The following is a 129,533-nucleotide window of genomic DNA, read 5'->3' as shown; positions in this document are numbered from 1 at the left end:
TCAAATCTCACTGGCCATCCTATATTTTATCTGGCCACCCAGACAAAGGTCAGGGGTTGTGTAGTTACTGCTGATCATAATTAATAGGCAGGACGAAAGGGGACAGTTCACAGAGGTGAGAGACGAAGCAAAGAGGACCTAGCACAGACCCTGAATGTGGCTTGAGGGCAGGGAACATGTGTTGTGCCCATTTGTCTTCCCAGTCCTGATGAATAAAGCAACTGTCACAGCGTCTCTGCTGACTTTCCAGGCAAGTCAGCCACCACCACTACTTGTGTCTGCCTCTTCAAGAACACCCACTTTGTTACGGGTTGTTTGTCTATTGACGTGTCTGCCTCCCCCTTGAATGGAAAGTGATCAAGCTTTTGAGTCATAGATCTGGGTCCAAATCCCAACTCCGAAACTTAGCAAGTCACTTATCCTCTGAGAGCCTCAGGTCTCTCCTATAAAAAGTGAATACAAAATATTGAGTATAGTTCCCTGTGTTATCTCATGTATAACTGAATCACTTTGCTCTACACCTAAAACTAACACAACATTGTAAATCAACTCACATCCCCAAAAAAGTGAATACCATTAAGATGTTGTGATAAATAAATGAGATAATGTAGGCAAAGCACACAGCAGGTGCTCAGAAATATTAAGCACGACATCTACGAAGATCAGGAGTGCAGGGACCTGGTCCTAACACAGCACCGTACATGCTATGAAGAAGGTGCTCAATAGATGTATGAGAGATGAATGAACATCCAAGTGAGGAGAGTGAGCTCTACATTGATTCCCTACACTAGAGGCTCTTAGTATTTTATTCATGCCACTAGTCATGATGCTGATGGGAAAAGAGATAAGAAAGCGTCAATCATAATTTTCCACGAGCCACCTCTGATAAGGCCCTGGGTGAGAGATGCACAGAGGACAAACCTTGTAATACCCTTGTTCTTTACTGTATCTTGTGCTTCCTCATGGGAGGGGCAGCTGCACAGAAGAGACTTCAACTCCTCGTGAGGGTCCCTAGGTCAGGGACATGGGTGCAAGTGTGGCAGGCCACAACAGGTCATGGAATCAGGAGACACATACACGCTTGGGCAGGGAGGAGGGTGCGGACAGTGCAGTAGGTCCTCTTGAGCCCCCTCTGGGAGGATGCCTGGCTCCATCTTCCTATAAGAGCTCCTTTTCTACCTCAAAACCTGCAGCTCTTAAGTTTCACCCCATGCGAAGCAGAAACATTTCACTTGGTTGAAGCAGTAGAGGATTTGAACATATGATTCCTTTGCTGTTATGGACTGAATGTTTGTGTCCCCTCAAAATTTATATGTTGAAACTCCACCCCCAAAGTGATGGTATTAGGAGGTGGGGTTGGGCCTTAGGAGGTAATTAGGATAGATGAAGTCATAAGGGTAAAGCTCTCATGAATGGGATTAGTGGCCTTAAAAGAGTCACAAGAGAGCTTGCTTTTTCTGCTCTGCCGTGAGCCATGTGAGGATACAACTAGAAAGGTGTGCAACCTGGAAGAGAATTTCTCACCAGAAACCGAATACCCTGGCACCCTGATCTCATGCTTCTAGCCTCCAAATGGGAGAAATAAATTTCTGTTGTTTATAAGCCACTCCGTTTATAATATTTCACTATAGCATCCTGAGCTGACTGAGATCTGTCCTTTCCCTAAAATATTTCCTCAGTTCACCACATCACCAAACTCCCCTCCAGGCTGTCACCCTAAGTTCACTTCAGGACCCCCAAAACAACCGAAATTAAACTTGGGGTCCTCCAGGAAAGGAATCCAATGAACTATGTAAGCATGATTCCCACAAGAGAGGGAGCAACTTCTTAACAATGCAATTACCCCCATTTTTCACATTCACAGAGGGCAACACATTGGCTGTTCAGAACGAGCAGCCAATGAGTAGCTGGGTGCTCATGAGCAAGATCAGCCAAACAACAAGCAGATCATGGAGCTGGCTTTCCTTTGAATTGCAAATCTCACCATGCTTTAGTCTCTGTCTTAAGGCAGGGAACAGAAGTAGGAGGCAAGAAGCATAGTTTCTTTTTTCAAGATCCACAGGACCTGAGCTTTTTATTCTTGCCCTCTATTTAGCAAACCAGCTCCTGCTAAGGTGCAGCCCCTGCTGCCCAGGCGGTGTCTGCTGCCTCTCAGGACTGGGTCTGGCATGGATTCGCTGGTCCTCTCCCTCGGGTGCTATCATGCTGTGAGCCTCCATCCCTCTATGGGGTTGCCCTGCTCTCCTCTCTGTATCCTTTTCTCCTCACCCCTTTCAGCCTCCTGGTTTTGTCCCCCCTCTCAGAGTCCCTAAACGTGCTACTCTTTATATGGCCAAACTTTGAAATAAAAGCATGGTCGATGGCCAAAAAGCACGTGAAAAGCTCAACATCACTAATTATTAGAGAAATGCGAATCAAAACTACGAGGTATCACCTCACACTAGTCAGAATGGGCGTCATCAAAAAGTCTACAAATAATAAATGCTGGAGAGGGTGTGGAGATAAGGGAACCCTCCTACAAGTTGCTGGGCATGTAAATTGGTAGAGCCACTATGGAGAACAGTATGAAGGTTACCTAAAAAACTAAAAAGAGAACTACCATATGACCCAGCAATCCCACTCCTGGGCATATACCTGGAGAAAACCTTAATTCAAAAAGATACATGCACCCCAATGTTCATTGCAGCACTATTTACAATAGCCAAGACATGGAAGCAACCTAAATGTCCATCAACAGAGGAATGGATAAAGAAGATGTGGTACATATATACAGTGGAATACTACTCAGCCATAAAAAAGGAACGAAATATTGCCATTTGCAGCAACGTGGATGGACTTAGAGACTGTCATACCGAGTGAAGTAAGCCAGACACAGAAAGACAAGTATCATATCACATGTGGAATCTAAACAAAAGGGTACAAATGAACTTATTTACAAAAGAGAAGTAGAGTCACAGATGTAGAAAACAAACTTATGGTTACCAGGGGATAAGGCAGGGAGGGATAAATTGGGAGATTGGGATTGACATATACACACTACAATATATAAAATAGATAACTGATAAGAACGTGCTGTATAGCACAGGGAACTCTGCTCAATACTCCATAATGGCCTATACGGGAAAATAATCTAAAAAAAAAAAGAGTGGATATACGTATATGTGTAACTGATTCACTTTGCTGTACACCTGAAACTAACACAACATTGTAAATCAACTATACTCCAATAATTTTTTTTTTTTTTTAAAGCACGTTTGGGAGCTTCCCTGGTGGCACAGTGGTTGAGAGTCCGCCTGCCGGTGCAGGGGACGCAGGTTCGTGCCCCGGTCCGGGAGGATCCCACATGCCGCGGAGCGGCTGGGCCCGTGAGCCATAGCCGCTGAGCCTGTGTGTCTGGGGCCTGTGCTCCGCAACGGGGGAGACCACAGCAGTGAGAGGCCCGCGTACCGCAAAACAAAACAAAACAAAACAAAAAGCACGTTTGTTGGTGTTTGTGTGGTATCCAGCCTCTCTTCTCTGTGACTGCCTCCCAACTACCCTCCTCTCCCCTCCCAGCCATTGGGTACAGATTTGGGACCCTAGCAGCTTCGGTACTAGTGAACCTGCTCCCCACCCTATGACATGACCACAGCTGACTGGAGTGTGAAGTGGAGTCCCTATCTTTCGAATTTGGTATTAGGACTAGGGGTCCAATCTCATCCTGGGTTGATATCTGAACGAAGAGGTACAAGGCAGCCATTTTCCACAAAGTGAACTATGTAGAAGAGAACGAGTGAAGAGATGTCTCAGAGACGAGGAAGAAGAGATACTCCCAGGCTCCTGATGCCTTTCCCTTGCTTTGTGCAAGTCCCTTGTGAAGTCCAACTGCATTCTTGCCATGGTCCTCTGTGAAATACCCCTTAATCTGTCTCTTTTGCTTAAACTACCTAAAGTTTCTCTTGCTTTGAATACTTTTTTTTTAATGTTTCCTATTCCTAATTTTAGGACCAAATGTGTTAAAAAAATTTTTTTTACACACACACACACACACACACACACTTGCTTTTTTCTCAAGGTCGGTTCTTAATGATATTTACCTATTATAATGAGAAATGTACTGAATGCTTACTATGTTCCTGGCGCTGTTCTAAAGCAGCTCAATGTGCCTTTCATTTCAACCTCACCATATCCTATAAACGATTTAGCACTCCCCTCGCCGTTCCCCTTTTACAGAGAACTGAGGTACAGAGAAATCAAACGTCTTCTCCAAAGTTACGCAGCTATTAAGTGTAGAACTGGGGTTGAATCCAGGCAGTCTTGACTCCAGAATCCATGCCCTTTACCACTACACTACGTATTGTACTTTACAAACTCTGGGTTACCAATGCAACCTGACAAAAGACCTTCCAACAAATCTATAACACCCTTGAAAATATTTCCTGGCCTTACTCTTGATTCAGTGAACAACACAGTACAGCGTCGAAGTTGCCCCCAGAGAGAAATAGGAAAATTGGTAGAGCAAAAACTTACCAGGTATATTGATTTCCTAGGGCTGCCATAGCAAAATACCACACACTGGGTGACTTAAAAACAGAAATTTGGGGCTTCCCTGGTGGCCCAGTGGTTGAGAGTACGCCTGCCGAGGCAGGGAACACGGGTTCGTGCCCCGGTCTGGGAAGATCCCACATGCCGTTGGAGTGGCTGGGCCCGTGCGCCATGGCCGCTGAGCCTGCGCGTCCGGAGCCTGTGCTCCGCAACAGGAGAGGCCACACCAGTGAGAGGCCCGCGTACCGCAAAAAAAAAAACAAAAACAAAAAAAAACCGAGAAATTTATCTTCTCACTGTTCTGGAGGCCAGAAGTCCAAGATTAAAGTGTGGGCAGAACTGGTTCCTTCTAAGAGCTGTAAGGGAGGAATCTGTTCCATGCCTCCTCTGTCCTAGCACCTGGTAGTTTTGCTGGCAATCTTTGATATTCCATGGCTTCTGCTCAATCTTTGCTTTTATCTTCATGTGGTATCCTCCCTCTGCGCATGTCTGGGTCCAAATATACCCTTTTTATAAGGACACCAATCACACTGGATTGGAGACCCACCCTATTCCAGTATGATCTTAACTAATTACACCTGCAACAATGCTATTTCCAAATAAGGTCACATTATGAGGCACCTGGGACTTTGGGGGTGGGGGTGGGACACAACTCAACCCGTAACACCAGCTTTTACCATTTCTCTCCTGCAGCAATTTTCAATGATTATATCTCCCTTTTTTTCGAAGAGGTCAAAAGTTTGATTCTAACATGTGACAAACCACAGGTGCAGCTTCTCAGCTTTGGTTTAGCACTCAAATTTCATAACCACCCTGATTCAGGAAGGATACTAAATCCACTGTCCCTGAAAGAATCCTAATAAGGACACTGACCTCTTTTATTTTTTTAACATCTTTATTGGAGTATAATTGCTTTACAATGGTGTGTTAGTTTCTGCTTTATAACAAAGTGAATCAGCTATACCTATACATATATCCTCATATCCCCTCCCTCTTGCGTCTCCCTCCCACCCTCCCTATCCCAGCCCTCTAGGTGGTCACAAAGCACCGAGCTGATCTCCCTGTGCTATGTGGCTGCGTCCCCCTAGCTATCTATTTTACATTTGGGAGTGTATATATGTCCATGCTACGCTCTCACTTCGCCCCAGCTTATCCTTCCCCCTCTCCGTGTCCTCAAGTCCATTCTCTTTTAAATGACTGCATATATTTAGCTAAGGATGACAGAAGGACAAACAGAAGAGGTAGGTATTAGATGCCTTAGCTACTAGCTCTGGCTCTGCCATTGACTTGTTCTCAGTAAAGGGCTAGAGTTTTATATATGAATATATATATAAAACAAATTATATATTATATAAACTAAATATATATATTTTGTTGTTGTTGTTGTTTTGTTTTGTTTTTCCTGGTCATAAAAGAGATTTTGCCTCCGCTCTCAGTCTCTTCAAAAGTCAGTCCTGAATGGTGATTTCTAGTCAGAGGAGAATTACTGGGAACTTTAAAAAAAAATAGTGTTACTGATGCCTGAGTGCATCCCCCCTACCCCATCTAATTTAATTTGCCTGGAAATCTTATCTTTTAAAAGCTTCCCAGGTATATATTAACTTGATTGTGATGGGTGTATACCTATGTCAAAACTTATCTAAGTGCACACTTGAAATAAGTGTAGCTTACTATATGTTGATTATATCTCAATAAAGATGTTTAAAAAATTAAAGCTTCCCAGGTGATTCTAGTGAGCAGCCCAAAATGAGAACCACTGAGCTGGGTCAATCTCCTCATTTAAGCACGTAAAGAAACAGCCCTAAAAGGGAAGAAATCTGCTCAGGAACCATGTCATGGCTACCAGGACTGCCAGGCCTTAGAGCTTGTGACTCCTGAACTATTACTCCAGTGTTCTTACCTTAAAACCAAAATGCTAGAACATTACTGAGCTCCTCAAAACATTTTAAAAGAGGCATCTGAAAAAATCTGAAGTGCAGGGATTGTTACACAGATGTAGGCCATGAGAATTAAAACAAAACCAAAAAACCCCACCAGCCTTTACCTGGTAGAGTTACTACTTAAAAGAGCAGTTGGTTGTCCTTTCAATGTACTCCAGGCGTACCCTCCCCTCACTCTGTCCACTGGGTTGTGGAGTCTAGTGAGGCTGGTAGAGCTCTGGGCAATTTAGTTGTGAACTACATATATCACTCTCTGGACTGTTGAGGTGGGGAGAGAAGTCATTGACCCCTCCCATTTGAACCTTAAGTATCCTTTCTTTCGAAAGTAAAGGTAATCAACAAAGGGCACGGCTGAATAAAAAAACCTTTTATACATTAGAATAAAGATATCTGGCCTACTCCCATTACAATATGCCTCTAATTAATCTAAATGGATATTAGCATTTTAATAAATCATTTCAGGAGCCTTCTCAAAGGAGATAGGACCTCTACACCATTCCCATTACTCAATTTCATCCTCCATTTCATTTATAGAGAAAAAGAGGGAGAAGAAAGACAATCCCTAATCTTTCTCTTATATGTTTCCCCCCCCTCTCAGAAAAGAAACAGAAATTAAGGACTGTCAACAGAGTGACCTAAGGAAAACTCTCTAAATGATTCTTACTTCTTGAGTCACTCATTCATCATGAAATCCTATACACAGAAGCGGAACAATGACAATCTTAAATCTTGAGGGGCTACTTCTTTCAACAAACTATATTCTGAAAAGTAGAGAACATGTTGCTCTCAAAAATATTTTAATGACTACATTAAATAAAAAGCAAATGGCTTGGGGGAGGATTCAAAAAAGAAATTAGGACAACAGACTGGTAAAGCTGTCCCTAGTATCTCTTCCCACTAAACAAAAGGATACAGAAATTTTACACCTACTTAATTTTCCTTTAGAAAATTAAAACTTTGTATAAATTTTAACATATTAATACATCAAGCAACTTTCAGCAACATGATCAACTGATTCTTTTAAGCTTTTAGATCACAGGAGCCATTTGTTCAGCCATGCCTGATTCTCATAACTCTTGGCAAACAACTGCATTATCAAACAACTGTTAGCTGGGGGTGGAGGCGATAGCGAAACAGGATTCTAGTGAATTATTATTCCCTGGCCATGGTCCATTCTAAACATGGAAAATGTGGATTCCATTATTAAAAGGCATGGAATTTATAGGTAAATTCCATCAACACATTTGGCTACTAAGGTATTACCATTTTTCTTCCTGACCAATATATAAAAAAATTCCTTGTTTTAAATGTAAGCAATCACAGGGGATTAATGTTTGTCTTAATTTTTTATTAAGAAACTAAAGCAAAAAAGAATTTCAAAAAATTAATATACAGAATTCTAATTTTAATTCTAAACAAATAAGAAATCTATACCAAGAACTAAGTATCAGAGTTTACCAATATTTAAGAATAAAGGGGAATGGCTAAAATGCATTCACAGTCACTATTTCTTCCTTACAAGCCTCAGATTTGCTTCACTCGGATAGGATACAAAAAGAATTTTTCTCATCTATCTTTAGTTACTATCGTCTGTAAATTCAGAGCTTTTTTTCTTCCTACATTGGGTTTGATAACATGAGCATAAAGATGAGTCCATCAGAGATTCTTTCTTAAGATGTTTAGGGGAGCTAAGACATAAACAAATAATAAATATAAATAAATTTATACAAGGTACAAAGTAATACAGCATGAGCTATGTATAGATAAATATAAAGACAAGGAAATTTCAAGGAAGGAGAGATTACATTCAGCTGGAGAAACTGAGGAATGCTTTATTAGAATAGCATTTGGGTTAGGTATGAACTGTTCCTTTCAGGAAGGCTTTAAAGTGGTGGTCTTGAGTTCTAGAATGTAATCTCAATACTCATCTTTAAAATTCAAGTTTCTATCTTATCAAACTGTTCATTTTTTTAAACGACCAAAAATATAAATATTACAGTCTATATAAACAGCAGTTTGGAGACATAAATTAAAAGTTAATTGTAATACCTACTACGTGGGTTAGGGCTCTGTTCTTTTCAAAACTCTCTCTCCCAGGTCAAATCATATCTAAAAGATGGAAGATGCCTAATCACGGAACCATGAGTTGAAGTATTCAACTGAGCAACACCTACTTGGTTTAGGTGCCTTATCAAATCTATATCCAAACTTACAGGAATAAGAATGAAGAAGGTGAAATAAATGGTTCAATATTCAAAAGTCAGATAATGAAAAAATAACGGCAACTAAGAAATGACATATATTAACCACAGAATTCTTTGTATGAAAAGTTTTAATGAATTGTGAGCCATTGACCATTACAGACTTTAAAACTTAATATTTCTTCTTTCCTGTGTAAAACCAGATAATTAAACCAGCCTATCCCAAGTATGACAGAAGACCATAGAATGAATAAGAGTAATAGTAATGTTTTCTTACCCATCTGCACGCTTTGCTAAATTTAAGAACCAAAGAGAGTGCTCCTGGTTTCCAAAGTCAACAGAGCAAATTCAACTACACATTTCTTCCTGATCATAGTTTCAGCTGAAATACAACAAATATAACTTTGCCTTTCAATAGCACTTTTTATCCATAGCACAAGCACTTTCCCATTATTTTCTTCTTTACCCCCAATATCCTTATGAGGTAGTGAAGGGAGGGAGCAAGGATTTTTTTTTTTTTTTTTTGCAGATGAGAAAACTTAAGGTGAATTTAGATCAGTGGTTCTCAACCTTGGCAACATATTGAAATCACCTAAGAAGTTTTTAAAAATCCTTATGGTCATGTCATAGCCCAGACCAACATCAGAATATTAGGGTATGGGACCCAAGCATCAATATTTTTCAAAATGCCTGTGACTCCAAACTATAGCCAAGTTTGAGAACCACTGGTTTAGATGATTTATATTCAATATTCAGAGGCAACTGGCTTCTACCTAAGTGCTCTCTCAGCACCAATGAAAAAGAGATTCCATTTCCTCAAACATTATAACAGTTTGTCTTAGTATTCTGTACAACTACTATTGGTCTCCAGTAACAAATTAATTTACCAGGTTATAAATGAAGGCTCTTCATTCCCCTGATGCTCATGCTAAATATGAACCTCCATTTTATAAAATTTGCAAATTGGATATTAAAGAATTTAAGTCTTTGAGACAAGAATGGCTTGTTATTAATATTTAGGCAATCATTTGATTCTAGGTTCAATATGCAATAACCATGTGTTTCCATTTTCCATTCAGCACCTTCAAAACTTTGTTACAAATGAATGTTTACTAATAAGACAAAACAGAAGATATAAACAAAACTCTGAGCAAAAGCTCTTGAATTGACCATATCACAATCTGAAAAAGAAACAAGTGCTTAAAAGACCTCATAGCTTTCTAACTAGTTCAATCTTTATCCTGAACCAGATCTCTTCTTTAATTAAATTTTAAACTTTGCCAAATTGAGTTGTTCTACACCAAGAAAAATCAATTTCTGTAGCAGCTATGTTCTCTAATACATTTAACATATAATTTCACTCTGTAGTATTAAATATGGTTTCTAGGAGGTTTCTTTCTTGATGTGGGTATCAAAAAGGATCTTTAACAGATTACACCTTTAAGCAACACACCAAATACACAACAAATACTTGTAAACCTTTCAGGTGGCAAAAATGAAATCTTTGTTCATGACTGAAATCCCTTGTTTCACAGGAGTACTGATAATATTAACTCGCAAGGAGCAACCCAAGAACCACAGCCAGATGCTTGCTGTCCCTAATTTTTTTAGATTCAAAACAAAATATGCATACAGCAAAACCTAAAAACTACAAAGATTCCACTTGCCTTAGTCACTTCTTATCACAAAGATGTATCTGAAACCATACAATTTATACTTTCATACAGAAAGATGTTTGTTTCCTTTCTAACAAAAGAAAATCTCAGCTCATGTACGTTGAATTATTAATTTGAAAGAGTATTAGTGAAATCAGATTTCTTAGTCAAAAATTCTGAATAGGAATTAACGTTAAACTCTTCTACAATAAAACCTTCAAAATATCACCAACCTGAAGTTTCCAGCATAAGGTATTTTATTTCAAGTCCCATGGGGGCAATTATTTATAATGAGATAAAGAACATTCTTAAGCTGGGTTCAGGTTGGCACTGTTTCAGATGGATGAGTAAACATTTTCTTGACAACCCCAATAAAGAGTCTGAGGCTTAGATTGTTGCATGATGTAAACAATATGAAATTAAAAAATTATAATATCTACAGCATTATAAAGTTACAAAATAAAAGGACCATTGATCAATTATTTTCTTAAGGTCTGTGACTAACAGCTTTCATATTTGAGGCCTATAAGAACAAATGGCAATGCTCTCTGTTCTTATGAGACACTTTCTTGCAGGTCAAAAAATAAAACCAGATTCTATAAGATGCACATTATTATTATTATTGATATACGAATGATTAGAAATAGATTTGCCTTCCCTCAATCTTGGCCTGGAGATTTGAGGGACCTGTATAATAATTTTGATGGCTAAAAAAATAAATCAGACTGTAATAGGCATGGAAACTGTAAGCCAAATATAATACAAAATGAGCCAATACAACACATCTCCTCTTAAAATTTTCTTCTTTGTAGTTACCAAACTGTCCCTAAATGTTATTCTAATTTTGTACCATGTAGTGGTTTTTAAGAAACTGAACTAGAACAAAGCAACTCCTTTGTCCTGTTTTTTTTTTACAGTTTTTTTTTTACACACATATTGTATATACAACTTTTAAAATAGCTGCACAATTTTATATCTCACCGTTAGAGAAGTGCAGTCCAGGCAGACCATGCTTCTCAATATATTAAAAATATTAAATAAAATCCAACCAGTTTCATACTTTTCTAATAGTCAAGCTGGCTGGAAAAAAGGGTCTGGAGAAAAAACAGGCAGTTGTAAAACAGGATCAGTCTTTCTTCACAAACACACTACTTAAAACTCTTGCTAGTTCCCTATCTTATCCCTTTTACACCATCTCTAAGATCTCACCTTAGAAGTTGAAAATATCACATCGCTAACTTAGAGACAAAATCTGTTGAAACATGCATATGTCAACTGCCCACTCAACCAACTGCAACCCTGAGGATTTTTCTGGCCCAGTAGAAAAGAGGAAACACTAAGATAATCTCTGCTGTAGAGTTGCTTCTCCAGTTAACAATATCATGTGTTTTTTCAGGATGTTTCTTGGGCATGCATGTATGACACTGTCACTTCATGATTCTACTTTCCATAAGCAGGTATCTCCTCCACTCTGTCTTTCATCCCAAGAAAGCCACTGTCATCCATCCAAAGGTTTTCCAAGGTAAACCAAAGTCACTTCTGTGTTACCATATACAGCAGAAACTGCTGGATATAAGCAGACCTTTGGAAGTCCTCTAAAGGCAACCCCCAGGAATTCATATCCACGTTCAAAAGCTAAAGTCTTATCTTCCATGTCCAAGATGACTCGAATTCTTTCTCCTATCTGCAAACAGACATCAAAAGAAGGTAAGAAGAAAACCCATCAAAGGCACAGCTAGATGTAATCAAGTTAAAAATATTATTAAGAATATATCTCAAAAGTTATCTAGAAAAACCAAAAAAGTTATTTGGTCAGGGAGAAACATCTAGAAAAAGAACATACATCAATTTCATCATAAATGTTTGTTTTGATAGTTTTTTTTTAAAAAAACTTAAGACTTGTGTGGGATTTATATTTAATACTGAAAATTTAAATATTCTTCCTGAACAGTCCCCAGATTTTATTTATTCTTTTTAAAGACTTTTCTTAAGAAGGTTACCACTAAAATCTATAACTTGGCATATTTTACCAAAAAAGGCTACCTAAATTTTCTCAAATTACTATAGTACATACATACAATGGAATGTTATTCAACCTTAAAAAGAAATGAAATTTTAGTATGTGCTACAACATGAATGGACCTTGAAAGCATTATGCTAAGAGAAATAAGCCAGACACAAAAATACAAATATTATATGATACCACTTGTATCAAGCACCTGGAATATTCAAATTCATATAGATTGAAAATTGAATAGAGGTTACCAGAGGCTTGGGGGAGGAAGAAATGTGGAGTTATTGTTCAGTGGGCACAGAGTTTATGCTGGGGATGATGAAAAAGTTTTGGGTATATATAGTGATGATGGTTATACAACATTGTGAATGTATTTAATGCCACTGAATTATACACTTACAAATAGTTAAAAGAATAAAGATTGTTGTGTATATTTTACCACAATAAAAAAAATTACTATAATAAAACACTTCCACAACCTTTAAAATTTACAAAGCAGTTCTACATACAACACGGAACTTACATAATCATGAATAGCCAAATCTGACTATAGGTTCTAAAGATGCAGAATAGGCTTATTAAACAATCACTTTGTGGTCCACTACTCTGAAACACCCGTTTGTTATAAGAATAGCAGTACTGATTGTTAAACTAAACTGGAAGCACAATTACCCATTTCTTTTCCCATTTGGAAAAGTAAACAAAGAAAGAGCATGTTTATCCTTATAATTTGCATGTATTAAAGGCTGTTGCATCTATATACTTGGAGGCAGAAAGTCCTAACATTTGCAATCAAAAAACCATAATTTAATACTTCCAAATTATGATACCCCCTGCTGCTATCATTACTTTCCTTCATTGTATTTCCTATCACAAATAACTACCAACATCTACTTTTTCTCTCCCTCTGCCCAACTCACAGATTAACCCCATTTTAAGAACCTCCAAATCACCATCATCACTACTGTTACAAACAAAACACAAACAACAGCAAAAATCAGAAATAAAAGCTAGGGGCTTCCCTGGTGGTGCAGTGGTTGAGGGTCCGCCTGCCGATGCGGGGGACGCGGGTTCGTGCCCCAGTCCGGGAGGATCCCGCATGCCGCGGAGCGGCTGGGCCCGTGAGCCATGGCCGCTGGGGCTGCGCGTCCGGAGCCTGTGCTACACGGCGGGAGGGGCCGCAGCGGTGAGAGGCCCATGTACCGCAAAAAAAAAAAGGAAATAAAAGCTAATATTTTCATGAGTATTGTTGAGTGATTTTATATTATCTCATTTAATTCTCATATCAATCCCAGGAGTTATCCCTGTTTTACAGAAGATGAAAATAACAAAATAGAACCACTCCAAGTGAAATCTGCAAGTTTGCTTTACGTTTGAGCATACAGCATACATACACATAGCACAGAGAGCAGAAAGACAGTCTTACAGTTTTAGGTGTCAGAGGACAAAATTTGGAGACAGCAGAGCAACTGGAAACTTAGAGGAACTCTGCAAGCAAAAAACCACAAAGAAGATGAGCCCCAAAATCTGAAAATAAACTCTGCCCAAATCCTCATGTGATGACTGTATTACACAAACACAGGGGAAACCCCCAGGGAACCAGGCAGAAAAAGTAGCAGCTAGAGGCCAAAAAAACTGAATAAAGACATAAGCTGCTGTATAGTTTCAGTGCAGGCAAGTTAACTGCCTACTAGAACAAGAAAGCCTACAGTTTTCAGAAGTACAAAGTAGCTTCTAAAGAAACAAAACATTCCAGAGTCACTACTATATATTATCTACCATGTCCAATTTTCATTTAAAAAATGACTGGATACGAAAAGAAACAGGTAAGTGTAACTCATACTCATGGAGAAAAAAGCAGTCAGTAGAAACAGACTCCAAGTGGGCCTTAGATGCTGGATTTGGCAAAGACTTAAAGTAGTTATAAAATATACCCAAAGAATTAAAGAAAAATATAGTATTAATAAATGAACAAATAGAGATCTCAGTAGAGAAACGGAAACTATAAAAATGAAAATTTTAGAACTGAGGGGCACAATAACCAAAATTCACTAGCCTGGCTCAATAGCAGAGTTCAAATGACAAGAAGAAAAAAATCTATGAACTTGAAGACAGAACAACAGAAAGTAATGAATCCAAAAAACAGAGAAAAAAAGAACACAGCTTCAGAGGCACAGAAACAAGGATGATATCAAGCAGTCCAACAATTACATTAAATATAAATGGACTAACTACTCAAATCAAGAGACTGGGTTAGATAAAAAGCAAGATCCAATTACATGCTGTCTGGGGGACCCACTTTAAATACAAAGACAGTCTAAAAGTAAAAGGATGAGGGAAAAGAGGTACTTTGCGATAGTAAGCATAAGAAAGTTGGATTGGCTTTATTGATATCAGACAAAATAGACGTAAAGACAAGGAATATTACTAGAGTCAAAGAAGGTCATTTCATAATGATAAAAGAGTTAACCAGGTAGGTAGATATAACAATTTTAAATGTATATGCACCTAATAACAGTTCCAAAACACATGAAGCAAAAAGTGACAAAACTGGAAGAAGAGATAGATAAATCAGCAACTGTAGTTGGAGATTTTAATACTCCTTAGTAAATGAAAGAACAGGTAGAAAGAAAATACAGAAAGCAGATAGAAGACTTATACACTACCAACCAATTTGACCTAGCTGTCCTTAATAGATTATTCCATCCAACAGAATATATATTCAAGCATACATAGACATTTATCAAGGTAAACCATATGCTGGGAATAAAACATGCTGCAATAAATTTAAAGGGACTGAAATCACACAGAGTATGTTCTCTGAAAAATAAAGAATAAAGGACTTTCACTACAAAGTCACAAGGTTAGTCATAGGTCTTTATCTTCAATGATTATTAAGTCCGTTCTCCTTAGGGCATTTGCAGAGCCTGAAAGGACAGTAAGGAAAGGATTCTATGAAAGAAAATCCTTCCAGGCTTTTATACATCAGGAAATGAGATATATCTTAGTTCTTCTACTTTATTATGTCTCACTTGAGGTCATTACTGAGGCTAGAGCTTTCAAACCACATGTTCCTCTGAAATGTACTATCTATAATTCCTTAAAATTTCCAAGTTCTTATCAGATTATTATTTTTTACACTCTGCTGAATCTATGGTAATCATATAGCTTTTACAAATAGGAACTATAATTATGACCCTAGAATCAAGTGAGTATGGCTTAAGGCTAAGAATTTTTAGGGACTTTGCTGGTGGTCCAGTGGTTAAGAATCTGCCTTCCAATGCTGGGGACCCGGGTTTGATCCCTGGTCAGGGAACTAAGATCTCACATATGCCGTGGGACCACGAAGCCCGCACGCCACGACGAAAAATCTGCGTGCCGCAACTAACACCTGATGCAGTCAAATAAATAAATAAATATTTTTTTTAAGAAGAATTTTTAAATGTAGTAGTTTGGGACTTCCCTGGCGGTCCAGTGGTAAGACTCTGTGCTTCCACTGCAGGGGGCACAGGTTCGATCCCTGATCAGAGACCTAAGATCCCGCATGCCGTGCGGGGTGGCCAAATAAATAAATAGGCAGTAGTGTGCCTGAACTCACCTATGTTTATGGAAATTGCTGACACCTCCAGACGCTTTAAATACAATCCAGATTAATAAGTAGCAGAGGGTAAGTATGTATGCACATGCACACAGGTGCAGTTGTGGGGGTGAGGGGGTGAGGTATCCAGAAAAAGTAAATTTCGATGTGCATGATATGAGAAAGATTACAATCCAAAGCACAAGTTGGCAAACTATGGCCCCTGGGCCAAATCTGGCCTGCAGTCTATAAATAAGGTTTTACTGGAATACAGCTATGCTCATTCATTTACATAATTCACGGCTGCTTTTGTGCTATAACAACATAGTTGCACAGTTGTGAGAGACAGTATGGACAACAAAGCCTAAAATATTTACTATCTGGCCCTGTATACAAAAAGTTTCCCAACCTGATTTAAAGACAGATTGCTCAGATTGAATATGTATTAGGAAACAAATACTGAGATACTAAAGATTATTGTCAGAGTAGCCAAAAAAGGCCAGTTACACTATATATTTAAAAGTTACCAAAAAGACAAATAATGCTGCTATATAAAATTTTGTAAATTTAAAACAAATTAAGCCAGTTCCTCACCTGATATTTTGGTGCATTGTTGCATTGTGGAAAACTGCCATTGACTTCTCCATTATGTAGTAGATTATTGTCCACTAGATTCCAGCCCCAGCTCTGGTCATCACTGCCCAGCAATGCCACATAACCTTGGCATTGCATGGGGGCCCGTTTTGTGGCAATTCCAATCACTGCCACAGTGCCCAGAGGGCCCTCCCACCACACTTCCCATGCATGGCGGCCCTCACTGAAACCAATCTTGGTCCTTGCACCATCAGTGCTCTGAGCGATGGGGTTTCGATGTAAAGTAAAGCCATTCTTCTTAATGTAGACATTCCTGGAGCAGTCGTTAGTGCTGAAAGCATGTTGGAAAGCACGTATCTGAAAAGATGGAAAGCACACAAAAGAAACAGAAATTTAATTTTTCTTAAACATTAAAAAGTACCCAAACTTTAGGCTACATGTTTTTAAACAATAAAGTTATATATTTTAAGTAATACAATAATTATTTCTCAAAAATGGCTCACGTTTCAGCATGGGATCCTAACATAATAAATTATGCAACATTAAAAATAAAACTGCCAGCTGTTTCATTATTGACTAAAATTCTAAACCACAGTATAATTTCTCCAAATAGACTTCTTAACACATCAAAAGATATACACAAGAATCCTTATATTTTAGAGATAGTACTGAAATGTTTATGGGTGACATATCTGCGAATTGCTTTGAAATATCCAGGAATGGAATGGGAGAGTGGGCAAGGTAGACATGAAAGTAGACTGCCCATGAATTAATCACTGGTAAAGCTTCGTGATGGGTATAGGGAGGTTATTTTCTATACTCTTGTTTATATTCGATATTTTTACATTAAAAAGTTAAGATATGCACAGTTTTCGTGTTGGCAATGCTGCCACCAAAAAGAACTGTATTTTAAGTAAAATAGAGAACTTAGGCATATCAGCTCTAGAGTTTATGAAAAATTTTAATAACCACAAACTATCTTAGATCCTCAGCCTCCTTGCTAGGTATTACTCATACACTGAGACATCACCACTCTCATTTTACCAAATCAAATAATCCCCTAGATAGCATAAATTCAATCACTAAAATTTATAAAGAGATAGTCATTAACAGCAGCTACCACTGACAGGACAGGATAGTTGACCTTCAGTAATCCAGTTTTTTAAGTTTCCAAAATAAAGACAATATGAAAATTGCTACTCTGTACAAATAATAACATTCTCTCATGTTTTAATAATTTATAGGTTTTAGTTTGTACGTTTTTTAGAAAATCCCTTCTTTATTCAAACAACCCAAAAGCAGCTGAAGGCTGGGACCTATTGCTTTAGTTAACCTGAGAAATCAACTCCAGAATCACAGAATTTCAGCATTAGGAAAGACGTTAAAGTTCACCTACTTCAACTCAGGGATGGGGACACAGGCGTAAAGTCAACAGGTAGTTAGCACAAGAGCCCCAAAGAGAAGTCAAGCATCCAGTCCCCTCATCCAGTTCTCATTTACCATTAGCAAGTACTTCACTGTTTAATTGTTGTACTCCAGAGGACAGATTAAAACAAAATCAAAAAACCTCCTTGGTTCAGATATCCCATATTTTCATAAACAGGATGTAAACCTGAAGTATACCTAAATTTTTTCCGATCTGTTCTTATTATAACACACTTTTAAGTACCTAAAAGTGCTGTACACACCTCAACCATTTGACTCTAGTAAAACATATCTTGAAAAAAATCTAATCTAACCTAAATTGATCAAACTTCTATAGGAAATACAGAGGACAGAAAGCATGTTAAGCAACACCATGGGAATGAAATCAGCAAAATCCAGATTGAGGGAACCTCTCTACAGGGTAAACAACCTGGTTTCTTCAACAAATAAACTGCCGGGGTAAGAGGTGAGAGAGATGGAGGGTGTATCTGTAGACTAAAATAGCCTTAAAAGACATATCAACTGTTTGTCATGGGAACTTTATATAGATCTTGCTTAAATAAACTGAAAATTAAAGATATAACATTTGACATTTATGAGACAATTGGAAATGTGAACACCAAACTTTTTATATAAAGGAATTATCATTAATTTCTTTATACTTTAGATGTACTAATGGTATTGTGATTAAGTGTCCTTATCTTTTAGAGATAATGTGAAAAATCAGATAAAATGGAAAAATACACAAATAAATAAAAACAATCTATAGTTCTTGCTACACAGTCTCATGCGTAACCTGGATTTTGCATTATAGCAAACAGCTTTAAGACCTAATTTAGGATGTAAGTCTGAAATTTAGACAATTATAGCTAGATGCCAAGTATGACTGGAATAACTGATGTTACTTGGTAATATGTAAAACATGAACTTTTAAAAAGAAGACAAATCCTAGGGGCTTCACTGGTGGTGCAGTGGTTGAGAGTCCGTCTGCCGATGCACGGGACACGGGTTCGTGCCCTGGTCCGGGAGGATCCCACATGCGGCGGAGCGGCTGGGCCCGTGAGCCATGCCGCTGAGCCTGCGCGTCTGGAGCCTGTGCTCCGCAGCGGGAGAGGCCGCAGCAGTGAGGGGCCCGCGTACCGCAAAAAGAAAAAAAAGAAGACAAATCCTAATTAGATTGACAACTCCAAATACTTTCCAGTTTTATGCTATCCCAAGCCTGTTCTCATCATTTTCTCAGTTACCCAGGCTCCCTGGAAATCCTATTTGACCCTTCCTTCTTCTTCATCCCACCTCACCCAGTCAGCTGTCCACCTATGTGGACTTGTTTTCTTGCAATTCCTCTCCCAGCCACCCCCGTCTCTGCTCTATACACTTGTTCTGGTCTTAAGTACCTCTGGTATAGGCACCAACCCCTGCCTTCCTGAATTCACCTTATGGACTGGTTTCTCTAAAGCACAGCTCTTACTTCGTCCCTCCTTTGTTCAAATTTCTGTGTTTTCCAGCTGTAAGACAAAGCCCAAACTACAGACTGAAGGCTGTATGTCAAGGACCTCCATGATATATCTAGTTTCAGCTTAACTTTACAATCATATTTCCTATCACAATTCAATCTAACTAAACTATTTTATATCTTTAGCCTTTCCTCCAAGCTACAAATTGTAACAGATGCCTATCTGAAAACTCTCGGATGTCTTAAAAACACTGTAAACTCTGTTCTACCAAAACTGAACTCATTGTTATTCATCCAAAATCTAGCCCAGGTAATCCCTATATCATATAAGCCAGATACCTAGGAGTCACCCTGAGCACCTCCCTCTTCCTCCCCCCTATTTCAAATCTATTGCCAAGTGCTGTAGATTTTATTTCCTAAATTTATTCTAAATTTCTCCCCATCTCTTTTACTACATACTTCCTAATACTCATATTTCTAAGGTCTCCCTCCAACCTGTTCTCCATTCTTAAGTCTGAATAACCTCTAAAAAATGGAAAAATATCACATCACCAATCCCCACACTCCTAACCCCCTTTTGCTTACAATTTAAAATGGCTTCCTTTTGTTTGGCCCCAGTCCACCTCTTCCATCTTTCTCAAACGTGCCTCACTTTTGCTGTCTATGCTCCAGCCACATCGATTATTTTCTGTCCCTCATACTCATCAGGTTCCTTCCTGGAAGGCTCTTCTCTCTCTCTGGCCTATTTATCCTTATCATTCAGGTCTCAGTTCATGCATTATTTCCTCAGAGAAAGCCTTCCCTGACCTCCCTACTTAGTTCAAATTCTCCATTACTGACATTCAGAGCATCATGTATCCATCCTTCGTAGGACTTAACACAAATGCAATTTTACAACTGTGTGACTATTTGATTAATACCCACTTCCCCGCACTAGATTGTAAGTGCCATATGGCAAGGCATCCATAAGAGTCTGTATCTGTTTTTATTCACCATTGCATCTGCAAAACTGAGCATAGTGCCTAACATTCATATTTTTTTAAATAAAAATATATGCTGTACAAACCCTCTGCTTTCCATTGCCTTGATTTTGTTCAGGGTACTTCCTCTTAGTAAAATGTTCACATTCTCCCCATCTTTAAAGTTCAGCTCAAATACAATCTCAACCCCAAACCTTCTACAATCATCCACTCAACTTGTAAATCTCTTCCAGTAAACTTCTAGTATATATATATATTTATATCTCTAACAGTTAGCAACAATTTCTACCATTTCTAACTAATAACCACTAGTTATTTCTATACATTTTTTTCTCCTCTACTAGACTGAGGACGTCCCTACTAGGCTATATGACTCCTTCTGAATTAATCTTTTATCTTCAAGATATTCAAGAAAAGTCCTGCAATATCTGAATGTACATGTGATTAGTACAGGTCTATAATACCTATAGTGCAAGTAGTACAAAGGCATACAAAGTATTAAAAACTTATGAAACCTAAAATATCTCTGGAAGGATACAGAAGAAATAGGTAACATAGGTTGCCTCCAACCTGGATGGCGGTGGTATAAGGACAAAAGGAAGACATTTTGCTTTACATCACTTTGCTTCTTTTGAATCATGTATTCTTCACATGAATACATTATCTATTACATATTATTATATGAATCTTGAATCATGTGAACATGACTATTACAGACCAATTACAAAAATGTCTTAATTTAAAATAAGTAAAAACAATAAACTTTATGGAAAAGTAAAAAATAAGACTCATGAAATCTACACGTTTATCAGGCACAGTAAGACAAAACTGCAATCTACTGCACTCTACTATATGACTTACAACTAGTATCCATTGAGAATCTACCATGTACAAATACTGTCCTCGCAAATTAACATTATTTCATTTAATAGAAAAACAACTTCACAGCTGACATATTAAAAAGCGATATTCCTTATCTTATTAAACTAAAATCTGTTTTATTACAGAAGAATACATTTTACATCTATTTCACATGGAAAAAAAATTTACTCCTTATTCTGGCCCCACTGGCAGTCTAGCATTAAAAAGGTATGTTTTCCCTTTTTAGTTGTTAATGTATTTTTATGTTTACCATATTCTAGGTCAGACTTCATCCTGTCTCATATATGCTCTTGGTGACTGCTATTCTGAAGAGTGGTTTCCATCCAAACTGAACCCAAGTTTAAGGCCTTTTATTTACATTGCTTGAAGAATCCTCTCAGTCCTACCATTATCTGCTACTTGACATTTTTACTTGCATATGAAAGCAAGACTAATCACAAGAATCTGGCAGGGGAAAAAAGGCAGCAAAAATGGAATCAGCATGTTAGATGACAAATAGAACATAAGAGACACAACACCAAGGTGGAACTACGAAAAAGGTGGCAAGGAAGTAGCTAATAATAGTGGGACATGGCAGTATTATGACTGTTAAGTGGTGCCGATGGGAGGATATTCTATTAAAGCCTCTATGTTGAAAGTCAGCACGATGCCTTGGACCACACTCATTTATAAGCCTGTAACATAGTGGAGGGAATTAAAGAGTGCTTGGTCAAAAATAAAGAAAAGATAGTTATAAATCAGAGCTTGGAAAAGGTGCGGTGAAAGCAAAGATCTGAGAAACTAAGCCGATGTTAAGGCAGCCAAGGTGATTTAATAAAGGGCAGGGAGAAAAATAGGATGAGTATTGAAACCTACAACAATGAGGTGGTCTGTTTTTAAGGGTAAAGACTGTGGAAAGTAGAATGAGTGACGGAAACCAGGGATGGGAAACCACCTGGCCCTTCAAAAAGTGTATCGCGGAAGTGGGGTGGGTTAAGGAGCAGAACTTCAACCCAAAGAGAAGAGGATCTCCATGGCGCGGGGAGGTAAGGTAAGGTATTGACTGGAGCGGTGGAAAGGCGGGATAGTGAGGCGAGGCTTCCGACTCAAAAGCTTAGCTGAGAAGCACTGAGAGCGGCCCGGACAAGCGGGACCGGGGGCAGCGGCGTGGCGCGGGGCTCCCTCACCTTGGCCTTGTAGCTCGGCAGGTTGCAGAGGATGTCCGTGCGCAAAGCCTCCTCTGCCAAGCTGCGGGCGCATAGGCTTCGCCACACCTCGCTGTTCTCATCGCCGTGCAGGCAGCGGTACCAGTGCTTGCACACCAGGGCGCAGCTCCGCAGCTCGGACAGCTCCAGGTAGGAGAACACCAACTCCAGCACCCGGCTGGGCAGCCGGCCCCCGGCCCCGGCGGCCCCGGAGCCGGCGCCCGCGCCGCCGCCACCGCTACAGCCAGCGCCTCCCGAGGCTGCCCCAGCCCCCGGGGCCGGCGCCGCCATCGCCTCAACAGCCGGCCCAAGGGCCGCTGCCGCCGCCGCCGCTTCCCCCCGTCTCTGCTCCGGAGGCCAAGCCTCGCCTTGAGACAGGAGCAGTTCGCTCACCGCCCCTTTCACAGACTACCGTCCGGCCCCTCCACCACTCCCGCCCCTGCCCGGGGGCGTCCGCCACGCGCCCCGCCTCACTGAGGGCAGACGCACCGGCCGCACGGGCGTCCCCCGCCCCTCCCCCGCGGCTCAGCGCGGGCGCCGGAACGGCCCGACTCGCACGGCCTCCCGGCGGCGCGCCCGTGCCTCCGCCATGCGGGTTGAGGGCACGAAGCAAGGGCGCACGCCCAGCTCGCGCGGTTCCTCTCGGCCCCGGATGTGACTGTTTGGCTGAGGCGCCTCCCCCCACTACGCTAGATGGGATTGGGCGCCCACGGGTGAGGTCATCACCAGGCGCCTAGGAGAGAAGCTGGAAGCGCAGGTATGAGGCTATCGCCGGTGGGTTCCGGGCTATCATCCGGTGCCTTTTCTTTTTTAATCTAGTGGTTTCGCGTCGGCTTTTCTGGACCACTTTTCCTATAAGTTTTCGCTGAGTCATTTGGGTCCCTGCTTCACCTTTCCAATGTAACGCATGAAATTTCCCTCTCCTTATTAGCCAGTCCTTCGGCAGGTGAGGTCGTGTTTTTCTGGTCAGGCCCTCTTGTTCTCCCTTAGTATCAGTGCTTATCAGAACGTGTGTCCCAGCGTATATACAGCATGTGAGGTCGCCACATTTGAACACCTTCCCCACCCCCCCACCCCCCAGTGTTTGGATAACCTTAAAGTGCCGTTTAAGTGCTTATTAAGTGCTACATTCTTTTGGACAAAAGGTGGCTTTTCCTAGTCTTTCCTACTAACCCACGATTGGTAGGCGAATTAAAGCAGTGTGTTTTTAACTAATGAGACATTCCAATAGGGAGAATGACATGGAGGCTATAATTATAGAAGGCTTCCTGGAAGGGAAAGAGTTTCAGCATTATTTAGTCATATTGCGTTTTCCTAGGTGGCCAGAACGTTTTCTGACAGCCTTTAAAGAATGCTTGGTACGAGAAAATAATATCTATCATGTAAGCCAGGCAACCTACTGAGGCCCTTTAGGGGTGTTTATATAACTCTCTAAACAACTATGAGATAATTATTATAATAATAGGTTTCACAGATTCCTTTAGTAGTCAATTCCACTGTCTTGCCTTTACGTAGTAAGGAATCTTTCCCAAAGCTCCCTTGCTGTGTATAGTCAATTTCTCGTTCTCCAGTAAAAACAAAAGAACAGCACCTACCATCTCTACTCTCTGATGGGTGGTGTTTGGTTATTACTTGCCAGTCCCTTCTTCCCAGATGTTTTTTCCTCCAAGCTTAGTAACCCAGATTCTTTTCATTCTTACTAGTGCCAGTACCACAGCCCTTCAGCCACTTCGGTTGCTGTCTAGCTTCTCCACATCGAGACCAACTTTGGAAAACTCAAACATGTCAAGAAAAGTTGACCTATACTTATTACAGTGATAGTGACTATCACATTATTTAGATTTCAGGCTTCGGAGTTTTATTTATTATTCAGCTTTCAGCTTTCAGCCATCAAAGGAAGACAGTCCAAGATTTGTCTGGAAAGGCACTGAAGTTTCTTTTACACCTTCAAGGATAAGTAGAGTCAGTCCATCCAAGAAGGGGACAAAGAACAGACAGAATGAATAGCTTTAAAGGCACAGACACTTGAAAAGGACAAATGGATACATGGAGGTATGACAGGAGTAAGTGTTTAGAGTAGAGAGCATTCAGTTATTAAAGACATTGCCCTCTATCCTGTCTGCCATGGTGTGAGGTAGAGCCTTTGAAGGATCTGATGAAATAATTCTGGCACATCTTGTCCACTCAGTGAGGTGACTTTTTGTGGCAAAGTACCCCCCAAGTGGCCCAGGTAGGATTTCAAAGTAGGAAAAGATTTCCTTTATCACTACCTCCTTTTCTTTCTTGCCTGCTCATCACCCTCCTGATCATGTCCCCTCTGCCATGTTCAGTACCCTTTTTCTGCCCTCTCACTGTTTAGAACTTCCATCTTTGCACTGCACCCTTTATAAAAATGTTCTCATAGTACCCCACCTTCCTCGCCCCCTCTCACTCCATGATCTCATTAGGTGTAAGAAGGAAGGAATCCAGTATCTAATTAAACTAATTCACACTGGGATATGATTAATTACCGTGCTTGACCCTTTAGTCATCTACCTAAGAGAAAAGTTAGTTGACTTGATACCTGAGTGTGGGGATAGTGGCACTTAGCTATTTCCAGGTAGGCTTTCCAGTCCCAGTAAAAGAAAAACAAGAAACAGTGGCTTGCCAACTCATTTCTGAAAGATTATTTTGATTTAACCCATATGTAGTTAATTTTTCCCGCTACCTCGTACCGCAGCAGTCTGATTGTTTAACACTTTTTGATGGTGATCTTCGAATGTGTTTCAAATAATAACAAATAATTTTAATTTTGTAGACTAAGTAAACAGGTGATCTGGGGGGCTCTCGTTGAATCCCTGATCAATACTCTGCATGATAAAATTAAAAGCCTCAGAATGTATGGATTTCTGGGGCTTTCCCAACTCTTCTTCCTAACATTCCACATAATAGGTCTCTATTTTAATTTTTCTGACTAGCTAGGTGATCGGTGAATATCATCCATGTGGTGTAGAGATTAGAAGTTTAATTTGCTCTTTACTCTGGTGCATAGAGGTTAAGGTAGAGCTGACCTTGGACTTATGAGAGTAATAGTCCAAGAGTTACTACTGCTTCCATTATGGAAAAATTTACAGGAACTGTGGTGTTGTCTATAATAGTCTCTTTAAATACAAAATTCATTTATTGCCTAACTTCTCACACTTTGGGGTGGAGTTTAACCAAATGTATCTCTAAAATTGAGTTAATCTTTTCTGGAAAAGAGTTATATTAGGAAGAAAACCTGCTAAAACTTTTGTCTGCTAGTCAGCATTTACTTAGGTCCCCTGTGAGTAGATTAGTGATGGAGAAATAGAAGTACTAGAAACCCTGCCTCATCCTTGTCTTAGCAAAAACCTAATATATCCCAACAGGGATCCAAAACCTATATGGACACAAAATCCTAAAGCTGTAGGGGGCAGACTTCTGGACTTTAAAGTTAATTCATTGTAGAAAAATTAAAACTCTGACTTAGGAAATAAGTGGTCAATACCCTAAAGATTCATGACAGAGTTAAATAAAACTATTTGTAACTTTCCAGTGATTAATTCAAATTTCATATTTTAAGGTAGGATATTGTATTTATCATATAAGTCAATAGTCACCACAAATGACAGTTCCTAAGCCTAAATAATATTAATACCTTTCATTTTAAATTGTGTTAAGTGTCCTTTTTCCTTGGTTTATCTGGAACATTTGGCAAAAGTTTGTTATTTAACTACTATTTCAGTACTTGTTGGCAAAAATCAAACCACAAGAGTTCCCTGTCTTTATCTCCCTTTGAGTTATTTCCTCTCCAAACCTCTCCTTTAAAACTTGTTTCAGTCTCTATTTAATTAGTTTCCTCTGTTTACTAATTGAGTGCTTCTGCTGAAATTTAAAAATGTATCTTTTTGTCTTTTTTCCATTTTATCTGTATGAAAATTGCTGATTTTGTGATCTTGTTTCTGTTACTTCGATTACTATTAGATTGGTGATTTTTTGCAGTCTAGTTAGTGATTTTGTTTGTGTGTGTGGCTAAAAGTGGAGGAAATAACCTTTGTGTTGGGAATAGAAATTTTAGGCAGATCACCAGATTATTTTAAAATTATTTTCAAAACAATTTTAGGAAATTTATCTCTGTACAATTGAACTAAATTCAGGTATTGTATCTGAAAATAGTAAAGCAACTATGGCAGTTTCTTACTAGATAAATTCTCCCTTGTCTTGTGGAATGAAAAATTAAATTTATCTAGATAGATTTGTTTGCTTCCTTTTGACCACTTAGAGTTGTAGAAATTGCCCCTATTTCCTTTTTCGCTTTGCACAGGAGGTAGTTACGAGAGGGGGTAGTATTATGTGGCAGTTACAATTATAGATACAGGCTGCCTAGCGTATCAGGAAACTAAATTTTGCACATAAATACTACTGTTATATAAGTTCAAGTAGGTGATAATGTGATTAAAAATATGTGAATATATTTAGAAGCAGTAATGAATTATTAGCAGCTTTCTAATAATCGTTTTCTGCACTTTCAAAGAATACTAACAAGTTAAACCTGTTGTCAAGTAGAATTGTTAGAAAAAGGTCTTCATTGTTTAGAAGTTTAGGATCCCTTAATATTAGATCCCAAGTACAAATCCTAAGAGCCAGGTGACTTTGGGAAAATTATTTAACATTTCTGAGACTCAGTTTTATTACCTGTAAAATGGAATAATATTTACCAATCAGAAGTGTTGTTTTGAGAATAAAATTAAATAATGTACTGAATTAGTCTCCGATGGTAAGACCCAAGGGTTTGCATTTGTAACCAGTTCCCCTGATGATTACTGGTGTAGTACAGGTTCTCAAATTCTAGCATACATCAGAATCACCTGGAGGGCTTGTTAAAACACATTGCTGGGGGCGGGAGAGGCCGCAGCAGTGAGGGGCCCGCGTACTGCAAAAACAAAACAAAACGAAACAAAACAAAAAACACATTGCTGTGTGCCAACCCCAGAGTTTTGATTCAGTGGGTCTAGAGTGGGGTCCAACAATTTATATTTCTAACAAGTTCCTAGGTGGTGCTAATGCTCCTGGAGACTATACTTTGAGGACCATTTGTGTAGTATATATGATGCCACTTTGACTAGCCTAATAAAAGTAAGAAAAGTGACAGTGGTAATATTTGTTGAGCCCTCATTATGTACCAGGCACTGTTATATGTGCTTGACATTTATTATGTCATTTAATCCGATCTGATCCTGTGAAATGGATGTTATTATTACCCCCATTTTATCGAGAATGAAAGTGAATTATAGAGAGATTCAGTAATGTGCCCAAAGTTGCCCAGCTGATAGGTAATAGAGCTATTCAAACCCAGAGAGTCTAGTTCCAGGGCTCATTCTCTATAAACATTATTCAGATAAAGGATATAACCTGATGATTGTGCAGCCCTTTCTTCAAAAGGATTTTTCTTAATTTAAAATAAATATATTTATTGTTATTCTTATGTGAGCCTCACATCAAAGGCTGGAGGACCAGGCTTACCTGTGCCCCTGATTGCAAGGAAAGCCCATGTAGGCATGTGCCAGCCAGGTGCACCACAATCTTGTGTTCAACCAGGCTTTGTAGGCTTGATCTTCAAATGTCTTTTTTTATTGATTGAGTTTTTTAGATGTCTTTTAATATTTAAATGAAATACTGCTTATTGAATATGTCTCTCGTGAAGTTCTTAGATAAAACACGAGATTATAATTTTTCCCCCTTCACAGAGTCACCTGAGCCATTATGGCAGTCAAGTGGACTGGTGGACATTTTTCTCCTGTTCTCTGCCTGAATGCAAGTCAAGAAGGGCTAGTGGCTTCTGGAGCAGAAGGTGGAGATCTCATGGTTTGGGGTGAAGATGGGACTCCATTAGGACACACACGCTTCCAAGGGGCAGATGATGTTACCAGTGTCTTATTCGCTCCCTCCTGCCCCACCAAGCTCTATGCCTCACATGGAGAAACCATTAGCATACTGGATGTCAGGTCTCTCAAAGGATCCTTGGACGATTTTCATGCGAATGAAGAAGAAATCAACTGTGTTTCACTGAATGAAACTGAAAACCTTCTGGCTTCTGCTGATGACTCCGGAACAATCAAAATCCTAGACTTGGAAAATAAGAAAGTTAGCAGATCACTGAAGAGACATTCCAATATCTGTTCTTCTGTAGCTTTTCGGCCTCAAAGACCTCAGAGCCTGGTGTCATGTGGACTGGATATGCAGGTGATGTCTTGCAGAGAGTACTTGGGTAATTTCTAGATGTGATTTGGTAACAGAATCAAATTATTAATTGGGCTAAATATATCTTTCCATTTTCTATTCTCTACTAACATGTCTTATGTATTTTATGAACCATAAGCTTTACTTCTACTGCATGTTTAATGCTAACTTGACAAAGTTTAGTAGATTTTATTCACAGAGTAATTATTAATCTTTTACTGTTCCTTTCTCTATGCTTTAAGACATTCCTAAAACATGAGAATTCAAATATTTGATTCTAAACATCTGTTTAAACAAAGTCATGCTAAAGTCAGAGTTTATCACCCACTCTCTACAGAGTCTGTTGTTTAAAAAAAAAAAGTTGGAGGGCCTGGATCTATTATTGTTTTTACTCTAAAAATCACTGGAGTGAGAATAGTCATGGCTTCTCTTTGGTGAGCATTTACTACTTCCCACTGCTTTACATTTACTACTTCCCACTGCTTTATTGTTTACGGGCTCTCCCAGCACTGTTCTAGGCATTTAATCTACATTCCCAACTATATATTAGTATCTTCTAAGACTTGTGGCCACTTCTTGGCCAGTGGTCTTTACCATTCCCTCCTCTACCCTCCACACCTCCTTATAATTTAGAAATAATGAGGCTAATTTTAGTTGTTGTCACTATGACTGCCAGCCCCTCCCCCCAAACTATTGGCATTTAGTAGGAAGAATTGGTAGTTGTCCTGCAGTGCTGGGGCAGCCCCTAAACAATAAAGAATTGTCTGACCAAAAATTTGTAGTGCCTCTATTGAGAACATTTATACCTACAAGGCTTAGTGACCCCATAACCTCTAAACTCCTTTTCTACTCCTAGGTCTTGTCCAAAACTTTAATAAACCTCCTATATTTTCTGTCCTAGTGGAGATAATCTGCTTACTTGGTTGGGCAGAAAGACGTACACAACCAGTCAGATATCTGTTTTAAGTAGGCAGATTGTACAGTGTCTCTTTGACTAGTCATTCTTTCATCCTTAAGCTATACCAGTTTTCAATCACTGGTTCATTAACTACTAGGCATGGCAATAAACAATTAGGTGTGCAACAATCACAGATTAGATAAGAAGCAGGCACCCAGAATTTACCATTTTACCTCCAGTTCTAGATGAGAATGTTTAGTGGCAGGCAGCTGCTAGAGAACAGTAAAGGAAATAAATGTTTTGTGAGAAGAAGGCTTAGGTAATTTCTTTTCTTTTCTTTTTTTTTTTTTTCTTTTTTTTTTGGTAATTGCATTTTGATTTGACTGTCAAGAATTGCTAAAAATACACTGTAGATTAACTTCTGCATTGGGTTGTGATGTAACAACAGTGGCTAAGATAATACAGCCAGGCTTTTAAAAAATTACTTCTTTAACTGACGTTGAAACTATAATTTCTTCCAATTTATCAGTATTTCTTAAAACCTGGTTATCTGGTATTTTTCTAAACCTTAAGAATAGCTAGTCTATGGGGGAGTCCAAGAATGTAGGCATAATAGTGGAAGGGAGTTCTTATCAGATTAATGATGAGTTATTTCTCTCTGAACAAGTGTGTTTTATCTCAAGGCAGAAATTGAATTATTGCCACATAAAATAGATGGGTTCAACACACCTATCTTTGTTATTATACAAGTTATAAAAATTATACCCTTTGATTTAGATAGGTTTAAATAGGCAGTGCGGGCTTCCTTGGTGGTACAGTGGTTAAGAATCCGCCTGCCAATGCAGGGGACATGGGTTTGAGCCCTGGTCCAGGAAGATCCCACATGCCGTGGAACAACTAAGCACATGCGCCACAACTGCTGAGCCTGCGCTCTAGAGCCCAAGAGCCACAACTACTGAGCCCGTGTGCCTAGAGCCTGTGCTCTGCAAGAAGAGAAGCCACCGCAATGAGAAGCCCACGCACTGCAACGAAGAGCAGCCCCCGCTCACCGCAACTAGAGAAAACCTGTGTGCAGCAACAAAGACCCAATGCAGCCATAAATAAATAAATAAAATTTTATAAATAAAAAATAAAATTAAATAGGCAAAGCTTACTCAAAGAGGCAGGGACCTTAAGAATGAAGTATGATTTATTAAGACACTTGAGACTGCTTAATCTTTTATTAAATAGGCCCAAAATAATAGTCATAATATATGTATAAGTTATAAAAAATAACATTAAACAAATACATGTGTACCACCACTCAAATATAGTTTTTTCTTATAAGGACCTTTGGAAATTTGAAGCCATCATGAATTTCTATAGCATACACATTGGTTTTCTTTCTCTCTCATTTCCACATTTGAAAATAAATGGTTCAAAGATTTGTTCTTTCTGGAGTTTGAAAGATCTCTAGTACAGAACTTAAGGACTGGGACAGTAGAGGAGCCTTTTTTTTTACCCCCTTGAAAATGAATCTTTTATGTGGAAAGGAATGTTTTTGTAGGAGAAATTTTTGAGCAGGGTCACTTTGATATGCTTGCATTCACTTCTGAACATTTGCCAGTTGTCCACTTTCTCTCCCTTTGACGTTTTATTGGACCTTAAGCCCTGAACGCTTGTATACTTTTCCTTCAAATCAATTTTCTTTAATATTCTTTTCCTTTAATACCTTACCTCTCTTGCTTAGGGTGATACTGCTTGATCAGGTGGTTGAGAAATTGTGAGATACCTTGGACTCTTGGGCAGTTAGGAAGAGTAAAGAAGTACAAAGGGAATGTCCAGGCAGGAACAATTTGGGAATCTTCAACACTTGGAAATGACTGCTGGGTTGGTACAATTTGAAATGGCTATTAACACGTTTAGATGATTTAAGTAAATACAAAAATGTTTAAGCTGCTGAAAACACTTTGGGTGTAGTTCATGTTTGGATGTCTTAGGGCAGAAAATATAATCCAGGCATTATGGGGCTATGTGAAAAAGAATTTGGGGATACCTGCCATACAGTTAAGCTAGTATATTTTGGAATGTCCATTTTCCTTGTGTTCAGGTTTTTTATAGAGATTGTTGCCATGTCAAGTTTTTTTTTTTTTTTTTTGGCTGCATTGGGGCTTCGTTGCTGCACACGGGCTTTCCCTAGTTGCAGTGAGTAGGGGCTACTGTTGGTTGCAGTGTGCGGGGCTTCTCATTGTGATTGCTTCTCTTGTTGCGGAGCACGGGCTCTAGGCGCGTGGGCTACAGTAGTCGTGGCGCACAGACTCTAGAGTGCAGGCTCAGTAGTTGTGGTGCACGGGCTTAGTTGTTCCGTGGCATGTGGGATCTTCCTGGAACAGGGATCAAACCCACATCCCCTGCATTGGCAGGTGGATTCTTAACCACTGTGCCACTAGGGAATTCCCTCAAGTTTTATTACTCATTCATTTTTGTTATATTTTCTTATTTTTAAAATTTTACTTTATTTCAATTTATTAGTATTTTGGCTTCACCCATATGTATAACAATTGGTGGCCTCTTGGTATAATGTTATAAATCCAATCCAAAGAGATTTTCAGTGTTTTCCCTAGTATAAGCAGAATATAAGTGTTACTAAATGTTGCTTCTTTTGAAAGTAGGCCGAGTTAAAGGAAGTTACCTTGAATAGAAAACCAAATCCTTAATATAATCAACAGTAGTAATCTTATCAATTCAGATCTGTGCTTTTGACTAAAGAAGGTCATGCTTATCCTAGTGTCCATTTTAAATTGTGAGTCATAATTCAGGTATAGTACTAGGGGGTAAAATACAGCTGTCTGTTTTCTCTGAAAGTATGAAGAATATTTTCTTTTTCAAATTGGTTGCTACGGGAAGAAAATTGCTAGATAATAGAGTAAAATCAGTTCACAGAGTTTATTGTTTTGTTTTAATCAGTTTTTAATTAGCATTTAATTTAAATTCGCTTAGTAGGTCCAAGATCATGGTAGGGAACAAGAACAAAAAGCTAAGTAAAATTGAAACTGTGATTAAAAATCTTCCAAAAAACAAAAGCCCAGGACCAGATGGCTTCACAGGCAAATTCTATCAAACATTTAGAGAAGAGCTAACACCTATCCTTCTCAAACTCTTCCAAAATATAGCAGAGGGAGGAACACTCCCAAATTCCTTCTACGAGGCCACCATCACCTTGATACCAAAACCAGACAAGGATGTCAAAAAGAAAGAAAACTACAGGCCAATATCACTGATGAACATAGATGCAAAAATCCTCAACAAAGTACTAGCAAACAGAATCCAACGGCACATTAAAAGAATCATACACCATGATCAAGTGGGGTTTATTCTAGGAATGCAAGGATTCTTCAATATACGCAAATTATCAATGTGATAAACCATATTAACAAATTGAAGGAGAAAAACCATATGATCATCTCAATAGATGCAGAGAAAGCTTTTGACAAAATTCAACACCCATTTATGATAAAAACCCTGCAGAAAGTAGGCATAGAGGGAACTTACCTCAACATAATAAAGGCCATATATGACAAGCCCACAGCCAACATCATTCTCAATGGTGAAAAACTGAAAGCATTTCCACTAAGATCAGGAACAAGATAAGGTTGCCCACTCTCACCACTATTATTCAACATAGTTTTGGAAGTTTTAGCCACAGCAATCAGAGAAGAAAAGGAAATAAAAGGAATCCAAATCGGAAAAGAAGAAGTAAAGCTGTCACTGTTTGCAGATGACATGATACTATACATAGAGAATCCTAAAGATGCTACCAGAAAACTACTAGAGCTAATCAATGAATTTGGTAAAGTAGCAGGATACAAACTTAATGCACAGAAATCTCTGGCATTCCTATACACTAGTGATGAAAAATCTGAAAGTGAAATCAAGAAAACACTCCCATTTACCATTGCAACAAAAAGAATAAAATATCTAGGAATAAACCTACCTAAGGAGACAAAAGACCTGTATGCAGAAAATTATAAGACACTGATGAAAGAAATTAAATATGATACAAATAGATGGAGAGATATACCATGTTCTTGGATTGGAAGAATCAACATTGTGAAAATGACTCTACTACCCAAAGGAATCTATAGATTCAATGCAATCCCTATCAAACTACCACTGGCATTTTTCACAGAACTAGAACAAAAAATTTCACAATTTGTATGGAAACATAAAAGACCCCGAATAGCCAAAGCAATCTTGAGAACGAAAAACGGAGCTGGAGGAATCAGGCTCCCTGACTTCAGACTATACTACAATGCTACAGTAATCAAGACAGTATGGTACTGGCACAAAAACAGAAAGATAGATCAATGGAACAGGATAGAAAGCCCAGAGATAAACCCACGCACATATGGTCACCTTATCTTTGATAAAGGAGGCATGAATGTACAGTGGAGAAAGGACAGCCTTTTCAATAAGTGGTGCTGGGAAAACTGGACAGGTACATGTAAAAGTATGAGATTAGATCACTCCCTAACACCATACACAAAAATAGACTCAAAATGGATTAGAGACCTAAATGTAAGGCCAGAAACTATCAAACTCTTAGAGGAAAACATAGGCAGAACACTCTATGACATAAATCACAGCAAGATCCTTTTTGACCCACCTCCTAGAGAAATGGAAATAAAAACAAAAATAAACAAATGGGACCTAATGAAACTTGAAAGCTTTTGCACAGCAAAGGAAACCATAAACAAGACCAAAAGACAACCCTCAGAATGGGAGAAAATATTTGCAAATGAAGCAACTGACAAAGGATTAATTTCCAAAATTTACAAGTAGCTCATGCAGCTCAATAACAAAAAAACAAACAACCCAATCCAAAAATGGGCAGAAGACCTAAATAGACATTTCTCCAAAGAAGATATACAGACTGCCAACAAACCCATGAAACAATGCTCAACATTAATCATTGGAGAAATGCAAATCAAAACTACAATGAGATATCATCTCACACCGGTCAGAATGGCCATCATCAAAACATCTAGAGGACTTCCCTGGTGGCGCAGTGGATAGGACTCTGCGCTCCCATGCAGGGGGCCTGGGTTCTATCCCTGGACAGGGAACTAGATTCCACATGCATGATGCAACTAGGGAGCTTGCGTGCCACAACTAATGAGCCCATGTGCTGCAGCTAAGGAGCCCTGGAGCCACAACTAAGGAGCCCGTCTGCCACAACTAAGACCTAGTGCAACCAAATAAATAAATAAATATATTTTTTAAAAAAAACATCTAGAAACAATAAATGCTGGATAGGGTGTGGAGAAAAGGGAACACTCTTGCACTGCTGGTGGGAATGTGAATTGGTTCAGCCACTATGGAGAACAGTATGGAGGTTCCTTAAAAAACTACAAATAGAACTACCATATGACCCAGCAATCCCACTACTGGGCATATACCCTGAGAAAACCAAAATTCAAAAAGAGTCACGTACCAAAATGTTCATTGCAGCTCTATTTACAATAGCCCGGAGATGGAAACAACCTAAGTGCCCATCATCGGATGAATGGCTAAAGAAGATGTGGCACATATATACAATGGAATATTACTCAGCTATGAAACGAAATTGAGCTATTTGTAATGAGGTGGATAGATCTAGAGTCTGTCATACAGAGTGAAGTAAGTCAGAAAGAGAAAGACAAATACCGTATGCTAACACATATATATATGGAATTTAAGAAAAAAAAATGTCATGAAGAACCTAGGGGTAAGACAGGAATAAAGACACAGACCTACTGGAGAATGGACTTGGGGATATGGGGAGGGGGAAGGGTGAGCTGTGACAAAGCGAGAGAGAGGCATGGACATATATACACGAACAAACGTAAGGTAGATAGCTAGTGGGAAGCAGCCGCATAGCACAGGGATATCAGCTCGGTGCTTTGTGACTGCCTGGAGGGGTGGGATAGGGAGGGTGGGAGGGAAGGAGACACAAGAGGGAAGAGATATGGGAACATATGTATACGTATAACTGATTCACTTTGTTATAAAGCAGAAACTAACACACCATTATAAAGCAATTATATCCCAATAAAGATGTTAAAAAAAAAAAAAAAGCTAAGTATACCAGGATGTCAAATTAGTCAACAGACTTGTTTAGAATTTCTGCTCTTTTCTCCAGGTACTATGCTAGGCATTAGCAAAGATGAATTAAATCTCAAGAAACTGAAAAGCTAGTAGTATATGTCAATGAAGAGAACAGGGATTAAATATGGGAGAGAGAGAAGGGGGCTGGAATAGTTAGGAAAGCCTTCCTAGAGGGACACAATTTGAGCTATGCCCCTGGGATGAGTAATTTGGGTAATGTGAAAGGAAAGGAAAAGCATTCCAGATAAAAATGATTTCAGTGGTATTCTAGTTTAGTTTATTTAGTTGATAGGTATTTTTACTTTAACAAGCATAGACGAAAATTAATAAATTTCATAATCTTCAATTTTACCTGCAGAGATCAGGGTAGAATGACTCAAAGAAACTGGCATCTGCTTAAGAATTTGGATTACACTTTAATGGGTTTGTTAATCAGAAGTTACTCAGGATCTTGTTTTCTAAATTCTATCTTCCTTACTGCCCACTGGCATTCTAGTTTTGGCACCAGGGTTGCATCCCACTGGCATGTCGTGGTGCCATCTGAATTTTTTTTTTAATATTGCTGGAAATGTATCCTATTAATCATTCTCAGACTACTTTGATGATTTTGTTAGAAGTGGAATAAGCATGTTAGTTAAACAAACTGACTAGAACCGTAACTATGTAACTTCCTCTTATTTAAAGGTGATGCTGTGGAACCTTCAGAAAGCCCGGCCACTCTGGATTACAAATTTGCAGGAGGATGAAACAGAAGAAATGGAAGACCCACAATCACCTGGTCAGCTTCTAAACCCTGCCCTAGCCCACTCTGTGTCTGTGGCATCGTGTGGCAATATTTTTAGTTGTGGTGCAGAAGATGGTAAGATTCGAATCTTTAGGGTGATGGGAGTCAAGTGTGAACAGGAACTGGGATTTAAGGGCCACACCTTAGGGGTATCCCATGTCTGCTTTCTGCCAGAATCCTATTTGCTGCTTACTGGAGGGAATGATGGGAAGATAATGTTGTGGGATGTAAGCAGTGAAGTTGAGAAAAAACAGAAGAGTCCTATAAAACATACCCACAAGAAGAAAACCAAAAGGGCAGCTTATACCAAGCAGGGTGGAAACACTCATGCTTCAGCAGCAGGTGAAGACGAAGATGGCAAAATTTTACCGAAGTTAAGTATTGAACATGGAGAAAAAGTGAACTGGCTCTTGAGTACAAAAATAAAGGGATACCAAAATATATTGGTAGCTGATCAAACTAATTGTATATCTGTATATCCTTTAAAAGAATTTTAAATCCAATAAAACATTTGAAAAACTGCAGAACTTTTTATGGGTTAAAAAAAATCCTGATTCTTTGTTTGAACTATTTGTCATGTGTGGAAATAATACCATTCCATCATATAAATTTTAAAACATTTGAGCAAAAGGAGATAATTGGGTAACACTTGTTATAGTAAATGACATATTAAAATTTGGAGAATGAGAACTAATATTCACTGAGTACTGATTGTGTACCAGCCATTTTACATGCTTCCTTTCTTATTCCAAATCAGTGAAGTGGGTTACTTTGTTCATTTTTGCCACAGGAATCAAGACTCAGAGATGTTAAGTAACCTGAGGATCCAAGAAGATTGCAGGCACGATTACTTACCTGCAAAGGATCTTCATTGTCTTGTCAAGCCTCCTGCCATAGGGAAGCCCACATCCTGATCCAAATATGGTCACCACATTAGTTATAACATTAGTAGTTTCTGATCTTAGGAACTTTACCAAGTTGAAAGAGGAAACCTGTTCTTGCTTGTTCTATGTAAAGCCCAGAAGGCTTTGCTGACAATCACCTTTTGCCATTTCTAAGAAAAGTGTTCCAGGTCAAATCAGTTTAGGATATTACGAAGCAATCCAGGCTGTGGTGCTGATGGGACCAAGAACAAGCTGAAGTTATGAATAAGCAGAAACTCTGACTAAGCAGAAGATGTAAGGTAGATAGAAGAGGTAGAGAAGAGAAGCCAAGACTGTGTAGAGAGTAAGTTTTCTTTTCATCGTGCCCTGGATTGCTGATTTCTCTGCATGTTCTTTCAGCTTCTGCTTAAATTGCCTACTCTTATATTCAAAGGTTTAAAGAGAGATTCTTATTGTTGGTTACCATTATCCTTGTTTGTGGAGAACTCTTTGATAAGCTCAATTTTAGTCAGAATGTTTGCTGCAGATGACAGAAACCAAACTCAAATTGACTTAAGGGAATAAAAAGGAATTTATTGGCTCATGTAACTGAGAAGTCCAAGGATAATCAGGCTTGTACTGCTGAGGTAGCTAAGCTGAAAGGATGTGAGTCTTATAGGTGCCTCACCTGTGAACAGTCTTTCCTAGGGATGGAGTGAGAGAATCCTCAAAGTAATGTTGAGCCTGGAACCAGCCATGCCTGAAACAAGTTATTTCTGGAGCCTTTTTTTTTTTTTAACTTGTGACTAAAAGTGTCCTGACCAATTAAGTGGGTGGTCAGTAAATATTGTTTAGTGATCTCACTTAAAATTTAAAGCAAGGAGAATACCATCTTGGCCCTAAAAAATTCATTGACAAGGACCTTGGCCTGAGTATTGACAGAAACAAGTTTCTAATCCCAGCAATGGGCAAAGTTCTTGGCCATTCTGGGCCTTGATCTCCTTTCTTGAAAACGAAGGGTTGAATTAGACATCCCCTAAGGTCCTTTCCATGCCACTGTTTTATGAAATGAAAACATGGTCATAATACTGTGTTTATCCAGTGATTCTAATATTTATTAAAATGTCAGTAAAGACTCATTATCATGGGCAATCGCTGGAGATTTAGAGGAATCTTTTGAAAAATTACCCAAGTACAGCATCATCTTAGCTATTGAGCCTGAATAATGTTATGGGAACAAGGTAAGAAGTATTTAAACCAGGATTGATTTTTTTTTTTTATTGAAGTATAGTTGATTTAGTGTTGTGCTAGTCTCTGCTGTACAGCAAAGTGACTCAGTTATACACATACGTACATTTTTTTATATTCTTTTCCATTATGGTTTATCACAGGATATTGAGTATAGTTTCCTGTGCTACACAGTAGGACCTTATTGTTTATCCATGCTAAATGTAATAGTTTGCAACCCTAAACTCCCAGTCCATCCCCCTCCCTCCCCCTAACCAGGATTGAAACATTAGTTTTAAACTTCTTTTTGTTGCTAATAACAGATACCCACTCAGACTGCCTAAGCAAAAAGGGAAATTTACTATGGGGAGTGGAGGAGCAGAATTCTCTCAACCCAGAACAGAAATGTCGCTTGGCTCTACGTTTCTAACCCGGGAAATCTCTAACCAGGGAAGCCATCAAAAACCAGAGCAGCTACCCTTTCTGTCTCTCTGAGTTCCTGTGGTCACGTGTCTCTGCTTCTTTCTGCATAGTGGCTTTCACCTGACAAAAGATGGCCTTCCAGGGCTACATCAGCAACCCATTTCAATTCCAGAAACTGAGTAGTGTCTAAGTTCCAAGGCCCTGAAGAGAATCTGATTGGTCTAACTTCGTCAAGTGCCTAGCTCTGATCCAGTCAGCTCTGATCAGGGAGGTGTTGTCATTTAGTATCAACATTGCCAATGGGGCCCCCATAGGTGGGGAGGTAGTTCTCAGGGAAGGGGAGTATGAGCTGAACTAATAGTCCCCGAAGATCTACAACCGACAATTGAGATTTTGGCAGATTTACAGTGTGAAAATTATATGCAAAATGAACCCTTCTTGGGTCAGCCATTTTACTAGTTTGACTTTCAATTTTCAAACAATAAGATACACCCAGATTACTTTAGTTAATGAGAGTTTGAAGAATGGTAAAGTAAGCAAAATAAAGTGCCTCAGCCTGGGCTTACAGAGAATCAGGGTACCATTTTGGTTTGGGGGTTTTTGGGGAGGGTGTGTTTGGTTTTTACCACACCATGCAGCATGCAGGATCTTAGTTCCCTGGCCAGGGATTGAACCTGCACCCCCTGCAGTGGAAGCACAGAGTCTTAACCAGTGGACTGCCAGGGAACTCCCAGGATACTATTTTGAATATTCTTAGCTCGATTAGTCAGCTGGCCCCTCAGATAACTGAGTAAGAACTTAAGTGGCCTCGCTTTAGAAGTGGGCATCCAATGTCCCCAATCTATAGAAGGCTGAAAATGTGCCCCAAAGATATCAGGTTCTAATCCCTGGAACCTGTAAATGTTACTTTATTTGGTAAAAGGATCTTTGTAGATATAAGTTACAAATAGTAAAGGATTATGTTAAAGGAACATAATTGTATACTTACCTTTATACTTTATTAGAGTGTAAGATGCTTGGGGGCAAGGATCTGCCTTTTGAGTTTCAGAGCTTGTGGTTTGGCCTGACCTGAACCACCCAGCTCACACACAAAAAAATCATTAAATCTTAGATGAATCAAGGGAGGTTCAGAAGGTGAAAATGTTAAGAGATGTGGATAGAACAAAATAACAATAAAGGTCAACCTGAAGGGAGCTAGTAGCAGGGTTGCCTGGCAACCAGATTGAACCCTTTCTTTGTTATGCTTCAGGTTATTTTTAACACCAGCTATCAGGACTAAACATGGCTCTCCCAACCAGTGCTCAATTCACAAACACCCAGACATGCTCATCATTTCACATTTGATGTTCTCTCCAAATTACAATCAGTTGTGGTCCAGGATAGACAATCCTGAGGCTGATGCAGTGCCCACCCAGTTGCTTCTCCCTTCCAAGAGCAGAAATACCTTCAGGATTAATCAATCACCCTCTGGCAGAATTATGTATAATCCTGATGCCTTAGCCTATGAATAGCTCTCCCATGACCTCAGTTTTCCTATTTACAAGCAAAGAATTAATGAAAAACAGAGTACTATACTGCACATGTGCTGTGTGTGTGTATTTGGCTTTCTGAACTATTTGAAAGTGAGATACCATGACACTTGACCTCAAAATACATCAGCATGCATCTCCTAAAAAGGATACTTTTATATATAACCATAGTACTGATCTCATACCCAAGAAACTTAGCAATAATTCACATTCTTGCCCTTAGCCAGCCAATTGTGACTAATATCATCCTTACTGCACTAAAGTCTGGTGGTGAGAGAGGGTGGCAGCCAGAACTGCAGAAGATGGGTCCCTCAGCCATGGGCAGGGCTTATGGAAATGAGAGGGAACAAGAAGGACCTTGTGGCTTAGTCTGGGGTCTGAACAGAGATAGTTGTCCCTTGTAGCCAACCCTCTTCCCGTGGCACATCCCCAGTGGGGAACACTGCCCCTTCCTCTGGGCTAAGGTTCATTTTAGAGACTAAGTTTTCAGGCAAAAGGGACATTGTTGAAGAGTGAGGACATGAGTCTCAACTGGAGTGAACAAAATACCCTATCACCACCACCACCTGGGCCATACTCCAACTAGAGGAACAGGATTTAATCTAGGCCCAGTAGAGGACATGGGAGAAATTCAGAACAACCCTCATATACCTGGAGAGAGCCCCTGCCATACCCTCGTATCCTTGGTGGAGGAAAGGACTGGGCTGGGGTTTAATAGAGCCTCCATCAGGTCGTCTTCTCTATCGCCATAAAAAACGCTTGAGGAGAGTGACCCAAAGTTCACTTGAGCATGATTTTCCTATAATCATTCTAGGCAATGAATGAAGAAGCATCCAGAGCATGCAGTGATCAAGTATCAATAAAAACAATTCTTATTGGGACTTCCCTGGTGGCACAGTGGTTAAGAATCTGCCTGCCAATTCAGGGGACACGGGTTCAATCCCTCGTACGGGAAGATCCCACATGCTGCAGAGCAACTAAGCACATGCGCCACAACTACTGAGCCTGCACTCTAGAGCCCAAGAACCACAACTACTGAGCCCATGCACAACTACTGAGCCCACGTGCTGCAACTACTGAAGCCAATGTTCTCTAGGGTCTGTGTGCCGCAACTACTGAGCCCACATGCTACAACTACTGAAGCCCACACCCGCAACAAGAGAAGCCACCGCAATGAGAAGCCCGCGCAATGCAACGAAGAGTAGCCCCCACTTGCCACAACTAGAGAGCCTGCGTGCAGCAACAAAGACCGAACGTAGCCAAAAAACAAAACCCAAAAAACCCCCAATCCTTACTGACTTATAAATGTTGACACAACAGATCACAAATAAGTAGCAACCTGAAAATTGAATGCATTTTTCTGTTATGAAAAAGATGGTTAAACATGTTACAAACCAATGTGTGGCTAGATAAATGCAAATGTTAATATTTTATTAAAAATTAAGATATAAAAGTCTCAACTAAAAGACTGTTGATTCTACTCAATAAAATCAGTAAAGTTGAAGTGTATAAAATGAATACACAGAAATGAGTTGCTTTTCTATACACCAATAGTGAAACATCTGAAAAGGAATAAAACTATCTCATTCACAATAGGATCAAAACAATAAAATGGGGCTTCCCTGGTGGTGCAGTGGTTGAGAGTCCGCCTGCCGATGCAGGGGACACGGGTTCGTGCCCCAGTCCGGGAAGATCCCACATGCCGTGGAGCGGCTGGGCCTGTGAGCCATGGCTGCTGGGCCTGCATGTCCGGAGCCTGTGCTCCACAACGGGAGAGGCCACAACAGTGAGAGGCCCGCATACTGAAAAAAAAAAGCAAAACAAAACAATAAAATACCTAAGAATCAATAAACCAAAAAAGTGAAAGATCTGTAAAATGAAAACTACAAGACCTTGCTTAAAGAAATCGAAGAAGACAAACAAATGGAAGGACACGTGTCCGCATGGAATGGAAGAGTTAATATTGTTAAAATGAACATGCTACACACAGCCATCTGTAGATTCAATGTAATCCCTATCAAAATTCCAATGGCATTTTTCAAATAGAGAAAAAATAATCCTAAGATGTGTATGGCACCACAAAAAAACCCAAATAGCTAAGGCAATCCTGAGAAACAAAAACAAAGCCACCATACATCCTGATATGGGACTACACAACAAAACTATAGTAATTAAACGAGTATGGTACTGGCATAAAAATGGACACACAGACCAATGGAAGAAAATAGTGCAGAATTAAACTCCCACATATATGGTCAGCTATTACTTGATAAGTGAGCCAGGAACATCAGGTTGGGATAGGATAGTTTCTTCAGCAAATGGTGTTGGGAAACCTGGATAGCCACATGCAGAAAAATGAAATTTTACCCCTATCTTACACTACTCACAAAAACCAACTTGAAATTAACTTGAAAGACTTAAACATAAGACCTGAAACCATAAAGACTTAAACATAGGACCTCCTCAACAGGAGGGAGGAAGCTCCTCAATATCAGTATTCACAATGGTTTTTTGGACCAAAACCACAAACAACAAAAGAAAAGACAGTGGGACTCCATCGAATTTAAAAGCTTCCACACAGAGGGCAGACAGCAGCAGAAGAACTACAATCCTGCAGCCTGTGGAACAAAAACCACATTCACAGAAAGAAAAGATGAAAAGGCAGAGGGCTATGTACCAGATGAAGGAACAAGATAAAACCCCAGAAAAACAACTAAATGAAGTGGAGATAGGCAACCTTCCAGAAAAAGAATTCAGAATAATGATACTGAAGATGATCCAGGACCTTGGAAAAAGAATAGAGGCAAAAATCGAGAAGACGCAAGAAATGTTTAACAAAGAGCTAGAAGAATTAAAGAACAAATAAACAGAGATGAACAATACAATAATTGAAATGAAAAATACACTAGAAGGTATCAATAGCAGAATAACTGAGGCAGAAGAATGGATAAGTGACCTGGAAGACAGAATGGTGGAATTCACTGCTGAGGAACAGAATAAAGAAAAAAGAGTGAAAAGAAATGAAGACAGCCTAAGAGACCTCTGGGACAACATTAAACGCAACAACATTCACATTATAGGGGTCCCAGAAGGAAGAGAGAGAGAGAAAGGACACGAGAAAATATTTGAAGAGATTATAGTTGAAAACTTCCCTAACATGGGAAAGGAAATAGCCACCCAAGTCCAGGAAGCGCAGAGAGTCCCATACAGGATAAACCCAAGGAGAAACATACCAAGACACATAGTAATCAAATTAGCAAAAATTAAAGACAAAGAAAAATTGTTGAAAGCAGCAAGGGAAAAACGACAACATACAAGGGAACTCCCAGAAGGTTAACAGCTGATTTCTCAGCAGAAACTCCACAAGCCAGAAGGGAGTGGCATAATATACTTAAAGTGATGAAAGGGAAAAACCTACAACCAAGATGACTCTACCCTGCAAGGACCTCATTCAGATTTGATGGAGAAATCAAAAGCTTTACAGACAAGCAAAAGCTAAGAGAATTCAGCACCACCAAACCACCTCTACAACAAATGCTAAAGGAACTTCTCTAAGTAGGAAATACAAAAGAAAAGGACTTACAAAAACAAACCCAAAACAATTAAGAAAATGGTCATAGGAACATATATATCGATAATTACCTTAAACGTGAATGGATTAAATGCTCCAACCAAAAGACACAGGCTTGCTGAATGGATACAAAAACAAGACCCATATATATGCTGTCTACAAGAGACCCACTTCAGACCTAGGGACACATACAGACCGAAAGTGAGGGCATGGAAAAAGATATTCCATGCAAATGGGAATCAAAAGAAAGCTGGGGTAGCAATACTCATATCAGATAAAATAGACTTTAAAATAAAGAATGTTATGAGAGAACAAGGAAGGGCAGTACATAATGATCAAGATATCAATCCAAGAAGAAGATATAACAATTATAAATATATATGCACCCAACATAGGGGCACCTCAATACATAAGGCAACTGCTAACAGCTATAAAAGAGAAAATCGACAGTAACACAATAATAGTGGGGGACTTTAACACCTCACTTACACCAATGGACAGATCATCCAAAATGAAAATAAATAAAGAAACAGAAGCTTTAAGTGACACAATAGACCAGGTAGATTTAATTGATATTTATAGGATATTCCATCCAAAAACAGCACATTACACTTTCTTCTCAAGTACGCACAGAACATTCTCCAAGATAGATCACATCTTGGGTCACAAATCAAGCTGCAATAAATTTAAGAAAATTGAAATCATATCAAGCATCATTTCTGATCACAACGCTATGAGATGAGAAATCAATTACAGGGGAAAAAACGTTAAAAACAAACACATGGAGGCTAAATGATATGTTACTAAATAACCAAGAGATCACTGAAGAAATGAAAGAGGAAATCAAAAAATACCTAGAGACAAATGAGTGAAAACACGATGATCCAAAACCTATGGGATGCAGCAAAAGCAGTTCTAAGAAGGAAGTTTATAGCAATACAAGCCTACCTCAAGAAACAAGAACAATCTCAAATAAACATCTAACCTTACATCTAACTAGAGAAAGAAGAACAAACAAAACCCAAAGTTAGCAGAAATCATAAAGATCGGAACAGAAATAAATGAAACAGAAACAAAGAAAACAATAGCAAAGATCAATAAAACTAAAAGCTGGTTCTTTGAGAAGATAAAATTGATAAACCATTAGCCAGACTCATCAATAAAAAGAGGGAGAGGACTCAATAAAATTAGAAATGAAAAAGGAGAAGTTACAACAGACATCACAGAAATACAAAGCATCCTAAGATTACTACAAGCAACTCTATTCCTATAAAATGGACAACCTGGAAGAAATGGACAAATTCTTAGAAAGGTATTACCTTCCAAGACTGAACCAGGAAGAAATAGAAAATATGAACAGACCAATCACAAGTAATGAAATTGAAACTGTGGTTAAAAATCTTCCAGCAAACAAAAGCCCAGGACCAGATGGCTTCACAGGTGAATTCTATCAAACATTTAGAGAAGAGCTAACACCCACCCTTCTCAAACTTTTCCAATAACTTGCAGAGGAAGGAACACTCCCAAACTCATTCTATGAGGTGACCATCATCCTGATACCAAAACCAGACAAAGATACTACAAAAAAAGAAAATTACAGACCAATATCACTCATGAATACAGATGCAAAAATCCTCAACAAAATACTAGCAAACAGAATCCAACAACACATTAAAAGGATCATACACCATGATCAAGTGGAATTTATCCCAGGGATGCAAGGATTCTTCACTATACTCAAATCAATCCATGTGATACACCATATTAACAAATTGAAGAATAAAAACCATATGATCATCTCAATAGATGCAGAAAAAGTTTCTGACAAAATTCAACACCCATTTATGATAAAAACTCTCCAGAAAGTGGGCTTAGAGGGAACCTACCTCAACATAAGAAAGGGCATATACAACAAACCCACAGCCAGCATCATTCTCAATGGTGAAAAACTGGAAGCACTTCCTCTAAGATCAGGAACAAGACAAGGATGTCCACTCTCACCACTACTATTCAATATAGTTTTGGAAGTCCTAGCCACAGCAATCAGAGAAGGAAAAGAAATAAAATGAATAAAAATTGGAAAAGAAGAAGTAAAACTGTCACTGTTTGCAGATGACATGTTACTATACATAGAGAATCCTAAAGATGCCACCAGAAAACTACTAGAGCTAATCAATGAATTTGGTAAAGTTGCAAGATACAAAATTAATGCACAGAAATCTCTTGCATTCCTATATAATAATGATGAAAAATCTGAAAGAGAAATTAAGGAAACACTCCCATTTACTATTGCAACAAAAATAATAGAATACCTAGGAATAAACCTATCTAGGGAGAAAAAAGACCTGTATGCAGAAAACTATAAGACACTGATGAAAAAAATTAAAGATTATAGCAACAGATGGAGAGATATACCATGTTCTTGGATTGGAAGAATCAATATTGTGAAAATGACTATACTACCCAAAGCAATCTACAGATTCGATGCAATCCCTATCAAATTACCAGTAGCCTTTTTTACAGAACTAGAACAAAAAATCTTAAAATTTGTACGGAGACACAAAAGACCCTGAATAGCCAAAGCAGTCTTGAGGGAAAAAAACGGAGCTGGAGGAATCAGGCTCCTGGACTTCAGACTATACTACAAAGCTACAGTAATCAAAACAATATGGTACTGGCACAAAAACAGAAATATAGATCAATGGAACAGGATAGAAAGCCCAGAGATAAAGCCACACACCTATGGTCAGCTAATCTATGACAAAGGAGGCAAGGATATACAATGAAGAAAAGACAGTCTCTTCAATAAGTGGTGCTGGGAAAACTATACAGCTACATGTAAAAGAACGAAATTAGAACACTCCCTAACACCATACACAAAAATAGACTCAAAATGGATTAGAGACCTAAATGTAAAACCGGACACTATAAAACTCTTAGAGGAAAACATAGGAAGAACAGTCTTTGACATAAATCCCAGCAAGATCTTTTTTGATCCACCTCCTAGAGTAATGGAAATAAAAACAAAAATAAACAAATGGAACCTAAGGAAACTTAAAAGCTTTTGCAAAGCAAAGGAAACTACAAAGAAGACGAAAAGGCAACCCTCAGAATGGGAGAAAATATTTGCAAATGAATCAACAGACAAAGGATTAATCTCCAAAATATATAAACAGCTCATGCAGCTCAATATTAAAAAAACAAAGAACCAAATCCAAAAATGGGCAGAAGACCTAAATAGACATTTCTCCAAAGAAGACATACAGATGGCCAAGAAGCACATGAAAAGCTGCTCAACATCACTAATTATTAGAGATATGCAAGTCAAAACTACATTGAGGTATCACCTCACACCAGTCAGAATAGCCATCATCAAAAAATCTACAAACAATAAATGCTGGAGAGAGTGCAGAGAAAAGGGAACCCTCCTCCACTGTTGGTGGTAATATAAATTGATGCAGTCACTGTGGAGAACAGTATGAAGTTTCCTTAGAAAACTAAAAATAGAACTACCATATGACCCAACAATCCCACTACTGGGCATATACCTTGAGAAAACCATAATTCAAAAAGTCACATGTACCCCAATGTTCATTGAAGCACTATTTGCAATAGCCAGGACATGGAAATAAACTAAATGTCCATCAACAGATGAATGGATAAAGAAGATGTGGTATGTATATATAATGGAATATTACTCAGCCATAAAAAGAAATGAAAATGGGTCATTTGTAGAGATGTGGATGGACCTAGCGTCTGTCATATAGAGTGAAGTAAGTCAGAAGGAGAAAAACAAATATCGTATATTAATGCATATATGTGGAATCTAGAAAAATGGTACAGATTAACCTATTTGCAGCGCAGGAATAGAAATGCAGACGTAGAGAATGGATGTGTGGTCACGGGGTGGGAGGGGAGGGTGGGATGAATTGGGATATTAGGTTTGCCACGTATAAAATAGCTAGCTAGTGGGAACATGCTGTATAGCACAGGGAGCTCAGCTTGGTGCTCTGTGATGACCTAAATGTGTGGGATGGGGCAGGGGAGGTCCAAGAGGGAGGGCATGTATGTATACATATAGTTGATTCATTTCATTGTACAGCAGAAATGAACACAACATTGTAAAGCAATTATACTCCAATAACAAAAATAAATTTTAAAAAAAGATAGAATATCATTATGCCAGATACAGGGGGTTATATAACCATGGACTGATGAGGAGAGCCTTTTTTCTGTAGCTTAGTGTAGTGTACTCATGAAAGAAGGAAAGTTGAATAAATTGGTATTTGAACAGAACATATTTGTCTGAAGGACTGAAGTAAACTTCTGTGACCCAGGATCCTGGCTTCATCTTGCCATCTGATGAGGCTTCTCTGTAATTCTGTCCCTCCCTCTGAAAACAGAAAGTAATAGATGGCACCCCCACCTGCCCAGCATCTTTCTTGTAGCTTATAGTCCTTTCTCAGCCAAGCTCTGAGGCTGGCCCAAGTGTTCACAAGCATTCCAACTCTACGTCTCAGGTTCAGGAGCTAAAGACTCAGCTGCAAACAGTATAGCACATGCTGACATATGCTGACACTGTGAATTATAAAGACACAGGTGATGGCAATTTCCTCCCTTCTTGACTGTTTCTTGATTCCTTTATATGCTCTTGTTTGAAAGGAGGAATTAAACCTATGGAAAAATTTTGTTTCTAATATAAAAAATACAGGACAATATGCGAGGAGAATTTGGAAGGTCACGAGGTTGAAGTCCTCCTATACCACGAAGGGTTTGGGGAAGCGGCAGTCCTCCATATTCTCACTAGTCAGGTGGTACCCACGTAGCAGGAGGAAAACCAGAGAGTGAAACTAAGGTCTGAGTTTGTATCCCCAGTGGTCTGCAAGTTCTCCATTATACTTTCTGTTTACTTTAGCTTGCTGTTTCTTATGTAATTGACACATCAGTGAAACTAAACTTTTTTTTTAATCTTAGTGTGCCTGTGTGTGTTTTGTGACTAGAAGAAATTTTATTTTAACAGTGTAAGAGAGAAGCTGCTGTTTCAAACATTGGAAATAACAATTGTTTTATGGTACTGGTAGAAACAAGAATATAGCTTTAGAGAACAAAAAATTTAAATCAATAATTTTGAGGGGGATTTTTAAAGCAACATTATTAAGGTATAATTCAATACCATATAATTCACCCAATTAAAGTGTACAATGCAATGGTTTTTAATAAATGAACAGGGTTGTACCACCATCACAACCTAATTGTAGAAAATTTCTCTCCCCCACGAAAGGAAACCCTGTACTCATTAGCACTTACTCCCCATTTCCCCTATACCACCACTCGCACCATTAATCTACTTTCTATTTCTGTAGATTTGCCAATTCTGGACATTTCATATAAATGTAATAATATATGTGGTCTTTGTGACTGGCTTCTTTCACTTAGCATAATGTTTCCAAGATTCATCCATGTTATAGCATGTATCAGTACCTCATTACTTTTTATGGCCAAATAATATTCCATTGTATGTGTATGTGTATATATATATATATATATATATATATATCCCATTTTGTTTATTCATCAGCTGATCGATGTTTAAGGTAGTTTCCACTTTGGGGCTACTATGATTAATGCTGCTGAGAACAAGTATATACCTAGGAGTGGAATTCTAGGTCATATGGTAACTATGTGTTTAATATTTTGAAGAACTGCCAGATTGTTTTCCAAAGTTACTGCAACATTTTATATTCTGAGCAGCAAATTATGAGGATTCCCATTTCTCCACATCCTCACCAACATTTGTTTTTTCCTTTTTATTGTAGCCATCGGAGTGGATGTGAATTGGTATTTCATTGTAGATGTGATTTGCATTTCCCTAATGACTAATGATCTTAAGCATCCTTTCATGCACTTATTGTCTTGCACGTTTATGGCAAACAAATGTTCAGCAGAGTTACCAAAGTAATTCAATGTGGTCTTTCCAACATGGTCCAATATGGACAACAATCCAGTTAGGGTCTTTCCAACAAATATTGCTGGAACAATTGGATATCATATGCCAGAAAATGAACCTCAACCTGTACATCATACCATAAATAATGGATCATAAGAGCTAACACTGTAAAAGGTAGGAAACATAGAAAAAGATCTTTGTGACCTTGAGTTAGACAAAGCTTTCTTAGGACACAAAAAGCATGAACCATAAAAGAAAAAAAATTGACAAGTTGGACCTCACCAAAATGGAAAACTTCTGCTCTTCAAAAAAAAAAAAAAATCTATTAAAATGAAAAGGCAAGCCATAGACTGGGAGAAAATATTTGTAGAACACATATCTGTTATAGGATTTACCAACATATAATATACTCTTACAAAGTAATGAAAAGACAAACAGTCCAATTAAAAAATGAACAAATGATTTGAAGAGACATCTCACCGAAGTGGATATACAAATAGCTAATAAGTACATGAAAAGGTACCTGACATCAATAGTCACTAGGTAAACACAAATTAATACAATGTTATATCTATACACACCCATTAGAATGGCTAAAATTAAAAATACTGACAGTTGGGCTTCCCTGGTGGCGCAGTGGTTGAGAGTCCGCCTGCCAATGCAGGGGACACGGGTTTGTGCCTCGGTCTGGGAGGATCCCACATGCCGCGGAGCGGCTGGACCCGTGAGCCATGGCACTGAGCCTGCGCGTCCGGGACCTGTGCTCCGCAACGGGAGAGGCCATGACAGTGAGAGGCCCGTGTACCGCAAAAAAAAAAAAAAAATACTGACGGTGTTAGATAGGATGCAGAGCAACTGGAACTCTCTTACATTGTTAAGAATGAAAAATGGAACAGCCACTTTGGAAAAAAAGTTTGGCAGTTTTTATAAAGTCAAACATATTTACATATGACCCACCAAATCCATTCCTAGATATTTACCCAAGAGAAATAAAAACTTAGGTCCACACAAAGATCTCTACCCAAATGCTTATAGCTACTTTATTCAAAATAGACAAATTGAAAACAAACCAAATGCCCATCAACTGGTGACTATTTAAACAAATTGTAGTATGTCCATACCATAGAATATTACTGAGAAGTAAGAGGAACAAACTATTGATACATGCAACAAAACTTCAAAAGCATTATGATATGTGAAAGAAACCAGACACAAAATACTGTATTATTCTTATATGAAGGTCTAGAAGAGGCAAAGCAGAAGGCAGATCAGAGGTTACCAGAGGTCAGAGGTGGGTATAGGATTGATTGCAAAGAAGTACAAGGGATCTTTTGGGGGTGATAGGGGTGATGTTCTGTGATGTTTATCGTGATTGTGGTGGGGGTCACATGACTATAAACATTTGTCAAAACTCAACAAATTGTACCTTTTAAAATTGAGGACTTCCCTGGCAGTCCAGTGGTTAAGACTCCACGATCCCAATGCAGGGGGTATGGGTTCAATCCCTGCTCCATCCCTGGTCGGGGAAGATCCCACATGCCATGTGGCATAGCCAATAAATAAATAAATAAAATTGTTGAAATTTATTGTATGTAAATTATATCTCAAAACAGATTTTTTTAAAAAAGATTGCTTGCTATATAAAGTACATTTTCAAGACAAGTTTCTTAGTGTCCTTTCCAAACCTATTACCACCCATTGTCCTTGTACATAGAAAGTTTGAGGCTTTCATGACTTTAAGGTTTGTCTTGCTTTGAGTTATCACTAATTTTTCACTTAAAATTAGGCTTTTTTTCCCCTTAGATTTCACATACTTTTTCCACACTTTCTTTTTTAGTTTGAAAGTTGTGTTAGAAATAATAGCACAAACAAGAGCTTAAACTGAGCATGTGTTCAACAGAAACACTTTGATTGGTTGTTCAGCAGGCACAGGTCCCCCCAGAGCCAAAAGAGTTACTCAGTATGTGTCAATAAACACTCTCCCAATGTTCCATGATCAGTACTCCACTCATCAACAGCAGTAGCAGAAGTAACGGAAAGAATGTATCTTCTAAATCATGTTGTTAACTAGAAATTCAAAGAATGGAGACCTGGTTGAGGCAAAACAAAACAAAAAGCTTTTATTTGGGATTTGTTAGGACTGCAGCCTGGGAAGCACAAATCCAAGAAAGTACTTGAATTGTGTCCCACCAGACTACAAAATGGAGGAAGCTTTACATAAATTGTTTGTCAAGAATTAGGATTGGGGACTTCCCTCGTGGCGCGGTAGTTAAGAATCTGCCTGCCAATGCAGGGGACACGGGTTCGAGCCCTGGTCAGGGAAGATCCCACATGCCGCGGAGTAACTAAGCCCGTGTGCCACAACTACTGAGCCTGTGCTCTAGAGCCTGCGAGCAACAACTACTGAGTCCACATGCTACAACTACTGAAGCCTGCACACGTAGAGCCCGTGCTCTGCAACAAGAGAAACCACTGCAATGAGAAGCCTGCGCACCACAACAAATAGTAGCCCCTGCTCGCCGCAACTAGAGAAAGCCCGTGCACAGCAACGAAGACCCAACACAGCCAAAAATAAATAAATAAATAAATTTATTAAAAAAAAAAAAGAATTAGGATTGGAGCTGGCGGGAAGTAAGGGTGCTTGTTAAGCAAGGATTGTTTGGGGTTCAAAATGATTACATAGTTGCTAAGTAGGGGTGGGGAACTTTGAAACTACAAGGTTGCATCTAGCAGCTGCTAGTAGATATTGTTTTGAAAATGGCTGGTGGTGTCTTTGAGTTTTATACAGTTCAGAAAGTTCAGGTTCTCAGTGATGCAGGAACATGTCTGAAACCACATCCACAATGGCCACCCAGCTCCATTTTGGACGCCTGAACCATAGTTACTCCATTTTGATTTTTAAATGATCTTAAATATGTCGTCAATGTCATAGAGTATCTTTGCCTTGAAAAGAACTCATGAAATCTAAAAATGTTTCAAATACATGGCTGGTGTAAATATTCAGAGTGTTGTGTTTCTTTTAATCTAAAATCTACAAACTAAGAATGCATACACCAAGTGATGGAGGTAATTCAATTACAGAAATGTTTTGTAATTGTCATTACTCTGCCCAAGGTAGTATCAACTTGCCAAATGCAAAAGAATCTCCTCTAAAGCAGGTAGTACCAAACCTATGATGTTACAGGTGATTTAGTTTCAGCAAAACAGCATCAGCCATCATAATAAATTAATATTGACAATTTAGTTAGTTGTAATTTGGTTTGTATTCAATATGTAGATTTGTTTTGATTTTATAGTTATGTAAGAGTTGTAAGAAGTTTATACCTAATGCTGGATTTGGACAAATAATTTTGGTATAATAATTAAATAATAATCACTCATAGAAGTCTAATAATTTTTTTTCTTTTAACAGTGGACAGTACTCAAGCTTGAATGCATGGGCTTGTACACAGAGTCTTGAAGATCCTCTTGAGTGACTTTTAGCATTTCTAGGTGAGAGTACAACTAAGTCAATGATGTTGCTGGGGAATGTGGGGAAGTAGCAAGGATAGAACTCATAGTTTGTTCTGAAGAGGGTGTTCTGAAGGAGCACAGAGAACTTTTCAGTATAAATTCTAAGGTAGCCAGGTAGGAAAACTAGTCAAATTATCAGTATGAGGTACTGGAGTCAAGAAGGAAGCCCAGATTTCTGGTTTCAGTGACTGGGTGGATCCTGAGGCCATAAATCCAGGTAGGGAGCACAAGAGGGTGAACAGGTTTGACTACTTAGACCTGATCTGCCCTGACTTGCCCTGGCTAGCGTTTCTGGTGTCATTACCATCAGTTCTCCAAAATGACACACAGCTGCTCTTATTAGTCAGTACTCTTTGGTTGCACAAGACAGAATCCCACTGGAGAGGCAGGGGTGGTTCAGAGTCTGTTAACAAAGCCAGAGGGAGGACTAAGCAGACACTTCTGTTTCTCTTTGTTTCCCTTAAATCTCTTACTCTTAGTCTTGCTCCCTTTCTAATAACATATTCTAATTTTCTACTTGATGCTAATGCTTTTCATGAGGGATTACTTTTTTGGTTCTTAGAATTTTCAATATTTTCCCTTCCTGCATTGCTCTGCAGAGATTCAGGTCCCCCTAGAGACACAATCCGCAACTTTTTCCGGGTCCTCAGAGATTTTGATAGCCTCAAATTGATCAATTAATTTATTAATCACTACCTGAGTTTATTATTTTTTGTTCTTTTCTGAGTGGGACAATTGTACATCTCCTTATCAACTAACTTATTTTTCTTTTCTTTCTTTCTCTTTCTTTCTTTCTTTCTTTCTTTCTTTCTTTCTTTCTTTCTTTCTTTCTTTCTTTCTTGTTAATAAGGAATTCTTCATGGCTCTAAGTAACCATTTATTATTTTGATATTCAAATTAAAAATTTTCTTTTGGTCTAAGTAGACCCGTTAAAAATTAATCCGGTTTTGTAATAACCTATAAGGGAAAAGAATCTTTAAAAATAGATATATATGCATGTATAATTGAATTGAATCACTTTGCTGTACACCTGAAACTAACACAATATTGTAATTCAACTATACTTCAACAAAAAAATTTTTTTAATTAAATTAAATTAATCTAGTTTGAATCTTCAAAAGCTTAAAAAATTATTTTCCAAAATATGGTAATTTTCAGGGTCATAGAGTCCTTGTTAATATTTCTGAAACATTTAGCTCTACTATCCTACCACATATTTTCATTGTCTATGACATTCCCATCATTTAATATGGCTGTTTTTCTTTTCTTTTTTTTGAGCAACGACTTATTACTGGCATTTAAATGTCTTTCAGATCCAGACTACATATTTTTTATTTATTTATTATTTTTTTTTTGCGGTATGCAGGTCTCTCACTGTTGTGGCCTCTCCCGTTGCGGAGCACAGGCTCCGGACGCGCAGGCTCAGCGGCCATGGCTCACGGGCCCAGCCGCTCTGCGGCATGTGGGATCTGACCGGACCGGGGCACGAACCCGCGTCCCCTGCATCGGCAGGCAGACTCTCAACCACTGCGCCACCAGGGAAGCCCCCCAGACTACATATTTTTTAAATGAGCTTTCAATACTGGATATTGTGAGTGCTGCTCTTGTCTGACTTGATGTCATGTTTGCTTAAGCAAAGCAGTTTTTCTGCTCTTCTCCTTTCTGGGTCAACCTAGTTGCAGCAAATCAAACTGTTCTCCCTCTTTCTTTCTTTCATACACCATCATTTAAGATCACCAAGAATTCAAGTTCCAGAACCTGCCCTTGTCTCCTTTTACAATATCTGTTTTTCTTCTGAACAGCATTCATAAAGGAGAACACTTTTTGCAAGTTAATCAGGGAAATTGCACAGGCTGACAGCAACAGCAAACTTATCGACTGCAATGAAAGTCTCAGGAATGTGTGTGCCATTGGCTTCTGCGTGGAATTATTTGCAAAATTGTAGAACTCGGATTCAGCTTGTTTGTAAAGCTTGACACAACTGGAAATAGCTATTTGATGTTTCCCTTGAAGAGACTTCCAGTGCTGGCTTTCTGCTTCTCAGGAGCCTAACGTTACAATCCTCTTGGTGTCTGTGATGTTTCTACTGCCATCAAAGGTCAAACAAGAGGTGAACAGACATTTTAGTGGGTATACTGCTATTTTGTCTCTTTTTTGTTGCCCACAGCACTTTCATAAAAATCCTATGTTTGGGGAAAAAAAAAAAAAGAAGGGAGGGAAGAAGGGAGGGAGAGGGAGGGAAGAAGGGAGGGAGGGAGGGAGAGGGAGGGAAGAAGGGAGGGAGGGAGGGAGAGGGAGGGAAGAAGGGAGGGAGGGAGGGAGAGGGAGGGAAGAAGGGAGGAGGGAGGGAGAGGGAGGGAGGAAGGGAGGAAGTAAGAAAGGAAGGAAAGGCTGTTTCTTTATAGGGCTTTTCCTTCAAAGCTTGTGTCTTTTGAGACCAAGGTATCATCATAATCTTGGCTGCAATTCAGATTCTCCAATTAACATTTTTAAAATATCTAGATGCCTGTGTCCTATCCCTCAAATATCTGATTCAGTACCAATTACAGAGATTTTACATGTTGCAGATCAACTCACCCTTCAAAAATACTAGATAATCTGAATGACATTTTTTTTTCTTGTTTTTGCGATACGCGGGCCTCTCACTGTTGTGGCCTCTCCCGTTGCGGAGCACAGGATCCGGACGCGCAGGCTCAGCAGCCATGGCTCAGAGGCCTAGCCGCTCCGCGGCATGTGGGATCTTCCCGGACCGGGGCACGAACCCGTGTCTCCTGCATCGGCAGGTGGACTCTTAACCACTGCGCCACCAGGGAAGCCCCGAATGACATTTTTTAATTGATTTACACACCAGTCAGAATGACTAAAATAAAAAATAGAAAAAAAAAAGTGAAAACACCAAATGCTGGTAAGGATATGGAGAAACTGAATCTCTCCTCCACTGCTGGTGGGAATGTAGAATGCTATAGCCACTCTAGAAAACAGTTTGGCCGTTTCTTACAAAACTAAAAATGCCACTACCGTATGATCCAGCAGTGCATTCCTGGGCCTTTATCCAAGAAAAATGTAAATATATGTTCACATAAAAACCTGTACACAAATGTTTATAGTGACTTTATTTGTGATAGCCCCAAACCGGAATCAGCTGAGATTCCTTTAACAGGTAAATGGTTAAACAAGCTGAGATATATTCACACCAGGGAATACTACTCAGAATAAAAAAGAACAAACTTGAAACATGAAGCAACCTGGATGTTCATATAGATTTTCAAATTTATTGTCAAGAATTTGTTTATAATATCCTCTTCACTTTTTGATATTTGTTTACATGTATAGTGATGTTCCCTCCTTCAATCCTGTTATTTGCCTATCTGGCTTCTCTCTTATTAGTCTTGTCAGGAGATTTTCAATATTAATAGCCTTTTCAAAGGACCAAAATTTGCCTTTGATAATTCTATTAATTTGTTTTCTATCACTATTTCATTAGTTCCTACTCCATTCATTCTACTATCTTTAGGTTTAACTTGCTTTTTCTAACATCTTGAGATGGATACTCAGAACTCACTGATTTTTTTTCTAAGTATAGCGTTAGCTGCATCCTTCCAGTTTCGTGTGCTGCACTTTCATTATTGTTCCAATACAACATTTTAAATTTCCATTGTGATTTCTTCTTTGAGATATGGATTATTTAGAAACATAGTAAAATATTAACACTTTTTCCTCTGATATTGGGAACAAGAGAAGAGAAGGATATCTCCTTCATTATTTCTATTTGATGTCCTCTGGGAGGTCCTAGATAGTACGAGGCAAGAAAAAGAAATAAAAGGCATAAGAATTAGAAAGTAAGAAGTAAAACTGTCATTCACAGACAACATGATTGTGTATCCAGAAAATCAAAAGAATCTACAGATGAATTACTAAAATTAAAAATAAATTGAGGTTGCTGAATAAAAAGATAAATTTACAAAAATTGCTGATATTCCTATATAACAGCAACAATAGGGGAAAAATTTTAAATATCATTTACAACAGTATCAAAAAACATCAAATACTTAGTAATAAATCTAATGAAAGTCATGCAAAAACCTATAGAGAAAACTGCAAGACATGATTGAGAAAAAGAAAATTTAAAAGAAGTCTTTCTCATATTCATGAATTAGAAGACTAAATATTATAAAGATGTCAGTGTAATCCTAATTAACATCCCAGCTAGCACTACTATAAAAATTAGTTTGTTGTAAATTTTATATGAAAATGCAAATGGTTCAGAATAGCCCAGATAATCTTGAAGAACAGAGGTGGAAGCCTCACTATATGATACTAAGGGTTATTATATAAAGCTACAATAACTAAGACTGTGGTATGGGCACAAGAATAGATAAATAGATAAATGGGACAGAATAGAGGACAGAAATAGATGCTTACAAATATGGAAACTTGACTGATGACAAAGGTGCACTGCAGAGCAATGAGAAAAGGGCAGTCTTTGTGATAAATGGGATTCGGTCAGTTGTATACCTACATGATGAAGAAATGAATCTTGATCCCTTCTTCAGACTTATCAAAAAAACTATTTCTAGGTGTGTTGCAGATCTAAATGTGATAATGTAATAAAGCTTCTAAAGAGAAAAAGAACATTTTCATTACCTTGGGAGAAGGAAAGATTTCATATATTAGATGAAATGAAAACACTGATAAATTGGACTACATTAAAATTAAGAACTTCTGTTCATCAAAACATCATTAAGAGGGTAAAAAGGCAAGATACAGAGTGGAATAAGATATGTGCAATGTGTATAACTGACAAAGGACTCAAATCCAGAGTGAGTAAATAACTCAATCAATTAACTGATCAATCAATAAGAGAAAAAAGTCAGATAATCCAACAGAAAAATGGGCAAAAGACATGAATAGGCCAACAGATATCCAAAAGAGCAATAATCATATGAAAAGGTGATCAATTTTATTGGAAACTAGAAATTACAAACTAAAACACACCCACCAGAATGGCTAACATTTTAAAAACTGACAATATAAGGTGTTGATGAAGTGTGGAACAACTGACACTCTCATCCTCTGCACATGAGAATAAAAACTGGTACAACCATTTTGCAAAACTAATCGGCAGTATGTGTAAACTTGAGTATCAGCACAGCCTATGACCCAGCAATTCCATTTCTAGATATATACCCAACAGGAATTCTATACCAAAAGACATGTACAAGAATGTTCATAGCAGTATTATCTATAATAGCTCCCAAATGGAAACTACTCAAATGTCTAACAACAATAGAATATGTAAGTAAATTGTGTGATATATTCATACAATGGAATACCGTCCAGAAGTAAAAGAAAACTATTTCACTCACCAGCAAAGATGAATCTTACATAATGCTAAGCAAAAGGAACCACTCAAAAAATTATACACATATCTAGCCACACTAGTTACTAGAGTAACTAGTACCAGACGAAACCTCCTGTCATAAGCAATTAGACAACTGTACAATATGTATGAAATAACTGTCTTCAGTCATTGGACCATAGGCAGCCCAAGACAGTGATTTCTGTGAGAAAGGAAGAAGTGGAGTAAGCCCTACAATTTCCCTAGCTTTCTGCCTGGTGGCATTTACCAAATATCAGCATAGGAATGGGGGTTCCAAGTAAAGCATGACAGACTTGCTGAGCTCAGGAGAAAAGAGTCAGAGCTTGTAGAGACTGAGGCAGCTAAAACTTGTGGAGCAGACTACCAGAGAGATGGGAGCATATATATGCAAAGGAGATCCAGAAATCTGCACAGGAGTTCCCTTGTGTCTTTGGCCAAATAGAAAGCCAAGCAAAGAAACCTGTAGGGGAGAATCTTTCCTTGCCTCTTCCTAGCTTCTGGTGGGTTTCCATCAATCCTTGGTGTTCCTCGGCTTGTAGCTGTAGGACTACTATCTGCCTTTGTCCTCACACGGCAGCCTGCCTTTGTGTGTCTGTGTCTCTGTGTCTCTTCTATTCTTCTTATAAAGACACTTGCTATGGTCTGAATGTGTTCTCCCAAAATTCATATGTTGAAACATAACCCCAAAGATATTAGGAGGTAGGGACTTTGGAATGTGCTTAAGTCATGAGGATGGAGGCCCCATGAATGGGATTAGTAAGTTTTATATTAGTGAGCTTTATAAAAGAGGCTCCAGAGAGATCCCTAGCCCCTTCCACCGTGTGAGGACACAGCAAATAGATGCTAGCTAGGAAACAGAATGTGGGTCCTCATCAGAAGGCAACCATGCTGGTACCTTGGTCTTATACTTCCCAGCCTCCAGAAGAGTGAGAAATAAGTGTCTGTTGTTTATAAGCTACCCAGTCTGTGGTATTTTGTTGTAGCAGCCTGTAGGGACTAAGACAACACTAATCGTATTGGATTAACCGCCCACCTTACTCCAGTCTGATCTTCTTTGTTTGCAAATATCTTTTTATTTCACCTTCATGTTGAAAGGTATTATTACCAATTGTGGGTTGGTAGTTTTTTTACCCTTGTTTTTATTTGGTTTCATCAGTTTCAAGATGATAGTTCAATTTCCCCTGGCTTGTATTGTTTCTGATGAGAACTCATCAGTAATGTTTATCTTGGTTTCTCTGTATTTAATGCATCATTTATTCCTTGGTGTTTTTTTTTTAAATAAATAAATTTATTTATTTATTATTTATTTTTGGCTGTGTTGGGTCTTCATTGCTGTGCGTGGGCTTTCTCTAGTTGCGGTGAGCAGGGGCTACTCTTTGTTGCGGTGCACAAGCTTCTCACTGTGGTGGCTTCTCTTGCTGCAGAGCATGGGCTCTAGGCGCTCAGGCTTCAGTAGTTGTGGCACACGGGCTCAGTAGTTGTGGCACACGGGTTTAGTTGCTCCACGGCATGTGGGATCTTCCCAGACCTCAAACCAGTGTCCCCTGCATTGGCAGGCGGATTCTTAACCACTGCGCCACCAGGGAAGTCCCTCTTTGGTGCTTTTATGATGTTCCCTTCTCACTGTTTTTCAACAATTTGATTTTGTTGTGCTTTGGTATGGCTGGGTGTTTTTTCAGCATTATTGGCAAATAAAATTGTAAGATATTTAAAGTGTACAACATGATGATTTGATATAGGTATACATTGTGAAAGGATTCCCCCATCCAGTTAATTATCACAACCATCACCTCTCTCTTTCCCTTTCTCTCTTTCCCTTTCTCTCTCCCTCTTTTTTTTTTTTTTTTTTTTTTTTTTTTTGCGGTACTCGGGTCTCTCACTGCTGTGGCCTCTCCCGTTGTGGAGCACAGGCTCCGGAGCGCAGGCCCAGCCGCTCCGCGGCATGCGGGATCCTCCCGGACCGGGGCACAAACCCGTGTCCCATGCATCAGCAGGCAGACTCCCAACCACTGCACCACCAGGGAAGTCCTCTCTCTCTCTTTATTGGTGAGAACATTTAAGTTCTACTCTCTTAGCAAATTTTACTTATACAATACAGTGTAATCAACTGTAGTCACATTGGTATGCTTTTCCTTACGTATATTCTGCTTGGACTTCTTTGAACTTCTTGGAATTTAATGTGTCATCAAATTTGGAAATATTTCTGACATCAGCTGTTTTTTGCTGCTTCCCTCTCTTGCTGGAACTCCAACACACATATGTCAGAACGCTTGATATTGTCTCACAGATTACTGAGGCTCTGTTAATTACTTTTCAGCCTTACTCCTCTGTGCTTCAGTTTAAAGAGTTTCCATTGCCCTGTCTTCAGATTCATTGCTCTTTTCATCTCCAGGGCCTAATTTACCCAGTAAATTTTTAATTTCAGTTGTTGCGTATTTCAGCTCTAGAATTTCCATTTGGTTCATGTATTAGTCTACTGGGGTTGCCATAACAGAATACCACAGACTGGATGGCTTAAACAGCAGAAAATTATTTGTCACATTTCTGGAGGCTATCCAGTAACAAGGTGTTGGTATATTTGGTTTCTCCTGGGACCTCTCTCCTTTGCTTGTAGATGGCTGCCTTCTCGCTGTGTCCTCACATGGCCTTTTCTCTTGCTCATGTACCTCCTTGGTGAATCTTCTTCTTCCTGTAATGACAGTAGTCATATTGGATTAGGGCTCTATCCATATGACCTCATATAATCTTCATTACCTCTTTAAAGTTCCTATTTCCAAATGACATTGGGGGTTAAGGCTTCAACATATGAATTTGGAGTGGGGGTGGGGGACACAATTCAGTCCGTAACACCACATAATGGAATATTATTTGGCAATAAAAAGGAATGAAATAAAGATCCATGCTATAATATGGATGACCCTTGGAAACATTATGCGAAGTCAATAAAACCAGTCACAAAAGACGACATATTGTATGATTCCATTTATATGAAATGTCCAGAATAAGCAAATCTATAAGCAGGGGGAGGAGGGATTAGGAAGGAATGGGGAATGACTGCTGAAAGGTATAGGGTTTCTTTTTGTGGTGATGTAAATGTTCAAAAATTGCTGTGGTAATGGTTGTACAACTCTGTGAATATGCTAAAAACTCTTGACTTGTACATTTAAAATGAGTCACTTGTATGATATATGAATTATATCTCAGTAAAGCTGTTATAAATATATACTGTATGATTCCATTTGTTAAAATTTCAAAAATAAGCAAAATTAATGTTAATGAGATAGTGGTTATCTTTTAGGAGGAGAGGGAAAGCAGTAATTGGGAGGGGCCACAAAGGCCATGACAAATCTGGCATATTAGCAATATTCTATTTTTTAAATTTGGGTTAAGTTTACATGAATGTGTTCATTTTGCAATAAATCATTAAAAGGAAAAACACCATTTCCCCTCTATACACAATACTTCTGACACCAGATGTGTGGGGTTTTCCACACCAAACAATTCTCCAGTTCTTGGCATACACCTGCTGGATGTCCTACAATTTAACTCAGTTCTAAAACTAACTGCCCGGAGTTGGCACAGACCCACAGGTTAAGGGCTCAGTCACCCAAGATTGCCCCACTTCAGGCACCAATCAGAAGTCCCAAACTGTCACTTGTACCTCTGAATGACTGGCTATAAATCCAGGGTTCCTGCGACCCCCTCCTCAAGTTTTATGGTTTGGTAGAATGGCTCACAGAACCCAGGAACACAGCTTACTTACTATTACCAATTGATTACAAAGCATATATTAAAGAATACAAATGAATAGCCAGTTGAAAAGATACATAGGGTGAGGTTCAGAAGGGTCCCAAGCATAGGAGATTTTGTCCCTGTAGAGTTGGGGGTGCACCACCCTACTGGCATATGGATGTGTTCTTGCTCACCAAACTGGAAGCTCTCCAAACCCCTTTGGTTAGGATTTTTATGGAGGCTTCATTACAACAGGTATAATGGATTAAGTCACTGGCATTAGTGGTTAACTTAACCTTTAGCGACTCTTCCTTCCCCAGAGGTTAAGGAGTAGAGCTGAAAATTCCAACCGTCTAATCACGTGGTTGATTCTCCTGGCAACCAGCCCCACATCTTTAGGGGCTTTCTAAAAATTGGCTCACAGGTGGAATAGGGAGGGTGGGGGTGGGGGGGAGATGCAAGAGGGAGGAGATATGGGGATATATGTATAGGTATAGCTGATTCACTTTGTTATACAGCAGAAACTAACACACCATTTTAAAGCAATTATACTCAAATAAAGATGTTTAAAAAAATGAATAAAAATTCCTGGTAAAAAAATAAATAAAAAATTAAAAATAGACCCATCACCAGTCCCTCCCATCAGGAAACTTGCACAAGCCTCTTAGATAGCCTCATCCACCAGAGGGCTGACAGCAGAAGCAAGAACTACAATCCTGTAGCCTGTGGAACAAAAACCACATTCACAGAAAGACAGACAAGATGAAAAGGCAGAGGGCTATGTACCATATGAACAAACAAGATAAAACCCCAGAAAAACAACTAAATGAAGTGGAGATAGGCAACCTTCCAGAAAAAGAATTCAGAATAATGATACTGAAGATGATCCAGGACTTTGGAAAAAGAATAGAGGCAAAGATAGAAAAGATGCAAGAAATGTTTAACAAAGAGCTAGAAGAATTAAAGAACAAACAAACAGAGATGAACAATACAATAACTGAAATGAAAAATACACTAGAAGGAATCAATAGCAGAATAGCTGAGGCAGAAGAACAGATAAGTGACCTGGAAGATAAAATGCTGGAATTCACTACTGCTGAACAGAATAAAGAAAAAAGAGTGAAAAGAAATGAAGACAGCCTAAGAGACCTCTGGGACAACATTAAACACAACAACATTCGCATCATAGGGGTCCCAGAAGGAGAAGAGAGAGAGAAAGGACCTGAGAAAATATTTGAAGAGATTATAGACAAAAAATTCCCTAAAATGGGAAAGGAAATAGCCACCCATGTCGAGGAACTGCAGAGAGTCCCATACAGGATAAACCCAAGGAGAAACACATAGAGACACATAATAATCAAATTGGCAAAAATTAAACACAAAGAAAAATTATTGAAAGCAGCAAGGGAAAAATGACAAATAACATACAAGGGAACTCCCAGAAGGTTAACAGCTGATTTCTCAGCAGAAACTCTACAAGCCAGAAGGGAGTGGCATGACATATTTAAAGTGATGAAAGGGAAAAACCTACAACCAAGATGACTCTACCCTGCAAGGACCTCATTCAGATTTGATGGAGAAATCAAAAGCTTTACAGACAAGCAAAAGCTAAGAGAATTCAGCACCACCAAACCACCTCTACAACAAATGCTAAAGGAACTTCTCTAAGTAGGAAATACAAAAGAAAAGGACTTACAAAAACAAACCCAAAACAATTAAGAAAATGGTCATAGGAACATAATTATCGATAATTACCTTAGACATGAATGGATTAAATGCTCAAACCAAAAGACACAGGCTTGCTGAATGGATACAAAAACAAGACTCATATATATGCTGTCTACAAGAGACCCACTTCAGACCTAGGGACACATACAGACTGAAAGTGAGGGTATGGAAAAAGATATTCCATGCAAATGGGAATCAAAAGAAAGCTGGGGTAGCAATACTCACATCAGATAAAATAGACTTTAAAATAAAGAATGTTACAAGAGACAAGGAAGGACACTACATAATGATCAAGGGAACAATCCAAGAAGAAGATATAACAATTGTAAATATTTATGCACCCAACATAGGAGCACCTCAATACATAAGGCAACTGCTAACAGCTATAAAAGAGGAAATAGACAGTAACACAATAATAGTGGGGGACTTTAACACTTCACTTACACCAATGGACAGATCATCCAAAATGAAAATAAATAAGGAAACACAAGCTTTAAATGACACAATAGACCAGATAGATTTAATTGATATTTATAGGACATTCCATCCAAAAACAGCAGATTACACTTTCTTCTCAAGTGGGGATGGAACATTCTCCAGGATAGATCACATCTTGGGTCACAAATCAAGCCGCAGTAAATTTAAGAAAATTGAAATCAAATCAAACATCTTTTCTGACCACAATGCTCTGAGATTAGAAATGAAGTACAGGGAAAAAAATGTAAAAAAGACAAACACATGGGGGCTAAAGGATACGTTACTAAATAACCAAGAGATGACTGAAGAAATCAAAGAGGAAATCAGAAAATACCTAGAGACAAATGACACTGAAAACACAACAATCCAAAAACTATGGGATGCAGCAAAAGCAGTTCTAAGAGGGAAGTTTATAGCTATACAAGCCTACCTCAAGAAATAAGAAAAATCTCAAATAAAATATCTAACCTTACAACTAAAGGAACCAGAGAAAGAAGAACAAACAAAACCCAAAGTTAGCAGAAGGAAAGAAATCATAAAATCAGAGGAGAAATAAATGAAATAGAAACAAAGAAAACAATAACAAAGATCAATAAAACTAAAAGCTGGTTCTTTGAGAAGATAAACAAAATTGATAAACCATTACCCAGACTCATCAATAAAAAGAGGGAGAGGACTCAAATCAATACAATTAAAAATGAAAAAGGAGAAGTTACAACAGACACTGCAGAAATACAAAGCATCCTAACAGATTACTACAAGCAACTCTATGCCAATAAAATGGACAACCTGGAAGAAATGGACAAATTCTTCTAAAGGTATTACCTTCCAAGACTGAACCAGGAAGAAATAGAAAATATGAACAGACCATTCACAAGTAATGAAATTGAAACTGTGATTAAAAATCTTCCAACAAACAAAAGTCCAGGACTGGATGGCTTCACAGGTGAATTCTATCAAACATTTAGAGAAGAGCTAACACCCATCCTTCTCAAACTCTTACAAAAAACTGTGGAGGCAGGAACACTCCCAAACTCATTCTATGAGGCGACCATCACCCTGATACCAAAACCAGGCAAAGATACTACAAAAAAAGAAAATTACAGACCAATATCACTCATGAATACAGATGCAAAAATCCTCAACAAAATACTAGCAAACAGAATCCAACAACACATTAAAAGGATCATACACCATGATCAAGTAGGATTTATCCCAGGGATGCAAGGATTCTTCACTATACTCAAATCAATCCATGTGATACACTGTATTAACAAATTGAAGAATAAAAACCATATGATCATCTCAATAGATGCAGAAAAAGCTTTTGACAAAATTCAACACCTATTTATGATAAAAACTCTCCAGAAAGTGGGCATAGAGGGAACCTATCTCAACATAAGAAAGGCCATATACGACAAACCCACAGCAAACATCATTCTCAATGGTGAAAAACTGAAAGCATTTCCTCTAAGATCAGGAACGAGACAAGGATGTCCACTCTCACCACTATTATTCAACATAGTTTTGGAAGTCCTAGCCACGGCAATCAGAGAAGAAAAAGAAATAAAAGGAATACAAATTGGAAAAGAAGTAAAACTGTCACTGTTTGCAGATGACATGTTACTATACATAGAGAATCCTAAAGATGCCACCAGAAAACTACTACAGCTAATCACCGAATTTGGTAAAGTTGCAACATACAAAATTAATGCACAGAAATCTCTTGCATTCCTATATACTAATGATGAAAACTCTGAAAGAGAAATTAAGGAATCACTCACATTTACCATTGCAACAAAAAGAATACCTAGGAATAAACTTACCTAGGGAGACAAAAGACCTATATGCAGAAAAGTATAAGACACTGATGAAAGAAATTAAAGATGATACCAACAGATGGAGAGATATACCATGTTCTTGGATTGGAAGAATCAATATTGTGAAAATGACTATACTACCCAAAGCAATCTACAGATTCAGTGCAATTCCTATGAAATTACCAATGGCATTTTTTACAGAACTAGAACAAAAAAATCTTAAAATTTGTATTGTGACACAAAAGACCCTGAATAGCCAAAGCAGTCTTGAGGGAAAAAAACGGAGCTGGAGGAATCAGACTCTCTGACTTCAGACTATACTACAAAGCTACAGTAATCAAAACAATATGGTACTGGCACAAAAACGGAAATACAGGTCAATGGAACAAGATAGCCCAGAGATAAACCTATGCACCTATGGTCAGCTAATCTATGACAAAGGAGGCAAGGATATACAATGGAGAAAAGACAGTCTCTTCAGGAAATGGTGCTGGGAAAACTGGACAGCTACATGTAAAAGAATGAAATCAGAATACTCCCTAACACCATACACAAAAATAGACTCAAAATGGATTAGAGACCTAAACTTAAGACCGGACACTATAAAACTCTTAGAGGAAAACATAAGAAGAACACTCTTTGACATAAATCCCAGCAAGATCTTTTTTGATCCACCTCCTAGAGTAATGGAAATAAAAACAAAAATAAACAAATGGGACTTAATGAAACTTAGAAGGTTTTGCAAAGCAAAGGAAACTACAAAAAAGACAAAAAGACAACCCTCAGAATGGGAGAAAATATTTGCAAACGAATCAATGGACAAAGGATTAATCTCCAAAATGTATAAACAGTTCAAGGAGCTCAATATTAAAAAAACAAACAACCCAATCCAAAAATGGGCAGAGGACCTAAATAGACATTTCTCCAAAGAAGACATACAGATGGCCAAGCGGCACATGAAAAGCTGCTCAACATCACTAATTATTAGAGAAATGCAAATCAAAACTACAGTGAGGTATCACACACCAGTTAGAATGGGCATCATCAGCAAATCTACACACAATAAATGCTGGAGAGGGTGTGGAGAAAAGGGAATCCTCTTGCACTGTTGGTGGGAATGTAAATTGATACAGCCACTATGGAGAACAGCATGGAGGTTCCTTAAAAAACTAAAAGTAGAATTACTATATGATCCAGCAATTCCACTACTGGGCATATACCCAGAGAAAACCATAATTCAAAAAGACACGTGCACCTCAATGTTCACTGCAGCACTGTTTATGATAGCCAAGACATGGAAGCAACCTAAATGCCCATCAACAGAGAAATGGATATAGAAGATGTGGTACATATACACAATGGAATATTACTCAGCCATAAAAAGGAACGAAATTGGGTCATTTGTAGAGACGTGGATGGATCTAGAGACTGTCATACAGAGTGAAGTAAGTCAGAAAGAGAAAAACATCATGTATTAACGCATATATGTGGAACCTAGAAAAATGGTACAGATGAACCGGTTTGCAGGGCAGAAATAGAGACACAGATGTAGAGAACAAACATATGGACACCAAGGGGGGAAAGTGACGGGGCGGTGGTGGTGGTGGCGTGATGAATTGGGCGATTGGGATTGACATGTATATACTGATGTGTATAAAACTGATGACTAATAAGAACTTGCTGTATAAAAAAATAAAACAAAAAAATAGAAACATTGTACATATTGTCAGTGATATGTGATCTAATGGATTAAAGGATACCAAATTTTATTGCTTTGAATTTGCAAAAAAAAAAAGAAATTAAAAATAAATAAAAAATAAAAATTGCCTCACTAACATAAACTCAGGTGTTTTGAAAGTGGCTTGTTATGAATAACAAAGGACACTCCTTTCACCTTTATCACTCTGTAGGTATTTCAGCAACTGGGGATAAAACCAAATATTATAATAAAAGATGCTTCTTTCACCTGTTTTAGGATCCAGGGAGAAAAAACAATTATAAGAAGAGATGTTCCTATTACTCTTATCACTTAGGAAGTGATAAAGAGTTTTAGAAGCTCTGTGCCAAGAACTAGGACAAAGACCAAATATGTATTTCTTATTATATCAAAATATCACAGTCATCAAGCTTGTTGATTTTAAAAATAAAAGAGTCAGTTATTTTACCAGCAAAAATTGGTTTAATTGGGAATAGCAGAGAGTTGCAATTCAGGACAAATAAGCCACAGCAAAAACCATAGGGAAGTCCAACAAACAAAGCAGAGGAACGTTATTTTATAGAGAAAATGGAGGAAGTTGGAAAAGGTTGTTTTGAATGAAAGCACACTGAAGAAAAGTGAGGGTTCAGGGTGATGACACTTTCTCATTGGCTGAGTTGCTGGGGTAGTCGAGTTCTTGTAGGATACTCAATATACACCTCTTCCTGTTGGGGCCTGTAACTGGTGATTTTTTCCTGTTGATGATTCTTCTGTTGGGATCTGTAGTTGACTTTGAGTGGTACTGCATGAGAGCTTCCACTTCTAGCCTCTTGATGCCATTTTTAGTGAGGTTTCCCTTTATTAATTTTCACAGGTTTACAATATACAGCTTTCTGTGTGCATGTTACACTTAGATTTTTTTAAATATAAATTTATTTATTTTTGCCTGTGTTGGGTCTTTTTTCTGCGCGCGGACTTTCTTTAGTTGCGGCGAGTGGGGGCTACCCTTTGTTGCGGTGTGCAGGCTTCTCATTGTGGTGGCTTCTCTTGCTGTGGAGCACAGGCTCTAGGCACGTGGGCTTCAGTAGTTGTGGCACGTGACCTCAGTAGTTGTGGCGAGCGGGCTCTAGAGTGCAGGCTCAGTAGTTGTGGTGCACAGGCTTAGTTGCTCTGCAGCATGTGGGATCTTCCCAGACCAGGGCTCGAACCCATGTCCCCTGCATTGGCAGGCGGATTGTTAACCACTGTGCCACCAGGGAAGCCCCCCAAACTTTGATGTTTTTAAAACCCTTATTAATTTAAAAAAATTCAGGGGTACTTCCCTGGCAGTCCAGTGGTTAAGACTCCACACTTCCACTGCAGGGGGCACAGGTTTGATCCCTGGTCGGGAAGCTAAGATCCCACATGCCATGTGGCGTGGCCAAAAAAAAAAATCAGTAGATTTGAAGTAGCTAAACCATTTTTGTTTTTCACCAGTTCATTAATGGAAGTTTCCATAAGAACCCCACTGTCTATGAACATGCCTATCACACAGACACAGTGGGGGTCAACAGCCAATCTAGCTAGTAGGGTCTGCTAAGATTCTTTGAGATTAATGTTTGAACAAGAAATGTCAAACAGATATAGGGGTGTAGTCTTAATTTGGTTTACCCCAGAGTAGGACCTGAGATGAGAATTGCATGTAGTTTGTGAGATGATTCTGTCACCTAACTCAGGTTCAGCCACTTATCACTCAAGAATCCAATACTGAGAGACAAGTGTTGGGTAAAAGGAAAGATAGCTTTACTGAGGAAGCTTGCAATCCTGGGGAAGAGGTGGACTCATGTCCCAAAGAACAAACTCCTGACTCCCCAGGTTTTACTCAGAAATTATATTGGAAAAGAAGGGGATACCTCCTGAGGAGAGGGTTGTGGGTTACGTGATCAGCTCATGGACATTCTTCCGATTGGTTGGTGGTGAGGTACTCAGGAGTCAACAGCATCAACCTTCTGGTTCTGACTAGTCTGGAGTCTATGTGCTTGTAGGCGGGATATAATTAACTTCTTCTAACTGGCAAGCGTTTCAGTATCTGCAAAATAGCTCAAAGAATATGGCTTAGAATATTATCTATAGTCCTTGAGGAGGAACTAAAGGTCCTTGACTTTGTTTAGTGGCTAAACTATTATTATCTTGTCTTATTTGACTGTTTTCCTTTGTCTCCGCATTTTCTCACTTCTCTGATTAAATTTATTCATTGGAACTCAGGGAAGGCCTAGGAGGCTAAAGTTTTTCTACAGATAATAGGCAGGCAGAGGAGATGTGTGTGTGTAGGGGTTCTGTCCCAGAAAGGCCCCATAGCGTCCTGCTCAGTTACAATTTCAGGAAGCACCCACAGTACAGAAGTAGGAAAGTGAGACAGAGAAGGGAAGATAGCCAACACAGAGTACAGGTTCCCTCTGTGGGTAGTTGAGGCTCAATCCCTGTAAAGTCCTTTTGATGATGGCCCCCATTTTAAAATACAGAAATGGGGGATGAGAGATATTAAGTAATCTGCACAAGCTCACAGAGTTAAGAAGTGGTAGAACAAGAATTTGTACCAATCTGATCAGAGACCAATGACAGTTTAGCCTGAAGGACACCAAGCCAGGTTTTAGAAACTGGAATCTAGAAATGAGGGAAAAGGAAACCAATGCAAGCAGGTTGCAAGCAAATGGAGTGATCGCCTGGAACTGGCACTGTGTCTGAATTTTGCTTTTATATGATGACTGGGTCAGGTGAAAGGTTGAGTCTGGTGATGGAGCTAATAAAATGTATGGAATTCTCTTTCAAGAATATGAGCTCAGACATTCTCAATGAATCCTTTTGTAGTCTTTATAAATTCATAAGTTAAAGAACCCCTTCCTCTGATGTACCGGTGTAGGTAAGTATCTGGACTGAATGCATTTTCCTGAAGTTTGCACTGTGAGCAATCTAAAAAAGTGGGAAAAACCAGGTTGGCAGCCCCCCTGACAAAGTATCATTTTAACAAGCCCTATTTCCATCCACATGTGCTACTCTTACAAGAACTCTTAGGGCAAGGTGGCCATTAGTAAACTTACTATTGGTAACTTCATCTCTGGCAAAAACTCCTGGATCTTTTCCCTGGGTCAGAAATAGCATTACTCTCTTAGCATCTGTACTTTGAGTTCAGCACTCAAAGGTAGTACTCAAAGTATTCAATTGTTAGTACTTGATTCAGCTCTAGGATGAACAACAAAAACCTGCTGCTGCTTTAGAAGCTTGTTTCTCAGATGCTTGTTTTAGCAGACCAAAGTACTATTTAGTTCTTGGCACTGCTGTTTAGGTCTTGAGTTCCTCGTTCTTTCAAAGATCTGTACCCTGCAACAGAAAGCAGGCAGAAATCTAGGTTGCAGCTTTGCTATGAAAAAGGTTTGTGGAAGAAAATATTTTTAAAATATACAACTGATAAAGTACCATTATTCAAAATATACAAAGAGCTCCTAAAACTCAACAATAAGAAAACAACCTGATTTTTAAAAGGGCAAAACACTTGAACAGAGATTTCACAGAAGAAGATACACAGATGGCAAGTAAGCATATGAAAGATATTCGACATCATTTGTCATTAGGGAATTACAAATTAAAATAATTAGATAACACTACACACTTATTAGAGTGGCCAAAATCTAAAACAATGACAACACCAAATGCTGGCAAGAATGCAGAGTAAAAAGAACTCTAACTCCATTGCTGGTAGAAATACAAAATAGTACAGCCACTTTGGAAGACACTTACAAACTAAACATACTCTTACCATGAAATCCAGCAATCGAGATCCTTGGTATTTACTCAATAAATTGAAAACTTATGTCCACACAAAAACCTACACATGTGTATTTATAGCAGCTTTATTCATAGTTGCCAAAACTTAGAAGCATTCAAGATTCCTTCAGTAGGTGAATGGATAAAGAAACTGTGGTACATTCAGGCAATGGAATATTATTCAGTGCTAAAAAGAAATGAGCTAACAGGACTCCCCTGGCAGTGCAGTGGTTAAGAATCCGCCTGCCAATACAGGGGACATGGGTTCGAGCCCAGGTCTGGGAAGATCCCACATGCCGCGGAGCAACAAAGCCTGCGAGCCGCAACTACTGAAGCCCGTGCACCTAGAGCCTGTGCTCTGCAACAAGAAAAGCCACCGCAATGAGAAGCCCGCGCACCACAACGAAGAGTAGCCCCCGCCTGCCACAACTAGAGAAAGCCCACATGCAGCAACGAAGATCCAACACAGCCAAAAATAAATAAATATTTTAAAAAAAATTTTTTAAAAAAAGGAAAAGAAATGAGCTATCAAGCCATGAAAAGACTTGGAGGAAAATTAAATGCATATCACTAAGTAAAAGAAGCCAATCTGAAAAGGCTACATACTGTGTGATTCTGACCATATGACATTCTGGGAAAAGCAAAACTAGGGAGATAGTGAAAAGATCAGTGGCTGCCAGAGATTTGTGGGGAGGGAGAGATGAATAGGCAGAGCACACAGTGCAACTATTCTGTATGATATTACAATGGTGGATACAGATTACTATGCATTTGTGAAAACCTATAGACTGGACAACACCTAGAGTGAACCCTAACGTAAACTAGAGACTTTGGATAATAAGGATGTGAAAATGTAGGTTCATCACTTGTAACAGATGTACCGCTGTGGTACATGGATGTCTACTGTGGGGGAGGGTGAGTCTGTGTGAGGGGAGGGATATATAAAAACTCTCTGTACTTTCTGCTCTTTTGCCTGGGAACCTAAAACTGCTCTAAAAAATAAAGTTCATTAGTTAAAAAAAAAAAGTTTGGAAAGCAAAATGACAGGGGACAAGGAAGGTCCAGAAGGTGAACCTGGCAGAAGAGAAGAGGAAATTCAAAGATTGGGCAGACAACAGGCCAAATAGCAGAGAGGCAATCAAGGATGGAATGATCAGCAGGTTCTGTTTAGGTCTGTACAGACAAGAGGTCGTCAGTGCAAGTAGGGAGAAGGGAACAAGTATTGGATCTGGATGGGCAGGCAGTATCCTAAAGGAAGCAGCACTGGTGGGTGGAATTGGCAGGCTCTGATCCCAGAGCCAAACCATTTGCTCTTTACCCTGTTCTAAACATTATTCCAGAGGCTGGGGGCTGGTCCCCCAATGGCTCATGCTGAGTGCGCTGAGGACAGAGATGCCAGGTTACGTGAGAGTTTCCACCATTGTTTCCTTCCTTCTCTGTTTTATTTCCTTGTCAAGGTACTGGCCACAGGTCTACCCATAAGAAATCTAATGTTAGCTCCAGAGAAATGAAGGGCTTCTGAAGAAACCCCAGCAAAGAAGAACTTGATGTATAAAGTCTCGTGCACGGAATTCCCTGGCTGTCCAGTGGTTACGACTCTCTGCTTCCACTGCAGGGGGCCCGGGTTTGATCCCTGGTGGGGGAACTAAGATCCCACATGCCGCACAGTGTGGCAAAAAAAAAAAAAGTCTCCTTCACTTTGCTGAACTCCTTAAGGACAGAGCCCCAACTATAAAAGGCTTAATCAATAAGGCAAAGCACATTAGCAATGAAAGAGTTCTAGGGGAGGTTAATTCAGTGACAGCTTCTTTCTTCCTTTTTTTAAACTTTACCCTTTTTCCAATCTCTTTCTATTCCCCACCCTCCACCCCCCAGTCCCTGGCAACCACTTTTCTACTCTCTGTTTCTATGAATTTAACTTTATATTTAGAGTCCGCATATAAGTGGTACCATGCAGTATTTGTCCTTCTCTGTCTGACTTATTTCACCTAGCATAATGCCCTCTAGGTCCATCCATGTTGTTGCAAACATCAGAATTTTCTTCTTTCTTGGACACTTAGCTTGTTTCCATATCTTGGCTATTGTGAATAATGCTGCAGTGAACATGGGAGTGCAGGTCTCTCGTCGATACCGGTATTCATTTCCTTCAGATATACATATATACCCAGAAGTGGGATTGCTGGATCAGAGTAGTAGTTCTATTTTTAATTTTTGAGGAACTTCCATACTATTTTCCATTGGGACAGGTTCTTTTCCTCTCTCTGCTCTGCTGCCCTGGCTTACTCCCTGAGGCTGGTTCCCCTCACGGCTGTAATAGGCTGGATGCTGCAGTCCCTGGCATCATATGAAGGAAAATCCAACAATATTGAGGGATGAAGAGAACATTTTCTCCCATGTGTTTCTTTTTATCATCAGAAAAACTCTTCTCCCAGTCACAAGAAGGCACAATTCCCCTTATGTGAGGAGTTAGAATAGCCAAATTCACAGAGACAGAAAGTGGAATGGTGGTTTCAGGGGCTGAGGAGAGGGGAGAATGTGAAGTTGGTATTTAATAGGTACAGACTTTCAGCTGGGGAAGATGAAAAAGTTCTGGAGATGGAAATGGTGGTAATGTTTGGACAACAGTGTGTATGTTCTTAATGTCACAGAACTGTACACTTAAAATGGTCAAAAATGGTAACATTTTTAAATTGAGATATAATTGCCATATAACATTGTATTAGTTTCAGGTATACAACGTAATGATTCTATATACGTATGCAGTACATGATGATCACCATTGTAAGTGTAGTTAATGTCCATCACCACACACAGTTACAATTTTTTTTCCTGTGATGAAAACTTTTAAAATCAAGTCTCTTAGCAACTTTCAAATATACAATACAGTGTTATTAAATATAGTCACCATGCTGTACATTACATACCCAGGACTTATTTATTATAACTAGAAGTCTGTACTTTTTGACTACCTTCACCCATTTCACCCACCCCCCCCAACCAAAAATGGTAAATTTTATGTTATGTATATTTTATCACAAGTTTAAAAAAATGTTTTCTCAGAAGCCCCACAGTAAATCTCCTCTCACATTTCATAGGGCAGAATTCTGCCACCTGCCCATTCCTAAACCAATGATAATGGCAACAATAATAAAATTACTGTGATTGGTTTGGTCTAATCAAGATTCACCACCCTGTGACTAAGGGGGTGGGTCGACCCAGAGTCCCCTGAAGTACACAGCTGCCCAATGCTCGAACAATATTTGGATTTAGATTCTGTTAATGAGGAAAAAATAGCGGGGGTGGGGAGGTATTGGGGAGGATGGCCACTGGGTAGGATACAAAGACCCTAGCAAGGTTTTCCCACTGAGGCAAGGAAGGACTTGATTCCTTCAGGACACCCAAACTTTTCTGAAAATTCATGTGAGACTTACTGACTCCAACCCCCAGGAGGCCTTGGGGACTCATACTGTCTCTCAGGTCTGTCCCTTTCTCTTTTCACTCCAAGGACAGACATTGTAATCTCATCACTTCACATCTGACTGTGATACCAGTCTCCTGAGGGACATCTCTGCCTCTGGTTTCATTCCCATTTGGATCCATCTTAAACACCAGTGCTAGAATAACTTACAGAACCAACACCTCACATACGTCCAAACTGCTTACCAGGCTGGCTAGAACCCTTTTGCAATCCTCGTTTTCAGTCTCCCTACTAGTATGCTTCTTAGGGCAAGGATTTTGCCTTACTCATTTTATTCCTAATACCTGGGATAGTGCTGATCATTCATTCATAGGTTTTGCCCATTCAATTTATATTTATGGTGTTCAGCAAATATTAAATAAGTAAATAAATTATTCAATGAATGAATAAATCCATGACCTGACTTTTACCAGCTTGTGTCGTTTTTCTTTTTCTCACATGAATCTTTTGTTGAGAGAACATCAACAAAATACTCACTCATTGTTCCCTGACCACATCATATACTTGCCAACCACCCCTGTGAATTTACCCACACAGTTTCTCCAGTTTGTCATGTTCTTCTCTCTCTTCTCTGATAATCAGAGACCTACATTTCCTTTAAGGCCAAGACCAAATCCCACCTTCAATGTGAGTGCTTCTCAGTTATCCAAGGCTTCAGTGACCTACTCTCTCATCATCTATGATTTTTACAGTCTGTATCTACTCAGCACACATTTTATATATATTTTCTTTTAAGTATATATTATCTTTTAAGTATCTCCCCAGTTAGTATTTAAACCCCTTGAATTCAGGAATCCTGTTTTATGTCTGTTTTTATTTCCAATACCTAATCTAATACTACAATAAATATAAGTTTCTAAGGATGGTCGGATTTTTTTGCATTGATATAATACATCATACAAAGTCTGGGGTTTCTTTAAACCTAATTGAGATTATAAGTGAAAATTAAGCTCTTAAAATTAGAGAGTAATATTTCCATTAAATTTAATCCTAGTATATGTATACATTGTGTACCCGTATATCCATTTACCAGAATATACACAGAGCCACAATTACATCTGGCTGTTGTACTAGGTTGATGACCTATGGTCACTTTTCAAAGGCAAATATTATAGTGTATCCCAGGACACCTGTGTTCATAGGATCAGCCCTTTGAAACTATATTTGGATGTACAAGCTATTAAAAGCTTCTTGTACTGAGTGACCTTTCAGGCAGAATTTAGATCGAATACTCACACTGCTGCTGCCTGTTGCTGAGTGGAAGAGAGCAGAAAACCCTGGATTCAAACCTCTATTGGGTTTTTGTTTTGCTTGTTTTCTTTTTCATTTTGCCTTAAGAAGATGAACAATGAAACCACAACCCTGATATCCTTAAAGGAGGCAATGAAAAGGTTGCTAATGGCTACAGGGAGGGAGCAAGCATGGGTCTGCTTTTCTGGGAAGATGAGTAAGAGAAGAATGAAGAATAAAAATAAGCAAAGAACTACGGACATGCTAATTAGAATTCTTTCTCTGTTAACGTGTTCAGGTTCAAAAAATGTCAATTAATAATAAAGAAAAATCTACTTCCAGATGCTATAATTCCATTCAATTAATGCATGTGCTATATAACAGGTTTGCAAAAATAAGTAACATGTGGTTTCTGCCCTCAAGGAGCTCACAGCCTTAGGAATAACAGAAGTATTCAAAAATGCTTACAATTTAATGTGACTGACATTATAATGGTGATGTTCCTAAAGGGCTATGAGAACATGAAGACAGGAATGAATTTTGCCTTTGACACTAGGAAAGGGAACCCTTCATAGAGGGACATTTAGGCTGGATCTGAAAGTGTGAGTAGGAGTTTACAAGAAATAAAAATACGGTAAGGAATTCTAGGCTGAGGAAACAGTACGTGGAAGCATAGAAGCTTGGAATCGCATACGGTATTCTGTCAGCAGCTAGATGTCTCATATGACTGGTGACTAGGATGTGTGAGAGAACTGGTAGAAGATGGGGGCGAAGGGCAAAGAGCCTGTTTCCTGCTGAGGAAATCCAACTTGGCTCCAGCAATATCACTGGGCAAGTCGGCAGCATAAAACGTATATAATAGTCAAATTATAAAATCAGAATTGTGTTTTAGAAGAATATCTCTGGAGAATGGATTGGACGTGAAAAGGAGGAATCAAGTTAGACTACTGTAATCCTAGGTCCAAGTGAAAGATGGCGATTAACTGGCTTACTGGAGATAGAGAGGACGGGATAGATTAGAGACACGCTGATGGAGAGAAAGGGAAAAAATGGTGAGTTATTCTGAGATTTCTAGTTCGAGGAATTGGGTAGATGGTGATGCCATTAACTGAGCTGGAGAATTGTAGTAGAAACGCAGATTTGCAGACATGTTGTTTAGGATTTATGTGGAATGATCGGGAATGCCTTTTGGTGAAAAGATTCCAAAGAAATGCTCCAATTGTAAACCTTTATACTGAATGACAAGCTAGAGTTTACCTCTAGGGTTCAAGCTGGAGATGACCTAAAAGCAATATCTTCTTAAAGGTCTAAAAGTTAATACAGAGACTTTGCCAGATATCATAGTTTTGACTTGCAGACAGAGATTACTGGCATATTAGGTCATGCAGGCCTATACTACAAAAATGCACATTTCGTACAGAGCCTTATCTATATGTAAATAGAATCCAAAGCAATGAGAAAATTCCATTGCCGAAATTTCTGAAGATGGGGTGCGAGAGGAGGGAGGAGGGACTTAGTAGATTCAGCTTAAGACAGTTGAATTTGACATCACCATCCAGGTGGAGATGTGCAAAACATAGTTGAATATACAGGTCTAGAGCTTAGGAGAGGGGTCGTACCTGAAGCTAAATTAGCCTTGGGAGAAAATAAAGACCAAGAAGAGAAAATGGTCAAGGATAGAACCCTAGGCAACCACAACAGTATTCGGGTGACTGGGGACATAGAAACTCGGGGAACTGGCTGTGTGCGTATCATTTCCTTCGTGAAAGACAATGTGGGTGGCTTCAGGCAAGTGAGTTGTGTGGTTCAATTCTTTGTGGTTCAGTTAGACATAATTTTGGTGCCACAGCGCCCTCTAACGATCAGGGCTGTTCAGAGCTACTCAGATCCCCCTTTTGCTGTTACACTGCTTAGCATTTCACTAACATCAAAAATGTCAATCATAGGAGACACGTTGTATTACTTCTGTGTAAGGCCTCTTATAGGTATCGGGGGACAGGCATAAAGATGTCCAAGAAATAGTCTCTGATCCTCTCCCTCCAAGAGCTTACAACTTAGATCATTAAAAAGTAACTCTTTTGAGACTCAATTTCTTTATCCGTAAATAGTAAAAATGACTGCTTTACTTCTAATGGTTGTTGTGAGAATCAAATTAAAGCTTGTATAAAATATTTTTTAACGTATAAAGTACGGTACGAAGACAAGACATGGCAGTAATTGAGGTAATTAGACAATTCACATGTTTGGCAATATAAGGAATGCCAGAACTAGGATGATGACTAGAGAGAACAGCAAATGGGAACAACTGTTCATAATCTTAAAATGTAAATAGCTACTCAAATTTGATAGTGGTTATAAACAATGTATTATAGCCTTATATTAAGACAGAACCTTAGTTTTGTGCCCTGACCTAAATTAACCCTTGATTCTTTTATCCTATAGAGTAGGCCACAAACTCCAAGCATTAGAAGCACAGTTTAAAGAACTGGACTTCACCAAGGATAATCTGACACAGAAATTTGAACATCATAGCAAGACTCTGGCAAACCAAGCTGCCCAAGATGAGCTGTGGACAGCAGTTCTGTCATTCAAGTGAGTATCCAATCAGAAATCAGTGGAATTTTGTGGTTTTGTGAGAGCTTGCTGTGGTCATTCTAAAATTGGGTTTCTTTTTTTTTTAAATAAATTTATTTATTTATTTTTGGCTGTGCTGGGTCTTTGTTGCTGCATATAGGCTATCTCTAGTTGCAGCAAGCAGGGGCTTCTCTGGTTGTGGAGCATGGGCTCTAGGCACGCAGGCTTCAGTAGTGGCAGCACATGGGCTCCGTAGCTGTGGCTCACAGGCTCTAGAGCGCAGGCTCAGTAGTTGTGGCGCACAGGCTTGGTTGCTCCGCAGCATGTAGGATCTTCCTGGACCAGGGCTCGAACTCGTGCCCCCTGCATTGGCAGGCAGACTCTTAACCACTGTGCCACCAGGGAAGTCCCTAAAATTGGGTTTCTTAATATGGTTCCAACAATGGATTGTGAAGAAGTTACATTTTCTTAAGCTCATTCATTCAAAAGAGATTAATTTGAGCACCTGTTTACTTGCCAGAACTGTGGTACACATCTCAGAGTCCCTTGCTTGCCAAAGTCTTACTAACATAGAGATGGATAATATAACTCCTCTGCCATGGAGAAACTTACAGTATGAGTGGCCTGAGATCTAAGCTATCCAGTTTAGAGCAAGCCCTATTTCTTTTTTTTTTTAATTCTTTTAATAGTGTGTATCTGTTAATCCCAAACTCCTAATTTCTCTCTCTCCCCTTCCCCTCTGGTAACCGTAAAATTGTTTTCTATGTCTGTGAATCTGTTTTGTAAATAAGTTCATTTGTATAATTTTTTTAGATTCCACATATAAGTGATATCATGTGGCAGTTGTCTTTGTCTGACTTAATTATGATAATCTCTAGGGCCATCCATGTTGCTGCAAGTGTCATTATTTTGTTCTTTTTTATGTCTGAGTAACATTTCTCTGTATATATGTATCACATCTTCTCTATCCATTCATTGGTCGATGGACGCTTAGGTCGCTTCGATGTCTTGGCTATTGTAAATTAACTACTATGAACACTGGCAGGCCCTATTTCTAAAGTAAGCATTTTCTAAACTGCAACAGCTGGTTCTTACCTGAAAACTGGGTTCAACTCTTGGTGGGCATTGAACCAAAAGACAACCAAGCCAAAGACCGGGACAAGAAAGGATGTATTACTTGCAGCAAGTAAGGAAAACACCAGGGATCTTCCCCAAAGCAGCGTCTTCCCAAACAACAGAACTGGGGAAGTTTTAAGCTAAGGGTACATGCATAATCATGAAGGGGCTTGAATAGAGGAGAACTCAGCAGCGAATTGGGGCAAAGGTTGACAGAGTCCAAGCTTTAGTTGACTGAAGTCATAAGGGTCAGAAAAGGTCAACATCATTATTCCATCTTCCACTGGGTGGGGACCTCAGTTCCTGCAGAACTCAAAAGATATGTATCAGATTGTTACATATATCCCTTGAGGAGGAACTAGGACTCTTATCACTAAACTACTTTTTCTTGACAGCTTTTCCTTTGTCCCTGCATTCCCTCACTTACCATTAAGATCATGAATTACTGAGACCTGTTCAAGGTCAAGCACTGTGGCCAGGCTTAGATCACAAAATGGCTTAGGTCAAAAATGGCTTCTCTTGGGCTTCCCTGGTGGAGCAGTGGTTGAGAGTCTGCCTGCCGATGCAGGGGCATGGGTTCGTGCCCCAGTCCGGGAGGATCCCACATGCCGCGGAGCGGCTGGGCCTGTGAGCCATGGCCACTGGGCCTGCGTGTCCGGACCCTGTGCTCTGCAGCGGGAGAGGCCACAACAGTGAGAGGCCCACATATCACAAAACAAACAAACAAACAAAAAATGGCTTCTGTTATGTCAAGAGAGCCATGCCTGGTTCTCTTTCTCTGGGGACCTCCTACCGTATCTGCTTACAGTTCTCCTAGTAGGTTTATACTTCTTTGAATTATCCTAAGAAAATTCATTTTATGTTTGTATGTAAAGAGTTCTAATGCTTAAGAAGCTCTCCACATTTTTTGTAGGTTCACTCCAATGGAATTGAATATTTTATACAGCTACGTCATTGAAGTACTCATCCGCTTGCACACTCGTGTGCTTGAGAAGCTGCCAGATCTGGTGAGAGGTCTTCCCACCTTAGCCTCCATCCTTAGACGAAAAGTCAAGAACAAGCGCATTAGAGTTGTATGGGAGTCTGTTCTGGAGGAGCATGGGATGCAAGAAGAAGATATCACAGCACTGTGCACCTTCTTTGTAGCACATGGTAACAAGGCAGAACACTACATTGCTAAAGTAAGGCAAATGTATATAAAAGATGTCAATTTCATGATCACTAATATGGTAAAGAACCAGGCTCTGCAGGATGGTTTGCTAAAGGCCGTTCAGGTCATTGAGAAGGGAAAAGCAGTGAGGGCCCCTGAAGAGCAAAAGTCATCCCTAGAAGAGTTGATACCATCAGCCAAAAGCTAACCTGTTACCCTAGACCCAGAGATTACGCTTCTAGTAATTTATCTTGCAAATGGGAAAAAATACATACATGCAATTTATTCAGGGTTATTTTTATAGCAAAAGTGAGGAGAGTGTTAAATTATGATATACTGATACAGTGGATACTTTCTGTGTAGCAATACAAGAGAATGAAGAAGCTCTTCATGTAATCGTATAGTAATATGCAGTTATCACCAAGATGTGTTGTTTTAAAATATTCATTTCCAGGGCTTCCCTGGTGGCGCAGTGGTTGAGAGTCCACCTGCCGATGCAGGGGACACGGGTTCGTGCCCCGGTCCAGGAAGATCCCACATGCCGCGGAGCGGCTGGGCCCGTGAGCCACGGCCGCTGAGCCTGCGCGTCCTGAGCCTGTGCTCCGCAACGGGAGAGGCCACAACAGTGAGAGGCCTGCGTACCGCAAAAAAAAATAAAATAAAATATTCATTTCCAATATATATTGCTAAATGGAAAAAACGGGCAAAAACAAACATATAGGCTACTATATCTATAAACTTCATAAACTTCTTCTGGAGAAATACATTAAAAAGTGGTAACATTGGTTTTCTTAGGGAAGAAAACTGAGAAGCTAGGGATCAAATGTAGGAGGAAGTCATTTCAATGTTAATCTATTTGTACTTTTTGAATTTTGAACCATGTGAATGTATGTACTAAAAGCAATAAATAAATAAAACATCTAATATATTTTGTATGTTGATGTGCATTTTCTCTCTAGTACAGTTCCATAGTTACTTGTACTAGAAAGGGAATTCTCACACACTGACCATATATTTATAATTTAAAAAAAATTTATTTATTTGGCTGTGCCAAGTCTCAGTTGTGGCATGTGGGACCTTCGTTGCCACGTGTGGGATCTTTAGTTGCGGCATGCGAACTCTTAGTTGCGGCATGTGGGATCTAGTTCCCTGACCAGGGATCAAACTCATGCCCCCTGCACTGGGAGCGTGGAGTCTTAGCCACTGCACCACCAGGCAAGTCCTATTTATAATTTTTTTTTTTTTTTTTTTTTTGCGATATGCGGGCCTCTCACTGCTGTGGCCTCTCCCGTTGCAGAGCACAGGCTCCAGACGCACAGGCTCAGCGGCCATGGCTCATGGGCCCAGCCGCTCCACAGCATGTGGGATCTTCCCAGACCGGGGCACGAACCCGTGTCCCCTGCATCGGCAGGTGAACTCTCAACCACTGCGCCACCAGGGGAGCCCTATAATATTTTTTGAATAAATGCCATGCACTAGGTAGTGTGAATAACAGAAACATTTTAAAATGTGGATCCTGCCCTACAGGTAAAAGTTAAACACTGACGCTTTATTTGGGAGGTACAAATTCAGGACAACCAGAATGAGTAACACTTTGGAAGGCTGTTATGTAGAGAAGGATGAGAAGTAATACAAGATGATGTGTTACCTTGCTGGCTCCTCCTTGACAATAGGTTGCTTGCTAGATCCATGCACTCAGTCTTGTCCTTCTCCAGACACACTGTTTAGAGACACCATGCCAAATAAAAAAAGAGAGAGAGACAGAAACCATGTGTTGGAAGTGTTACTGAACCAAACTTGGTCTGTTTGCCCGCCATGCAGCAAAGCCAACCTACTGACATGGGGGTGTGTTGAAGGAAAGTGCAGCGTTTATTGCAGGGCACCAAGCAAAGAGAACGGGCAGCTAGTGCTGGAAAGACGACAGGAACTCCTCTGTGGCTTCCAGAGAAGGGTTTTAAAGGCACCTTTTGATGTGAGGGTTGCAGCTCACGGATTTTCTTTTGATTGGTTGGTTGTGAGGTAACAGGGTGATGTTTCCGGAATCTTAATCATCAACCGATTTCTACAAGTTTAGGGTCTAGTGCTTATGATCAGCATGTAGTCACCATCCTCCACCTGGGTGGGGTGAGCCTTAATTTCTTCAGAACAACTCAAAAGATATACATCAGATCGTTTTGTACATCCCTTGAGAAGGAACTAGGAGTGTTTTATCACTGAAGTATTGTTTAACCTATTATTAATTTTTCTACTCGGCTGCTTTTCCTTTGTTTCTGCATTTCCTCCCTTCCCTAATTTGTAACGGCTTGAGTCTGCTCTTTGGAACTCAGGGAAGGGCTAGGAAACAAAAGCCTTTGTTTCCTACAAGAAACAGGAAACATGGAGGGGCCTTTGTAGCCAGAAGGGCCCTGCAGGGTCCTGCTTGGTTTCAATCCCCCCTTTTCTTTGATACTCCTCAATCCTACTGGAACAAAAAAGGGAATAAAGTTTTCTACAGAGAGGTTAATCATAAACTTGGCAGGGAAACTCGATTTTAGAGGGGCTTGGTTTCAATAGGAAGAAGGAAGGAAAATTTCTCTGTTGTGCTCACAAAGTCTACTGTTTTCAATTGGTCAAAATTGGCTCTGTGGGGAGTGACCCCCTCATACTTCCAGGATGCATCATCTAAGCCCTCCTAGCAGCCACTGGGAAGCCAGTGACTGCATTGTTCAGTGCAGTGTTTCACAGGATCCCAGAAGTGGCAGGAGAAGCCAGAGATTCCAGAAATGCAACTGGTCAGCCCCAGGCAGAGGAAAGGACTGTGGGTCCGCAAAGTAAACGAGGCCAGGGAAATCTGAGGAAGCACATAAAATGTATCCATTACACAAGACACAGGTACCGGAAAATAGAAATCAAAATGCAAGAGTTAAAATAAGATTACAAAAAACCCCATAATCACTAGGCAATATACAAATGAGTGAGTTCAGAGGAGGGGTATCATTGTGTGGTGGAGAAATATCTCCTAGAGGAAGTGCCTTGAACTGATCCTTGAAGGAGGCAAAGCCATGAAGCAACTCATTTAGGATGAACTGAGATTTCAAGCAATGGCCCCAAAACACAAGATTTGTATGACAGTGAATAGATCATAACTGAATGTTTAAAAGAATAATAGGAGATTCCACAGGAAAAGGAGGTTGGGATCACATTAGGGAGCCTGGAATTAAGGGATTGATACTATGGACAACTGGATGACAACCAGTTTTTTGAACTCGAGTTAAAAAAAAACGAAACTTCCAAAGCTCTCTAGAAAGGATCCACACCTCCTAGTTTTGCCTTCATCTGTAAACCACTCATCTCCAGCACCTAAATGACCTCAGCAAACCTAAAAGACCTTAATGACTATTTACATGCACAGTGACTTTCTTTCCTCTTCGTCCACAGCTATTTAGCATTTCCTCAGAAAACTCAGACCTGTTTTTTTCCAAAAATTTTAAAATTGAGGTAAAACACACATAACATAAAATTCACCACCTTAACCATTTAAAAATTTTTTTTTTATTTTTTTAAGACTAGTCAAGTGCAGTAGTGAGAACCACCTTAACCATTCTTATGTGTACAGTTCAGCAGTATTAAATATTTACATTCATAAAATTGTGCAACCATCACCACCATCCGTCTGCAGAACCTGTAAAACTGAAACTCTATATCCATTAAATAATAACTCTACTTTGTCTCTATGAAGCTTGGTTCTTAAGTACTAGAGATCACAGTCTTTATATAATCCCCACCGTTTTCTTAGCCAAAACCTACTTTTTCATACAACTCAATTCAGTAGGATCAGTTGTCAGTAAAAGAACTCAATACCAAAGTAGAAAAACTTATTCCAAAAGCATAAAAAGATGAAATATTCTCCTTTTGACTTCCTTTGTAATTCTGACTGCTCTAGACTGAAATTTAACAATAAAGTAGTTAAGCCCAGGATCGTGGCAGCAGCACCAAAGTTTGTTTCCCAAGTGCCTGTTAAACTGCAGCAAGTTTGTGGATTCTCTGACCACAGCCTTTCTCGGAGACGCTTTTCCAAGAACTTTGGAAAGCGACCTAAGAGGCTTAGTTACAAATTAACGAAAACAGAAGTGTATTCTGAGGAGTACTGAGGAAAGAATTTTTTAAACTACTATTCGGTTTTTAGTTTGTTTTGAGGTTTCCCATTTTCTGCCCAGACACTAACCTTGCGACACTGCCCGGCTTCCGCAGCCTCCGGAAGCAAGAATCACGCGGGAAAAGTGGAGCCGCAGGGGTTGCGACGCAAGGGGAGGGCCCACTCCCGGGGGCGGGGCGGGCGGCGCGCGCGCAGGCCCGGAAGTCCCTCCCGGCCAAATGTTAGCCGTCTCTGCTCTTGGTCGGTTCTGTAAGGTGGGAGGGGCCGTTTTGGCGGGCAGCTGTGACGTCACTAGCCCTTGTCGGTTTGCTACAGCACTGCAGCCAAGATGAGGCTTTCTGGCTGACCGAAGAAAGGCGAGGGGTGGACTCAGAGCCCCGGGAAATGCTCGCTTGCGGCCCCACAGCAGCGGTAAGACTGGAGTCCCGCTCCAGCAGAGCCCGGCGTCCGGGGGGAAGCAGCGTTCTTTCTCGAGCGGTGGCCTGGTGGTTGCGCGCCTAGGCGGCCTCGGGCTTGGCTGCCTGGAACTAAGAGAGCATCCTCACCTGGTAAGAGGGAGGAGGGGAACTTGGTGCGAGCCTCCTGCGGCGCCAAAGAGCCAGAGCCCACCGTTCTTCTTGCCGCAGCGGTTGTTAACGCCTGGGAGCAGCCAAGGTTCATTTGTTTTCTTTCCGGATGTTTGTCTTAAACATGGACAAATACACCGCCTTCCAGGGTCGTACTGTTTACCTTGCCAGCAGAACATCTTTTTACTTCAAGACGTTAGATACTCCCAATCTCTGAATTCTGGTAGGCTGCTGAGCATAATATTTAAACACAAAACTGTTAATTTGCTTTTTCCTTACTTGGGCTGGAAATACGATTCTTTCTCTTTCAGGTGTTGATGTTGAATATGCCTTATTAGCATATTAAAATGGCTGTACCCAAAGACGCCATCCCTTCCTTGTTGGAATGCCAGTGCCAGATCTGTGTGGAAATCCTAATTGAGCCTGTGACACTCCCTTGTAACCACACGCTCTGTAAACCATGCTTCCAATCGACTGTCGAAAAGGCAAATTTGTGCTGTCCCTTCTGTCGCCGCCGGGTCTCTTCGTGGACTCGGTACCATACCCGAACAAATTCTCTTGTCAATACGGAACTGTGGGAGATAATTCAAAAACACTATACAGAGGAATGCAAGCTGAGAGCCTCTGGGCAAGAATCAGAGGAAATTGGTGAGTAAAACCCAGCGCGTTTGTTATCTAAAATCAAAAATCCTTTTAAAAGCCAATCACCACTAATCCATTTTTTTAAATTAATTAATTATTTTTTGGCTGCGTTGAGTCTTCGTGGCTGCGTGTGGGCTTTCTCTAGTTACCGCGAGCGGGGGCTGCTCTGTGTTGGGGTGCACGGGCTTCTCATTGCAGTGGCTTCTCGTTGCGGAGCCCGGGCTCTAGGCGCACGGGCTTCAATAGTTGTGGCACGCCGGCTCTAGAGCACAGACTCAGTAGTGCGAGGCCTTCGTTGCTCCGCGGCATGTGGGAGCTTGCGGACCAGGGGTCGAAAGGGATCGAACCCGTGTCCCCTGCATTGACAGGCAGATTCTTAATCACTGCGCCACCAGGGAAGCCCCTAATCCATTTTTTTAAAGAATAAAACAGAAAGCCCGGTTAGTGTTTGTCTAAATTTTTCAGGGGTATTTGGGTTTTATGGGTCCCAAAATGTTGATTAAGGTCAGTGGCACGATTTTGTTCATTGTCACAGCGCAGGCTGTATTCAATTGATATTTGCTGGATTAAAAATGGAAAGAAAAAACCCAGAACAAAAGAATTGCCTGCTAGAGTCTTAAGTCATGTGAAAAGTTATATAGTCACAGATGAGCAGTAGTGTAGTATAGCAACAGCAGAAGTAAGGAAACTACTGGATTCTTGTGTTAATATCTTTTTCACTTTAAATTACTTTCTCTAACTTACTTGCCGTGCATCGCCATTCATTTAATTCTTCAGCTTGCAAGTGTTACAGTATACAAGCTCTCTCTGCTCCCTGGCGACAGGCCAATAAATCAGAGACGAGGTGTTGAGGAAAGGAATACGAGTTTATTTGGAAAGCCGGCAGACCAAGAAGATAGCCGACTAAAGTCTCAAAATAACCATCTTACCGGGTTTGGATGCCAGTTTCTTTTATAGCACAGAGAGGGGGAGGAGATGAGGAAGTAAAGTAAAAAAGCCATAAATTTTGCAAATATCCCAGACGTTTCCTTGAGCAAAGGCACTTTGGTTTAACATTCAGGCAGAGAGGCAGGGTTCCCCCAGGCAAGCCATTATGTGTAGACAGTATCCTTTTAGTGAACAAAAGCAACAGGAAGCAAAGGTTAAAGTAAAAAACAGATCCTACATCTAGTCTGATTTGCCTCTTCCCTGTTACACTGGGAGCCTAAAATAGCTTTCTGTGGCCAGTTCCATCTAGTTCATCCATTTTTATTCATAGCTCTCCACAGTATGTACTATTCATTATGCTCCAAACTGAACACTGGACTCTAGCAGCCTGATCACTCACGTGATCAATAAGTCATGCGGTGTTTCATGTTTAGGCTTTGAATGTGGTGCTTATGCTCTGGTCTACTTGCCTTATTTTGGAATTCTTTTTATTGTGGTAAATAAAATTTGCCATTTTAACCATTTTTAAGTGTACAGTTCAGTGTTGTTAATTACATTCACAATGTTTTGCAGCCATCACCACTGTGTTTCCAAAACTTTTTCATTACCCCAGACAGACTCTTCAACCATTAAGCAATGACTCTTCCGCTCCCCTCCCCCTTTCCGGAGTTTCTAATCTCTATGAATTTGCTTGTTCTAGGTTTTTCATATAAGTGTGTTCATTCAGTATGTGATCTGTTGTGTCTGGCTTCTTTCACTTAGCATAATGCTTCCAAAGTTCATACAAGGTTATATCAGTACTTCTTTCCTTTTTAGGGCTGAATAATTTTATGGATATATTTTTTTCACTCATCCATTGATGGACATTTGGGTAGTTTTCATCTTTTGGCTGTTCGAACAGTGCTGATATGAATATTCATGTACAAGTATTTGTTTGAATATGTTTTCATTTCTTTTGTGTATATATCTAGGAGTGGAATTGCTGGTGATTCTATGGTGATTCTATGTTTAGCTTTTTGAGAAACTGCCAAACTTTTCCACAGGTCTGCACCGTTTTACATTCCCACCACAATGTGTAATGGTTCCAATTTCTGCACATCCTAACCAACACTTATTATTTTCTGGGTTTTTTTTTTTTTCTTTTAATTTTTTTACAGCCATCCTAGGAGGTGTTAAGTGGTAGCTTAGTGTGTTTTTTAAATTGTTGGTAAAGTATACATAACAAAATTTACCATTTTAACCATTTTTAGGTGTGCAGTCCAAGGTATTAAGTACGTTCACATAGGTGTGCAACCATCACCACCATCCCTTTCCAGAACTTTTTCATCTTCCCAAACTGAAACTCCATACCATTAAACAACAGTTCCCCAATTCCTTCCTTCAGCCCGTGGCAACCACCATTGTTACTTCCTGCCTCTATGAATTTGACTACTTTGGGTACCTCATATAAGTAGAATCATAGTAGCTGTTTGTGCTTTTGTATGTGGCTTCTTCCTCCCCTCCCCTCCCCTCCCCTCCCCTCCCCTCCCCTCTCCTCTCCTCCCCTCCCCTCCCCTCCCCTTCCCTTTTCTCCCCTCCCCTCCCCTCCCCTCCCCTCCCCTTCTCTCCCCTCCCCTCCCCTCCCCTTCCCTTCCCTTCCCTTATCTCCTCTCCTCTCTCTTTCTTTTCTCCAGGAGGGCAATTGGGCAGTTTTTTTAAAAATTGAAGTATAATTGACTTACAGTATTGGTTTCAGAGGTACAGCAGTGATTCGATATTTTTATACACTACAAAAAGATCACCACCTTCTTTCACTTAGCATAATGTCAGAGTTCATCCATGTTGTAGCATGGGTCAGAATTTCATTCCTTTTTATGGCTAAATAATGTTTCATTGTATGTATTTACCATGCTTTGTTTATGCATTCATTTGTCAATGGATCTTTGGGTTACTTCCATCTTTGGCTTCCACCTTTTGGCTATTGTGAATAATGCTGCTATGAACATTGGTGTACAAGTGTCTGTATCCCTGCTTTCAACTCTTTTGGGTATGTACCCAGAAAGGAACTGCTGGATCACATGGTAATTCTATGTTTAATTTTTTGAGGAACTGCTATACTCTTCCATAGCAGCTATACAATCTTAAACACTCCCACTAGCAATGTGCAAGGGTTCCTTTTTAGGATATCTTGGTCATTTGTTACTTTATGGTTTTGTTTTGTTTCAGACAGCCATCCTAGTGGGTGGGAGATGCTATCCCATTGTGGTTTTGATTTGCATTTCCCAAATGACTAATGATATTGAGCATCTTTTCATGTGCTTATTGGCCATTGCATATCTTCTTTGGAAAGATGTTTATTTAGGTCCTTTGCTCATTTTTTAATCAGGTATTTGTTTTTTTGTTATTGAGTTGTTAGTATTCCTAATATATTCTGGAGTTAACCCTTATCAGATATGATTTGCAAATATTTTCTCATTTCATAGGTTGCCATTTCACTTTATTGATTGTGTCCTTTGATGGACAGAAGTATTTAAGTTTGATGTAGCCCATTTGTCTATTTTTACTTTTGTTACTTGTGCTTTTGGTGTCATATCCAAGAAATCATTGATAAATCCCATGTCATGAAGCTTTTCCCCTGTTTTCTTCAGGAGCTTTATATGTAGTTTTAGGTGGCCGTTCGGTAAGTATGACTAAAAAGTGGTGATGGGTAATTAACTGTCATTGTATAGAAGTGTCTTGTGTAAAATGTTTGAGGTTAAGGTGGTAAAGATAATAACGTAAGTGGTGGACAGTTACAATTTGTGGCTGCACAACATCTTATGTTTTGATAGTTTCCTACCTAAGGGTTCTGTCTTCTCCACGAAATTACAGGATTCATACTTCCCATCTCCTAGGGTCAGGCATGTGACCTAAGACCTGGATTTAGAAGTAAACAATATGAATATGTAGCAGTGAGCAGGAAGACTGACCTGCAAGCCTGGTGACAGAGAAACCCACTTCTTCAGGGGCAGCACCGCTTGGACTTTTGGAATCCAGGTCTGAGCAGCAGCGGAAATGGTATTTTTGCTAGAACAACTCTCATGGTGTAATTGGGCATTATTGCTGGTTACATACCTTTAGGACCTGGGTCTCAGGCCCACCCAAAGATTATTTCTATGTTTGATTTCTATAATATGCTATTACTAGGCAGACCTGTTTGATAATTGATAGCAAGATTAGTTGCAAGTAGGAGACCTTCAGAGATGTGGGAATCTCACATTGGTTGTAGCAACTGTTTGGGTTTGATGGCCGTGAGGATAAAATTAGTTACAGAGGATGTGACTTTAGCAGTCCAATATCATGCAGTGATGAAACAGTTCCTTAAGTTATTACCTAGAATAAAGTGCCCACTTAAGGAGAGGCTATGGATGCTTGCCATGGGTTTGTATAGAATTCTTTTTTCCCCCCCTCCATTACTCAGAAATTTTACTTAAGTAGAATTCTTTCTTAAGGCATTAAAAAACCCAGGAAGTTTCTGTGATTTCCCTAAGAGAGTTTTCTCATCTTTTGCAGTCATAGGCTGATACTGTCAAAAACCAGAGCCTGAGCTTGTGAGTTGATGAATTACAACATAAATTGAGTTTAAAATCTCACTAGATCTCTTATAAAAGTTAAAGGACTTAGTAGGGAAAAGAGTGGGACCATAAAATTGGACAGTGACATAGCGCTGATTTGGGTGACTAGTACCTCAGACCCCACTTCTGAACTAAATTCTCTCACTGTTACAAATTTTGATCAACTATGTGTAAGAGACACAGCAACAAATAATGGCTTAAACAAGGAAGACATCTTTTCTCAACAAGTTCAGAGGCAAGCAATCTAGGACTTGACTCATGTGGATGTCATCAAGGAACCAGGTTCCTCCCCGTTTTTTCCCCCCTCCATCCTTAGTATTGGCTTTTGTCCTCGTGGTCACAGTACAAATGCTGTGCTCCCGTATTCCAGCATGGACATGGAGGGAAGTGGGTGGCGTCTCTGTTACAAAGGTAAAACAGCCACAGATACAGAGTTCTGCTTGTTTTAGCTGGACACATTTTCTTGAACGCAGTTGAGGTTCTTTTAATAAGGAAGCAAAGAAGACTGGGTGTGAAATAGGAAACTAACAGAGTCCATCATAATGTCATTCTTTAAAATGAGCCTTCATGATACACAGTGTTATTATCTGTAGTCAGTCCAAGCCATTGCATGTCACGTGAGCACATCTGTTTGCTTTTCTGTGAGTGCTATTTAAGTTTATTTTTTAAAATTTCATAGCTTTATTGAAGTATAATTAATGTGCAGTAACTGAGTGTATTTAAAATTTGCAATTTGACAAGTTTTGATATGAGCATCTTTTCATGTGCTTTTTTGCTGTCTGTCTCTTTTGGTAAAGAGTCTGTTCAGATCTCAGGCTCATTTTTTTCTTATTGGGTTGTATATCCTTTTTTTTACCGCACCCCCCACCCCCTGTGCTGTGCAGTATGTGGGATCTTAGTTCCCTGACCAGGGATTGAACCTGCCCCCCTTCATTGGAATCGCAGAGTCTTAACCACTGGACTGCCATGGAAGTCCCTAAGTTTTTAACCCATTTTGAGTTAATTTTTGTATATGGTGTGTGGGAAGGGTCCAACTTCATTCTTTTACATGTGGATATCTCGTTTTCCTGGTGCCATTTGTTGATAAGACAGTTATTTTAAAGTTTTTGTTTAGTAAGTCTGATGTCTAGACTTCCTTAGGGATGGTTTCTGTTTCTTTGAATTGTCCAAACGTTCTTGTTTCTTAGTATGCCTTGTGGTTGGTTTTTTGGAGAAAATTGAACATTTGAATATTACAATGTGGTAACTCTGGGAATCAGATTCTTCCCTTTCCCTGGGGTTTACCATTTTTTTGATTGTTTAAGGCTATAATAGGCCATTTGTTACTGAGTTTCCCAAACTATTTTTGCAAAGACTGTGTTCCTTAATGTGTGTGATCACCGAGTCTTTGTCTTAGTTTGTGTTTGGTTAGTGTTTTGACAGATTTCTTTGAATGTCAGGAGCTGAAAAAACAAGAAAAAGAAACAAAACAAAGAAGCACTTCTCTGTCTTGACACATTGGCTTGGTGCCAAGGCTGTCCTTCAGCACTTAGCCAGCCTTGAATTGAGCCTGGGATCAGCCCAAGGTGAAAGCTTAGGGTCTTCTCAGATGTTTTCTGAGCATGTGTCTTGCCCTGAGTCTGCTCATTTCCCTCCAGAACCAGGAACAAGTGTCCCAATCTGAGAACGTGGGTTTCCCTCTTAAAGACTGCCAGTATGCTGAGGAGTGTGTGGGGCAAGAACAAGTAAAGTGTCCCCCAAATTTTCCTACTGCTTTTTTTTTTTTTTTTTTTTTTTTTTTTTTGCGGTACGCGGGCCTCTCACTGTTGTGGCCTCTCCCATTGCGGAGCACAGGCTCGGGACGTGTAGGCTCAGCGGCCATGGCTCACGGGCCCAACTGCTCCACGGCATGTGGGATCTTCCCGGACCTGGGCACGAACCCGTGTCCCCTGCATTGGCAGGCGGCCTCTCAACCACTGCGTCACCCGGGAAGTCCCCTACTGCTTTTGAGATTGGCTTTTTCTTTTTCTTTTTTTTTAAACATTTAATGTTATAATTCACATTTACTCGGGTTTAGAAGAATAAGAAAGGTACAACACTAGGATCTCCATAGAGATATATCTTAGACAAACCACTAAAAAACCCCATTGGAAACAGCAAGACATTTTCTTTTGAAGTTTTCTATTTTATTTTATTTATTTTTTATGCAGCAGGTTCTTATTAGTTATCTATTTTATACATATTAACTTATATATGTCAATCCCAATCGCCCAATTCATCCCATCACCACCACCCACTGTTCCACTTTTCCCCCCTTGGTGTCCATATGTTTGTTCTCTACATCTGTGTCTCTATCTCTGCCCTGCAAACTGGTTCATTTGTACCATTTTTCTAGGTTCCACATATATGTGTTAATATACTATATTTGTTTTTCTCTTTCTGACTTACTTCACTCTGTATGACAGTCTCTAGATCCATCCACGTCTCTACAAATGACCCAATTTCGTTCATTTTTATGGCTGAGTAATATTCCATTGTATATATGTACCACATCTTCTTTATCCATTTGTCTGTCAAAGGGCATCTAGGTTGCTTCCATGTCTTGGCTATTGTAAATAGTGCTGCAATGAACATTGGGGTGCATGTGTCTTTTTGAATTATGGTTTTCTCTGGGTATGTGCCCAGTTAGTGGGATTGCTGGGTCATATGGTACTTCTATTTTTAGTTTTTTAAGGAACCTCTGTACTGTTCTCTATAGTGGCTGTATCGATTTACATTCCCATCAACGGTGCAAAAGGGTTCCCTTTTCTCCACACCCTTTCCAGCATTTGCTGTTTGTAGCTTTTCTGATGATGCCCATTCTAACTTGTGTGAGGTGATACCTCATTGTAGTTTTGATTTGCATTTCTCTAATAATTAGTGATGTTGAGCAGCTTTTCATGTGCTTCTTGGCCATCTGTATGTCTTCCTTGGAGAAATGTCTATTTAGGTCTTCTGCCCATTTTTGGATTGAGATGTTTGTTTTTTTAATATTGAGCTGCTTGAGCTGTTTATGTATTTTGGAGATTAATCCTTTGTCCGTTGATTCGTTTGCAAATATTTTCTCCCATTCTGAGGGTTGTCTTTTCATCTTGTTTATGGTTTCCTTTGCTGTGCAAAAGCTTTCATGTTTCATTAGGTCCCATTTGTTTATTTTTGCTTTTATTTCCATTACTCTAGGAGGTGGATCAAAAAAGATCTTGCTGGGATTTATGTCAAAGAGTGTTCTTCCTATGTTTTCCTCTAAGAGTTTTATAGTGTCCAGTCTTAAATTTAGGTCTCTAGTCCATTTTGAGTTCATTTTTGTGTATGGTGTTAGGGAGTGTTCTGATTTCATTCTTTTACATGTAGCTGTCCAGTTTTGCCAGCACCACTTTTTGAAGAGACTGTCTTTTGTCCATTGTATATCCTTGCCTCCTTTATCATAGATTAGTTGACCATAGGTGCGTGGGTTTATCTCTGGGCTTTCTATCTTATTCCATTGATTTGTATTTCTGTTTTTGTGCCAGTACCATATTGTTTTGATTACTGAAGCTTTGTAGTATAGTCTGAAGTCAGGAAGTCTGATTCCTCCAGCTCCGTTTTTTTCCCTCAAGACTGCTTTGGCTATTCGGGGTCTTTTGTGTCTTCATACACATTTTAAGAGTTTTTGTTCTAGTTCCGTAAAAAATGCCATTGGTAATTTGATAGGGATTGCATTGAATCTGTAGATTACTTTGGGTAGTATAGTCATTTTCACATGATTGATTCTTCCAATCCAAGAACGTGGTATATCTCTCTGTTGGTATCATGTTTAATTTCTTTCATCAGTGTCTTATAGTTTTCTGCCTACAGGTCTTTTGTCTCCTTAGGTAGATTTATTCCTAGGTTTATTCCTATTCCTGAGAAGAAAGTGTAATCTGCTGTGTTTGGATGGAATGTCCTGTAAATATCAATTAAATCTACCTGGTCTATTGAGTCATTTAAAGCCTGTGTCTCCTTATTAATTTTCTGTCTGGATGATGTGTCCATTGGAGTAAGTGAAGTGTTAAAGTCCCCCATTATTATTGTGTTACTGTCAATTTCCTCTTTTATATCTGTTAGCTGTTACCTTATGTATTGAGGTGCTCCTATGTTGGGTGCATATATATTTATAATTGTTATATCTTCTTTTTGGATCGAGCCCTTGATCATTATGTAGTGTCCTTCCTTGTCTCTTGTAACATTCTTTATTTTAAAGTCTATTTTATCTGATATGAGTATTGCTACTCCAGTTTTCTTTTTGATTTCCATTTGCATGGAATATCTTTTTCCATCCCCTCACTTTCAGTCTGTATGTGTCCCTAGGTCTGAAGTGAGACTCTTGTAGACAGCATATATATAGGTCTTGCTTTTGTATCCATTCAACGAGCCTGTGTCTTTTGGTTGGAGCATTTAATCAATTCATGTCTAAGGTAATTATCGATAATTATGTTCCTGTTACCATTTTTTTAATTGTTGCAGGTTCGTTTTTGTAGGTCCTTTTCTTCTCTTGTGTTTCCCACTTTGAGAAGTTACTTTAGCATTTGTTGTAGAGCTGGTTTGGTGGTGCTGATTTCTCTTATCTTTTGCTTGTCTGTAAAGCTTTTGATTTCTCTGTTGAATCTGAATAAGAGCCTTGCTGGGTGGAGTAATCTTGGTTGTAGGTTCTTCCCTTTCATCACTTTAAATATGTCATGCCACTCCCTTCTGACTTGTAGAGTTTCTGCTGAGGAATCAGCTGTTAACTTTATGGGAGTTCCCTTGTATGTTATTTGTCATTTTTCCCTTGCTGCTTTCAATAATTTTTCTTTGTCTTTAATTTTTTTCAGTTTGATTACTGCATGTCTCGCCGTGTTTCTCCTTGGGTTTATCCTGCCTGGGATTCTGCGCTTCCTGGACTTGGGTGGCTATTTCCTTTCCCATTTTAGGGAATTTTTCAGCTATAATCTCTTCAAATATTTTCTCGGGTCCTTTCTCTCTCTCTTCTCCTCTGGGACCCCTATAATGCGAATGTTGTTGTGTTTAATGTTGTCCCAGAGGTCTCTTAGGCTGTCTTCATTTCTTTTCATTCTTATTTCTTTATTCTCTTCCATGGCAGTGAATTCCACCATTCTGTCTTCCAGGTCACTTATCTGTTCTTCTGCCTCAGCTATTCTGCTATTGATTCCTTCTAGTGTATTTTTCATTTCAGTTATTGTATTGTTCATCTCTGTTTGTTTGTTCTTTAATTCTTCTAGCTCTTTGTTAAACATTTCTTGCATCTTCTCTATCTTTGCCTCTATTCCTTTTCCAAGGTCCTGGATCATCTTCAGTATCATTATTCTGAATTCTTTTTCTGGAAGGTTGCCTATCTCCACTTCATTTAGTTGTTTTTCTGGGGTTTTATCTTGTTTGTTCATATGGTACAAAGTCCTCTGCCTTTTCTTTTTTTTTTTTTTTTTTTCTGTGAATGTGGTTTTTGTTCCACAGGCTGCAGAATTATAGTTCTTGTTTCTTCTGCTGCCTGGCTTCTGCTGGATGAGGCTGTCTAAGAGGCTTGTGCAAGCTTCCTGATGGGAGGGACTGATGGTGGGTAGAGCTGGGTGTTGCTCTGATGGACAGAGCTCAGTAAAACTTTAATCCTCTTGTCTGCTGATGGGTGGAGTTGGGTTCCCTCCCTTTTGGTTGTTTGGCCTCAGGCGACCCAGCCCTGGAGCCTACCCAGCTCTTTGGTGGGGCTAATGGCCGACTCTGGGAGGACTCACGCCAAGGAGTACTTCCCAGAACTTCTGCTTCCAGTGTCCTTGTCCCCACGGTGAGCCACAGCCACCCCCCGCCTCTGCAGGAGACCCTCCAACACTAGCATGTAGGTCTGGTTCAGTCTCCTATGGGGTCACTGCTTCTTCCCCTGGGTCCCAGTGCACACAGTACTTTGTGTGTGCCCCCAAGAGTGGAGTCTCTGTTCTCCCCAGTCCTGTCGAAGTCCTGCAATCAAATCCCGCTAGCCTTCAAAGTCTGATTCTCTGGGAATTCCTCCTCCCGTTGCCGCACCCCGAGGTTGGGAAGCCTGACGTGGGGCTCAGAACCTTCACTCTGGTGGGTGGACTTCTGTGGTATAAGTGTTCTCCAGTTTGTGAGTCACACACCCAGCAGTTATGGGATTTGATTTAATTGTGATTGTGCCCCTCCTACCATCTCATTGTGGCTTCTTTGTGTTTGGATGTGGGGTATCTTTTTGGTGAGTTCCAGTGTCTTCCTGTTGATGATTGTTCAGCAGTTATTTGTGATTTCGGTGCCGTCGCACGAGGGAGTGAGCACAACTCCTTCTACTCCACCATCTTGAACCAATCTTCCTGAAGTTGCCTTTTTCTTGGTTCACCATTTTCTTGGTTGCTCTAAACCTTTGTTTTCCAGAGTTCTGGAAGTGTTGGCTCTGGTAGTTTCTCCTTGCTTTTTTGACGTTTCTGTGGAGGGATGAGAGCTTGGAGCTGCCTGCTCTGCCATTTTGCTGACATCACTCCACCCTGCCTTCTCTTTTTAAAAAAAAAAAAAAAAAATTATTTATATATTTATTTTTGGCTTCATTGGGTCTTTGTTGCTGTGCGCGGGCTTTCGCTAATTGTGGCGAGCAGGGGCTACTCCTTGTTGCAGTGCACGGGCTTCTCATTGTGGTGGCTTCTCTTGTTGTAGAGCATGGGCTCTAGGCACGTGGACTTCAGTAGTTGTGGCACACGGGCTCAGTAGTTATGGGTTACAGGCTGTAGATCGCAGGCTCAGTAGTTGTGGCACACAGGCTTAGTTGCTCCACGGCATGTGTGATCTTCCTAGACCAGGGCTTGAACACGTGTCCCCTGCATTGGCAGGCAGATTCTTAACCACTGAGCCACCAGGGAAGTCCCACCCTGCCTTCTCTTTAAGTGTTTACCACTAAAATTGCTATTGTTTTCAAGAGTGCCTTTAGGCTTGAACTAATTCACATTCTGTTCCAAATAAAGTCATTTTCTTTGAGGGAAATCTTTGGAGCCCTCAGTTCTTACGGCCTGTCTCTTTCCCTTGGCAAAATCTCTGAGCCACTGCTCTGGAGCTGGAGGCAGAGACAATGGCTTACCTCTCTCTTTAGGAACAGGCCAGTGGACAGGCATGGTAGTCTATTCTCCTTGGCTTGCCTCTCCTAGAACCCTTGGCCCTATGAGTGAGCTGTGATGAGTGCATTGGGGCCCCGTTATTGTTCCACATTATGCCTGAGTGGGAAGTGGAGAGAAGAGCAGAGCCCACAGTCAGCTCCACTTAGCTCTGCAGCACTGAGCTGGAAGTGATAAGAAATGCTGTTATGCTGCTCCTCCTGGAGGGATGATGTACCCCTTGACTGGGAGCTAGGGAGACAGGGAGCCCTGTCTTCCTGTCTTGACACACCCACTTGGAGTGGAGCTTCCTTCTTGTTGAGTTAGGGAGGGGGCAGAGCAGTTGTGGCTGCAGTGCCACAGATTCTCACTTTTCTTGCTGAGATTTAGTAAATTTGGTGGGGTGGGGGAAATACTTCTTTTGCTGTGGGCTCTTAGGACAGTTTTCGGGAACTTTATTCTACCAGATTTTTTATACCTTTCTCCAGTTATGGTTGTTTTGTTGAAGAAAAAGTCTGCAGATCTCCTTACTCTACGATTCTGGAAGTTGATCCTCTTTGCTTTGTTTTTCATGTAAATTTTATTGACAGGTACATGCAAAAGTGTACAAATCATAAGTCTACAGTTCAGTGAATTTTCAGAGTGAACATGTCTGTGTAACCAGTACTACATTCAAGACCCAGAACTTTGCCAGGACTCCTGAATCCTCTCTTGCAGAATCTATTCACTCACCCTTTCCTGTAACTGTTGATTTTATTCTGGCCTGTAACACCATGGATCATATTTGCTTGTTTCTGAACCTTTTTAAAAATGGAATCCTGTACTCTTGTGTGGGGTTTCTTCAGCTCATGGTTAGATTGATGAGATACATGTGGTTATGGTTTATTTTCATTGCTACATAGTACTATGTTGTATAAATATTAAATAGTGAAAGCAATGAAAAATTCTGTATCCTGTTAGGCTGTTATGAATAGTGTTACTGTGAACATTTTTATACTTGTATTTTGGTGAACATATGTCTACATTTCTGTTGGATGTAGAGTGGGATTTGGGGGTCATAGAATGTGGATAAAGAGTTAAATCTTTTCCTGTGCTATATGAAAATCTGTCCTTTGATGAAATCTCTAGCTTTGTTTCTCCCAAAACAGAATGAGGGTAAGAATGTCAATGATGTTACTAGGTAGCAAGCATTGATTGTGGTAAAAATTATTTCTGATTGACAAATTACGTCTTTATTGGGAGGAATGATAATGCTGATTGGGATACTATGCTTTGTGCTTCTCTTGAGTGTAGTGACCACTGTAACTGGGCATTTTTCTTGTGGGGAACCTGTGCCTGTATTGTTGCCACAAGAGATGTTGGCTTCTGTGGGGTAGGGGTTACCTGGCTTGCTTGCTTTCATGCTGTTAGATTGATGCCAAACATGGCCTTATGGTCATTTTCTGAGTTTGAATGTTTAATAGAACCTAAGACTATCCCTTGGTGGGTATTACAGGTAGGGTAAGCCTTAGGAGATACTGCCAAGCAGTTTTCCAAAATGGTTTTACCAATTTACGCTCCTACCAGTAGTGTACGAGAGGTGTAGTTACACCTTGCCAACCCTTGGTTTTTGTTTTTGTTTTTATTTCCCTCCCTCCCTTCTTTCTTTCCTTCCTTCCTTCCCTCCTTTCATTGTAAAAGAGATTTTGGTAGTATGCTTACATTTTTTTCAGCATGTTATTATGAAAAAAATTTTAATATAGAGAAAAGTTGAAAGAATTCTATGGTGAACTCTCATATATCCATAACCAGATGTGGCAATTAACATTTTGCTATACTTGTCATATATCTTTTCATCTATCCATCCATTGATTTCCTATTTTTTTATTTCATTTCCCCTTAAATATACATATAAGTATATATATTATTTGCTTTGTTTTGTTTTTTGGTTTTTTTAATATCTTTATTGGAGTATGATTGCTTTACAATGGTGTATTAGTTTCTGCTGTACCACAAAGTGAATCAGCTATACATATACATATATCCCCATATCCACTCCCTCTTGTGTCTCCCTCCCACCCTCCCTATCCCACCCCTCTAGGTGGACACAAAGCACTGAGCTGATCTCTCTGTGCTATGTGGCTGCTTCCCACTAGCTATCTATTTTACATTTGGTAGTGTATATATGTCCATGCCACTCTCTCACTTTGTCCCAGCTTACCCTTCCCCCTCCCGTGTTCTCAAGTCCATTCTCTATGTCTGTGTCTTTATTCCTGTCCTGCCCCTAGGTTTTTCAGAACCCCTTTTTTTTTTTTTTGGATTCTATATATATGTGTTAGCATACAGTATTTGTTTTTCTCTTTCTGACTTACTTCACTCTGTATGACAGATTCTAGGTCCATCCACCTCACTACAGATTAACTCAATTTCGTTTCTTTTTATGGCTGAGTAATATTCCATTGTATATATGTGCCACATCTTCACATAGAAGTATACATATTATTAAAGATAAATATTAGCTTATAACTTTTTTCTTTCACTGTAAAATTTACATATAATTGAAATGTACAAATCTTAATTGTAACTCACTGTGTGTTCACATAAGTATAACCCTTTGTAACACAAACCCCTATAAAAATGTAGAACATTATCATCACACCTGAAATTATCCTCATGTTCCTTCCAGTTAAGCCCTCCCTCCACCCCACAAACGTCAACAATTGTTTTTATTTTTTCCCACCATAGATGAGTTTTGTCTGCTCTAGAACTTCATGTAAATGGAATTCTATTAGTTTCCTAGGGTTGCCATAACGAACTACCACAAATCAGGTGGCTTAAAATAACAGATTTTATTTTCTCACAATTCTGGAGGCTAGGAGTCCAGACACATGTTCTCTTGAAGTCTCTCGGAGAGAATCTGTTACATGCCTTTCTCTTAGCTTCTGAGTGTTGCTGACAGTCCTTGGTGTTCTTGGCTTGCAGCTGCATAACTCCAGCCTCTGCTTTCATAGTCACATGACATTCTCCCTATGTGTCTGTACAAAGTCATATCTTCTCTTTGTCTCTCTTTCAAGGACACCAGTGATATTAGATTAAGGGCCCACCCTTCTCCAGTATAAACTCAGTTATGTCTACAACAACCCTATTTCCAAATAAGATCACATTCTTGGGTACAGGGGTTAGCACTTAAGCATATCTTTTGGGGGCACACAATTCAGCCCGTAACAGTAATCATACAGTGTGTATTCTTTTGTACACGTTTCTTTTACATAGTATAATGTTCCAGATTTATCCCTTTGTGATTATTAGTAGTTTATTTCTTTTTAAGTATTGTTCTACTATACTTTTTTTTTTTTTTAATCTTTCTTATTTTTTTGGCTATGCTGCACAGCTTGTGGGATTTTAGTTCCTCCACCAGGGATTGAACCCAGGCCTTCGGCAGTGAGAGCGTGGAGTCCTAACCACTGGACCGCCAGGGAATTCCCTTGTTCTCTGCAGCCACAATTTGCTCTCCTCCCTCCCTAACTCAACAAGAGGGAAGCTCCACTCCAAGTGGGTGTGGCCAAGACAGGAAGACAGGGCTCCCTGTCTCCCTAGCTCCCAGTCAAGCATCCCTCCAGGAGGAGCAGAATACCAGCATTTCTTATCACTTCCAGCTCAGTGCTGCAGAGCTGAGTGGAGCTGATTGTGGTCTCCCTTCCTCCATCCACTTCCCTTGTTGGTTCTCCAGTTCGTGGTCCCTCAGCTGTTTCCAGCTTTTGGCTATTTTGAATAAAGTTGCTGTGAAGATTCTTGTACAAGTTTATTTTTGTGGTCATATGTTTTCACTTTTCTTGAACAAATACTTAGGAGTGGAAGTGCTCTGTCATAGAGTAGGTATGTGTTTGGTTATAAAATAAACTGCCAGGTCATTTTCCAAAGTGGTTGTATTATTTTCTAATCCCAGCAACAACATATACAAATCCTGGCTTCTGCTCATCTGCGTTAGTTAGTTTGGGCTGCTGTAACAAAGTATATGGAGTGGGTCACTTAAACAATAGATTTGTTTTTCACAGTTCTGGAGCTGGGAAGTCCAAGATCAAGGTGCTGGCCAATTTGGTTCCTGATTTGGCCCTCTTCCTGATTATGTTCTCATATAGTGGAGAGCTAGCCAGCTCTCTGGCCTCTTATTAGGGTGCTAATCCCATTCATGGGATCTCTACCCTCGTGAGCTAATTAGACCTCCCAAAGGCCCCATCTCCAAATACCATCACATTGAATTAAGATTTCTACGTGAATTTCGAGGGGACACATTTGGTTCACTTACAGTATACTCACCAACATTTGCTGTTACCTGTCTTTTTAATTTTAATCCTTCTGATGGATTTGTAGTAGTATCTCATTGTAGTTGTAATTTCATGTCCCAGGTAACTAATGATATTAAATCTTTTTTCATTTTTTATTGTCTGGCCACTTGTATGTCTTCCATTGTGAAGTGCCTGCTTGAATCTTTTGCCCCTTGAGTTTTATCTTTGTATTATTGAGTGTAGGAGTTAAGTAGTGATATGTATCAGTACTTTGCCAGATGTGTTTTGTGAATATTTTCTGTGGTCTGTGGTTTGCATATTCATTTTCTTTCCTTTTTTTTTATAAATTTATTTTTTATTTATATATGGCTGTGTTGGGTCTTCGTTGCTGCACGCGGGCTTTCTCTCATTGCAGCGAGCGGGGGCTACTTTTTGTTGTGGTGCAGAGGCTTCTCATTGCGGTGACTTCTCTTGTGGTGGAGGCTCTAGGCGAATGGGCTCAGTAGTTGTGGCTCACGGGGTCTAGAGTGCGGGCTTCAGTAGTTGTGGCACACGGGCTTCATTGCTCTGTGGCATGTGGGATCTTCCCGGACCAGGGCTCGAACCCGTGTCCCCTGCATTGGCAGGGGGATTCTTAACCACTGCACCACCAGGGAAGTCCTTAATGGTGTCTTTTTTTTTTTTTTTTTTAATTTGCTTATTTTATTTATTTTTGCGGTACGCGGGCCTCTCACTGTTGTGGCCTCTCCCGTTGCAGAGCACAAGCTCCGGATGCGCAGGCTCAGCGGCCATGGCTCACGGGCCCAGGCGCTCCGCGGCATGTGGGATCTTCCCGGACCAGGGCACGAACCCGCGTCCCCTGCATCGGCAGGCGGACTCTAAACCACTGCGCCACCAGGGAAGCCCCTTAATGGTGTCTTTTGATGAGCTGTAATTTTTAATTTTCATGAAGTCTAATTCATAAACTTTTCCTTTTATGGCTATTACTTTCTGTGTCCTATCTAAGAAAACCCTAGGAATATGAAAATATTCCTCTTTTTTTCCCCTAAAAACTTTACAGTTTTAGCTTTTATGTTTAGGCTTATGGTCCATTTCAAATTAATTTTTGAATAGTGGATGAGATAGAGGTTAATTTTTCCTTATGAATATTAGTTATTCCTTTATCACTTGTAAAAGCTTTTCTTGTAAGTGTGGGTCTATATTCCACTGACTTTTTAAAAAAATATTTATTTAGTTTATTTATTTAGCTGCACTGGATCTTAGTTGGGGCATGTTGGATCTTCGTTGTGGTGTGTGGGATCTAGTTCCCTGACTGGGGATTGAACCTGGGCCCCCTGCATTGGGAGCATGGAGTCTTAACCACAGGACCACCAGGGAAGTCCCACCACTGATTGATTTGTTGATTCTAATGTTTAAATCACAGTGTCTTCATTACTGTAGCTTTATGGTAATGAGATGACCTGGGCCATGAGACCCTTTACTGGAGTGCTTGTGCCTGGACAAACATCTCCTCAACCAACAGAATAAAACAAAAACTATAAGGGACTAAAAATAATAACTACATTCATGGGCATTTGGGGCAAATTATGAACAATGAAACACAAAAAGGCCAAAACCCAACTGCCACTTTTGAGGTGCCAGGAGCAATAGCAATAGCATGCTCCCTGCACACAGCACCACCAAGGGGGTGGGCAGACCACCTAAGCCACCCCTCTGGCCCAACCCACCAGTCCACTCCTACCCTCACCCCATCTAAGGACCCAGCTTGCGCCCCTTGGGGAGCGAACGGGGGGCACCTGTTACTTGTTCTTGCTCCATTGTGCTGTAGCACAAGTCCCAGTAAAGGCTTGCCTGAATTTCTCATCTGGCCTCTTACCACTTTCTGTTGATTAAAGAGTCCAAGAACCTAGGTCAATAACAGTAATAGTTCTCCAACTTTATTATTCTTTTTCATGTTTGCTTTGAGTATTCTAGGTCCTTTCTATTTCCATGTAAATTTAAAAATCAACCTGTCAGTTTCTACTGAAAGCCTAGTGGGAGTTTGGGGTTGCATTGAATCTATAGATCAATTTGGGGAGAATTGACATCTTAACAATATAGAGCCCTTGTACCCATGAAAATAGTATATTTCTCTACTTATTTAGATCTTTATTCCTCTCAGTAGTGTTTTTTAGTTTTTCAGTGAGGATGTATTACACATTGTTACATGTAACGTAACAGAAAGATATATTTAAGTTCTAACCTCTAATACTTCTGAATGTGACCTTATTTGGAAATAAGGTCTTTACAGAGGTAATCAAGTTAAGGTCATTAGGATGGGCTGCAATCTATTATGACTGGTCTCTTCATAAAAAGGGGAAATTTGGACACAGACACACACACACAGAAGGAAGATGATGTGAATTCACACAGTGAGAAGACTATGTGAAGACAGAGGGTTGGAGTGATGCGTCTGTAAGCCAAGGAACACCAGAGATTGCTGGCAAACCACCAGAAGCTAGAAAAAGCCAAAGAATAATTCCTACAGGTTTCAGAGGGAGATTGGTACTACAGAGCAAATTTAATTTAATTGGGAGTAGAAACTGTTTCCTTGATGATGGAAGCGGAGTCAAATTGAGGGATGGAAGAATAATTTTATAAACAGCCTGATTGTTCTAGTTAGATTTTATTATTTGTTTTTATTTTTGGTCCAGTATTGGACATTTAGTTCTTCAATTAACTTGGATTTTTCTTTCAGAGTAAAATAAAAAATATGGGGATAAATTTCCTTTAGTGAATCTTGACTTCTTAAGAAGAACACTCACCGTAAGAAAGCAATATTAAGTACAGTGGGAACATTTAATTTCAGTAGTTTACGAGAGAAATTTTAGAGCTAACTAACACAAATGAGTGTTGTGAGGTACTTCAAACAGATGGCACTGACTGTCATAGTCGCTTCTAGTCTATAAAACGGATTTTTTAAGATTTGTCATACTCTTAGAAATTGTTTAAGAAACAGCAAATAATTGCTGCATTTAGATTATTGGAAGCATATTAAGGCAATTTAAATTTGTTGTGTTTTTGGTTGAAAAAGTTACTGATCTTAGTTTAGATTTACCTGTGTACAAATAAGTAAACATTAAAAATCTCAGTAGTTTTATTAAAAAAAATTTTTTTTTTTTTGCCCCACCGTGTGGCTTGTGGGGTCTTAGTTCCCCGACCAGAGATCAAACCCGCACCCCCTGCAGTGGAAGCACAGCGTCTTAAGCACTGGACTGCCAGGGAAGTCCCCAATTTTTTTTTTAATTACAATGCTCTGCTTACTATAGAGTGAGTAGTTAAGCATCTTCTGTAAATTGCATGTTCCTTTCATTTGCCCATTACTGAAGTGTGTTTTTCTTAATCTGTAGAAGTTCTTGTTATAGTCTGCATGTTAATTGTCTGTTGATTTCTGTATTTGCAAATAATTTCTCCCAGTTTGTTGTTTTTAACTTTGTGATGTTTGTCATCATATAAAAGTATTGTTTGGGTATTTCTTCTGTTATTCAGGAAATCTACCCTATCTTAAAATTTTGAATTTATCATTTATATTTTCTTCAGTCATTTTTAGTTTCCATTAAATTTTTTAAAATTCACCTGCAATCTGAGTATTGTGTAAAACAGCCATTTTAACTTTTTTTCCCCCAGGAATTGAAAGTTCCTGGGGAACCACACTGCTTGGTGAATGATACATCCTCATTGTATACTGTTTACCTAATCAAACAACAGTCTGCTTGTTTTCCAGAGCTGTTTGGGGGATTTTCTTTTTTTTTTTAACTGTTTCTTGATGGCTGTGCTTGTACCACGCCTTCTTCATTTAATTCTAAATAATTGTGTTTCATATCTAATACAGTAAATCTCTCTTCATTGTTCTTTTTCTAAATTATCTTAGCTATTTTTTATTGTGTCTAATGTGTAAAGTGATTTACTTTTTTCCTTTTTTTTGCGCGGCTTTTGGGATCTCAGTTCCCCTACCAGGGATTGAACCCAGGCCACGGCAGTGAAAGCACCAAATCCTAATCACGAGACCACCGGGGAACTCCCAAAGTGATTTATTTTTTATCAAGTTTTGTTTATTGTGGTAAAAATATACATAACATAAAATTTACCATTTTTGTTTTTTGGCTGCGTCGGTCTTCGTTGCTGTGCGCAGGCTTTCTCTAGTTGTGGTGAGCGGGGGCTACTCTTTGTTGCAGTGCACAGGCTTCTCATTGCAGTGGCTTCTCGTTGCGGAGCATGGGCTCTAGGCGTGTGGGCTTCAGTAGTTGCAGCATGTGGATTCAGTAGTTGTGGCATGCAGGCCCTAGAGCGTGCAGGCTTCAGTAGTTGTGGATCACGGGCTCTAGAGCGCTGGCTCAGTAGTTGTGGCGCACGGGCTTAGTTGCTCCACAGCACATGGGATCTTCCCGGATCAGGGCTCGAACCCGTGTCCCCTGCATTGGCAGGCGGATTCTTAACCACTGCACCATCAGGGAAATCCCCATTTTAACCATTTTTTAAGTGTACAGTTCAGTGACATTAAGAACATCATATTGGTGTGCAGCCATCACCACCATCCATCTGCAGAACTTTTTCATCTTACACAATTGAAACTGTACCCGTTAAACAATATCTCCTCAATTCCCCCTTCCTCTAACTAACCCCTGGCAACCATCATTCCACTTTCTGTCAAACTTGATTACTCTGGGTACCTCATATAAGTAGAGGACAAAGTAGGTATTTATGCTTTTGTGTCTGATTTCTTTCACTTAGCATGGTGTCTTCAGGGTTCATCCGTGTTGTAGCATGTGTCAGAATTTCATTCTTTTATACAACTGAATAATATTCTATTGTATGTATTTACCGTATTTTATTTATCCATTCATGTTGATGGACACTTGGGTTACTTCCACCATTTGGCTGTTGTGAATAATGCTGGCTATGACATGGTGTATAAGTATCTGTTTGATACCCTACTTTCAGATCTTTTGGATATGTATCTAAAAGTGGAAATGCTGGATCACACGGTATTTCTATGTTTAGTTTTTTGAGCAACAGCCATACTGTTTTCCATAGCAGCTATACCATTTTACACTTCCACTGACAGTGCACAAGGATTGCAGTTTCATCTCCTTGCCAATGCTTGTTATTTTGTTTGTTTTATAGTAGCCACTCTAATGGGTACAAAGTGTATTTCTTTGTGGTTTTGATTTGCCTGATGACTAGTGATGTTGAGCATCTTTTCATGTGCTTGTGGGCCATTTATATACACCTTTTTTGAGAAATATGTGTTTGCTATTATTGTAGAATTACTTTTTAAAACTTACTTTATTGTTATGTTAATGGCTTCTAGAGAAAAAGCGAAGTATATGTGTTCATGTGCCATTTTGAACCAGAAAACCTCTGGCCTCTCTCTCTTTTTTTTTTCAAAGGATCCTTTGCCACAAACCTTGGTCTTTATTTATTTATTTATTTTTTGTGGTACGTGGGCCTCTCACTGTTGTGGCCTCTCCCGTTGCGGAGCACAGGCTCAGGATGCGCAGGCTCAGCGGCCATGGCTCACAGGCCCAGCCGCTCCGCGGCATGTGGGATCTTCCTGGACTGGGGCATGAGCCCGTGTCCCCTGCATCAGCAGGCAGACTCTCAACCACTGCGCCACCAGGGAAGCCCTCTTTTTTTGTTTTTTAATACTTATTTATTTATTTATTTTATTTATTTATTTATTTGGCTGAGGCAGGTGTTAGTTGTGGCATGCGGGATCTTTAGTTGTGGCATGCAAACTCTTAGTTGCAGCATGTGGACTTTTTCCCTGACCAGGAATCAAACCTGGGCCGCCTGCGTTGGGAGCGCAGATTCTTGGTCACTGCACCACCAGGGAAGTCCCTGACCTTTTTTTTTTGTATTTGGTTAATTCCAGGGAACATAGATTCCTTTCTTTTCTTTTCTTTTAATTTTATTTATTTATTTTTTGGCTGCATTGGGTCTTCGTTGCTGTGCACGGGCTTCCTCTAGTTGCGGCAAGTGGGGGCTACTCTTTGCTGTGGTGCGCAGGCTTCTCATTGTGGTGGCTTCTCTTGTTGCGGAGCATGGACTCTAGGCGTACGGGCTTCAGCAGTTGTGGCGCATGGGCTCAGTTGCTCCATGGCATGTGGCATCTTCCCGGACCAGGGATCGAACCCATGTACCCTGCATTGGCAGGCAGATTCTTAACCACTGCACTACCAGGGAAGTCCTGGCCTTTCTTTTAAAATGGAATTCCATTAAAAAAATATTGCTATATCTGTTAATAATTGTATGTTTATTTTAATTTTGCATTTTTATATTAATATAGGTTTAGTGGAAGATCAAAGTTAGCCATAGAATTCGGTGTTGCCTATAATATAATTTTCTTTCTTGATCTGAAACAGTTGATGACTATCAGCCAGTTCGCCTATTAAGTAAACCTGGGGAATTAAGAAGAGAATATGAAGAGGAGATAAGCAAGGTAAGTACTAAATAGTTGCTCTTTTCTGGAAGATTTTTCTGCTGTGTTTACATTATGTGCTTATGTAAATAAATAGTATATATTGAAATGTTAATAATTTTAATGTGCTTTATAAAGGCTCTTTTTTTTACATGTGTTCAAAATAGTTTAAAACTAGCTTTAATTTATTTATACATGCTCTTCTTATGTGATAGTGATCTGTAAGCATTTAAGTATGAAGGAAATTTTTTTAATTTCCGGGAAGCTTTGAGCATAAAGGATGGGGAAAAGGTGGTAGATTATGGGTGTCTTAAGTCCATTTAGGCTGCTATATCAAAAACACCATAGACTGGGTGACTTAAACAACAAACATTTGTTCTTACAGTTCTGGATCTAGGAAGTGCAAGATTAAGGTACTGGGAGATCTGGTATTGGGCAAGGGCCTGCTTCCTGGCTTGTAGACAGCTGCCTTCTCACTGTATTCTCACATGATAGAGAGAGGAAGGGAGAGATAGATCATCTGTCTTGTGTGTCTTCTTCTAAGGGTACTAATCCCTTTCATGAGGACTCCACCCTTATGACCCTTACCTCCCAAAGGCCCCACCTCCAAATATCATCACATTGGGAGTTAGGGCTTCAATATATGAAGCTTGGGGGGCACAAACAATGCATTTAGGTGAGGAAAGCATAAAGGGCTAATTGTGAAGTACCTAAATATGAAAAGAGGGAGTGGTGCTTACGGCCTTTGAACTTCACTAGTACTAGGAAAGCCCTAGTACTCCCCCTACCCTGATTAATGTAGAGCAGTGTTGTTCAATAGAAATATGGTGTGGGTTCATATATCATTTAAAATTTTCTATTAGCCACATTTTTTAAAGATTAAAAAAATAAAATCAGATGAGGGGCTTCCCTGGTGGTGCAGTGGTTAAGAATCTGCCTGCTGACGCAGGGGACATGGGTTCAAGTCCTGGTCTGGGAAGATCCCACATGCCGCGGAGCAACTAAGCCCGTGTGCCACAACTGCTGAGCCTGTGCTCTAGAGCCCGCGAGCCACAACTACTGGGCCCATGTGCCGCAACTACTGAAACCCATGCACCCTAGAGCTCATGTTCCGCCACAAGAGAAGCCACCACAACGAGAAGCCCACGCACCGCAACGAAGAGTAGCTCCCGCTCGCCACAACTAGAGAAGGTCCACGTGCAACAACGAAGACCCAACGCAGCCCAAAATAAATAAATATTTTTAAAAAGTATTTTAAAAAATGATGAAATTAATTTTTATGTATATTTTATTTAATCCCGTATATCTAAAATATTTTATTATGTAATCAGTATAGAAAGTATTGACTTTTATTCTTATTTAGTGTGCAATTGTGTATTTTGTACTTATAATACATCTCAATTTGGACTAGTCACATTTCAACTACTCAGTAGCCACATGTAGCTAGTGGCTACTGTATTAGACCATGAGCGCTCTAGAAGAACTAGTAAATAATTATGATAGTTAATTGTCAGCATATTGTCTAGACGATGTTCTTAAGTAAGGGTTTTATTTATTTATTTTTTGGCTGCGTCGGGTCTTCTTTGCTACACACGTGCTTTCTCTAGTTGTGGCGAGCAGAAGCTACTCTTCCTCGTGGTTTTCAGGCTTCTCTTGTGGTGGAGCATGGGCTCTAGGCGTGCAGGCTTCAGTAGTTGCAGTGCTCGGGCTCTAGGGCATGCGGGCTCTAGAGCGCAGGCTCTGTAGTTGTGGCACACGGGCTTAGTTGCTCTGTGGCATGTGGCATCTTCCCAGACCAGGGATCGAACCCGTGTCCCCTGCATTGGCAGGCGGATTCCTAACCATTGCACCACCAGGGAAGTTCCTTAAGTAAGGAGTAATTTAATCTTTACAACAGTATAGTGAGAACAGGTTTTTTCAGGATGCTTTTGAGTACAGGTGACAGAAAATTGTAATTCACTGGAATTCCAGAGGTTAATAGGGGCTTCAGGGTCGGTTTCATCCAGAGCTCTAGTTCCATTTCTTTGCTAACTTCTGTCAGCTGGCTTTATCCTCAGGCTAATAACAAGGTAGCTGCACATTTCTGAACCTCAGGTGCATATACAACAGTATGCAGAGGAAGAACCAGCTGTCTCTTCCAGTGGCTTTCCTTTAAGAGCAAGAAGACTTAAAAGTTCCTTAACAAACCTTTACTCATGTCACCTTCACTTGAATTGGGTCAAGGACTTATTCTTGAGTCAAATTCTTTAGATGTCTAAAGTAGTTGTTACATTATTTCTTTCAGGAAGTATAGTTCAGATGCCCACAAGCATGGCCTTAGGTCCTAGATGCTGAGTTTGAGTCTCCCCGCTGCCAGTTACTGAGCTAAGAAAAGAAAGTTAGATCACTTTCTGATCTAGGAAAGCTTTTCTGTGTCTTTCCTCATCTGTAAATCATATAATGACCATTGTGGTTGTTTCTTCAGCAACTATTCACCCCTGCCCACCGTGTTTGGGGATTCATCCCAACTTCAGGGAAGGACACTGTTTGGTTTAAGTCAGTTTTTATCATTTCCATTCCCTTGCTAGGGTTTAGTTCAGAAACCTATGCCAAAATTAGTCAGAACATGGCCTTCTGTTAACTGAGGAAAAGTATCACCTAGAAAGACTTCCAGAAATGTGTGACAGTGTAATGGAAAATGTGATAAGGACCGAAATGTGGAAGGATGAGACTTTGATCAAGGTTTCATTGGACTGACTGGGGAAGGCTTCCTGAAGGAGACTTCCTGAACTATTCTACAGGAATTTGCCTCTCCAGATTTGTACTTCATTTGAGAAATTTTAATTCCTGCCAATTTATTCTTTTTTTTTAAATTTTTCTATTCTTATTAAGAAATATTGGGACTTCCCGGGTGTTTGAGAGGGAAAGAATCCACCTGCCAATGCAGGGGACGCAGGTTCGATCCCTAGTCTGGGAAGATCCCACATCCTGTGGAGCAACAAAGCCTGTGCGCCACAACTACTGAGCCTGCGCTCTAGAGCCCGCGAGCCCCAACTACTGAGGCCACATGCCTAGAACGCGTGCTCCACAACAGGAGAAGCCTGCACACCATGACAAAGAGTAGCCCCCCCTCGCCACAACTAGAGAAAGCCCGCACACAGCAACGAAGACCCAACACAGCCAAAAATAAATAAAATTAAATCTTTAAAAAAAGAAAGAAATATTGTAAGTATACTAAAAAGTTCAGAGAAGGATTGTTCTTTATTAATCATTTTTAAGGTGGAGGCAGAGCGACGAGCCAATGAGGAAGAAGAAAACAAAGCAAGTGAAGAATACATACAGAGATTACTGGCAGAGGAAGAAGAAGAGGAAAAGAGACAGGCAGAAAAAAGGCAAAGAGAGATGGAAGAACAACTGAAAAGCGATGAAGAGCTGGCAAGAAAGCTAAGCCTTAATATTGTAAGTTTTAAGAAAGAACTTTGAAGTATTTACATTCCTATTGCTTTGACTATGTGAGTTTGAACAAGCTAAAAAAGGAAGCATTCACCATAACTAGAAACTATTCCTGACATATTTGCTCTACTTAAAGCAAAACTTTTTTGGCATACTGTTATATATTTGCTCTAATCCAAGTATGCTTTAAAAAAAACATTTTTGTATGTTGTTAGTAAATTCAGTTATGCAGGAAAGCTATTCAGTGGAAAATGAAAGCTCCATTCCCCGCCCGCCCCCCCGCCCCACTTCTCCACTCCTATTCCTATTCCATTACATCAGTCTTTTTCCCCAAAGGTTAGTTAGCACTATTAACAGTTTCTTATAACTTTTTTTTTTTTTTACCTAAAAAGGATGTGTGAATCACACTGTTTTTCTCCTGACCTTTTTCACTCGCTATTTCTTAGAGATTTTTCCTATTATATTACTACATAGAGTGTATAATTCTTTTGTAGGAGTGGCAAAATATTCCATTGTATGGATGCAGATCACTTTTTGAAATTGAAGCACATTAAATTTTTTTTTAACTTCTTTTTTTTCCCTGACCACGCTGTGTAGCTTGCAGGATCTTAGTTCCCCAACCAGGAATCAAACCAGTGTCCCCTGCAGTGCAAGCGCAGTCTTAACTGTGCTTCCCTGGACCACCAGGGAAGTCCCTAAATTCTTAAATAACATATTAAACCTGGATTTTGTTATCTTGTTGTAGTTAAATTACTGCCCAGGGGACAATGAATTAAAGAAAGGATGATAAAACACATACTGTAAGACCAAAGGATACAGTGGGACCCAGTGATTTGAAAGAACCTGGCAGAATCACTTGTAGTTCTTTTAAAATACTGAATCTCTGGGGATGGGATTTAGGGAATACCACTCCCAGAGGCATCTAGGGAAGTCTGATGTACATTCAGGTTCCTCTGCTTTCAAACAACAAATATCTTAAAATATACTTAACAAAATGAAGTATATCCAGAATTGGGTTGTGGTTTTTTCCCCCCATTTTTGAGAGGCCTGCCATTCATAATAATATACCCAAGTTTTAGATTATATGCCCTTTTTTTTTTTTTTTTTTTTTTGTGGTACGCGGGCCTTTCACTGTTGTGGCCTCTCCCATTGCGGAGCACAGGCTCCGGATGCGCAGGCTCAGCGGCCGTAGCTCACAGGCCCAGCCGCTCCGCGGCATGTGGGATCTTCCCGGACCGGGGCCCGAACCCGTGTCCCCTGCATTGGCAGGCGGACTCTTAACCACTGCGCCACCAGGGAAGCCCTATATGCCCTTTTAAAAAATATATTTCCTTTTAAAATTTAAGTGGAATAGCTTTGGAGCAGTACACAATTGAGAAATTAAATAAAAGACATAGACCATGGAACTTCCCTGGCAGTCCAGTGGTTAGGACTTGGCACTTTCACTGCCGTGGCCCTGGGTTCAATCCCTGGTTGGGGACTAAGATCCTGTAAGCTGCACAGCGTGGCCAAGAAAAAAAAAAAAGACATAGATCAATAGAATAACAAATGGGATAGGAGAGAAAATATATCAGAGAGGAAAATCTGGGGTCAACTTTGTCTTTCAAGAGTTATTGTTTTAATTCTTCGTGTTTTCACATGGGCTTATAAGAGCAGATCTACTGATATTTTAAAATAGTTTTTCATTTACTTGTAAAAGTTTGGTCGTCCTAGGCCAGATGTCTACCACCACCAAGTATATTAATTTTTCCAATAGTGTAGTAAGAAACTTCTGAGACTGCCATGAGATAGCAAGTAAATATTGATGATATTTATTGGTATGCCCTTAAATCCCCAAATTAAATTATTTAACGTAAAATAAATTTTACACCAGGTATAGCCACAGCTCTGAATTTTTCCCTACAGATTACGGTAGTTATAAATATGAAATTATTCATTAGAAAAGTTAGCAGAAATTATCAGCTAATGAGGTTAGTACCATCATGCTCTTTGTGTTTATAATATAGAGTAAAAATGCAATTTAGACCAACTTAGATAAACTTTATCTTGTTTATATTAATTTTTTTCATGGTCAGTATTATTCAAAGGATATATAGAATTTAATAATTCCTGAAAAATTCTATTGTGGATTCTGAATTGATTAATAGCTTATTTTATTTTAAAATTGTTTTATGCTTTTTCTGCTGTTGAAGAACAATTTCTGTGAGGGAAGTATCTTGGCTTCGCCCTTGAATTCTGAAAAATCTGATCCAGTCACAACCAAGTCACAGAAGAAAAGTAAGAACAAACAAACGAACACTGGAGATATTCAGAAGTAAGTGAATATAGTTTACTGCTATATCAAAATTTGGCCCATCAGCTCTGCATGAAAACCCTCCAGATGGTCTGAGGTTGATGTAAAGTGAAAATAAGAGAGATGCTCACATAGCTTAGATTCCTGGCTAGCATGAAGAGGGATGTGAAACCTTTTTTATCTTCATTGCTCAGGATTTCCATGTTGTTCCCATTTCCTTTTTCTCTTGATTTAGATTCAAGTGAGAATCTAGTTCCATATAAGGTCATCCTCATTGAAGGAGTTTACAGTTTGGCATCTAGATCATTACCCCACCCTCTTTTTCCCAGTTTATATATTACATTTCTTCCCCACTGTACAAAAAACATGAGTCAGGTAGTCAACAGTGGAGTGAATTTAGTTGCCCCAGAGTGCCCCTCTTAGCAGCAGGAAGAGTTGATGACTCTATGAGGATATAAGCTTTTCCATAGTAATTCATAGTTGAAAAAGTTTATCAACTACAATCTAGACTTCAAAAACATGTAAGGGCTTTTGATTCAGCTGGGTATGTGCAGGTAATTTGCTTCCTTTCAAAATTCATAGAAATTTAGGATTTTAGATGGTGGAAATTTGGGACAGGGAGATGGAGATAGATGGGAAGAGGGCAGCATTAAATGAGGTGGTTGCTATTAAAAGAAGAAATAGACGTGTAACATCAATATTGTTAATGCCTGATATAATGCAAAGTAGAAGTCGAGAAAAACCATTAAAAGAAAAGCAGGGATATTTCATATTGATATAATACTATTCTGCATAAAGGATATAACTCATGAATCTAAATATATATTTTGAAATATATAAAGATAAAACTTTACTAGAAATATAAGAATAAACTGATGAATTTAAAAGTAGAAATTGGAGAAACTGGTGGGTTAAAGGTACACAAAGTTAAAAACAGATAAGGTCTAGTCTCTGGAATATATAAAGAATTCTTAAAAATAAACAACAAACTAGATAGAAGTGATGGTTGCACAACTTTGTAAATGTACTAAATGTACGCTTTAAAATGGTTATTTTATTTATTTATTTATTTGCGGTACGCGGGCCTCTCACTGTTGTGGCCTCTCCCGCCGCGGAGCACAGGCTTCGGACGCGCAGGCCCAGCGGCCATAGCTCACGGGCCCAGCCGCTCTGCGGCATGTGGGATCTTCCTGGATCGGGGCATGAACCCGTGTCCCCTGCATCGGCAGGCGAACTCTCAACCACTGCGCCACCAGGGAAGCCCTAGCTTTGGTGTTTTTAAAATATGTTCACAAATCTTTGATATTTCTCCCTTCAAAAGGCTGAGCCTAATTCCCCTCCCCTTGAATGTGAGCTGGACTTAAGTATACACATAGAATTACCAGAAGGGACATTGTACACTTCAGAGAGGGGGACATTGTACACTTCAGAGACTAAGTCCTAAAGTGACTTTTCTCTTTTGGATTATTTGCTCTGGGAAAGTTAGCTGTCATGTTGTGAGCAGCCCTATGGAAAGTCCCACATGGTAAGGAACTGGGGCCTTCTGCCAACAACCAGTAAGGAAGTGAGACCTCCAGAATAGCCTTTGTGCATGAGCCTTGTTGGAGGGCGATCCTCTAGTCTCAATCAGGCTACTGACCAGATGACTGACCAACATCTTGACTGGACCCTCATGAAAATCCTGAGCCAGAACTACCCTGCTAAGCTTCTCTTGAATTCCTGACCCTCAGAAACTATGAGATAATGTTTGCTGGTTTAAGCCACTAAGTTTTGGGGTACTTTGGGTAACCAACACAGTAGTCATCGTTGCTGGTCAGTGGGGAAAGGAGGTGCTTGTCAATAAATGCCTGTGGGACAGTGGATAATATGTGGGGAAAATTAGCTTGGACCTCTATTCATACTATCTATAAAAATTAAGGCGAATTAAAGACCTATTAAAAAGACAAGGGAATTCCCTGGCGGTCCCGTGGTTAGGACTTGGCACTTTCACTGCCGAGTTCAATCCCTGGTCCGGGAACTAAGATCCAGCAAGCCGTGCAGCGCAGCATGCGTAAATAAGTAAGCAAGCAAATATGTAAATATATACATATATACATAAAATAAATCTTTAGGAAGATAACAAAGGAGGATATCTGTAGAGAGGGATGCTTTAAGGAGCAAACCAAATAGACTATAATAAGATTTAAAATGTCTTTATCAAAATACCTTTAGGGAATGAAAAGATAAGCTGCCCTCTAAAAGAAGATATTTCAACTTATTTACTGGAAAAAGTTTATTATTAAAGAATACCCACCTATTTGTGAGAAAAAGACAGAACTACAGAAAAAGAGGCAAAAACTTTTGACATCACAGAACACGAAAGCTGAAGGCCAAAACATGTGAAAAGATTGAACTTTATTAGTAATCAAGGAAATTTCAATTTAAATTACAGTGAGGCAGACATAGAGAACAGACTTGCGGTTGTCAAGGGGGAGGGTGGGTGGGGAAGGGAAGGATTGGGAGTTTGGGATTAGCAGATGCAAACTATTATATATAGGATTGGTGAACAAGGTCCTACTTGGAACACAGGGAACTACATTCAATATCCTGTGATAAACTGTGATGGAAAAGAATATATATATATATCTGTATAACTGAACCACTTTGCTGTACAGCAGAAATTAACACATTAGCACATTGTAAATCAACTATACTTCAATAGGATTTTTTAAAAATTACAGTGAGGTCATTTCACGTATACAAATATTGAATTATTATGTTGTATACCTGATACTAATATAATGTCATATGTCAATTGCACCTCAATTAAAACAGCAACAAAATAATGATGAGGTAACATTTCATACTCACCCTATTGGAAAATTAAACTTTCTGGCAATATTAAGTATCCTAGAGGATAAGAAGCACTTAAACTATAGGTGGGAGTGTAAAAGGTTGATGCTCTATGACTGGAGTGTAGACACTAAAACCCCAGAAGACATGTGCAGGAATGTTTCCAGCAGTACTGTTAGTAACAGTAAAGAGCCAGAAGCACCCACATGTCCAACAGTAGACCAGAATACTGTTACTTTCCAGCAATGAAAATGAATTCTGGCTAAGGAAAACATGCCTGATTCAGGAAGGCATGTGAAGAAGTCAAGTTGTGGAAAGATACATGTAGTATGATTCCATATACGTAAAGTTCAGAAATCATGCAGTACTAAGCAATAAAGTGTTTAGGGGTACTAGTGTGTGTTAAGACTATTTTTAAAAGCAAGACATAAGACTAACACATTATAAAACAACTATACCCCAATAAAAATAAAATAGACCAAGGGAAAAATAAATAAATAAAAGCAAGAGATAAGAGCATCTTAGGATAGTTGTAGCCTGTCAGCTGGGGCACAAAGAGAAGGCCCCATAAAGAATTTTAAAATCAGTGATTTTTTCCCCTTAAACTGAGTGATAAGTGTACGGGTTTTTATGATAATATAAGATTTTAAAACTTTTTAAAGTATATATATATTAATGTTAAATGTAACTTCTGGAGAATTTTTACATATGTATAAACCACACTCCAGATTAAGATACAGACTGTTTCCAAAAGGTTCACTCGTATCTTTTCCCAGTCAGTATCTCCCTCCCTGTAACTATGATGTATTAGTCATCAATTTTATACACATTAGTGTATACATGTCAATCCCAATCGCCCAATTAATTACATCACCACTACCACCACCCCTTACATATATTTTGTAACTATTTTCTTGTAAACTATTTGTTTTTATGAGGTAGGCCTATGTATATAGTTTTTTATAAAGATCTATAAGACATAAGTGAAAAAAGGAAATCACAAAAGAATATGATAGCTTTAAAAAAAGATAGTATGCAGTATATAGAAATAATTTTTTAAAAAATTGGTTACATATGAGGAAGCAAATAGGAATGGAAAGGGATGATGACACATATTTCCTACATGTATTCATATATTACTTGGTTCTTATAAATAAACAATATCCCAGAGAGTTCACAAATCTTCACCAATTATGTTACATGGGTATCTGATCACACTTTGTTTTGTTTTCTGCTTATGGATTTCTGAACAACTATTAAGCTGTAATAATTCTATGTTGGTTTTAATATACTTGGTTACTAATATCTAACATTGGCAGAAGGAATTCTTCAGCTTTGGGAAACAAAATTAAAATGAGACTAAACCTGGACTCCTGTTTTATCAACTGAGAGGTAGTTCTTATTCTCATAAGTTCTCAGAGTAAATATTTAGGTTGATGCAACTAAATATGCGGTTTGGATACTATTTTGTCTATAAGGGATATTTATTCTTTATATGAGATCTTTGTCTAGATTTTATTTTAATGTTATATGCTACACGTTGGTGCTTTGGACAATGGAACTTACGATTTTACATATTTGCAATCAGACATTTTTCCATTGTTTTCTTTAATTATAAAAGCTAGCTGCTCTTTGAAAATCACCCAAAGTTACCACCACTTGAAGACAGCCAACATTTGTGCCATTTTTGAGCAGAGTTGTATGTGTTTGGATTTTTTTTAACAAAATCCAAAAAAAAATATTTAAAAAATATACCTAACCTCTTATAACCTGTCCTTTTATTCCCATTTCTTTTATGTTTTCCATTATATTACAGACTTAATATTTTTAGTGGCAAACAGCCCATTAAAGATGCTTAGATATTTAGAGATGTGCTCTTATGCTGATACATTGATAAATCTTTTATATCTCTAAGTAGATAGTTGATATAAAATATGTATATAATAAAATCTCTATACCAAAATGGTAAAGAATCTAATCATAGACCATTTTTCAAATAGAGATAAAAAATGTAGAATTACTGGCATTAAAAAGAAACTAACATATTCCTTCTCCTGACTTGAAATGTCAGTTCCATTACTTTGGGGAAGACTGTATACAGTCTTACGTTGTTTTGATGCTAGTACCTACCTGTTTAAATTCTTTTGAGAATTAAGGAATAATTTAGATTTGACTTTTACTTCCTTTTCTGCTGTTTTTCACTAAAATATATCAATACTCAGACTTCTAAGTTTTCCTCCAGAAATAGACCAAAATACCTGAGACAGGGAGATGAATTACACTCTTTCTGATAAATCAGCCAAGCAGCAAGCCAGACAGCCTTCAGCATAAATAGCTAATCTGGCTTTATTATGTTGGATACATGCCACTTGTGTTTCAAAGCATTCAAATTTTGGCAAACTTTTTTTTTTTTTTTTTTAAGGTATTTGTCACCTAAATCTCAGCCTTGGTCAGCATCACAGTCTGAAGTTGTACAAGAAGACAGGGAAGACTCCATGTCTAAGGTATGTGGATGCTAAAGATGTTCTTGGCTTGGCAGTTTTATTAATGCTATAGAATGTTAATACTTGCAGTTTCCTAACTTTTTTTAAGTCACTATAGTAAATGGAACAACCTTTCTTAGTCACCTTAGGCTCACTTAGGCTAGGAGTCAGCAGACCTTTTCTCTAAAGAGCCAGATAGTAAATATTTTAGGCTTTGTGGCCCAAATGGTCTCAGTCACAACTGTTCAATGATGCTGTTGTCATTTGAAAGCATCCATAACGATATATAAACAAATGAGCTTGTCTTTGTTCCGGTAAAACTGTACAAAAACAAGCACCAGGCTGAATTTGGTCCATGGGCTGTAGTTTGTACATCCCTGACCGAGATCATCAGACTCACAAAACTAAATAGGCTACCCCTGGTACCAGCTTCACTTAAAGGATTACACAATGGTAAACAAAGCGTGCTAGTAGGGTAGCATCAGACATCAGGCGTATCTGTTCAGCAAGAGTCCTCACTGCAGAGCTCCTAAGTGATGGCCTGGAAGTGAGACCATGCAGAGGAGTGTAGTAACCACCCACACTTAGAAGTCCCATGCCCCATAAGAGTAAATTATTTACTGTAACAACTCATGGGTGTGGCTTCCAGGGGTCTTGGGAAGGAACACAGCCAGTCAAAGAGTTGTAAGTCACTTACAGAAGGCCTGAGCTTTGGCTTCCTGCAAGGTATTTATAGATCACTCCTAGTTCTCCTAGTACAGATGCAGTTCACCAGTAAGGGTCATTTTTACCATAAGCTATGTGGCCTAGTAACACAGGTGACATTTCACCTGTATCAGGCTTCCAGGAAAATAGAACTAGGAAAAGCCAGCTGACACCAAGGTCAGTTTCCTACATAGAAGTTTTATTAGCCCTTTACTCACAGGTTCCTAAACTTTTTTCAGTTTAGCTAGGTGGTTTTATAGCACCTAACATTTAATGGACGTTTATGTGCCAAATAATGTATTTATTTTCTTTAATCTTCATCACAGCCACCAACTCTATAAGGTACCCTTCTTGTGCCCAATTATAGTTGAGAAAACTGAGGCATGCAGAGGCAAGAGAATTGCTCAGTGTCCCTTAAGTAGAGGTATTAGAGGGAGAATTCAAGTCCAGATGGTCTGGCTTATGCTGGAACTAAGGATTGATGGGAGAGGCATTGTAGGCTGGGATTTTTTTCTCCTATCCTGGTGTTAATATTCACAGCAAAACTAGGTAAGCAACCTAGAATTTGTCCAATCCAAACTACATTGGTTCATAAAAAATCTTATGAGGAATGATAAATGCAAAGCAAAGTAGGTAAAAGAACAGATTTAAGATCGCAAACAAGGAGGAATTTTTGTTTTGAAGCAAGTTCTCATTGAAGCCTTTCTTTTTTATTTATTTCATTTATTTGGTTGGTTGGTTGGTTGGTTGCGCTAGGTCTTAGTTGCAGCATGCCTTAGTTGCGGCTCGCTGGCTCCTTAGTTGCAGCATGCATGTGGGATCTAGTTCCCTGACCAGGAATCGAACCCGGGCCTCCTGCATTGGGAGCGTGCAGTCTTAACCACTGCGCCACCAGGGAAGTACCGAAACCTTTCTTCTTAAGACTTTCTCATGGTCAAAACTAATCCTAGGTCTTAACTTACCCAAGACCTGTAAGTGAGAAGAATTATACTGGCTAAAGCAAGGGTTCTTAACCTAAGGTCTGTGGGTAGAATCCACAGAGTACATATGAACCTAGATATAAGGAAAAGTTTATCTTTACTTCCACCTGACCTCTCATTTTGGCATTTCCTTTAGTTATGAATGTAGGCAGCAAACCAGTAAACCATAATACTGTTAACAGTACCTGTGACTTTGTCACCAATAGATAACACTGGTTTTTAATCACATTACATTTGTTGCAGATCTCTTGAAATATCGTTTATACTCATCCCTCCTTCAGTGTTACAAATTATTAGACTTGCCACTAGATCTTATTATTTAATGTATTAATAGATATGCATTATTACATCATAAATTGTAAGATTTTAATAATTGTGTTGCAATATAAATTGTTCCGTATGTATGTATTTATTTTTGGCTGTGTTGGGTCTTTGTTGCTGCACGCGGACTTTCTCTAGTTGCAACCAGTGAGGGCTCCTCTCTGTTGCGGTATGTGAGCTTCTCATTGCAGTGGCTTCTCTTGTTGCAGAGCACGGACTCTAGGCGCGTAGGCTTTAGTAGTTGTGGCACACAGGCTTAGTTGTTTCGCGGCATGTGGGATCTTCCCAGATCAGGGCTCAAACCCATGTCCCCTGCATTGGTAGGCGGATTCTTAACCACTGAGCCACCAGGGAAGTCCCCCTATGTATTTATTGTTATGTTTAAAAATATTATTCTCAAAGAGGTCTGTAAGCTTCACAAAAATGCCAAAAGGAGGAGGGTTTGTGACACAAAAAGGGATTAAAAATCCCTGGGCTAGAGGAAGTTTGTAAGATGAGAAATCAAGTCATGGTGCCAGCTCCTGGCCATATATAGAACTAGTTTGTGGATTTTAAACTGTAGGTCTTCATGGGAGTGAAAATGAAGAAATACCTTAATCTAAATTGGCACACAGAATAAAAATACTATTAAGAATTAATATATCTTATTAGTAATAATAATAATTACCTTATAGTGACAACTCAGCTTTGGTATCAGTGTAATTAGACTTATGTATTACGACTTGATGTTTTCCCCTGGTTCACTCAGTGTTTTTCTGTTCTCTACAGGAAACTGACAGCAGTGATGTGAAGAGCCCTACATGGCAAGACACAGAAATTGAGGAAGATATGCCAACACTTTCTCCTCAGATATGCCTTGAAGTTCATGAACAAGGTGCACAATCTTCAGTGGAGTCACCTATGCCTCAGTTATGTGCCAGTGGTAAAGAATGGTGCCTTGAAGGAAAAGTCAAAACAAGACCAAGCAATCATGAAAAAGAGTTGTGTGTCATAAATCATGAGGGACCTGAAGCCAGAGTTCCCTACTCTGGAGAAGCTGCAGTTAAGCCTTGTGGCAAAACAGAGAGTTGGTGCACTGTATCAGATACGACACAGATAATTAGAAATAACACAGTTGAGACAGAAAATGAAGAGTCTCACCTACTGATCAGTAAAGATATCTCCAAAAGAAAAAACCAGGAATCTTTGTCTGAAGCAGTCAGGGATCCATGCTTTTCTGCAAAAAGAAGAAAAATGTTCCCCAAAGCTTCCTCAGACCAAGAAGAAACAGAAATCAACTTTACCCAAAAACTGATAGATTTGGAATGTCTACTTTTTGAGAGACATAAACAAGAAGAACAGGACAGGTTATTAGCACTACAGCTTCAGAAAGAGGTGGATCAAGAACAGATGAGGCCAAACCGGCAAAAAGGATCCCCAGATGAATATCAGTTACGTGCTACATCCTCACCTCCAGACAGATTACTAAAGGAACAAAGGAAGAATTCCAAAGATAGAAACTTCAAAAGACAGACTAATCTAGAGCATCCAAAACCTAGGAGAGGCTCAAAAAATGAAAATTGGCAACCTTCTTTTAAGATCCAGTTGAAACGTTCAGTTAATGGAAGAAAGATAACAAATTCTACTAGAGATAATTGTAATGTATCTAAAACTCCTCATTCCCTACAGCCTAGTAAGTCACAGAAAAGTATTTTTCAGATGTTTCAGAGATACACAAAGTAGTGCTTGGGTAAGGGGAGTGTTGTATAATCTAGTGAAGCTCTCTATCATAGATTCTTTTTAAATTTTTCATTAATTCTGCTCCGTGGGCATACTCACTGTCCTTAATTAAAGGACGGTGTGATTACAGGGGAGGAATATACAAATGTGTTTCTGCCAAACTCGGTTGTAAGCAAGAGTCCCACTCCTTTCCTTTTTTAATCACTGGTGTACTAAATTTAAGTTGACAGTCCTTATGGATATAAAAATGCCTTGGCCAACTCCCAAGAAATCTTCATTTCCATGCATTTCCCCCCATATGCATGTTTTGTGGCCTTCACGCACCTTTTTGTACTGACTAGTAATCAAAGCAACATTATAATCTACCAAGTAGCTAAGGAATCCAGGCAGGGTTTAGAATCTAAGTTTTCTTGCAACTTTCCCATATATTTGCAGAGCACTTGAAGTCCATCTTTCATAACACTAAAGTAATCTAATTTCCATGTCCACTTCAATTACTTTAAGTATTACAGCATTTTTTTTTTTGACTTAAAATGGGTCAGGATCAACGTGAAAGCAGAAAAATCAGAGTTTTCTGGAAAATTAGGACTTAGTTGACAGAAAGGAAACTAGACTCTTGATGCAAAAGTAGCTAAGCTTGGGATGAGGCTGAGTGGGGTAGATTGACAATTTGGAGGCCTTGAAACTGAGTGGATGATCAGACAACTGGGTCCAGGCTGGAGTAGCAGGTGTAGTTTGGCAAAGTATTCTTCCTCGTGCTTTCTTTGCTAGATGGCACAGAAAACATTTGGGTTTTAACAGCTTTTCATACCATACTATCTAATCTGCTATTCCAAAAAAGTGGAGGGGGGGGGGGAATTTACTGTAGGAGAGTTATGTCGCAGTATCCTATGTTGTAGAACCTGACTAATCATGTTTTTATTTCCTTATGTTAACCTTTGTATTGATACTGACTTTTATTTGTGTTTATGGACAAAAATAGAAAGTATGATATTTGGGTTTTGCTCTGTCTTGCCCCTGAAAGTTAAATCAGAAGGCTGCGATTTCATTTTGTGAAATTTAACTTGGAGACTATTAATCTTTTGTTTCATTAATAGGAACAACTTTGAGCAAACAACTGTTTTAACAGCATTGCTGCTGATATCTAGTTAGCCATCCTTTTAAGGTAATAATGCAGTGAACTGTCCTAGAGCTAATAATTCTAGCTTAAATTTGTCAGTGTTTTTATACATAATTAAGATTTTTTTCCTCCAAATTTTGTAACTGAAATTCTGTAATCTTTGCATACTTGATGGCGTCTACTTCAATATTGATTGGGTAATTATGGGTAGAATTCTGATGCTGATTTAAATTTTAGTTTGCCTTTTCTCAAAAGTGATTGTCCCCTGAGTAATGCTTGTGCTGAAATGTAGTTAGAAACTAACCAAATTTGTCTAAAATATATCTTTTCATCAAACCAATATTTTTTAAGACCAATTTTGCTTTACATTTTAGTGACTCTGCAAATTAAAAGTTATATAATTAAATCTTCCTGGAATAGTCCATGACCAAAAAGGGGGGAAAATAGTGTAATGTATTTAGGATTTACATATATAACCACTCATTTGTCTGTGAAGAAGTCTTCCTGACTAAAGTTGGTTTTAAGATAATTTTTTTTTTTTGCGGTATGCGGGCCTCTCAATGTTGTAGCCTCTCCCGTTGCGGAGCACAGGCTCCGGACGCGCAGGCTCAGCGACCATGGCTCACGGGCCCAGCCGCTCCGCGACATGTGGGATCCTCCCGGACCGGGGCACAAACCCACGTCCCCTGCATCGGCAGGCGGACTTTCAACCACTGTGCCACCAGGGAAGCCCATAAGATAATTTCTCAATTAGTCCTTCTGATACTACCACGTATGCATTTTTGTGAGAAACTAGTAAATGTTTTGTGTCAGTCATTAGAATTTACTGATACTTTCCTCCCATTTTTATGGAAGGGATATGAGTGTGTTTAATTTCTCAGGGAGTGCTAAAACTATGCAGAGGTTGAGAATCTGAAAATTAAAATAATTGTTAAAAATTGAAATGGACTATGTGTTTTTCACAGTTAAAAATAAGAATTAACACATGAAAATAAAAAGTTCTGCATAACAAAAACTACCATAAAGGAAAATTGGAAGACATGGCAAACTTGCGAAGAAATAGATACAACTCATCACAAAGAGCTTATTTCCTTTATATAAAGTGTCTGCCAATACTTTTAGAAAAAGACCAACAACCCAAAAGGAAAATTAGAAGTTTATTTCCCCAAGAAACATAGTTCCCAGGAAAGGAAATATAAGTGGCTCTTAAATGTGTGAAAAGATGCATAATATCACTTATACTAATACTCATACATTTTTCCACCCTTCAGATTAGTAAAGGTGTTTTGTTTTGGAGTTTTTTTTTTTTCCCCAGTCTCGGCAAGCATGTGGGTAAATAGGCACTCTTATATGTTGCTTGGTATGTATAGAAACTTTTAAAACCCTAGAGAGGTAACCTTGGCAATCTACCTCTAGGAATTTCTTAAAGCTGTTTTCACATATATGTAGAATGGCATGCATAAAACATTTTTGTTTGGCATTGTTTGTAATAAGCTTAGAAACAACCTTAATCATATCAAGAAACACTAAATAAATGATGGTAAAATAGAATACTATACAGCAATTAAGCAAAAAACCCACTTTACTGATACAAAAAGAACTATAAGATATAGAGTTAAACAAAAAATACAAGATGTAGAGTAGTGTACATAGTGTGCAACCATTTATCCAAAGAAGAGAAATATATATTTAAGAGATAAACAGTGTTGCCAGCAGGGAGAGAAACTGGGTGGCTGGGAGACAGGAGTGGAAGAATGACTTTTCTCTATATGTTCTTTTATACTTTTAAAATTTTCAATCATATTGAATATATCATCTCAAAATTTAAATGTTCTTAAAATATTACAAGATTAAGGATACTTAGACATCTCAACCTATACCACTCTAGACAGTGCTTTTTTGCCTTTAAATTCTAAGAATCATAGGAAGGTTTTTCAGTGCAAAAAAAAAAATAACGCAAATTTTTGGAAATAGTGTTGTGAATGAATTTGAATATATTTAGCTTTAATATACTATTTTTAAATTATTTGAAAGCAAAGCTTATGCTTTTCAGGTAGCAATGCTGCAGACCTGCAGTCCTGCTGAGAACAATGAGAAAAGCCAGATAAAAATGTAAAATTTTTACATTTAAAAATTAAAATGCTTTACTTAAAAGCATCAGAAAGCTACTGAAACAATGAAGACTAACTTAGGGGCTAAGATTCTAGAGAGGGGAGATTTGAGAGGTAAACTGATGTTTGCAACCACTTTTTTGTTTGTAGCATGTGCCTATTCTGAATGCAGGACGAGAATCAGGGCTGCTGCTGGTGAACAGAGAAACCGGCAGAGCTCTGGGCCATCTCATGAAGCTAGAGTGACAGTATTGGAGACTTGAGGGTCATCAAACACAAGGTCGGTTTTCCCATCAAGATAACTGCAGTTTTGAAACTGTTCAGAGCAGAGGCTAAAAGGCTGAAAACCTCTGAAAAGCAGAGAGGAGTTGTCGTCAGGCTCACACTGCTGATGAGACAAGAACAGAGTTCAGGACCTACCGGGGAAGGAAGCCTGTTGAACACACCAGGGCCTCAATTGAAAGCCCTAGCACAGAAGTCTGCAAACTGCATCCCAGGGGCCAAATCTGCATGCCGCTGATATTTATAGGGCCTGTGAGCTAAAAATGGTTTTAAATGGCTCTTCGATTCCTTAGTTCACATATAAGGAATTGAATGATGGGACTAGTAATTTGTGCATGAGTTTTGGACCACCAAAACAAGGGCATGTCGTGCAGGAGGGAAGAAAGAATAATTTCCTTCTTAACTTGGTCTCTACCTGTTAATCTCACTTTCTTAGTCTGTAAATGGGAATCAGTGTAACCAAGAGTTGCTATCAAGAGTTAAGGGTAGTGGGACTTCCCTGGTGGTTCAGTGGTTAAGAATCCGCCTTCCAATGCAGGGCACACGGGTTCGATCCCTGGTCGGGGAACTGTCACACATGCCGCGGGGCAAGTAAGCCCATGTGCCTCAATGAAAGATCCCGCATGCCGCAAGAAAGATCCTGTGTGCCGCAAGTAAGACCCGACACAGCCTAATTAATTAATTAATTAATTAAAAAAAAAAAGAGTTAAGGGAAGTAATAGAGCACCTGGCACAGGCCCTGACTCAAAAAAGAACCTTAATAAGTGATAGTGACTTTCTCCTGGCTATCCTTCAGCCCCACTACTCCATCACTCCCACTTTTGGGAGAGTTTCACTTTATCCAGTGACTTTGTGTACCGTAAGTACCCACGTGTGGCATCCAGTAAATTGCAAGTTACCTTTTGTCTACTCATGAAGACTACTCACCTCTCCCCTACCAGATGTATCTACAGCTCCATGTCACAAGAGACCCCTGCCCATAAGTTCCCCTGTGTCACAGTTCCCAGATTGCAAGAGACTTTGGCCTCAGAAGAAACCATTTCTCAGAAATATTTTGTGGCTTCCTCAAATTCCTATACAAGTTGTACACATTTGGTATGGATAAAGGTTTGTAAATCACTGCAGACTTTGAAATGGGGAGTTGGGCCACTACTGTATGTTTGCCCATATCTTAATTCCTGTGTAAAGATCTTAATAAACAACCATGACTTCAAGTTTTGAGTCAGTTTTGTTCTCCCCAATATATATTTCCTTGTTTTGGCAGGACTTGGAGCAACATGGACCCTGAGTTCAACTTAGGGGACCGTTCTCTTACTTTACATTTCACTTTACGTTTCTCTTCAACTTGGCTTTTGTGGTCCCAGGCTGCTGCAGTTAGGCTCTACCCATGAAACTAGTTGAATCCAGAAGGTTTTCTCTCAATTGGAGATCATAAATTGAGTTTGCCCATCTTTTGTATCATTCCTCTTCATTTCTTAAGACCCATAAAAAGTTTGGGTGTCTCTGTTTTTTACTGCAGGATTAGAATCCCACTCCCTTGTCAGTTTATACTAGACAAATGTAGATTATACTGGATCTGTTGCTTGGGATCCACTTAAGAAAGCAACCAAAATAGGTATTTCAACAGAGGAAATGCAGTATAGGAAATTGGTTAGACAGGTGTTGAAACAAGGGAACACAGATAACCCAAAGATGATAACTGCAGGAAGTGGCTACCACCCTCAAAGCTGGGAAACACACAGGAAAGGTTTTGGTTACTAGAATGTAGGTGCTCAGGATTATTTTGGAGAGCGGGCCCTGCAGACTTGGTGTTCAGA

The 129,533-nt window shown here is 39.3% G+C and overlaps 4 protein-coding genes and 1 long non-coding RNA gene across 14 annotated transcripts; 3 read left to right on the top strand and 2 right to left on the bottom strand.

The window, feature by feature from the left end:
* Positions 1 to 7,815: 7,815 nt before the first annotated feature.
* On the bottom strand, positions 7,816 to 22,828 carry FBXO45 (F-box protein 45). Its single transcript, XM_060010876.1, has 3 exons — positions 22,412 to 22,828; positions 16,506 to 16,862; positions 7,816 to 12,004 (listed from the first exon to the last, which is right to left on the bottom strand). Exons 1-3 carry the CDS (start codon positions 22,718 to 22,720, stop codon positions 11,819 to 11,821), a joined length of 852 nt encoding a protein of 283 aa, XP_059866859.1. The 5' UTR covers positions 22,721 to 22,828; the 3' UTR covers positions 7,816 to 11,818.
* Positions 22,829 to 23,137: 309 nt separating this feature from the next.
* On the top strand, positions 23,138 to 37,162 carry WDR53 (WD repeat domain 53). Of its 4 annotated transcripts, none has more exons than XM_060009931.1 (3): positions 23,138 to 23,186; positions 28,177 to 28,672; positions 36,378 to 37,162. In XM_060009931.1, the coding sequence occupies exons 2-3, from the start codon at positions 28,193 to 28,195 to the stop codon at positions 36,972 to 36,974; spliced, it is 1,077 nt and encodes a 358-aa protein (XP_059865914.1). In that variant the 5' UTR covers positions 23,138 to 23,186; positions 28,177 to 28,192; the 3' UTR covers positions 36,975 to 37,162. The 4 variants fall into 4 exon arrangements, with proteins under 4 accessions (XP_059865914.1, XP_059865917.1, XP_059865915.1 ...); XM_060009934.1 differs by having other exon boundaries at positions 28,177 to 28,697; positions 36,378 to 36,573; XM_060009932.1 differs by lacking the exon at positions 28,177 to 28,672 and having other exon boundaries at positions 23,173 to 23,186.
* Positions 37,163 to 70,288: 33,126 nt separating this feature from the next.
* Positions 70,289 to 83,441, bottom strand: LOC132424794 (uncharacterized). The gene is made up of 3 exons (XR_009519272.1): positions 83,381 to 83,441; positions 71,461 to 71,740; positions 70,289 to 70,451 (listed from the first exon to the last, which is right to left on the bottom strand). It is a non-coding gene; the product is annotated as an uncharacterized lncRNA (long non-coding RNA).
* On the top strand, positions 76,739 to 82,644 carry SMCO1 (single-pass membrane protein with coiled-coil domains 1). 2 transcript variants are annotated; one of them, XM_060010875.1, is made up of 3 exons: positions 76,739 to 77,109; positions 79,335 to 79,484; positions 81,496 to 82,644. In XM_060010875.1, exons 1-3 carry the CDS (start codon positions 77,084 to 77,086, stop codon positions 81,938 to 81,940), a joined length of 621 nt encoding a protein of 206 aa, XP_059866858.1. In that variant the 5' UTR covers positions 76,739 to 77,083; the 3' UTR covers positions 81,941 to 82,644. The 2 variants fall into 2 exon arrangements, with proteins under 2 accessions (XP_059866858.1, XP_059866857.1); XM_060010874.1 differs by having other exon boundaries at positions 77,004 to 77,053.
* A 2,727-nt stretch (positions 83,442 to 86,168) lies between the features above and the next one.
* Positions 86,169 to 128,930, top strand: RNF168 (ring finger protein 168). Of its 6 annotated transcripts, XM_060010873.1 has the most exons (9): positions 86,169 to 86,278; positions 86,745 to 87,081; positions 109,383 to 109,459; positions 112,697 to 112,876; positions 115,063 to 115,184; positions 120,418 to 120,499; positions 123,253 to 124,156; positions 125,301 to 125,368; positions 127,585 to 128,930. In XM_060010873.1, exons 2-8 carry the CDS (start codon positions 86,781 to 86,783, stop codon positions 125,327 to 125,329), a joined length of 1,695 nt encoding a protein of 564 aa, XP_059866856.1. In that variant the 5' UTR covers positions 86,169 to 86,278; positions 86,745 to 86,780; the 3' UTR covers positions 125,330 to 125,368; positions 127,585 to 128,930. The 6 variants fall into 6 exon arrangements, 5 of the variants coding, with proteins under 5 accessions (XP_059866856.1, XP_059866855.1, XP_059866851.1 ...); XR_009519271.1 differs by having other exon boundaries at positions 123,253 to 125,368; XM_060010872.1 differs by having other exon boundaries at positions 125,301 to 128,930.
* Positions 128,931 to 129,533: the final 603 nt, after the last annotated feature.

The sequence above is a fragment of the Delphinus delphis genome, chromosome 4, assembly GCF_949987515.2.
Source record: "Delphinus delphis chromosome 4, mDelDel1.2, whole genome shotgun sequence".
In the NCBI taxonomy this organism is placed as follows: domain Eukaryota; kingdom Metazoa; phylum Chordata; class Mammalia; order Artiodactyla; family Delphinidae; genus Delphinus; species Delphinus delphis.
Note: the sequence above shows the minus strand (reverse complement) of the source record. Positions and strands in the feature narration are given on the sequence as shown.

What these genes read in the sequence shown, in the direction of transcription:
- FBXO45 (XM_060010876.1), bottom strand. Translation starts at nt 22,720, where the DNA reads ATGGCGGCGCCGGCCCCGGGGGCTGGGGCAGCCTCGGGAGGCGCTGGC. An exon ending in TGCCGAGCTACAAGGCCAAG is followed by an intron (nt 16,863 to 22,411) that starts GTGAGGGAGCCC and finishes CCATCTTTTCAG; the next exon opens with ATACGTGCTTTCCAACATGC. An exon ending in ACAATGCACCAAAATATCAG is followed by an intron (nt 12,005 to 16,505) that starts GTGAGGAACTGG and finishes GTCTGTTTGCAG; the next exon opens with ATAGGAGAAAGAATTCGAGT.
- WDR53 (XM_060009931.1), top strand. Translation starts at nt 28,193, where the DNA reads ATGGCAGTCAAGTGGACTGGTGGACATTTTTCTCCTGTTCTCTGCCTG. An exon ending in CATGTGGACTGGATATGCAG is followed by an intron (nt 28,673 to 36,377) that starts GTGATGTCTTGC and finishes TCTTATTTAAAG; the next exon opens with GTGATGCTGTGGAACCTTCA.
- SMCO1 (XM_060010874.1), top strand. Translation starts at nt 77,004, where the DNA reads ATGAACAATGAAACCACAACCCTGATATCCTTAAAGGAGGCAATGAAA. An exon ending in TTAAAGGAGGCAATGAAAAG is followed by an intron (nt 77,054 to 79,334) that starts GTTGCTAATGGC and finishes TTTATCCTATAG; the next exon opens with AGTAGGCCACAAACTCCAAG. An exon ending in ACAGCAGTTCTGTCATTCAA is followed by an intron (nt 79,485 to 81,495) that starts GTGAGTATCCAA and finishes CATTTTTTGTAG; the next exon opens with GTTCACTCCAATGGAATTGA.
- RNF168 (XM_060010868.1), top strand. Translation starts at nt 86,781, where the DNA reads ATGGCTGTACCCAAAGACGCCATCCCTTCCTTGTTGGAATGCCAGTGC. An exon ending in GCAAGAATCAGAGGAAATTG is followed by an intron (nt 87,082 to 109,382) that starts GTGAGTAAAACC and finishes GATCTGAAACAG; the next exon opens with TTGATGACTATCAGCCAGTT. An exon ending in GGGAAGACTCCATGTCTAAG is followed by an intron (nt 120,500 to 123,252) that starts GTATGTGGATGC and finishes TGTTCTCTACAG; the next exon opens with GAAACTGACAGCAGTGATGT.